This window comes from Notolepis coatsorum, assembly GCF_963971535.1.
Source record: "Notolepis coatsorum genome assembly, chromosome: 12".
Lineage (NCBI taxonomy): Eukaryota > Metazoa > Chordata > Actinopteri > Aulopiformes > Paralepididae > Notolepis > Notolepis coatsorum.
In genome coordinates, this window is record NC_140176.1 from 12,721,377 (window position 1) to 12,865,555 (window position 144,179).

At 44.3% G+C, this 144,179-nt stretch overlaps 2 protein-coding genes and 1 long non-coding RNA gene across 3 annotated transcripts; 2 read left to right on the plus strand and 1 right to left on the minus strand.

Annotated features, from left to right (window-relative positions):
- The first annotated feature begins 20,708 nt into the window (after window positions 1–20,708).
- On the plus strand, window positions 20,709–24,373 carry myca (MYC proto-oncogene, bHLH transcription factor a). Its single transcript, XM_084326745.1, has 3 exons — window positions 20,709–20,975; window positions 21,474–22,301; window positions 23,395–24,373. The coding sequence occupies exons 2-3, from the start codon at window positions 21,527–21,529 to the stop codon at window positions 24,018–24,020; spliced, it is 1,401 nt and encodes a 466-aa protein (XP_084182871.1). The 5' UTR covers window positions 20,709–20,975; window positions 21,474–21,526; the 3' UTR covers window positions 24,021–24,373.
- Window positions 24,374–26,647: 2,274 nt separating this feature from the next.
- LOC311238222 lies at window positions 26,648–106,378 on the plus strand. The gene is made up of 3 exons (XR_014620333.1): window positions 26,648–26,759; window positions 90,697–90,791; window positions 106,298–106,378. It is a non-coding gene; the product is annotated as an uncharacterized lncRNA (long non-coding RNA).
- On the minus strand, window positions 98,060–100,708 carry LOC311238610 (transportin-2-like; the record flags this gene model as incomplete). The annotated part of the gene is made up of 1 exon (XM_084326733.1): window positions 98,060–100,708. One exon carries the CDS (start codon window positions 100,706–100,708, stop codon window positions 98,060–98,062), a length of 2,649 nt encoding a protein of 882 aa, XP_084182859.1.
- Window positions 106,379–144,179: the final 37,801 nt, after the last annotated feature.

Consider the following 144,179-nt stretch of genomic DNA (forward strand, 5'->3'; position numbering starts at 1 on the left):
CCCAGACTGTCCAGCAGTCCAGATCAAAAAATGACAGACAGGGCGTACTCATGGTACCTCGGCACCAACGGAACGCCCACCTCCGCTCGGCCCCCTTCGTCATCCTCCTCTACCGCCATTATCTTAGTCATAACAGGTGCAGCCGAGCGGAGTGACTTCTCCACCGCCGGACCGGCTGCGCAGAGAGTCCTAATCAGACACCCAAAGCATGCTCTAATCACCGACACACACACAACCAATACCACAAATATCACCACTGCATAGAGAACGTATTTAATTATCACCCAACCTATATACCCCAACTGCTCCTGACCCCAATCCTCCCACGAACTCACCCGAGAGTCATGGAGATCCCTCGTAATGTTCCTCAAATGTGCTATCACGTCCGGCATCCCTATCTCATCATTTGCGGGCACATATGTGCAGCATTCCTGACCAATCAACGCACACGTACCCCCCGAAGCTGCCAACAAGAAATCCATTGCCGCCCTTGTCTGCATCTCCATTAATCTCAACGACCGCATCTCCTCATTTTCTAGGCTAAACCCCTCTGTTGTTGTGGCCGCCATGTCCTCAAATAATGCAGCCAAACGATCAATCTCCTTCATATTAGTATACGTCCCATACGCAGGAAGCGCCACCCTGAAAAAACGATTCGCATGAGTCGCAGCCCGCGTCTTCCTCGCCCCAGGGTGCGTCGGCAAGACATCCGTTACCCTCATTGCCGGCACCAGATACCCCAACGCACATCTTCCTTTCCAACCCGCTGGCAACGCTGCATACGCATTCTCACCACAAATCCAATACGTACCTGGGGGAGCCCGTGCAGCCACCTTTGCAGCCCCCAGGCTCACCCCCCCTACACAATTTCCCAGCGTGCCCACATACACCCCATTCTCGCCGTCCTCACATCTTGTAAACTCCTCCGGCCTAACTGCCACCGGAATAGGCCTAACATCCAACCTAGCCTGCCCCGTCTCACCCCCTAGCAACCGCCCCGTCTTATGATACGCCTCCATCCTCCCCTCACTCACTCCCTTACATAGGAAAGGCAAATTAAATCCCCTCAACACAGAGTTATGACACTCAGTGACTGGGTGGGCCATAAGCGGTAAACCGGCTGCAGCAGACTCCGGCGCTAGGCCGCACACATAACAATCAGTCTTATTCGCACTTTTCGCCACCTCCCTTGCTATTTTTATAAATTTATTTGCGTGAGGCTCCTGCAACGCCCGCTTGTCCACGTCTATATTTATAAGTTCCGGTGCCTGGGGCCGAAAATAAAACAAAACTCCTGCCGCCATTAATATGAAAACCGTTACCAGAGTGCCCATCACCAACACGCACTCCGCACGCCTTGACAAACCAAACATCCTTGGACCGGCCTGCACTCCTCTGCGTTATCCCTGCCTCCCTCCTCCTGCCGCGCGTTTCCTACTCTCCCTGCAACGCCCCACAAACAATAATTAACAACACCCCTTACAACAACACCCTTATTTATACAATACACAAACACGTCCCACCCCACCCCTAACCAACCCTCCAATATTATCTAACAGGAGAGCGGAAGAGAGGGGGTGGGAGGGTGTTGCCGGGCCGGGGAGGGGGACACACACGCAAGGAGTGACAGTGAGGGAGGGAAACACCTGGGAGGGGCCCGGGAGGGAGGGAGCATATACGAGTCTCTAGGGGAGAGGAGTCCAGGGAAGACTAGAGTATGTCAGACTAGACAGGAAGGGAGGAATTTTAAGGAAAAACAGCCTAGGGAGGGAGTGAATGTCTAGAGCGGGAGTGTACTATTAGGGAGGGAGTGATGTACCTAGGAAAGGAGCTAGGAAAGGAGGGGAGGGAGGGAGGAAAAAAGATTTTGACGAGGGGGGCCGAAACAACAATACTATACACACAATAACACGAAACCATAGTCCATCTCTAAAGGGAGGTAGGCGGCGTCCCCTAACCTTCCGATTTTGGTGGAGACCGCCAGCCAAACCTGTCATGGTTTTCCACCAGGGTCTCAAAGGCAGCCTCCGCTTCCTTCTGGCTGAAAGATACCCCATTTGCCTCTTCCTCCCCTCTAACCATGCGACTCTGTCCCATCACTAGGCTAGTGGCAAACTGCCTCACTACAGCCTCCATGGTGTACGCGCTAGACCAACCACGCGGCGTCAACAGCTCCATACATATGACCCCACCCTTACTCACGTACCCCTGCTCTAAATTCGGGGCGAGCACCCGCACGAAAGGCGGAGAGAATGGGAAATTTTCAGGGAAAGAGACACTCAGTAATATGAACTCCGTCCCCGTTTCTTTCATGTCCTGCCACAACAGAGAGTCCACATCTACTTGAAACAACCGAACTTCCCAGTTAAAGAGATTGTCCTCAACCAACTCCACCGTAATAAAACCGCCTCCCAGTCGTCTGATCTCCTGAAGCTCCCTCATAAGCCTCTTTGACCGGATCTGAGCACCACGAGACACTGGTGATGATGCAGTCGGCGCATTGGTTCCCCTCAATCTTGCGATCGCCCTTGCGAACCAGCCCTGTGGTGCAGACCGCCGTTCCACCGTCTGGCCTTTCACCATCTTTAACTGGTCAGATTAGTCATGCATTAGTCAACCTTAACAGTTCAATTTATCTCTATGCCTTATCATTTTATTTTATTTTTATTTATTTATTTTTTTTTTTTAGAAACTGGAAAGAAAGCAAAGGCAAAATACACCGTGAATAGAGAGGGATGTGGAGGGAATGAGTACCACACCGGTACGGGGGGGGGGGCACACACTATGGTACAGAGGGAGATGTACACACCCCGTAGCAGAAGTCCTACATTGGGGAGGGGGGCACACACCATAGAAGCTATGAAGGGAGAGACTATGAAAGAAAGGAAGTATTCCAAGGAAGGAGCTGCACCACAGGGAGCTCACACCATATTAGAGATGGAAGGATGGAATGGAATATGGTACCCACTATGATAGTGCAGGATGGATGGAAGGGGGGAGGGGAAGGGGGCACACACTATGATAATGCAGGATGGCACCCATTCTAATAGCGCAGGAGGGGGCACACTGTGATAATGCAGGATGGCACCCATTATAATAGCGCAGGAGGGGGCATACCCTATAGGGAAGACTACAGTGGAGAGGGGGGGCCCTGATGAAACTTCTAGTATCTTCTCATATACTATACCATTTTAGCCATAAAAGGGGAATAAAGGAGGGAGGGAGTGAAAATGGGAGGGAGGGATGGAGGAAGAAAAGGAGGTGAGGGAGGGAGAGAGAGGAGAGGAGAGGAGAGGAGAGGAGAGGGAGGGAGGGAGGGAGGGAGGGGGAGAGAGAGAGAGAGAGAGAGGGAGGGAGGGAGGGAGAGAGAGAGAGAGAGGGAAGGAGGGAGGGAGGGAGGGAGGGAGAGAGAGAGAGGGAGGGAGGGAGGGAGGGAGAGAGAGAGAGAGAGGGAGGGAGGGAGGGAGGGAGGGAGGGAGAGAGAGAGAGAGAGGGAGGGAGGGAGGGAGGGAGGGAGGGAGAGAGAGAGAGCGGGAGGGAGGGAGGGAGGGAGGGAGAGGGAGGGAGGGAGGGAGGGAGGTAGGGAGGGAGGGGGGAGAGGGAGGGAGGGAGGGAGGTAGGGAGGGAGGGGGGAGGGAGGGAGGGAGGGAGAGAGAGGGAGAGAGGGAGAGAGAGAGAGAGGGAGAGAGAGGGAGGGAGGGAGGGAGAGAGAGAGAGAGAGAGAGAGGGAGGGAGGGAGGGAGTGAGATGAGGGAGGGGGTATGGGAGGGAGGGAGGTGAGGGAGGGGGTATGGGAGGGAGGGGGGGCGAGGGAGGGATGGAGGAAGGGAGGGGGGCAAGGGAGGGAGAGAGAGGGATGGAGGGGGGCAACCTAGGGAGAGAGGGGCCAAGCAACAGCAGAGGTGTATCCATTTCAAAGACAACACTGCCCCCTGCTGTCTCTATTCGCAACCCCATTGCCCCACAGTGCGTCATCACGCAGCCACTCCTCCCATGACGTCAGCCGACGTGCTCACACAACATGAACCCCAATTCCCAGAATTCCCTGTACGAATCGTAGTCCGGCATTAAGGATGGCTTCCCGCGAGACGTCGCCACAGGCTTACGTCACGTTTACACACACAAGGTCCCGCTGCCAGCCAAAATAGCATCACGCGATATTCCCCGAGACTCCCAGCATGCAACATTGTTAGCACAGGTAGCTTTAGCATGTTAGCATAGTTAGCTTAGCATTTTTAGCATAGTTAGCTTAGCATTTTTAGCATAGTTAGCTGTCCACTGCCAACACCATTAGCTTAATACCGTTTAGCTTAGCTCAATGTTGCTATCGCTCGATCAGCCTAGCACGGCTAGTTAGCTTAGCCTAGCCCCTTACAATAGCGTTTCCTATACGGCCCACTATCCTGTTGATTTGAGCAGCACAACACATCGCGACGTTTTGCACAACCCAGTCATACTTTATAACATAATTTTAAATTTATTAAGCATTCGTTCATAAACCTTACAGTATCATTTTCTCGTTTGTACGCCCGTCCGGCCCCGGCCGGCTCCGTATTTTAAATCTAGCGCTCCCGATCCAGCCCCGCATTTTGAATCTAACGCACCCCCTCTAGGCCCCCACCAAGCAGATGCTCCTAGTGACGTCATCAGTGGTGGCCGCGATCTGCCATTAAATCATTGTAGCAGAAGAAGAACCCTGCTTTCTTTGATCTTTACCACATTAAACCACGACCTCATTACCACTGATTTAAAAAAATTCAAATAACGTGACACATCCTTTTGGTTCCATCTCACTCGTCATTCACTCAATTCATTCGATATCGCAACGCAGCGTCCATACGGTATGTACGACGTTTTCGCGGACAGTGCTATGGTGTCCCCGCGGCCGTACCAGTCCCTAGAGTTATCATAATGATACAAAAAATACCGGCATCCACTCCATAACCTCTAGCAGACTCATTCACACACATCCTCTCTCATCCGCACAGTTACACTCATACTTCCATTCAGCAACATAATCATTCTTAGCACTGGTCAACCTTGTACATCATGTAGCATCATTTGGTAGCCTTTTTCAGCCACCATGGATGAAGCTATAAGTTCCGTCATCTCAACACAACAGTCGTACTAAACATTAATAACCCCAAGCATTCCCCGTTAGCTTGCAACGTAGCTTAGCATGTATTAGCCCTGCTTTGTATAGCAGTAGCTTCCCGGGTATAAAACGGCTTTATTCCGTATTGGTTGTAATATAGTAATCCGCGACGTTTAGCGTTATGATGACGTACGTTTGATTATAGCCATGATACCATGCATGTGTCATCCTATTTCATCTAAACAACATATATACATTGTTACATACCAAAGTCCTTATATAATGCCTCATCGCTTCTAAGTGCAGTTTTTTAGTTCGAACATAAGCGCAGATCTTTATAACCCCCCAGTGCACAAGTGCTAATTTTTCCGAGGTTTAAGAGGACTACCTTACGCGCTCCAGAGCTCTTGTTCCGTAAGAACTAAACGGATTCGTACGACGTCGATTTGTCTTTAGCAACGTACAAACCAGACGTCTCCAGTTATTGTCATTGCATTTGAACCTACGATTCTAAACAAGAGTCTCTGTCGCCTAACCTGGCGCAATCCTCTAGCCCCTCAGCAGTGCGCGACCTGAACTATTTTATTGTCCAACCCGATCGCGCCAATCCCCTTCATTTCATTAGTGCCGATACGGCTGTGCGCTCAATCGTTTAATTCGATCGCGCCAATGCAACCATTCCCTACCCCTGTTCGAAATCTGCCCAAACAAACCCCGACAATACAGACACATCTTCAACTCACCGGTTGGCCTCTGCTGGTTGTTGTTGCTCGAGGATGGTGTAGTCAGGCGTCGCTGCTCTGCTCTGAGAGTTTTTGAAGTTCTGTTGTCCTTGTCCTGGGTCCCGTTCGGATGTACAGACCGGCAGTCACGGCGCCAGATTAATGTATCTTCTCAATGATTCTATGTTATAGCTATATGATCTTTCTCTAATGTATAGTGGAATAGCTTACTCTGCTCGTTGTGTTTCCCGTTAAAGTAACAGTTCATTCAAATGTGGTCCTTTGGAAATCACGTGGAGGCGGAGACAGCGCTGCGGGTGAAAACGGTTCTGACCGTTGTTTTATTGGAATATCCAACAGCTTAAATTATCTGGTTCACAGCATCAATTATTCTCTATCTCTAATCAGCTTTTCCCGGAGGGCTTCTTAGTGGCGTCTCTTATTCTCGAACTGGTGGGGTGGATTCTCCGTCTCTGCTTTTCCGTTCTCCCTGCGTGTCTCTCTGCGTCTCGGTGTCTCCGTGTCTCTGTGTCTCTGTCTCACCTCCATCATTCAACCTGTAGGTTTTATAGAGAAGAGAGAACCCCCCCCAACCCTTGCGCCATCCAGTGCCGTCACCCCAGAGAGCCTGCTTTCCTATTGGCTAGAAGGTCTCCCCTCTCAGTGATTTGGGTCTTGCGAAACAGCGTTACAAGGTGACCTTACAGAGGGGATATGAACTAGTTTCCTTTTAGAATGATTTACCCAAGTGTCCCTGAATGCGACCCTCATACAGATGGAAATATAGTACCCATTCAACCTAACAGTGGGTATCACAGAATGGCCTGTTTGGTCTGCTTAGCTAAAGTAAACAGAACTCGGATGTTGGCCTTCAGGCCGTCACTTCTTGACTTAAAAGTTTAGTTATTTGGCGCACCATCCCTGTTCGTTGTGGAGGAAGATGTGTCATCTGTTTGCCATTTGATCTGTTCTTATTTTTATGGCACTCTGGGCTTTTTCCTATAGCTGCTAGGTGAAGGGTGAAGGGTTGCACTATTAGCTTTTGACTGAATTCTCCTGTGGCCTTTTCCAGAAACCGCTAGATGATTTTAATCCCTCCTGTAATGCTTATACGGGTCATTTTGATCAATTTAATTTACGACACTGTGGCTCAATGTCTCCCGTTTTGCCTGCAAGCCCTGTTTCCTCATGTCCTCTTTCCTGCACAGCTTCTGTTGGCCGCGGCCGGACACCTCCCTCTCCATCTCCCCGAGTCTGCATCTTGCAGATTGCACTGCAGATTGAATGATGAATATTTAATATTTTGAAAAATAAAAGACACATGATACACTAAAACAATAAGACATGCACAATTAAAACTATGAACTGCAAAAGAAGACAATCTGGCTTTGAATACAGAATATTAGCTTTATTACATTAACAAGCTATTTTCCTACGATACAAGATGCTTATTTTTATTTCGTTTCTTGAAATAGTTATTTCTCTCAAATGCCAAGATATATTGACAAGAAAATGGGACATTGAAGTTAATACAACATTACCCCCACTTGAGAGGTCACTCACCAAGTGTCTGTGTCTTTTACAAAATATTTGTATTTTAATAATAAAAAAACATTTAAATAAAAAGGGCACTTTGGTCATTAAGGTGCACATGGGCAAGTGCTTGGGCACCCAAAGCCCCGCCCCTCTGTACGTGCCTGCATTAGGACGATAGTGGCCTATTTCTTAGGACAGAGAAGGCACATGCACATCATGTTTACACAAGCACTCACCTGCTGGGGTCTGTCTGTGTTTTGGGCAGAAAAACCTAGGAATAAAAGCTCTTTTGTTGCATGGGTAACAGACTTTGTCAACGTTATTGTCATCAACAACAGTTACAGACAAATGTACAAATGGAGACGAAGGGACATTTATGCACATGTATTGGGACTGCCCACCAGTTAAGGCATTCTGGAAAGATGTGACCCATCAATTATCAAAACTCGTATCTTGGAATATACCAGTACACCCCTCTGTATTACTATTGAATGATGTTTTTGAGTTTGCAGTAAATCCACAGCTAAAGAGATTGGTTTTATCGGCATCACAGTAGCTAAAAAACTGATCGCATCACGCTGGTTTCAACCGGAAAAAATGTGCCGGAAGGTTTGGTTTCTTACATATCTCGATGTGATTTATCAAGAAATATCTACAGCAAGAATTCTGGGTCTCAACGAATCCAAAATGTCAATGTGGTTAGAAGTGGTGGAGAGAATAAAAGCTAGCTTATAATGGTAGTGTCTGGTTAGGAGTGAGGGATAATGGAGGTACTATCCAAGGAGGGGTCCGGGAGGGGGGGGGGGGTTCGAGCTGGAGCATAATGTGTGTAGGGTTTTAGATAATAGGTATTAGGGGTATATAACAGTTACAGACAAAAAACATTACACACATTCACTTCCTAGATGTCTAGATGTGCTGCCTATACTTAATAAGCAGCAGAATTGGTGGTGAGTGCATGTCAAACAAGTAATATTCCGATTACATGCTTTGGCCCATGTAAATGCGGTTCAGTATACTTAGCTTCCATGTAAAAGGTTGATTTGAAATGTCCAATATGAATTATTTAAATCGGGTTGCATGCTCAGATCTCTGAGGCGTCTCTCCGGATTGTCCAGAGATCTAGGTTTATTAATCTGCGCGCATGCAGAGTTCGGGAGTAGGTGCGGGAAAACCTACCTATTGTATTATTATACAATCACCACTTTCATTGAATTTTGAGTGGTTTAGTCAACTTTGCAACACCTAGGCCCTCATTCATCAACGTGTTCTACGCACAGATCTGTGCTTACCCTGTGCGTACGATCATTTCTAAGCAAAGAGTGGGATTCATCAATTTCGATTTGAACTTGACTCCGTGCTTACATCTACGCACAGGTCAGACTGGCCCTATTCCCCGTACCTGGTTCAACTAAGTCGATCAAGAGTCACATTATCCAGATTCAGTTAACCCGATGTTTGAAGCCGGAATTTTCCTGTTCCTCAAAGGTGGATTCAGTCTCGTTAACTCAAACCAGACTTGAGACCCAGGATAAGTGCGCGCGGCCGCTTCAGTTGAAAAGCCAGCACGTATCGATAGCAGAGATCCTGATTCTCTAGCGGCATTGATTGATTAATTGATTTAAAACTTTATTAACATATTGCAGTACGGCTCAATCGCCTCGCCGACAAGTTAAATGCGTTATCTATAGGCTAATTTTAAGTCCCTCATTACCTCAATCAATCAGATTATATTCCTTTAAACTTGCCTGCTGGATTGAATAATCAAATGAGATCTTGCTAGCGAAAATAATTAGTTAAACTGTTATACAGAATAACGATACGGCTCTCTTACCCATTGATTGATGTATGGTCGATCTTTTACTTATCTCCACTGTGGTGTAACGGGTTCTTCTTTTGACTTGCACGCAGACGACCGGGGTTCGAAACCTAGTCTTTTCCTTCTTTCTGCAATGTAGGAATAATTCAATTTGGTGCACGTTGAGAGCTATATAAAGAATGACATCCTCAATGCATGTAGATTTATAATATTTTAACTTAAAACTAGGCTACTTCTGCGTATAATCATTAATATTATATTCCAAAAAATTATATTGGAAACACGGGGTTTCGAACACCGGTCGCCGGGTTGCCAGGATTGGCCAGCCGTGTATAGGTGTAACAGACTGACAGCCAATGAAATGGGTGCATTTGTCACGCTGTCCAAGGAGCTGAACTGCTCTCGTGCAGCAGTGTTCGAATCCCGGTCGGGGCAAAAGCCTGTCATACATTATCAAAGATAAACAGCTATGTTGAATCAATAAACATGAATATCACTAAATGAACATGAATATTGCACAGATTTAGATTATAATAGTAAAGCTATTATAATAGTTCAATGGTTGTGATGGCAAAGTTTGCGTCAGGTTCCTTACTGTATATTTGCATATCGTATGTCACAAATGTAACAGTACTATATACCTGTATGTCATGTATGTCCCTGTCATAAATGTCATGTATGTCATAAATGTCACTATGAATTGAAAATGGCAGACCCTGATGTAAACAAGACAAATGTCTTTCTCTGCTCTGCATCCCCTTAAACATTTTGTGTATTGAGCCGTACTGTATTGTACCCATTCTGCAATCTGTTAAATAAAGTTTTCATTCATTAATTCTGTCCCCGTCTCTCCTTGTTGCACATATTTAGATTATCATTAGATTGTAGCGGCAGAGGTTTTTGTCAACTTAAATCATGTTTCTTAATTTATGCACAGGACTGTGTGTGGATGACCACAGGCCTGTGGTCCCCAACACCTCTGGGGTCAAACACCATCTCCTCAGTCTTCTTAACATTTAAAACCAGACAGTTATTGTCGCACCAGTTTACAAACCACTGGATTTCCAAATAATAGTCAGCTAGGTCACTGTCATTCTTAATTAGAGCTAAAATGGCAGCGTCATCAGGAAATGTTCATATCATATCTGGTGAATTACCTAGCTCATGGAAGTCGGCCATGGTTCTCCCCTTGTTAAAGGGCGGAGACCCCTCTGACCTAAATAATTATCGCCCTATTTCCAGATTGTCTGTAATGGCCAAAGTCTTTGAATCGCTTGTAAACAAACTGAAAGAGTTTCTAGCTGACCATAATATTCTTAACAAGTCTCAGTCAGGCTTCAGATCCATAGTACTTCAGCGACTATGCTAGTCTCAAATGACATAATTGAAGCACTAGACAAGAAAAAACACTGTGCAGCATTGTTTGTTGATCTGTCTAAAGCGTTTGACTCTGTGGATCACGCATTACTGCAGAGGCTTGGCTGCATATAGGTCTTGGTAAAACGGCTTTGAGCTGGTTTAAAAACTATCTATCTGAAAGAACTGTGTCTCAGTAATAATAATAATAATAACTTTATTTGTATAGCACTTTTCATACAGGGGATTGCAGTTCAAAGTGCTTTACATCAGTAAGAAATAAAACATAAAATCAGTGTAAAACAAGCAGCAAGAGCAAAGCATAAAGTGGGATAAAATAATGCAGATATATTAATCAATTCATATCAGAACCTCACGTTCCAATATGCTTCTGTAATCTGTTACAAAACATGATAAGGTTATAGTATGCACCCAGCAGATAGTGGGGCGTAAAGATAAAAGTAGAAATAAGTCAAATGAGCAGACATATAAAATCACAGTTTTTCACATTAGGATCTAACATCCTTTAGGGCCACCTTGTTTATGGTTTGATTCAGTTTTAGTAGAATGTAAAATACATGAATGATGAAATGAGCACATAAAGTGCAGACATACTATAAAATCCTCTGATATATAAAATAAAGGAGAATAAAGACATCCCTCCAGGCCTCCAACTCCCTCTGAAAAAACTCTGTCTCAACAAAGTCCTGGAATGGCATCCTGGGATTGGTGAGTCCTTCTGCTGCATAGGTCTGGAAGACCTTAGTGGAGCAGTAGAAGTACAGTATCTCACCGCTCCAGTCTGATAAAAAAAAAAGTGGATGGTGGAGCCATCTCTGAGGAACCGGGACTTTGGCTGACCAGTTGTGTGTCCTCTTGGGGAGCCGCTGTTGTTGTTTCTGCTGCTTCTCCAGCATCTCACTGAATGAATGAATGAAAACTTTATTTAACAGATTGCAGAATGGGTACAATACAGTACGGCTCAATACACACAATTGTTAAGGGGATGCAGACCAGAGAAAGACGTTTGTCTTGTTTACATCAGGGTCCCCTATTTTCAATTCATAGTGACATTTATGACACACACAACATACATGACATCATGACATTTATGACATAGGGACATACATGACATACAGGTATATAGTACTGTTACATTTGTGACATATACGATATGCAAATATACAGTACTGTTACCCATAGATCCTAACTATTATAATAGTTCAATGGTTGTGATGGCAAAGTTTGCGTCAGGTTCCTTACTGTATATTTGCATATCGTATGTCACAAATGTAACAGTACTATTGTTTCTGGCTTAAAGGCCAACCTTCATATTGTATTTTTGTTCAATAAACAATGTGGACTAAACCTTCAACAATACACAGAAGGTTAACCCTTTCACTGCCACACAACAGCCGGTTAACCCTGTAAACCTTCTAGTCCCAAAACATTCTGTGACTAATTCAGTGCAGATTGTAATGTATTGTCATCATGCAGCACAAGTACAGTACAACTAAAAGAGGTTTGGCATCCAACCAGAGTGACTATGTAGCAGTAACGTGAAATAGTAATATACACTGTACAGGTGGTTAAACTGGGTATAACATATATAAATTAGTACTATGAGTACTACATGTATGTACAGAGTTGTAGTATTAATATGTACAGTGATACAGGTATAAAGACACTATGGTATAAGTCATACTGGCCAGCAGTGTAACTAGTAAGAGTAGGTAAGAGATATGTACAGATTTAGATATAGTATTAATATGTACAGTGATACAGGTATAAAGACACTATGGTAGTAAGTCATACTGGCCAGCAGTGTAACTAGTAAGAGTAGGTAAGAGATATGTACAGAAAAAACGAACTCAGTCACTCGGTAAATCAATTCAATTGGAGTCTCTTTAAACAGCGGCAACACAAACCTATTGGTAAACAAACGTATTGTTGAAAATATACAATATGACTGCTGTTGTGACAGTGTTTAGGAATCGGATCTTATTTAGTAGTTTAAACTCACCTTCAAACATTAACAGGTTGAAAAACGCTACTTTCTCCAGCTCTGCTCTTCTTCTGTTCTTCTTCTCCTAAATGTGGATACAGCGCAGCATCCACAAACTCGCAACAGCGCCACTAGTGGCCAAAATAATACATGGTTTTGTAAACAGGGAGTGGATGGAAGTTAAGGGAAGGATCGTCGTTAAGACACACGAGTGAATGGACGTTAAGGCCAACTACTCCAGGGTGCCGCGAGGATTGAGCACTACCGCTGCGCCACTGTGCCAGATGGGATAGATTCATTGTTTATACATTAATGAACGAGAGACCCGTGTTTAGAATATTCTTTATTTTGAATGAAGTTTCATCTCTTTATTCTCATTCATTAATGTGACGTCAACGGCTCATTCAATTTCTCAAATCCGTCAAACAGCGCATCTCATCAGACATCTTAATCCCAGTTACAATATCACACAAAATCCACAATCCACGCATAGACACTTCAATTTTATGCTTGTTGAATGAAACAAAATCCAGGCGCTCCTCTCCTTCCTCGCTCCTCATCCACAGCGGAGAATATGAAAGGAATCAGAGCCAAACGAGCGATAGGTTTCAATCATTAAGGATATCCCCGCGGGATTCACATTTGCAATGCTGCGCGTTGTTAAAATAACCACATAATGTGTACATCGCACCGAGCGAGCGCCACGGTATATAACGTGCATTATTTAGGACAAAGTGAATTTAGTATCAGCATTTTGGGTCTATTTTACATTTCAAAAGCCCCCTCTGGAAGAATGGAGCACAAAAACGTAATTCAGAATGGTATAATGCAGATCGTAGACTGTGGGAATAATTTCAGGAAACGGGCTGTCATTTCTTTGCGGGGGTGTGGCGATGGTTCATCCGGCTAACTTGAACTTAAACCCTGCTCTCGATCAGGCTCAAACTTTTTGATCTGTTGTCATGGTGATTTAGACAATCCAGCTTCGGGGAACAGGAAGGTTCGGCTTAAGTCAGACTTGACCGAAAGTTATCCGGCTAACTCAGTTATCCAGGTACGGGGAACGGGGCCCAGGCGTACCTGGCGCCCAGTGGTAGAATATCGTTACTACGCATAAGCACTCCTCAGTCCTGCATTAGTTTCAAGGCGGAAATAAGCTTCCGTGCATTAGTGTTCAACTTCTGTATGACCCGTAATTCATTATAGTTCATTGTAAAATAGCGACAGTAGTTTAATTATAACGGGCTCACACGCGAACAAGAGGTTGGCCTGCTTGTTTGGCACGGGGGGGCAGACGCAAAACACCAACCTCCAAACGCGATTAGATATTGTTTCAAATAAAAAGCAAATTATTTTGTGTGTCATGTTTCCAAATAAGATTGGTCACGAAATGCTTTCTACTTCAATTTGTTGGTTAGAATAGATGACCTCCGTTGAAACTTCACTGAGACTAACAGTCTATTTGTGAGCTCCCGCACAGATGTGATGATAATAATAATAATAACAATAATAATAATAGCTTCATTTTATATAGCGCCTTTCAAGAGACCCAAGGTCGCTTTACATAGATAGGGGGGGGGGAATAACAAAGTAACAAACATAGTGGACAGACACACAACATATATATGATGATGGAATTCATTCAAGATCCTCTCCACCCTCGGGTCTTTGCCACCGCGGCACGGTCCATCGTGATATTGGAGATGGATCGACCAATAGACTGTTACTGTAGCTGTCAAAGCTCCATCACAAATGCAGTTATGTGAATAGAAAGGGATTCCACTCAGTCAATGTTGCGATGCGCATTTGCCTGATACATGTTATTGCTGGATGCCGGGAGGAAGGCGATGCTGAATGTTTTCAATTCATTAAATAAAACGGATACTTTTTGCAAGGGTTTACTGACTGTCATACAAATGATCAACCAACTACATACTGTAACTTTTCAGTGCACGTTCTTATTTACATTGTGACAACAGCCTTGTGAGTTCCCGCAGTGACCCGCACACAGACATGATGGAATTCAAGTTCATGTTTGTATTGATCACATATAGGCAGGCTACACATGGCGTATCTGCTACATCATACATGGCAGTAAGATTCATTGTTCTTGTATAGCTCTCGTATTATTGTTTATGTAGGCTACCCAATACTGACATCAAAATGGATTGTAGTATGCCTCTAGAAATCATATGCAGCAGGTAGAAAATTTACGGGAGATCCATCGCGATTTGGAATCAAATTGAGGAGAACTTTAATCCCTGGGTATTAATCAAACAACACGGGAAAAGGCAGTCATATTCCAGCGCGGTCTTTATTAGCCGACAACAAAATAGATGCCTCTAAAAATCATATAGCCAATCGAACACAACTAATAAAGGCATTCATATTACAGCACGGTTATAATGACACACAACCAACGCCAAACAGTGGTCAACGAACGGTCTTTATTAGTATTTTGAGCTGTCCAGGCAGAATTGCAGCAATGGTCTTAGGGAGCCGTTGATATCTGACATCACCGTTTACAAATCCGCCTTTTATTTATCCCATAATACGCGATAGTGTCTTCTTGGTTCGACAGCAGTGAATTCTCCGTGGAGTTTCTCAGAGTTCCGCTCGGGTCAGTCCATTATTTCACATCCCATGGGGGGTGTTTCCTCACTTTCATGACCATATATGGATAATCATGCACAAGCATTGACGGTAGAACAAAGTTCTACGGAGGAGCGTAGAGCCTGCGTACGCACCGTGTGATGAATCCCGACTTCCCTGTGCGTACACTAGTTCTACATTCCGTGCTTACGTGTGGAAATAGAACATATTCTACGTCCACGTTGATGAATGAGGGCCCTAGTGTGGTGTTCCCGGTCAAAATTGACCGCCATATGAAATGAATGGGTGACCCTAGATTGTGTTCATCCATCAGATAGTACACGACCACAAATCCACAACCACCACACACACACACACCTACACACACTCACACACCTACACACACTCACACACCTACACACACACACACACACACACACACACACACACACACACACACACTCACACACTCACACACACACACACACACACACACACACACACACACACACACACACACACACACACACACACACACACACACACACACACACACACACACATTTACATTTACATTTTTACATTTAGTCATTTAGCTGACGCTTTTATCCAAAGCGACTTACAAGTTCTGTACGACAAGCCATCAGGAAGGGCACAACTCTATCAGCTGAGTAACAATGTTCATCAAAGTGTTGAGTGCTACAGTGTAGGTTAGTTTATTAGGACAAGTGCATGACAGTACGGTTAGTTAGGGTTAGATTTTTTTTTTTTTTTATATTTTATTTTTACACACACAGGAGGAAATCACACCTGAGGAAGACACAGCTGAGGAAGACACACCTGAGGAAGACACACCTGAGGAAGACACACCTGAAGAAGACACACCTGATGAAGACACACCTGATGAAGACACACCTGAGGAAGACACACCTGATGAAGACACACCTGAAGAAGACACACCTGAGAAAGACACACCTGAGGAAGACACACCTGAGGAAGACACACCTGAGGAAGACACACATGAGGAAGACACACCTGAGGAAGACACACACACACGCACGCACGCACACACACACACACACACACACACACACACACACACACACACACACACACACACACACACACACACACACACACACACACACACACACACACACACACACACACACACACACACACACACACACACACACACACACACACACACACACACACACACACACACACACACTCCTCTACCTTTGTATCCAACCTCATGTTTTAGCGCAGAATCTCCTGTCTGATTTCATCTTGATCTCAACATTGTCTGCTGGCTCATTGATGATTTTCTAACAGACAAACCTCGTCACTGGCTCTCTGTGTCCCCAGGGGTGTGTTGCCTCTCCCTTGTTGTTTGTGCTGTATACTGTACTAATAATAGTCAGAATATGTATGCCCCATGTCGTAAAATGAGCAGATGTCATGGTGAGTCTGTTACAGTTGGATGAGAAGAACCACAGGCCTGTATCCGAGGACTTTGTGGGGTGGTGTAGCCTGCTCGAAGTCTTCCTTCTATAGCGGTTCAATGTGAACAAAACAAAGGAGATGGCAATATATTTTAGAAATAAATAAATAAATAAGGGCGGCTAGGTGGTGCAGTGGGCAAGGCGCTCACCACCAATGCAGGAGATGCTGGGTTCGAGCTATTGCTTGGCTGGTCGTTCATACTAATACAATTGGCAGTATTAGGGGGTGGGAAGCTGATGGGTGGGGATCGGACGTTGTGGACAGCGACTCCTACAGGTCGGTTGGTGCGCCTGCGCAGCAGAATCAGGAAGCGACGGGGGCGGCGTGCCCTCCAAACGCAGACCCCCGACGCAGAGAGATCGCGCTGTGCAGGTGAAAAAGATGCGACTGCTGCTTCCTCGAGTACCGGAGGGGACACGTGATGTAAGGCTTAGTCCACATTGCAGCCGGCTTGTGGGAGGCATGGCCTAACAACGTTTGAGACAGGGGAGGGTAGAATTGGACGATACGAAATTGGGATGGGAGAAAAATAGAAAATGGGAGAAAAAGTAGATAAAAAAAAGAAAAAAAAACATTATAAAATAAATAAAACTACTACTGAACGGTACATCCAAACTACGTACATTGCGGAAGATTACGATCTGAGTCTGGAATTGCATTTGGAGCACCCACTGAACGGAGACTGGGTGAAGTGTACAGTAGGCATGTTTGATTTAGGGACTAGGGAAGGAAAGGGTGTGTTTGATTTAGGGACTGGGGATTCATTCTTAATAACAATACTGGCAAATAAGTATTGATCATTAAGGTTTTGTACCATGAAACCTGAAGAAGTAGTGTGTTACTAATTGAACCCTTGCACTGAAGAACCATATAAATATAAGTTTTGAAATGTTCGGACAGCTTGTGTATTTGCAGTTGTGAAGTTAATTTAAATCACTTGGACTGCCTTTAACTATAAGTGAATACAACACTCTAACTCACCATCTTTAGATAATAAAGTACTCTACACTCTCTGGGTTCTCCTGCTCTCACAGCTCGCTGGGTTCTGCTGCTCTGACAGCTCTCTGGGTTCTGCAGCTCTGACAGCTCTCTGGGTTCTGCAGCTCTGACAGCTCTCTGGGTTCTGCAGCTCTGACAGCTCTCTGGGTTCTCCTGTTCTGACAGCTCTCTGGGTTCTGCTGCTCTGACAGCTCTCTGGGTTCTCCTGTTCTGACAGCTCTCTGGGTTCTGCTGCTCTGACAGCTCTCTGGGTTCTGTTGTTCTGACAGCTCTCTGGGTTCTCCTGTTCTCACAGCTCGCTGGGTTCTCCTGTTCTGACAGCTCGCTGGGTTCTGCTGCTCTGACAGCTCTCTGGGTTCTCCTGTTCTGACAGCTCTCTGGGTTCTGCTGCTCTCACAGCTCTCTGGGTTCTCCTGTTCTGACAGCTCTCTGGGTTCTCCTGTTCTGACAGCTCTCTGGGTTCTGTTGCTCTGACAGCTCTCTGGGTTCTCCTGTTCTGACAGCTCTCTGGGTTCTCCTGCTCTGACAGGACTCTGGGTTCTCCTGTTCTGACAGCTCTCTGGGTTCTCCTGCTCTGACAGGACTCTGGGTTCTCCTGTTCTGACAGCTCTCTGGGTTCTCCTGCTCTGACAGCTCTCTGGGTTCTCCTGTTCTGACAGCTCTCTGGGTTCTGTTGTTCTGACAGCTCTCTGGGTTCTGTTGTTCTGACAGCTCTCTGGGTTCTGTTGTTCTCACAGCTCTCTGGGTTCTGTTGTTCTGACAGCTCTCTGGGTTCTGTTGGGATGTGACATGTCTTCCTGCTCTGTCAGGACCATGTAGTATAATAATAACAACAACAACAACAATGATAATGATACTACTACTACTACTACTACTACTACTACTACTACTACTACTACTACTACTACTACTACTACTACTACTACTACTAATAATAATAATAATAATAATAATAATAATAATAATAATAATAATAATAATAATAATAATAATAATAATAATAATAATAATAATAATACAAATAAATAATACTAATAATACATTTGATTTCTATAGCACTTTTCTAGAACTCAAAGTTGCTTTACACTAAGGGGTGGTGGTAGTGAGACAAACTACAGACGCACATAATATAAACACATAAGGAGGCAACGGCAATGGAGAAGAGATGTATTTCAATGGACTTAGACTATTTTATTACAGACATTTGGTAGCATCTTTGAAATTGCTGTGGTCTATGTGGTTTATATATTTTGTTCAGTATATTTTGTTTTGGTTGCAGTTTCCTAATCCTCAATTTGCTGTGTATAAAATAGAATTTAAGTTATAAATAAAATAAAAGTTTGAAAAATATATATGTTTTGTTCTGCTTGTGATGTAGCCTACACCAGTGACGCGTTCCAGGGGGTCCTCAGAATTCATTTTTTTTTATATTTTAATGTCACTATTATTTTATTAATTTGAAGTTAGCTCAATGAGATGATGTCCATAGGTTTCACACTCTTCTCAATGTTACCTCCCCAACCTACAGTATAGACATTTATCAAATAACTTCTCAGATTGGGATCCCTGAGACAACATGTTACCAAATGGGGTGATTACTAGGTGTATCGATTTCGTTGTCCCTTTTTGACACAAAAGAACCACTGGCCCTACATGATAGTTTCTTTGCAACTCGCCTGGCAGGTACAGTATGGTCCAGCAGAGGGCGCTTTAAGCCCACTGAATCACTGACGAGGGGACAGACACATTATGTCGCCATACAGTAGTTGTTGCCACCGGTTGACTGGATCATTGATTTCTGTAGTTGATCTAAACTGTCAATTAACAAGTGCAAACGTGTATGCTACGGTTTGTCACGATTGTATAATTTAATCTGCAGGTACAGGTTTGTTTAATTGTCCAAGACTAATTGAGTTTACTTGCTGCCAGTGCTGCATGGTCGAGGTAAGCTTTTTGACATGGGGGTATGTTGTTATTGGCATGGGTAAGTCTTCGCTTCAACAAAATTAATTACATTATTGGGTAACCTTTTTTATTTTTATTTTTTTTATTATTACATACCTGGCATTATTCGTGGACATATCTATGCAGATAGGCAGCTAGAGATGTATTCTAAACATAAAAACAACTTGTAATATTTGACATAGATTTAAAAAGCAGCCTACTTATTACAAACTACAACGTGCATCACAGCAAAACAACAACTCAACATCTGAGGACAGGAAACAGCTTGTTCAGCGTCTTGTGAAAATAACTTCGGTTCAGATACTATCATCATAATATCATTCATACTAGCATTACTGTCAATCATAATATCATTCATACTATCATTACTATCACACTCATAATATCATTATATATCACACTAGCATAATATCATAGTTCATACTAGCATTCATACTACCATTATCATTCATTACTATCATTCATACTATCATTACTATCATTCATACTATCATTACTATCATTCATACTATCATTACTATCGTATTAATGATAGTAATGATAGTATGAATGATAGTAATGATAGTAAATACTATCATTCATACTATCATTCATACTATCATTAATACTATCATTACTATCATTAATACTATCATTAATACTATCGTTACTATCATTCATACTATCATTACTATCATTAATACTATCGTTACTATCATTCATACTATCATACTAGAATCCATCCGCTGTTTCTTCTGAGCCAATGGACGGAATCCTGCGCCCCTTCCGTTTAGTATACATCCGCAACAACAAGTAGACCCATTGTAAGGATTATTCGCATGAAATTGTCACACACAACAATACTTTTTACATATATCTGTATATATCTAAATGTTATTCGTTGTGGATACAGATATAATCTCAACGACCAAAGTTAAATATATATATATTGTTTTTTATATATTCGTTTTAGAAGAAGAACTCCCACACAAACCCAATGAGGGTTTAGCTATAGAGAGAGAGGGGGGGGGGGGTCAGACAAGCGGAGGGATACACGAGGTTGTGAAACAGCCTTTTTATTGAACCCGGCGCACTCCTCAGCTGTGATTCTCACGCAGCTGATGACGGAGCTTCACTTCAGCGGCTCCAGCCTCCAGAACTCACGCTGTAGCTGGATCACTGATCACTGACCAGTCAGTCAGTCACACCGACACAATCATCAACTCAACAACCAGATATCACCACCATCACCGTCTTCCGTTCTTCTGGCTGCAGGGATTATTATTAATGTTACCGCCGTCGTGTTGGAATACTTTTGTAATTCAGGCGCGTTGCTGTTTTTTGGGTCGATTTCACCACTCGCCGAATTGTGGCGTCGTCAACATTTTCGAATCTAAGGTAAAAAAGAAGATAGGGGGGTGTTTTCTCTGCACAGAGTCCATTCTCACAACATGCAATGCAAGGGTCTTGCATGCATCTATTTAACAACGCTATGCACTTTAATAATGCACGGCTGGAAAATGGCCGTTTTCTTGATTTAAAATTTGATTCTTTTTTTTTACTTGTGCACGTTTTTATTTTTTTCGCCCCCCCCCCCCCCCCGCGGCAACTTTGCTTTGAAGTCTGCAGCAGCACCTGCGCTGCTGTGCACGGGTTGTGCACGCTGCATGATGATGCATGCTGCTCAATGTATAATAATAATAATATTGCATGCATGCTCAATTGTTTTGGAGTGACTGTGTTGTTTCTTTGATGGTGCATGTTTGTTGTGCAAAGTCGTGCCAACTTGCTCGTCCTGCATGCATGGTATGCATGAGAGGTAACTGACCACCTGACAAACTAATAATAATAATAATAATAGCCTCGTTTCATTCATTCCCCCCCTCATGCATGCAGCTCCACCACCGCGGTAAGGACCGATAGACGCCACCACCACCAGCACCACCACCATGCCGCTCAATCCGAGTCTGACGACGACGAGTAAAAACTACGACTACGATTACGACTCCCTGCAGCCGTACTTCTACTACGACAACGAGGAGGAGGACTTCTACCACCACCACCACCACCATCAGAACCCGCACCAGAGCCAGCAGCAACAGCAGCAGCCGCCGGCGCCCAGCGAGGACATCTGGAAGAAGTTCGAGCTGCTGCCCACCCCGCCGCTGTCCCCCAGCCGGCGACCCTCCCTGTCCCTCTGCAGCCTGTTCCCCTCCACCGCCGACCAGCTGGAGATGGTGACGGAGTTCCTCGGCGACGACGCCGTGAACCAGAGCATCGTGTGCGACGGCAACAACGTGGCCGCCGCCGACTCGTACTCGCAGACCTTCCTGAAGTCTATCATCATCCAGGACTGCATGTGGAGCGGCTTCTCGGCCGCCGCCAAGCTGGAGAAGGTGGTGTCCGAGCGGCTCGCCACCATCCAGCAGGCGGCGAAGAGGGACTCGTCGTCGGCGGCGTCTAGTGGTGTTGTCAGCTGCTGCGGCGGCGCCGGGGCGGCGGGGAGGTTGTTGTTGAACAGCAGCTATTTGCAGGATCTCAACACGTCCGTCTCCGAGTGTATCGATCCCTCGGTGGTTTTCCCCTACCCGATCACCGAGATCACCATCACCGGCCCCGCCGACAAGCCGAGCAAGACGAAGACGCAGCCGCCGCCGCCGAAGGATGTGCCACTGGACACCCCGCCGAACAGCAGCGGCGGCAGCAGCAGTGGAAGTGACTCAGGTATATATAGTGACTTGACTACACTACTAATGTGAGAGATCCATTTACCCCCCCCACCCCACCCCACTGTTTGTGATCATTTATGATTTTACTTTATTTATAGACTGTGTGCCATTTACATGAACCATTGTTACATGAAAATATGTTTGCACCAGATTTAGCAGAAGCTATAATTTCCATCTGTAGTCTTATCCAAAACACAAGAAATACAAACAAACAAGAGTTCAAAATATATATACACGTAAAATGCCAGACAACATACAGTACACACAGGACATACAGCGGAAAGAGTGCAAAATACATGCACATGGGAATAATGGCATATTAGTTGGCAAACGCCCACCACTGGTATCTGAACGATGGTGATTAATTCCATGTCATGGTGATTAACGCCTAATCCATCATTAATGCTCTTGCTCTGTTTTTACTATCGTTTTGAAAGAGCAAGCGTTGGTTGCATCACTGTTGCTCATATCCCCCAATGGGGATGAACAACGAATTTAATAATTTTTTTTTATCAAACCACAATATGGTTTAGTAGTGCGATATTAAAATTGCAAGAGGTGCACTTTTTCCTAAATGTGTGTCAAAATACCAAAATTACATATTGTGTTGCTGCAGAGATGTTAATCTGGTCTATACAAAATCATATTCTGCAGACTTCAGAAAACAACATCTTTGTTTGCACTGATCCCTGGAAAAAAAATAATCACACTGTGGTCATTTGAATGATGTGTTTTCAATGAAAATGAGGCAACAATCATCCCCTCTAATAATCGTGTATCGCATTTTGCAATATCGGTCAAAATAAATCTTACCAATTGGATATTTGTCTCCCCTCGTCCCCACCCATACTTTCTTCCTGACCATTAGGAGACTAGTTTGAGGGCAACAGGCAGCAATAGTACAGAATCAGCTGATGTGGAAAGAGGAGGGAAGAGAGAGAGAGGGAGAGAGAGGAATGCAGTCCCCCCCCCCCCCCCCCCCCTCCTCATTCCAACATGCTGTTTGTAGCCAGAATACAGATGGTAACCTTGACTCCCAGCGGCATCATGTGAATGTTAACCGTGTCTCTTTCAAAATGTCATTACAGAAGATGAGGACGGAGACGATGATGATGATGACGATGATGACGAGGAGGAGGAAGAAGAGGAGGAGATAGACGTGGTCACGGTGGAGAAGAGGCAGTCGTCGGTGAAGCAGCGCTTTGACTCCTCCAGCAGTCCCCTGGTGCTGAAGCGGTGCCACGTCTCCACCCACCAGCACAACTACGCCGCCCACCCCTCCACCCACCCCTCCACGCGGCAGGAGCAGCAGCAGCAGCAGCCCCCCGCCGTCAAGAGGCTGAGGCTGGAGGGGGGCGGCGGCGGCAGCAGGGTCCTCAAACAGATCAGCGGCAACAACCGCAGGTGTTCCAGCCCCCGAGCGGCGACGGCCACGGCGGCGACGTCGGACACGGAGGACCACGACAAGCGACGGACTCACAACGTGCTGGAGCGCCAGCGGAGGAACGAGCTCAAGCTGAGCTTCTTCGCGCTGCGCGACGAGATCCCCGAGGTGGCGAAGAACGAGAAGGCGGCCAAGGTGGTGATCCTGAAGAAGGCCACGGAGTGCATCTACGGCATGCAGACGGACGAGCAGAGGCTCCTCGCCCTCAAGGAGCAGCTCCGCAGGAAGAGCGAACACTTGAGGCAGAAGCTGGCGCGGCTGCAGAACTAACTCTTAAAGACGCTTAAAAAAAGACTTTTGTCCACGTTGAGGACGTTTTTTTTTGGCCTTTCATGTTTTTTATGCAAGTTCAAAAGTGCAAGTGTGTTGTATATTAATAGGATGTGTTTTTGATTTTCAATGTTCCAACTGCCTCAATTGAAGTTATGGGTGGATAAATATTTAAAAGTTTATTTTTTATTAATAAAACATTAAAAAAAAAAAGAAAAAAAAAACATAGGGCTAGACTCTTGAATGCCCTGCCCCAAACTTAAAATATAGATTTTTTTTTTATGTTTTTTTTTGTATATAATTACTTAATATTTCCTAAGAAATGTATTTTTGGATCTCAATTGTCTGGACGTTCAGACCCAAGTTGGTTTCAGACTTTCAGTGTTTTGGTTTTTCCATTTTTGAAATACAAATGCATTTCATTTTGAAAAGTGTGTCTCCTCCTTTTTCTTCTCAGTGCAGCAGAACATCATTTCATCATCGATAATGAGCCAAATGAAGAATACGTACCGTAATATAAACAAGCCACATGAATACTAATATAAACGATTCTTCAGGACTACATACAGTACTATATAAACTGGTGTAGATTTTCATGTGATTGATTGAAAACTTTATTAACAGATTGCAGACTGGGTACGGCTCAATACACGCTTGTTAAGGGGATGCAGACCAGATAAACTTTCGTCTTCTTTACATCAGCGTCCCCCATTTTCAATTCATCAAGATGGGGAAACTTTGACAGTTGGGGACACAACACAACAGGCGCCACACAGCCTATGTGTATCTATTCCACTGGGGCAGATGTCAAAGAAAGGCTCGAGGGTTAGTTGTTGTTATTAGAACGTGCCGACTGTAAATAAAGGCGGTTGACTCCCGCAGGGACGTCACCACGTGGCCCCCGGAACCGTTGCCGTTTTACAACCGTCGAAATGAGTGATGTCATCTGCCGTGATGTCATTCTAAACATCTCCATGTTGTCCATAAGGGAAAGGTAAGCACCGGAGGTCGTAACAGAAGACACCCAGGAGGATGGACAACGCAAGCCGTCTCTTAACCACACTCCTGGTGGTAACTAAGGCATTCAAACAATTAAGATTAAGACAAATTAACAAGGGTTCCTTGTAACAGGGTGCACTGAGTCGTCAGCTGTCCTCGTGTGTAGACTGTAGATGAAAGGGAGAAAATGTCGATAGAGCAGTTATATTATTTTGAAGCGCTGTCGTGCATTGAAACCAGAAAGAACCCCCAATTTGTTTTCTAGACTAGATTTTATTTGCCTGCTATATCAACAGCCATATACACCCACGGAATGTCCCCCAAAGACCTGACATCACTGATTTATTCAAAATATTATGTAGCCCGCGTGTTAAAAAAAAAAAACAGGTAACGCAAGGAGTAACAATAACATGCGATACATAAAAGGTCACCTTATGCCACAACAATGTGGAACGCCCTACCCAAAGCTGTAAAGGAATGTGAATCCCTGCCCACATTCAAAACCGCTCTTAAAGAGCACCTACGGGAGGCTGCAATTCGAAACTGGCCACCGTAAATGCCCAAAACCCCCACCACCTCCTAATAGACAGTCTCCTCCCCACCGCATGTATATATTCCCTCCCCGCCGTATGTATATTTCCCTCCCACCCACCCACCCCATCCTAATGTACAGTCCCCTCCCCATCATATGTATATACTCTGTCAGGATCTAGGGGTAACAGTACTGTATATTTGAATACCGCCTATGTCACAAATGTATCAGTACTAAATACCTATATGTCCCTATGCCATAAATGTCATGTATGTTGTGTATGTCATAAATGTCTATATGAATTGAAAATGGGGGACCCTGATGGAAACAAGACAAACGTCTTTCTCAGGTCTGCATCCCCTTAACAATTGTATGTATTGAGCCGTACTGTATTGTACCCATTCTGCAATCTGTTAAATAAAGTTTTCATTCATTCATTCATTCATTCATTCATTCATTCATTCACCTGGTGGTGTGCTCATAATAAACAAGAACGGGGAAATCTGATTCTTAGATTACACTTAAAGCTGTTTCTATAAAGACTGTTAGATTACATTTTGTTTCTATAAAGACTGTTAGATTACACTTAAAGCTGTTTCTATAAATACTGTTAGATTACACTTAAAGCTGTGTCTATAAAGACTGTTAGATTACACTTAAAGCTGTTTCTATAAAGACTGTTAGATTACACTTAAAGCTGTGTCTATAAAGACTGTTAGATTACACTTAAAGCTGTTTCTATAAAGACTGTTAGAGTACACTTAAAGCTGTTTCTATAAAGACTGTTAGATTACACTTAAAGCTGTTTCTATAAAGACTGTTAGATTACACTTAAAGCTGTTTCTATAAAGACTGTTAGATTACACTTTGTTTCTATAAAGACTGTTAGATTACACTTAAAACTGTTTCTATAAAGACTGTTAGATTACTCTTAAAGCTGTTTCTATAAAGACTGTTAGATTACACTTAAAGCTGTTTCTATAAAGACTGTTAGATTACACTTGCCTGGCTGTTATAGCACTCTTGCGGCTTGCCGTGACGTCACGCGCGCTCGATCCGACAGCGCTGTGCGCGCGCCGCGGAGGACGCGTGGTCCCGAGCACATGGAAATGAGGTCGCGATGTGTGTCTGAAAAGAAGACACGCAACTGGTCATCTGGGTGGAAATAAGGATTATAAACAAGACATTCCGACCGACGAAACGAACTGGTAAGCGCTCCTTTATTAGTGTATAATATCCGAGCTGCAGCGTTTCTCTATCGATGCATTTATGTGTCCAACCAGACCTCTTATCAAGAGAGGTGTTATAGACCTGTTATTGTTATTAATTAAAACGTCTGGTTTATAGGCTATTATGGCTGTGTTGATGATGGAATACATTACAGTTATTCAATGTCTTTGTGAATGAGATGTCATCTGGTTTGTTGCCTTCGTCAAAATGACTTTGTATAAAAAGGTTAAAAGTTAAATGTTTTGAGCTGAATTCATCCCATGACACATGTCTATCTAAAACTATTGTTCTGCAGGAGTGCTATTTTTAGGCAGGCTCTGTTGTGTGTGCATGCTACACTGCATGGCTTCTTGCAGACAGTGTGTTATAATTTAACATATCCCATTGAAGTGTTCTCTTGTTCTATAATTCACATTGTGCAGATGACCATCCTATATCTCTCCCTATGGAAGGACTGTCTCAGAATAAACAAGCCCCCCTCTGCATGGTCCAGTAAAATGTGGTCTAAATGTTTTCAGACCAGTGGTTTCTGCATGCCTTTTCCTTTGTTGTCAATAGTAATACACTCTGTAGTGGTTTGATTCATATCAGATAATAAAAGGCAGCCATATTGATAGCATCAGGTATTGCACATGGTGATGCAGCCAGGTCTTATCTTAGCATTATGTAATACAGTATATATATGACTCAACTAGTGGAGTGACTGCTAGGTTGTATAGTGTATACAAATTATGACAAATTATGACTATATTGTATGGATTTTTTATTGTGATACATCCTCCTTACACAATATAATATTGATACATGAAAACAGGTAATATATTCTGAAAATGTGCACAATACTGTTTTAGGACTTTTAACGAAAGGCCATATTAGGGGGATATTATTGCATCTTTTTCATCATTTAATTTTGTTTTGCTTAAAATGTGATGAATCACAAACTTCACACACGCTTCCAATACTCACAGAACTCTCTGTATCATGATACTATTGTTTGTTATGGTGACACAAGTATCGCGATACCATCGTTATGGTGACACAAGTATCATGATAGTATCATTATGGCTACACAAGAATCGAGATAGTATCATTATGGCGATACAAGTATTGTGATAGTATCATTATGGTGACACAAGTATCGTGATAGTGTCGTATCGTGATAGTGTCGTTATGGTAATACAAGTATTGTGATAGTGTCGTTATGGCGACACAAGCATCATGATAGTATCATTATGGTGACACAAGCGTCATGATAGTATCATTATGGTGACACAAGCATCATGATAGTATCATTATGGCGACACAAGAATCGAGATAGTATCATTATGGCGATACAAGTATCGTGATAGTGTCGTTATGGCGACACAAGCATCGTGATAGTATCATTATGGTAATACGAGTATCGTGATAGTGTCGTTATGGTGACACAAGCATCGTGATAGTATCATTATGGCGACACAAGCATTGTGATAGTATCATTATGGTAATACAAGTATCGTGATAGTGTCGTTATGGCGACACAAGCATCGTGATAGTATCATTATGGCGACACAAGCATTGTGATAGTATCATTATGGTAATACAAGTATCGTGATAGCGTCGTTATGGTGAGACGCAAGTATCGTCATACTATCGCTATGGTCAGTGGGGGACTGGGACCATAATTCCTACAGAGAATTTGACTCAGGCAGGCCAAGCCAAGCCAGGCCAGGCCCATACCCCCCCCCCACTGCGTTTTGTATCTTGCTGCGTTGTATCATGTGGTGGCACTGTAGAGGCTGTATACACTAGTATAAATGCAACCTTCAGCACCATGGACAGCGACGCTGTCACAAAACACCGACAATACCAGTTGTATACACTACACCAAAGTGTAGAATAACTACTTTCCAAATAATGGATTGTCCAAACGTCGGGTTATAATACGAAAGTGTCCTTTATATAGAAGTTTACCGGTGCACATTACATTACATTTCTCTACTTCACTGGCGCTCTCTGTGATCTAGTCGATTCATAGTATCAATCACCCGATTCATAGTTATCAATCACCCTCTGCGATGCTGCCGTCAGTTCAATATCAGCATCCAAATCATCCGTAGCTGTTCTATCTCACGGTCAGGTTCCAACAAACTGTCTTCTTTAACTCCCAGTCCATCCAATAAAGTGCTCAAATGATCAACATTCGGAGTTTCCATGTCAATTTCAATGTCCATCCGATTCAAAACTTGCGTAGTAGCACCTCTGATTGCGCCCTGCTTTCGTCTCATTCTTTCAATTTCAGTCCGATGTTCGTCTTCAGTCACCCATTCTAGAGCTATCCAAAACGTTCATATCTCCCGGGTTTCGGAAGTCGATCTCATCATGATTTAAATCAATAGGCTTGTTTGAGATTGGCGAGGCCTGCGCAGGCCCGCGGCGCACTGCCTCGCGCTGGGTTGTGAATGACAAGTTAACTCATTCCTGCCTGCTTGCCTGAATAGAGAGCACATCTCCGCGCAAATAGAAACACGTATACTGACCTGGCCTGCTTCGGAGTTCAGTGGCCTGACTGCGGGCACAAACAAATACAAATAATATTTTTTTAAAAAGCATTTGCCAGTCTGCCAGGGCAGCCAGGCCATGCCAGTCTGCCAGGCCACCGCGAAAACTCCTGGTGCTCCCTATGGCCAGTCCGCTAGTGGCTATGGTGACACAAGTACCGTGATAGTATTGTTATGGTGACATAAGTATCATAGAAAATAGACATTTTAGATTAGCTGTATGCTCTATGAATGAACAAGTTGTTAATACTGTATCCATTAGCTGTATGCTCTATGTCCCTTCGACACCACATGCGCTCGGACCCCCGTCACAAATGAGAGACTATTGTAATTAGGGATGCTCGATATTGGCTTTTTTACCGATACCGATATACCGATATTGTCCAACTCTTAATTTCCGATACCGATATCAACCGATACCGATATATGCAGGGTTTCCCCCCCCAAAAAACGGAATAACTTCAGGTAATTAACATTACATATCTCCTGTTGTGGAATTAACACAACATTATGCATACTTTTGACAATACATAAAATCTGAATTGGTTCTTACTTGCTTGCCTGGGTAAATAAAGGTTATGAAAACCGATACCGATATTTTCCGATATCACATTTTAATGCCGATATCGGACATCCCTAATTGTAACAAATGAGTCACTATTGCTCGATAGTGCGCTATGAATAAAAATACTGTATCCCTTAGCTGTATGCTCTATGTTGCTGTGACACCTGCACATCCTAATGGTGATGTCACAACAATGGCTACTGGCCATTGAAAAGCTATAGGCCCTTTTCACAACAGCCGTTTTGACATATCATCGCAGGTGTCATTTTGAACATTAATTCTGGTCCCATTCCATTTAGGTGTGTCACACCCCTTCCAGTGAGACAAATGCACAACACCAGGGCCCTGGCTCCAGCACGCCTAAATGGAACAGGTCCATCATTAAAGAGTAGGGATGTTAACAATTAATCGAAGGTCGATTGATTGATCGTTAAGGATTTACTCGAACACGTGAAATTTACTCGATCTACTCTGTCTGCACGTTAGCCTAGCTTAGCACAATGAATGGAAGCGGACAGTGCCGGTTAGCCTTCTGGAGAGGTGTTAGTTGGACAATGCCTAGGGCTAACCGGCACTGTCCGCTTCCATTCATTGGGTCTCATTCACCAACGGACTTAAGACAAACGGTCAGACAAAACTTTGGCCTAGCTCCACTTAAGACATTTTCGGGCCGATTTTGGGATTCACGAACGGTCCCTTCTCCTGGATTCGGTCTTAACTGACAAGGAAGCATACTAGGACCACTACTGTTCCTAATTTATGCAAATTACATGTCGTCAGCTTGTGACTACAACTTGTTCCTGTTTGCGGACGACTCAGCCCTGCTGGTCTCTGACAAGAACAAGTTACAGGTTGGAAAAACCCTCAGCTCGGAACTAGGCAAAATCTGCATATGGCTCGCCGACAACAAACTATCATTACACATGGGCAAAACAGAGTCCATTCTCTTCGGTTCAAATAACAAACTCAGCAAAACCGACGGCTTCTCAGTTACAGTGGGTGACAATATTGTCAGAAGGAAAGATGAAATTACCTACCTGGGTTCCATCCTAGAGGCGAATCTTTCCTGTGACAAAATGGCATCCAATGTAATAAAAAAAGTCAATCAACGAACTCGATTCTTGTACCAGATCTCCTCCCTGGTAAACAAGAATACCCTGAAGACTCTGGCAGGAGCACTCATTCAAGGGTACTACGACTATGCTTGCACCTCATGGTACCAAAGCACCTCAAAGGCACTAAAAACCAAATTACAAACATCTCAAAACAAACTAGTCAGACTACTGCTTGACCTGACTCCTAGAACCCACCTCACCCCTGCACACTTTGCCAACCTAGGATGGCTTAGAGTAGACGACAGAGTACAGCAACTTGCAATGGGCCTGGTCTACAAGATACACTACACGACCAAGGTACCCATGTACATGTCAAAATACTTCCCAAAGGTCAGTGAATACCACGATCACAACACCAGAGGGAGCTCCACAAATCATGTAAAACCCAGATTCGGCTCAAACAAGGGACTAAACACGTTTCGCAATTATGCCACAACAATGTGGAACGCCCTACCCAAAGCTGTAAAGGAATGTGAATCACTACCCACCTTCAAAAACACTCTCAAAGAACACCTACGGGAGACTGCAATTCAAAACTGGCCCCTACAAATGTCCTAACCCAGTTGTGTTGTACAATAAAGACCAAGCATGGCTTTGTCAGTATTCCAATGTACAGCCCCACCCAACCCCACCCCACTTACCCAACCTCCTCCAATGTACAGTTTCTATGTCAAATGTATGTCAGTATTCCAATGTACAGTGTCCCCCCCCCCCCTACCCAACCCCCCCCCCCCCCCCCCCACCTCCAATGTACAGCCCCACCCCACCTACCCAACCTCCCCCAATGCACAGTTTCTATGTCAAATGTATATACACTCTTTTTCTGGATTTTTTTTAGTATCACAAACAGTACTGTATTTGAAAATCTGGTATGTCATAAATGTATAAATGTAGCAGTACTGTCTATCTGTATGTCGTGTGTGTCATATGATGAATTGAAAATGGGGGACCCTGATGGAAACAAGACGAAAGTCTTTCTCAGGTCTGCATCCTCTTAACAATTGTATGTATTGAGCTGTACTGTACTGTACCCATTCTGCAATCTGTTAATAAACTTTTCAATCAATCAATCAATCAGGATGTAGGGGCGCTGAAGAGCAATCGTAAGTCGGACAGACTGGTGTGCGCAATGTTCTTAACTCATTTACCGCCACGCTGTTTTCCCATCTCTACTCAATGGCGCCAGCGTTATTGACCATGTTTGTGGTTTGTTCTGTATTATAGCTATGGAGACAGTATGGCTTATTTGACAGACATTGTTCATAGTCCAACACTGACTAACCAGTTCATCTCTACATACTTTAGTTTGTGCGCTATTCCATGCTAAACATCACCCCTTTCCAAAATAATCCAGTATTTTTTCATAGATCGCGAGATATGACGCGTTATATGCATTATGCCCAAATCGTTTGGGTTGCTCGCCTGAAACCCCAAATACTTCTAAATCAAAGGTATATACCATATACATATGTGTCTTCACAAAATCATCAAGGGGGGGGGGTCGTCTTACCCCGAAACTGCGATCGTTACCAAAAGCATGTTTTAGGTCCGGTAAAATATGACACTGTGATCGGTACAAAAGCATGTTTTAGGTTAAAAAAATACCAGCAGGTTATCTAAAATAGACCTTACCTCAGTCAGAAAGTACTCCAAAATGAATAAATCCCAGTCGTCCCATGGCAATCGCAATTACTCGTGTATATAGGGCATGTCTATCATACGGGAAAGAATAGGTCTGAGGCACCAAATCTCCGACCGATTGCTATGTCCTGATCCACTCCGAGGCGGAAGCAGCCAGAGGTAACTCAGTACTGGAAGACAACTGATATCCCCAGTTCAAAAGGTAGGCGATACTGCCACCTGGCGCGATTCGATCGTCATTGCAATTCCAACATAGGCAGCTGTGCCAGGGAGACACAGGCAGCTCCGAGTGAGTGTTTAGAACAGGGATCAAAGGAAAAATATCAAAGGATCAAACCCCAAGAAAAGTCGGGTTTGGCGCTCAACGGTTGGCGACAAAACCAGAGTAAAGTCGGGTTTGGCGACCAATGAGTTAAGGGCTTTATTTGGGAGGAATCATGGTGATGGCATTCATGTCAACTCTACAGACATCCTTGGAATGAAATAATCATAATAATAATAAATATGACAATATTTGTATGGTAAAAAAATCAAGTTTAACATTTACAGTCATGCCTCAAGAGGCATTGTGATGTCCGAAAATAAATAAAAACACTACACCAACACTGCAAATGACAGTGGATAAATAAATAAGAACTAAAAGTACTGCCAATGTAGCCTTCAGGTGATCTCCGTTGATATAAGTCAGACATACTTGCTTTGTTTACGTCTCGGCTACTGGCGCATACCTGCTACCTGTGACGTAAGCAGTACGCGCGACCACAGCCGTGACAACCCTTTCGTCATCGTTTTAACAGATTTATACGTTTTGATAGTTTAGACGAGATCGCAAAGCTTTTGCGTTTCTAGGAATTCCACCCTGGAAGGTAGTCTCACTTTTTTGCGGTTTCACCCCGTAAAAACGCCGTTTCCGTATAAACGAAAGGCACATCCGCAAAAATATTTTTGCGGATTCACCTGCTAGCTAACCGCCTACCTCCGGTCAATGGTCTCTAACTACACACCCTCAAGACCCCTACGCTCTGCATCTTCTGGCCGCCTCAGATCTACTCCTATCCAAGCTCCCGGAGGGTCATCAAAGAGAAGCCGCCTATTCTCAGTCCTTGCCCCACAATGGTGGAATGAACTACCCATCCCAGTTAGGACAGCCGAATCCCGTCCAATCTTTCGCCGTCGACTAAAGACTCACTTCTTCAACCATTATCTGAAATGAGAAAAAAAAAAAAAAAAAAAAAGAAATCTAACCCCGACTAACTTTAATGTCATGCACTTGTCCTAATAAACTAACCTACACTGTAACACGCAACACTTTGATGAACATTGTTACTCAGCTGATAAGAGTTATACCCTTCTTGCTGTCTTGTCGCACAGAACTTGTAAGTCGCTTTGGATAAAAGCGTCAGCTAAATGACTAAATGTAAATGTAAATGTAAAGCTAATTGCGTGGATATAGCTATGCGAGTGGAATAGACTGTATTAATATTCCATATTTATACCGTCTTGTTGCATGCTCCTGGCCACCTTTTCAGCGCGCGCGCACACACACACACACACACACACACACACACACACACACACACACACACACACACACACACACACACACACACACACACACACACACACACACACACACTGTATAGCCTACGTGTGTAATGAATGAACAGTAGGCTTATATTATTCTAATGACTTGTTTCATTAGGAGATAGTAGATACTGTATGTGCTGCCCTATAGTAGTACGTACAGTACGTACAGTACACGTCTTAGCATGACATCTTAAGGCCGTCAGCCCGCCACAGAGTCGGGCGTACTGTGAGTGGACCGGACTCTGCGCGGCATGTCCGCAATCGTTTGAGGTTTCAGTCAAGCGTATCACCGCTTACCAATTTCCTACATTTCTCATGCCAGTTTACTACATTTAATGCAGGTCGATGTCACGTTTAAAAAGTGTATCGTTAATGAACTGTACCCGATATTTATATAATATCGTCATATCGCCCAGCCCTAACGTAGACTATAGGGAGGTGTAGTCTGACGTCACTAGTTGTTCCACCCGTATAGAGATTCATCATTGGGAAAATGGATTATCGGCTATTGAATTAATGAATGACTTTTATTTATATAGCACCCTTCACAGCACGAATGCACAGGGTGCTTTACACTACAGCTAATATAAAAAACACAACAAACAAATCAAAATCAGAAATAAATGACAACAACAACAGACAGCAGTTAAAAAACAGTGAAACCAGATAAAAAAGTAGAATAAAATAATTTGGATAAAATCATGAGTCACTAATTAAAAAACAAAACTATAGGAACAGTGAGGACAAGAAAAAGTGCCTATGTATGACCAAAGGCCTGTCTGAACAAATGTGTTTTTAGTTGTTTTTTTAAAAGAGTTTTCAGAGGGGGCAGTTCGCAGGTCCAGGGGGAGAGCGTTGCAGAGCCTTGGTGCTGTCACCTCGAAGGCTCGATCACCCCTTGTTTTCAGCCTGGACCTGGGGACCACCAGGATTATTGTAACAATTCTGCTGCATGAACATTGGCAAGCTTTCCATTTTTGCACAAAATGAGTTCCCTTCTACCACTAACATTATTGTTTAAGCATTTTTGGTTGAAATAAAGGTAGTTATAAGGTTTTTAATTTGTCATAAAAAAGAACTACAATTACCAGTAGGCAGCCTGTTGTTCACTAGGCAGCCTGTTCAGTGCTGTCGCCTGAACCACGTCACGGCAAGATAGCTAGCTAGCTAGCTAACGTTGATGTTACCTCGCTAAACGTACTAGACGTTAGCAATGTCTACTGTCGTTAACCATTTTAAATCGGGGCATGTAGAGGCATTTCGGGACCGAGTAAAATGTGCAGGTCCTCTTCTCAGACCTGTGCACTGCATGCATCATGCCGGCTAGCAAGCTACACATCACGGCCGGCTGATGCCACGATAGCTAACTAACGTTACAAGCTCAAAAACCTTATAACTACTACTGTTGTGTCCATAAGTTCCCTGGCAGAATACTTTGTCTGTGAGGACAAAAGTAAACAAGAACGAGATATAACGCTGTATAGCATATTCTCTAAAAAGTATACAAGGAGGAGATAACCATTTTAAATCGGGGCATGTAGAGCCCGCCGTAAAAACAATAACGTTATAAACTATACACAATATGTACAACGAAACAATGATTTAAATTAGTATTTACAGTGATTTAATATGCAGTGAATACAAATAATGATAACGTGGTTGTTGCTTTTAGAAATGGTGTTTGGCTTCATCTGATAAATGGATATGATCACCAGAGAGATACTAGCCACAGATTCAGGGTCAGTTATTTTCCCATTGTACGAATTGTTAAGCTTATCGAATGTAAGGGAAATCTGATCCTAGGTCTGTGACTACAGGCACGAGGCTACGCTGTGGTGACGTCAGTCAGCAGCGCCAAATAGCAGTGTAGTTTCCCAGCGAACGAAAACATAAACGTAACGTTGTTATTTTGCTACCTTTACGATTAATTGCGAATATTTTCATGTTGAGCTATAGATTGTGGATAAATACGCACAGAAAGGTACACCATGCCAACGTTAATGTTTTATTTATCTAAAACTAGCCGATTTAGAAATGGTCAATGGGGAAATACATTAACACTTTGGATGCCAGCCACGACATAACACGTGTTAACAGCCCGCCCACATTTTACTTCTCACGCATGTAACCAGAGATGATCCCAGTCATTGTGGAGCCTCAGAACAGCGTGTAATATGTCTTTACAGTATGTAGCGTTGGATCAATAAAAGGATCGATTTTTGGAATGGCGATCAGGAATTGGAATAATCGTTTTGGATACCATCTGATCTCAGGTAAGGAATCTATTTTACCAGTCTTAGGATAATCAGACCTGTTTTCACAGAGATATAAACTTTTCCCCCATGTTTGATATGGCTGTTTGGTAGAGCCATATGAAATCCGTTTTATTATTTTCCAAATTCCATTTAATTTTTTCCCAAATTCCATTTTTTCCGTTTTAATATTTCAGAATTCTGTATTTTGCCTTTTATGCTCATTTTACCATCAGAAATAGTGTCTAATAAGTGGGAATGAATAAATGTCCACAATTGAATAAGATATAACAGTCCATTTAATGTTTTTAAGTGCTGCAACTCAGAAATACAGTTCAATTTTACACAATATTTTTCAATTAATATTGTGACAAAATAAAAATACATATTTCAAGTGTAAACAATAGATACAGCTAGCTACTACTGACATTATCACAATGACAATGTCAGTAACCTAGCTATATCTATTATATTGTGATGAAATATAGTAATGCATAATTTAGGCACCTTTAGTTTAGTTTATTTCGTTTATAAAGGACAGTGTATAATGGCAATCGTTTGCATTAAACAAATGGATGGGTGCACTAGATTTAGCAAGAAGCTATCATTTCCATCTATAGTCCTATGTACTGTAACGTTTCATAGCTATTTAAGTTTATTTAGATTATAAAGGGCAGTGTATAATGACAATCGTTTGCATTAAACAAATGGATGGGTGCACCAGATTTAGCTAGAACTTCTAGAAGCTATCATTTCCATAGATAGTCCTATAACGTTACATAGCTATTTAAGTGTATTTAGTTTATAAAGGGCAGTGTATAATGACAATCGTTTGCATTAAACAAATGGATGGGTGCACTAGATTTAGCTAGAAGCTAAACGTCCTAACGTTATAGCTATTTAATCACAATAGTGTCGCAAGTGTTTTTGCGGGTCCAGTCCACGGAACGTTGACAGAATTAGCAAAACATCTTATCACCGGAGGCATACAAGTCATTAGGATACTGTTCTGCTCTGAATTGAGGGCTTATTGTTAAATAGTTTAGCTTCTTGACGATGTTAACACTGAAGCAGCCAGACGCTTGAGCACCGCGGCTGTGTTGTGTGTAACACGCTGTAGAGTCCCCGAAATTTCAGTCCAGATTAGGCCAAATTCTGCAATATTCCACGTTTTGCAGTTGATTCCATTTTTATTGGTTAATTCCGCGATTCCGTCCGCGATTCCGTGAACGCGGATTTCATATGGCTCTACTGTTTGGCTGTGCGAGCGATCAGGAAATATATCAGAGCAGATATCAGATCGCCTATATAGCGTGCATACGTACACATATACTATCGATAATCTAGCGTTTATTTGAAAACTATTCATAAATAGGCCAAAAAATTAGAACGTTTTTTGTGTATTCTAGAATATTCCGTTTATTATGGAATATTTTTATTTTCCTTGAAAACTAGGGCTTTTCAAGATGCTATAAAACGGAAATGAACCGATAAAAAAACAATCCGCTTCGACAATGTTGACTGGAAAATGAGTCATTGATAAGCGACGGGCAGATTAGACACATAGCCATAATTTAAAACATAGATTAGGCGATATTAACGCTAACATTGAAGTGGATGCTGGGCATTCAAGCACTAAATCGTGCGCCCCCTGCTGGGCACTGAAAGTGTTAAGTGGAACAGAGGGTGGAACAGGAAAAAACGAAAATGACGTAACCACTACACCTCCCTATACAGTACCGTACGAAAGTGTGTGTGTGTGTGCGTGCGCTGCGGAAGGTGGCCAGGAGCACGCAACAAGACGGTGTAAATATGAAATATGAATAGTCTATTCCACTATATAGTAGGGATGGGAATCGAAAACCAATAACGTTACGTTAGCATGTAGCCATGGCAGACTCTATTTGATTCCTTAAGGGCTCGAAATTGCCTGGGTTTTGGTAATATGCTCCCGAAATGCTCCCGCTGTTTGGCTACTTCTATGTGCAGTGAAAACTACTTGAATGCTTTAGAACCTAGTCATTGATTTAGATCAGGGTGAGCTAAAATTAGCCGCGGAGCTAACGTGAGCTAACGCTATTTGATCAAGCTCACAAAGAGAGATAAACAGCTGACAGCGGATAGTACAGGTACAAATACAATAAAACAGCAGGTGGGGGCTGTTGTGTAAACCTTGTACTCTTTAGTTCACATATAATGAGAGACGTGAGTGCTTGTTTACAAGTCTGTAAACCAGGAAGTACAGTGGTGCAACATACAAATGTGTCCGTGTAGCAACACAAGCCAATACATAAAGGACAGGGGCCCGGGGAGGGAGCTCTCTCTCTCTCTCTCTCTGTGTGTGTGTGTGTGTGTGTGTGTGTGTGTTGTGTGTGTGTGTGTGTGTGTGTGTGTGTGTGTGTGTGTGTGTGTGTGTGTGTGTGTGTGTGTGTGTGTGTGTGTGTGTGTGTGTGTGTGTGTGTGTGTGTGTGTGTGTGTGTGTGTGAGTGTGTGTGTGTGTGTGTGTGTGTGTGTGTGTGTGTGGTGTGTGTGTGTGTGTGTGTGTGTGTGTGTGTGTGTGTGTGTGTGTGTGTGTGTGTGTGTGTGTGTGTGTGTGTGTGTTGTGTGTGTGTGTGTGTGTGTGTGTGTGTGTGTTGTGTGTGTGTGTGTGTGTGTGTGTGTGTGTGTGTGTGTGTGTGTGTGTGTGTGTGTGTGTGTGTGTGTGTGTGTGTGTGTGGTGTGTGTGGTGTGTGTGTGTGTGTGTGTGTGTGTGTGTGTGTGTGTGTGTGTGTGTGTGTGTGTGTGTGGTGTGTGTGTGTGTGTGTGTGTGTGTGTGTGTGTGTGTGTGTGTGTGTGTGTGTGAGAGAGAGAGTGAGTGAGAGACAGAAGTCAGAGGAATAACAACTCTGTTATTCAATAGATTAAATTAGTTTAAGAATAAAAAATAAATACATTTTAAGAGAATCTCAAATACATTATTTTATTTAAGTGTAGGCTATAGTTAATGTTTTATTTTTTACAGTTTTTGTATTTTTCTGACATGGGGGCTCAACAATAAATGACAATCAGAAATGTCAAGTTGCATGTTGTTATTCTAACCAGCTTAGACCCCGACGCTCTGCATCTTCTGGCCGCCTCAGACCTACTCCTATCCGAGCTCCGGGAGGGTAATCAAAGAGAAGTTGCCTATTCTCAGTCCTTGCCCCACAATGGTGGAATGAACTACTACCCACCCCAGTTAGGACAGCCGAATCACGTCCAATCTTTCGCCATCGACTAAAGACGCACTTCTTCAACCATTATCTGAATAAAAAAAAAATATATCTAACCCTAACTAACCGTACTGTCATGCACTTGTCCTAATAAACTAACCTACACTGTAGCACTCAACACTTGATGAACATTGTTTGCTCAGCTGATAGAGTTGTGCCCTTCCTGATGGCTTGTCGTACAGAACTTGTAAGTCGCTTTGGATAAAAGCGTCAGCTAAATGACTAAATGTAGTTCTGTTGCATTTCCAATTTATTTATTTAAATTATAAATTGATCAGTATCGATAAGGGAATCGATAAAGAATCGAATCGATAAGCAGAATCGATAATGGAATCGTATCGATAAAATCCTATCAATTCCCATCCCTACTATATAGCAATAGTGTGCTGTATGATGACAATACATTTTAATCTGATCAAACTTTGATCCGTCCAAATCGCTTCAGCGCTACCTGTTGAATACGGGGATCAGCTCATGCAATGCAGACCCTTGTTTTGCACACGGCCCTCACATTATAATGAGCTGGAGGGGCGTGTCTGTATGCAAATTAACGAAATAAACGAGAACGCGCACCCGGGGTTCGCAGCTGTGATCATTTGGCGAGTTAAGACAACCTCTCCACACGTTGGTGAATCCGGGGGTAATTGTCGTCGGCTTTCTCTTACGACCTTTCCAAGAAGGTTGTCGTGAGAGAAATCTTAAGACCATTGTGCTAAGCTAGGCTAACGTGCAGCCAGATAGCTTTCTACTGAACGCACAGAGAGGAAACTGGTATCTTATCTTTTTGTCTCTCTCTGGAGAAGACGGTACGCACATTTTCCAAAATGTTGGTGTGTTCCTTTAACCTGGACCAAGGGACAGCCAAGAGCCCCTGGTCAGAGGACCTGAGAAACCTAGTGGGGGTGCATGGCTGAAGCTTTATAAACAAACAACAAGGCATGTTGTTGTTTCTTCTGCTATGTTATGAATATCATACATTACATTTACATTTAGTAATTTAGCCGACGCTTTTATCCAAAGCGACTTGCAAATTGTGTACAACAAGTCAGCAGGACGGGTACACCTCTGGCAGCTAGCAGGACGGGTACACCTCTGGCAGCTGAGGTTTGATTGATTGATTGATTGATTGATTGATTGATTGATTGATTGATTGATTGAAAATGTTATTAACAGATTGTAGAATGGGTACAATACAGTACAGCTCAATACACACACTTGTTAAGGGGATGCAGACCAGAGAGAAAGACTTTCGTCTTGTTTACATCCATTTTCAATTCATAACAAAGGGTAAGTGGTATTGTTCATCTAGCAGTGTCAAACTTGAGAGTAGGCAGTATTATAGGCATAATAGCATAGTACATACATAGTATATAGTAGTGTATAGGCATAGTACATAGTAGATGTTACTACAAGAAGAGTTTTCATCACTGGAAGTGTTTTAAATTACAAGAAGAGTTTTACATTTCATCTGTAATGAACACAACACAAGGATTCAATGTCCCCAATGACATAAATGGTAGCCATATCAAACTAAATTACTCTCAATAACTGTCAAACTAAATGAAGGTGTGTAACATTTTTGGCTGGCTGCCTCCACATGTATCGGAGGGGACATGTGATGGGCTTCTATCCTCCCTACGACCGGCCAGTGGGGGGCACATGCGAGCAACGATCAGGACAGGGGAGGGAGAATTGGCACGAGAGGAAAATTGGGATGGAGAAAAATCACAGAAAAAGGAGGAGAAAAAGTAGGTAAAAAAAACAAAAAAACAATGGCACATTGCAATCGCGATATTATCAGCTAAAATAAACATTATGACATTTTTGTTCCACGTCATTCAGTGACGGCACTAATAAGATGGCATCCAAAAACGCTGGCTGAGGAGGACAACTTTCCTCTAGCTGGAACGAGCTGCCACTGCATGTTAGGCAGGCCCCCACTCTGCAGGTGTTTAAATCACGCCCTCAAAACTCATCTATTTGCTGTGGCTTTTGCCTTTTGGTTTTTAAACTGTTTGAGAGACTTGCCTTTTTTATGTGACATATTGTATATGTTTTTATTGTGTGCTTTTATCTTTTTATCGCTTTATCTTTGTATCTTTTTACAGCACTTTGGTCAACTTTGTTGTTTTAAATGTGCTCTATAAATAAAGTGGATTGGATTGGATTGGATCAGCTGTGAATAATAGCTAGTCACAGTGCTACCCCATCGTCCAGCAGGCTTGTAAAACGTCCATATATTGCGCAATGTCAAAATCCAAAAACATCATGTAGGTCAGAGTGTAGCCCTGGAGGACTCTCTGTCCGGGAGTGTGTTCAGTGCCAAGCTTCCCCCGCCTCGCCACAACCACTTGTACACATAGCCGCGCTTCAAGAGCCGGGAATACATGGAGGTCCGCGCTGTTATGTAATTGGTGTTTTTCAGAGACGCTGGGACAGATTAGGAGGCGACACTCCTAGAGAGAGGAGCTCTGAGCTGCTTGCCAGGGAATCTCTCTCCCCAGGCCTGGGTCTCATTCTGCACATATTCATTATTGTCAGATGACATCATCGCACTTTCTCTTTGGAATCCACTACCTATTTTGTGCTCTCTCTCTCTCTCTCCTCTCTCTCTCTCTCTCTCTCTCTCTCCTCTCTCTCTCTCTCTCTCTCTCTCTCTCTCTCTCTCTCTCCCCCTCTCTCTCTCCTCTCTCTCTCTCTCTCTCTCCTCTCTCTCTCTCTCTCTCTCTCTTCATTATCTCTTTCTCTCCTCTCTCTCTCCCACTCCCTCTTTCCTCCATATCTTCTCTCCCCCTAACTTCCCATCTCTCTCTCCCTCTCCCTTTCTTCTTCTCACCCTCTCACTCTCTCCCCCTCTCATCTCTCCCCCTCTCTCTCTCTCTCTCTCTCTCTCTCTTCTCTCCTCTCTCTCTCTCTCTCTCTCTTCTCTCTCTCTCTCTCTTTCTCTCTCTCCTCTCTCTCTCTCTCTCCTCTCTCTCTCTCTCTCTCTCTCTCTCTCTCTCTCTCTCCTCTCTCTCTCTCCTCTCTCTCTCTCCTCTCTCTCACTCGCTCTCTCATTCTCTCTCTTCTCTCTCTCTCTCTCTCTCTCTCTCTCTCTCCTCTCTCTCTCTCTCTCTCTCTCTCTCTCTCTCTCTCTCTCTCTCTCTCCCTCTCTCTCCCCGCTCTCACTTTCTCTCCCCCTCTCTCTCTTCTCTCTCTCTCTCTTTCTGTTCCCCTCTCTCCTCACTCTCTCTCCCCCTCCCCTCAGCCCCCCCTCTCTCTCTGCCCTCCCTCCCCTCCCCATCTCCCTCCCTCTCTCTCTGGGTTAGTCGTCTGTGTTTTCATTGGCAGTGAGGACCAGTGTTGGGCTGCCAACTTCTTGCCTGCACAGTGTTTTCAGTGTGAGAGATTTGAGCGTGAGAGGCGTAGGTTCTAGGAATATGTTTTAAAGAAACAGGGTATTGTGCTCTTTAACACAGCAGCGACATACAGTTCAGTAGAGATGGAATCTCCTTCCACTTTACTGAAATAGTTACAGTAAAACTATAAAACTCGAATGACAAAACTATAAAACTATAACTACAAAAAAAAAAATATTTTCTGTCAACAGCTGGCACGCTCCTCGATTGGGGGTTATAGGTATATATATATCCATCCATTAACCCTTTCAAGTATAGTTTTTTCTTTCTTATAATTCTAGAACTCTTGTTGCATCACTCAGCTCTCAAAAATTCAGTCTCACTGTGAGACCCCCCCTTGTCTGAAAGCATTAAGTGACACTTGACGAGTAAGACTTCAGGGCATCAGTTGAATGTAGAGGGCTATAGCGGTGTGGTCTGGAGCCCAGTTAGTTGATGGCTGAATGTTGACTTATTTATGTTCAAAACAGAAGGCTGGTTGAGAGTACAAGTACAAGTCAAGTACTAGAGAGAAAGCATAGGGGCTCAGTGTTAGGGCTCAGCATCAGGGTGGTCAGCGCTAGGGTGGTCAGTGTTAGGGTGGTCAGCGTTAAGGTGTGCAGCGTTAGAGCTCAGCATTAGGGCTCAGTGTTAGGGCTCAGTGTTAGAGCTCAGTGTTAGGGCTCAGTGTTAGAGCTCAGTGTTAGGGCTCAGTGTTAGGGCTCAGTGTTAGGGCTCAGTGTTAGGGTGGTCAGCATTATGGCTCAGCATTAGGGCTCAGTGTTAGAGCTCAGTGTTAGGGCTCAGTGTTAGGGCTCAGTGTTAGAGATCAGTGTTAGGGCTCAGTGTTAGGGCTCAGGGCTCAGTGTTAGGGTGGTCAGCATTATGGCTCAGCATTAGGGCTCAGTGTTAGAGCTCAGTGTTAGGGCTCAGTGTTAGGGTGGTCAGCATTAGGGCTCAGTGTTAGAGCTCAGTGTTAGGGCTCAGTGTTAGGGTGGTCAGCATTATGGCTCAGCATTAGGGCTCAGTGTTAGGGCTCAGTGTTAGGGTGGTCAGCATTAGGGCTCAGCATTAGGGCTCAGTGTTAGGGCTCAGTGTTAGGGTGGTCAGCATTAGGGCTCAGTGTTAGGGCTCAGTGTTAGGGTGGTCAGTGTTAGGGCTCAGTGTTAGGGCTCAGTGTTAGGGCTCAGTGTTAGGGCTCAGGGCTCAGTGTTAGGGCTCAGTGTTAGGGTGGTCAGCGTTAGGGCTCAGTGTTAGGGCTCAGGGCTCAGCGTTAGGGCTCAGTGTTAGGGCTCAGTGTTAGGGCTCAGTGTTATGGTGGTCAGTGTTAGGGCTCAGTGTTATGGTGGTCAGTGTTAGGGCTCAGTGTTATGGTGGTCAGTGTTAGGGCTCAGTGTTATGGTGGTCAGTGTTAGGGCTCAGTGTTATGGTGGTCAGTGTTAGAGCTCAGTGTTAGAGCTCAGTGTTAGAGCTCAGTGTTAGGGCTCAGTGTTATGGTGGTCAGTGTTAGGGCTCAGTGTTATGGTGGTCAGTGTTAGGGCTCAGTGTTATGGTGGTCAGTGTTAGGGCTCAGTGTTATGGTGGTCAGTGTTAGGGCTCAGTGTTAGGGCTCAGTGTTAGGGTGGTCAGTGTTAGGGCTCAGTGTTAGGGCTCAGGGCTCAGCGTTAGGGCTCAGTGTTAGGGCTCAGTGTTAGGGCTCAGTGTTAGGGCTCAGTGTTAGGGCTCAGTGTTAGGGCTCAGTGTTAGGGCTCAGTGTTATGGTGGTCAGTGTTAGAGCTCAGTGTTAGAGCTCAGTGTTAGGGCTCAGTGTTAGGGCTCAGTGTTATGGTGGTCAGTGTTAGAGCTCAGTGTTAGAGCTCAGTGTTAGGGCTCAGTGTTATGGTGGTCAGTGTTAGGGCTCAGTGTTAGGGCTCAGTGTTATGGTGGTCAGTGTTAGGGCTCAGTGTTATGGTGGTCAGTGTTAGGGCTCAGTGTTATGGTGGTCAGTGTTAGGGCTCAGTGTTATGGTGGTCAGTGTTAGGGCTCAGTGTTATGGTGGTCAGTGTTAGGGCTCAGTGTTAGGGCTCAGTGTTATGGTGGTCAGTGTTAGGGCTCAGTGTTATGGTGGTCAGTGTTAGGGCTCAGTGTTATGGTGGTCAGTGTTAGGGCTCAGTGTTATGGTGGTCAGTGTTAGTTGCAAGAATGACTAAAGACTGGTGCAGTGTGGGCCTTTTGTTATGTTGGTACATACTAGTAGCTCAAATTACAGCCTGATCTAGCTTAAAATATGTAAATAAAGTAATAATCAACCACAGGAAAAAAGGTACATAATGTTTGTTATGTTATAGCCATAAGTAATATATTTACATATTGTATTGAAAATGTATTACAAATAAGTACATACAGTATCAAAACATTTAAAACTCTTTACGTTTTCAGAAAACTATTAAATTCCTCTGCTGAGGATCAAACCCTAACCTTAACCCTAACTTTATGTCTTAACGATAACCGTTAACACATCCACCGCCGGAAACGCTGTAACACGTTATTGCCCACCATGCTTTGACCGCCAGACCGCGCTGTACAGCGATATTGAGATTAGGGCTGACCTTTGAAGCTTTTTTTGGTAATCGAAGCTTCGGGCCGAGCTTCGATTTTAATTCGAAGCTTCGATAGAGGAATCTTTTTTTTGTATTAATTATAATATATAATACCAACAAGGTTTCACTCGGCTGCGCTGCCTGGGTGCAGTGGGGCTGCTCTCACAGCCAACGACATAACATTACATAATTATGTTGCAACCTTCGTCTATCAAGCAAACAATTATATTATATTTAATTTATAATTTATAATTTATAATTATATCAGACAATGCACCTACAAAAGCAGATGATTACAATTAAATTAGCCAACTTGGTAACACATTAGTCATAGCAGCATAGGCATAGCCTTATTAATGTTTTGTGTGGCGTCGCCGTCGTGTACAACGATACTTACTTTATTTGGTGATTTGACAAAGTTGTTGTAGAGTTGTGATATGCCATTTTCTTCTGGCATATCTGGCACTCGGCTTTTTGGGCATTGTCTTTGCATATTTTAAAGTGTAACCACACGTCTGATGACTTTTTCGCCATGGCATTCATAATTCATATATACACCTCCGGCGCTGCAGCTGGACCTACGGCTCAATACAACGACGGCTCAATACCACCGCCTGGTGGATGGTCGGGCGAGTTACACTCGAACAACAGGAAGTGGGAGGTGTGCGTCGATTAAATTCATCCGGCCGTCAGATATTGTCGCAAGGCTCCCGACAGACACTATGTACATAATGGATCGCTTTAATAAACGTAATAATCGATATGATTTCGGCGTTTATTGTGACATACAAACCGGAAATGGACCTAGGCGATCGACGTCGTATACCTGGGATCTTTCACCACCAGTCTCATTGGCGAACGGTAAGAGGACGCTGATGCTATTTTCAGCCCAATTGTTTATTCATTTCACTGCAAACCGATCTGATCAATATATCACCCATACTACATAAAGCATTTACTGACGATCACGGAATTATAAACGACCCCCCCCCCCTTTCCTCCGCGCATGATGACGCATAACGTATAGGATCATATACAGTTGAATTTTTTAATATAGCGTGTATCGGGAAGAAACGGCAATCGATAATCTATATATGCATTTAGGCCTATAACTCACGTTCTAGGAATTACTGCAGAAAACGATAAAAACATACTTATATTCTAGAAGGTATTTTTGTATGAATGTTTGAATGAAAAAGTATAACGTTCCTACATCCTGAACGATAGATAATCGATGTTGAATGGGCCATAGTAATGTCAATTTAGCAATACAATTTAAAAAGTTATAGCCCTGCAAAGAAGGTGAACATCTCCATAGGCTTAGAGCGGTGGCAGACTGGCTATATTGATGGATATAAGTCATGGCAGGGAATGTGTTAAGAGAATGTTGAAACTACTAACCTCAACTCTAACTATAATCATAACTATAATAACATAGTTAGATAGTGGCGAGAGCACTCGGCCCTTTTGTTTTGGAGTTTTGCCGATACAACACGTAAATATATGACTTATGGCTATAACATAACATACATTATGTACCTTTTTTTCCCCTAGTGCTTTGTTTACGTTTTCTGATGAGACTGTGTTGAATGGAGTGACCCTATGCCATCATGTCACATTTGATACAGGCACAAACTGGAGTGTTACCCCGTTCAGTCTGTCTCTTTCTTTTGTACGCTCCGCCACTCAGACGCGTTGCACTCGGGCACACGACCGCAGCGGCGGACGCATAGAGAGAGACGGCCTGAAAAGCCTTTTGTCACACTGTGACTTTTCAGGGGCCGTCGGTCTCAATTCGTGCTCAGATGGAACACTGATAAAAACCTGCTGAATGGCTGAATCTCTATGCTTTTTTTGTATTTGGAACATAGGGGGGGGGACGGGGGGGGGACGGGGGACGTCAACGCACCACGGCAGAGTGTCAGGGGACCATTGTCGTGTGTTATATTGTAACGGTCCTCATCGTAGTGTGGTGGTGTTGCATCCCTTTTAGAACGAATTCATCAGGACCCATGATGTACTGTACCGTACAGGCTATAGAGTAATGTTAAAGTTTAAAGAGACAGAGTGCGTACAGGGAGGACTCAATAGAGTGATGTTAAAGTTTAAAGAGACAGAGTGCGTACAGGGAGGACTCAATAGAGTAATGTTAAAGTTTAAAGAGACAGAGTGCGTACAGGGAGGACTCAATAGAGTGATGTTAAAGTTTAAAGAGACAGAGTGAGTACAGGGAGGACTCAATAGAGTGATGTTAAAGTTTAAAGAGACAGAGTGCGTACAGGGAGGACTCAATAGAGTAATGTTAAAGTTTAAAGAGACAGAGTGTGTACAGGGAGGACTCAATAGAGTGATGTTAAAGTTTAAAGAGACAGAGTGCGTACAGGGAGGACTCAATAGAGTGATGTTAAAGTTTAAAGAGACAGAGTGCGTACAGGGAGGACTCAATAGAGTGATGTTAAAGTTTAAAGAGACAGAGTGCGTACAGGGAGGACTCAATAGAGTGATGTTAAAGTTTAAAGAGACAGAGTGCGTACAGGGAGGACTCAATAGAGTGATGTTAAAGTTTAAAGAGACAGAGTGCGTACAGGGAGGACTCAATAGAGTGATGTTAAAGTTTAAAGAGACAGAGTGCGTACAGGGAGGACTCAATAGAGTAATGTTAAAGTTTAAAGAGACAGAGTGTGTACAGGGAGGACTCAATAGAGTGATGTTAAAGTTTAAAGAGACAGAGTGTGTACAGGGAGGACTCAATAGAGTGATGTGAAAGTTTAAAGAGACAGAGTGAGTACAGGGAGTAGAGTAGACAGAGTACTAATAGAGTCCTAATAGAGTAGAATAAACAGAGTGAGTACAGGGGGGACTCAATAGAGTAGAGTAGACAGAGTACTAATAGTAGGGATGCACGATAATTATCGGGTCGATATCAGCAATTATGACGTCATCCCGATAAACCCGATAAAATGATTGATAGCTCCGGAAAAAAAACTTAAATTTTTTTTTAATTTTTTTTACACTTTAAATATTAATTTTTTTTTTTAAACGTTAAACGTTCACACGCACAATATATGTTTTACTTAGGATTTGACTTGATTCAACAACAAAGCAGTCGGGGCAATGGCAAGCCGAAAACTGTCGAAAATGTGGTTATTTGAAGTTTGGATTATTTTTTTTTACAACTGAGGTAGGTAGATTACATTTTTAGAGACTAAAGTACCGAAAAAAGGTACCGTTGGGTACCGGTATCGATTCACAGGTACCGGTACCGGTACCGTATTGGTTCAAATGTGAACGGTACCCATCCCTACTGACAAAGCACAATACCTGTTGGTTTTTAGTTCACTCATTGTTCAGGGAAACACATTGTTAATGACATTGACGGATTGTGAATTTTGTGATTGACTCAAATTATATTTATTTGGAAAAATAAATATAGTCACTTTATTTGAAGAGTCAAAACTGTTCTCTTGGCTTTGTTTTGTTCATAGTAGTAACGCTCATGTCATGATAAATCTGGTTAGGTCAAAACTACAGGAATATACATAAAAAAAATATAATTATAATACAATAAATATATATTGGTTATTGGTATCGACCTTGAGGAGCAGAAAGTTATCGGTATCGATATCGGGGTAAAAAAAATCAATATCGTGCACCCCTAATTAATAGAATAGAATAAACAGAGTGAGTACAGGGAGAACTCAATAAAGTAGAGTAGACAGCGTACTAATAGAGTACTAATAGAGTAGTAGAGTAAACAGAGTGAGTTCAGTAAGGACTCAATAGAGTCGTGTTTAAGTTTAAGTTACAGTATAGGGAGGACAGGCTGGGGTGTAAGTGTTGAGGGGGAATACACACACACACACACACACACGCACACACACACACACACACACACACACACACACACACACACACACACACACACACACACACACACACACACCAGCGTTTCCGTTAGCCGGTAATTACCGGTATTTGGCCGGCAAAATATGTTGAAGTCCGAATATTTAAATATCTCCGGTCATAATGTCCGGTGAAAATAATTTCTCTAAGCACAATTTTATTATTTGAATTGTATTAAAATAGGCTCAAATTAAATAGCCTATGCGATGAACGAAACAATCATTACATGTTGCTTCACGCTGATAAAGCGCGGATGGCGCCGCTCGGATGTGAATCTTTTTTTCTTTCTTTTTTTGAGCCTGTCTGGCCACCATAACGACAAACGGGTATACGAGCGAGAGAGAGAGATGGCCAAACAAGCTAAGCTTAAGAAATATTTCATGAAACCAAGCACAAGCAGGTCTAATAATAATGACAACGAAGATGAGTCTTCTGAACTTGAAGTCACAGAGACCGCTGATGCCGTGGTGAAAGAAAACAGAAACAGAAATGTCGAGCGTTCAGGCCCGAGTGGAAAGTTTAATTCTCCTGGCTGAGGTGCGACATTATATCCACATTTTCCAGTTCACTGATCCAGCCAGGGTTACCAGTGACACAGTTCATTCTGGAACCTCAGATCCCCGCTGATCATGGAGTTCTACAGTATCGCGTTGGATCCATACACGTATCGATTTTTTCGAATGGTGATCAGGAATTGGAATATACCAGTTGGATACCATCTGATGTCAGGTAAGGACTCTATGTTATCAGTGTTAGGATAATCAGAGTAAGTTTGATGAAGTTATAAGCTGTTTTGTGAAATGTCTTCTTTCGGTTTCACTAAAAGTCCGAGAGGAAATCAACGGGGCGATTATCCGCGCGCGGCCGTAATGTGCTTGCGTGCACGTATAATATTGATCATCTAGCGTTTATTTGAAAACGATTCATAAAAAGGCCGACGAATATCAACGTTGTGGAATATTCCACTAAAAGACGATTTTCATAGAATGCTCCAGAATGAGCTGTTTTTTATCTGAAAACGGGGGCTTTTCTAACTGCTCTGAAACGGAAACGACGCGATAAACAGCCTTGACAGCACTGACAGGAAAATAGTCTTTGATAATGCGATGGGCAGATTAGACACATAGCCATAATTTAAAACATAGATTAGGCGATATTAACGTTAACATTGGCGCCGATGGTGGCATTCAGCCGGTAAAAAGGAAAACCAGGCTGACCGGCATTTCTCGAATATGTCCGGGGATAGAAATCTTGCAGGACATCCAGACCGGCACGAATATGTTCTAACGGAAACGCTGACACACACACACACACACACACACCTACACACACACACACACACGCACACACACCTACACACACACACACACACACACACACGCTCGCGCGCACACACGCGCGCGTGCGCACACACATGCGCACGGCCCAGGCCCGGCGTCCAGGCAGTATTTGCAAACATAAACAACTCTCTCCCAAAGTTAGAAAGCAGAGTCAACACTGTAATCTCTGCTGGCATTCTGACGTCGACGCCTGGAACTGCTCTGTTGCCAATGAATGAGAGACAGACTTTGTGGACTCAGGCGTTGTCCAGACGAAAATGATTTTGATCTTTTTCGTTTTCATTCCGTTTTCATTAAAAAAAAAAAAAAAAAGGTTTCTGTTTCTGTAAAAAACAAAATCGTTTCAAGAAATAAGTGCGTGCCACAAATTTACAAAATAGATGTCTTTCCTGTTTTAGACGTCGCTCTTTTATTTTGAAAACCCCAGACCGGAAGTGTTGTCATTGTTTTCGATAACTTTTTGACTGCTTTAGAGCTGACGCTAGTTTCCAACGGATAGGAGAGACACACACAAACGCAAATGCAAACGAGGAGGAAGAGGCTCGAGCTGCGGATTTTAATCGGCAGGAGAGAGAGAGAGCTCAAAGCCGTATAATATAATAGCCCCGTGGTGCGGTCGGAGGCAGCTCAAACTACCTGTGTTGTATTCAATTAATTGATTGATGTTTAACTTGTCCGTGTCCAGTCCTTTCGACTAGCAAACGTTGTCTGTATTTAACGTTACCTCAGGATACCACTGTCTATTGTATTTAGTTGGTTAGCTATTCAGCTAATGTTGATAGCATAGCATCGACGCTAACTCGCTGGCTACAGCTCAACACCAGCCATGGGAATACTAATTACTAAATGATGGAGGCTTTTTAATCGTCAAGGTAAGAGAGGATTTGTCATGATCAACTGAAGGCGTATGCTATGGAACAGTATGTGCTTGGCTACTACTTGGGTTTTCAGAAAAAGTACATTTAGCTGTAAAAGCCTGATCAAGCTCAATAGCTTCTGTAACACCGTAAGGGAGATGTCAATCTGTTGTTGACGGTGGTTGTGATGTTGGCTGAGTTTGCACACGCGGGTTAAGGGAGAGGTGGGCTATCGCGTCATCTGTTCAGGAAAAGACTCGTATAGCTTGTAAAGACGGCCACGCAAGGGGAGCGTCTTCAGAATTGCGCATTCTGGAAGCCGGTTTCAGAAAATAGCGTCTTCAGGCTGCCACAACGCAGTTCCGTGTGGATGAAAGGGGCATACGATCAAATACTTTGACTGATACGACCGAAATCGGTTTCGTCTGGACATGGCCTCATACTGTGTTGGCCTGAGCCTCCATGTCATCAGAGCTAAATGAGCTTGATGTTACATCCAAATGAGCTTCATGTTACATCCAAATGAGCTTGATGTTACATCCAAATGAGCTTGATGTTACATCCAAATGAGCTTGATGTTACATCCAAATGAGCTTGATGTTACATCCAAATGAGCTTCATGTTACATCCAAATGAGCTTGATGTTACATCCAAATGAGCTTGATGTTACAAGTTACATCCAAATGAGCTTCATGTTACATCCAAATGAGCTTCATGTTACATCTAAATGAGCTTCATTATGTTACAGTAGTTATTTCATGTCAGAGCTGGAGTCTTATTTCCACCCTCAACAAGTGTAATTTTACCCTCATCAAGTCTAATTTTACCCTCATCAAGTCTAATTTTACCCTCATCAAGTCTCATTTTAACCTAATCAAGTCTCATTTCACCCTCATCAAGTCTAATTTTACCCTCATCAAGTCTCATTTTAACCTAATCAAGTCTCATTTTACCCTCATCAAGTCTAATTCTTCCTCATCAAGTCTCATTTCACCCTCATCAAGTCTCATTTCACCCTCATCAAGTCTCATTTTAACCTAATCAAGTCTCATTTCACCCTCATCAAGTCTAATTCTTCCTCATTAATTCTCATTTTGCCCTCATCAAGTCTCATTTCACCCTCATCAAGTCTAATTCTTCCTCATCAAGTCTAATTATTCCTCATCAAGTCTAATTCTTCCTCATCAAGTCTCATTTCACCCTCATCAATCCCATTTACTCTCATTGAGTCTTATTTCCAGCCTCATCAAGTCTCATTTTGCCTTCTTCAAGTCTCATCAAGTCTAATTCTTCCTCATCAAGTCTCATTTCACCCTCATCAAGTCTAATTCAAGTCTAATTCTTCCTCATCAAGTCTAATTCTTCCTCATCAAGTCTCATTTCACCCTCATCAAGTCTAATTCTTCCTCATCAAGTCTCATTTCACCCTCATCAAGTCTAATTCTTCCTCATCAAGTCTAATTCTTCTTCCTCATCAAGTCTAATTCTTCCTCATCAAGTCTAATTCTTCCTCATCAAGTCTCATTTCACCCTCATCAAGTCTCATTTTACCCTCATCAAGTCTTTTTAGGGAATATTGATAGCAGCCGAAAACAAAATATACTGAATAATTCAATACATAATTGCCTATTACTAACACCATGTTTGGATTCTTGGGAACATCAAGCCAATTTGTCATCGACAAATGAAAGTAATCTGTACAGTATCCTTATGTATTACATAGAGAGAGAGGCAACACAGCTCCACCCCCAACACACAGCATCACGTGCAGCCCGTATGGGTCAAGTGTGCAGTGCATTTTAATGATCATTAAATCAACTCAAATTAAATATTAATATCTCCATCTTGCTGTCAGTGGCTCGTCAGGGGTCGGAGGTCAGGCAGCTGTTTGTCTGGGTGAATTCATTAGGCTGATTAACAGTCTCCACGGAAGGTTAATGTTGTTTTTAATCTCTAGGGCTATCTCCTTAGAGACTGTGATCCTCATATTGTTCTAATTTCTGGTGGTATGACTATATTTGACAGTGCAAAGCATTGTGATTTTGCGTCTATTTGATGTATCTTTTTTGCAAAACAAATCATGCTTTTTTGTTAAAAAAGAAAAGTGTATATTTTAATAAAATTTTATCCCAGGTTATTCTTATAATTATAATACTAAATTGAATTTGAAAATACATGTATAATTCCATGATTCGTATATATATAGTTGATGACGGTATTGTAAAATAATCCATATATGACTGTATATAGACCACTGCAACACTTCCGGTATTCTGAAATCATGGGAGAGAGTGTGGGGGGAGAAAATGAATGAATGTGGATGAGAGCCTTGACATTAAGTGGTTGTAGCTACGGCTGTGGGGGTGCTGGAGACGTGATCCAATATACTTTTATACACCTGAGTCTCCTGAATACGGAGAGACCAATCGATCTGCACTTTCTCGGCCGAGCTATAGTCACTTTTCCGCACCTACTTCCGAACTCCGCATGTGCAGATTGATAAACCTAGATCTCTGGACAATCCAGAGAGACTCCGTGGGCAATCTGCGCATGCGGAGTTGGGGAGTAGTAGGTGCAGAAAAGTGACTATAATAGCACGGCCGAGAAAGTACCGATCGACTTGGGATTGGTCTCTCCGTGTTCAGGAGACTCAGGCGTATAAAATAGGCTTGGGCGGTATGACGGTATTACGGTATACCAGGATATTTCGAGATCCCGCCGGTATGATTCTCAATACCGTGACGTCACAGACTGCTATTACACTGACACAGAGTTGATTGTAGTGCACAGCACGCGCCAGCAGAGGGTTACGTGGCTATCGTTCTGGGACTGGGAGCTAACGTTATAGTAGTACCTCGCTGGTGCGGGCTAACTGGCTATCGTTCTGGGACTGGGAGCTAACGTTATAGTAGTACCTCGCTGGTGCGGGCTAACTGGCTATCGTTCTGGGACTGGGAGCTAACGTTATAGTAGTACCTCGCTGGTGCGGGCTAACTGGCTATCGTTCCGTGATTTGTTTACTTGGTAACACAGGTTGCTAAGGAATTTAGGTTCAAGGTTGAAGAAAGTGCACTTTTAGGTTGAAAGAACACCCCCCCCACCCCCCCGCTGATGAAAATGAAAGTCATACTGTCATATACCGTATACCAGGGTATTATGTCAGCAAGGTATGACGGTATGAAAAAAATGATACCGCCCAAGCCTAGTATAAAAGTCTATTGGATCACGTTTCCAGCACCCCCACAGCCGTAGCTACAACCACTTAATGTCAAGGCTCTCATCCACACATTCATTCATGTTCTCCCCCCACACTCTCTCCTCCCATGAGCTCAATGTAAAGCGCAAGGGCAGTGGTCTATATTCATGATGGTAGAAATAATATTCGGTGTACCTTACAGCCATAGGAGAAACGTTTGAACAGAGTGATAAGACAGGGGGGGGGTTACCATGGCATTTCACCCCTATGTGGAAACAGGTCTCCCTCTCCGTCTCTCTCACTCTGTCTGTGGTGTTATTTTAAGTGTGATGGCTGTTTCCCCCCACCCACCCTCCCACCCACCCACCCACCCACCCACCCATAACCCAGTCCCCGGGGCGTAGTGGCTGTGGCTGTCGTAATGGACACCAGTATCACCACCAGCCAGGTCTCGTAGGACATCTCACCAAATGTTGCCACGTACTGTACAGTACGTACAGAGAGAGCTTTGGGCTGTCACTCAAACCACCAGCTGTTTGGACGGACGGACACAGGTGGACAACACCACGTCTGTCTGTGTGTCAATGTCAATGTCCTTAGTTGACCAAACCCCATCCACAGATGACCAACTGCTGCACCCAGGCAACTCTCACCCTGACAGGACATGATAGTGAGCTGTATTTGGTGACATTAAAGGCTTGGTTTTAATAAGTGAACTACAGTCATTCTCTCAATATCAAATGATGAAGACATTATGGCTTTAGGTTTTGGGAGTTGAGTATGGTGTCTGAATCGGGCCTGTCCAGTCGTCCCTAAGGATACCGTTCGACGAATAGGCTGAAATGAGGCAAATTGGAATTCAATTTGAACATGAATTATGAAGTGTACATATCATTACTAGGGCTGACCTTCGAAGCTTTTTTCGGCAATCGAAGCTTCGGGGCCGAGCTTCGATTTTAATTCGAAGCTTCGAATTTTTTCTTTTCTTTTTTCTTTATATATATATATATATATATATATATATATATATATATATATATATATATATATATATATATATATATATATATATATATATATATTTTTTTATCTTATGTTGTGGGACTTGTACAGCACTTTGGTAAACTTTGTTGTTTTTAAATGTGCTCTATAAATAAAGTGGATTGGATTAATTAATTAAGTAGCCCCTTTCGTGACTGTGACGCAGCCAACAAGGTTTCACTCGGCTGCGCTGCCTGGGTGCAGTGGGGCTGCTCTCACAGCCAACGACATGACATTACATAATTATGTTGCAACCTTCGTCTATCAAGCAAACAATTATATAAATATTTATATGTAGTTGATAGAGACAAAGGCAGAATTCGACTTAATTAAGCACGTTTTATTAAGACATATTTTATATGGGTCGGGACACTTTAAAAAAGCAGCACAATGAACACAAATCTGTCCGACATAGTCTTAAATAACAAACGACATTGCTTCGCTTCTTCGTCGACATGTCTGCTGCACATGTCCTTGTTGTTTTCAACACAGATAATCTCCACGTGCTTGTTGTAGAGAGGTGGAGTCGAGGCGCCGCTTACTTTCGTTTCATTGGAATGGAGGCGCAAGATTTTGGAGAAAAAATTAAATAAAAATAAAAATAATATTACAAAACATTTATATATTTTTTTTATTTTCTATTTTTTTTTAAACTTAGATTTTTCTTTTTATGTTCGAAGCTTGTGCCATCGAACAAAGCTTCGAAGCTTCGAAGTATTTAAGACAGCCCTAATCATTACCATATCAAAGCAGGCATAAACTGCTTCATTGTGTTCATTTCATTTTCAGAAACCAATAAAACATTAACTGACTGTCGTGAGTTACTGTAAAGACCCATTCTGAACCATATGCGAGTTTAGTCACAAAAGCCGTTATTGTCGGTTGAAAATGCATTGCAACAAGTTCATGTTTTACAGCAGAAACAGTCGAACACCAATGCTGTTTTTTTACAGAGCCAGGCATTAGATACCAATTTCCACTCTGTGTTCAGTAGAAAGCTATCCGGCTGCAAGTTAGCCTAGCTTAGCACAAATGAATGGAAGCGGATATGGACCAGCTAGCCTAGCTGTTGGCCAAAAACACATCTCCTGGAGTTTTAAGCTATAGGCTAGTGGTCCGTATCCGCTCCCATTAATTTGGGATGCAGCCAGATAGCTTTCTACTGAACACACAGATAGGAAATTACTATCTATCTTCTTGTCTGACTCTGGAGAAAACAGTAAGCGCATTTCCCCATAATGTTGGCATGGTCCTTTAAAATGACAATGGTGGCCAATGAGATGTGGCGCTATGCCACATTGTATGACTAAACCCATCATGAGAATAATAATAATAATACTAATTCATTATATATAGCGCTTTTCTAGACACTCAAAGCGCTCCCCACAATGTAGGGTGGAAATTGCCTCCTTCACCACCACTGCGGTAGCACCCAACCTTGGGCTACGCAGGCTCAATGGCCGCCATACACTGGCACCAGGCACACATCACACTACTACACAATGGCTGAACGGCTCAGGAGACAGGGATTGATACCAGCCAATTAAGGGGAAGGGATGATTAGGTGGCCTTGATTGGGAATTTGGCCAGGAACGGACTCGGGGAACCCCATACTCTTTACGATAGGTGCCCTCTGCCAGGGTTCTTTAAACGACCGAGATTCAGTCAGGAGGACCTCGGTTTAGCATCTCATCCGAAGGACATTCTCTCCCGGCCGTCTGGCTCTGGTGGGGGGGGGAGTGAATCGTGGTGGTCTCAGTCGGCACACTGATCCAGTTCCCCGCCGCGCGCCGGTCCCTGGGGTGCGTGAGCCTCTCCGCTCCATCCCTATGTAAGGCAATAGGAGCCGGCCGGCCCGCCCGCCAGCCTGCCATCTGGGTGATAGTGATACCTAGTAGCTGCTGAATCATACTATTAAAGCGCCCCTCCGTCTTCCTGTCTGCCGCTGCTGCTACTTGTCCCCCTCTCAAGCGAAGACGGGGTGACAAGGGGGACGTCTCACTGTCTGTGCCTGAAAATAGTCAAAGGATACAGTCCACGTTCTGGACCGGTGTTTGTTGACCAGGGGGTCTGGAGATCCCCCCCCCCCCCCCCAGAGTTCCAAGGATCCGCAGAAAAATACGCTCTCCATGTGGGCGACAGTTAGGGTTGGGCATCGTTTGGATTTGAACGATTCCGGTTCCGATTCCGATTCTCCATTTCGATTCCTCTTCTAAACGATTCTCGATTCTGATTCTTTGAGGTGCAGGTCAAAACAGGTCACAGCTTATTTCGCAGGAGATTTTTTTCTTTTTTGAAAAATCTTAAATTTTTTCATACTATTCACATTGTCAGTTGACTTGGTACAGTTTAATTTGGTTGCTGTACTGTAACTAGGGTATTAATTAACAAAGTAAAAACATATATTTTAAAAATCTTCTTTTTTAAGAATCGAAATTAAGAATCGAAATGCAAATATGTTACTATGTTCCAGAACCGGAAGTTAGGAACCGGTTCCTATTAAAACCGGTTCTCGGTGCCCAACCCTAGCGACAGTGGCTGGGGAGGTAGAGAGCAGTCGTCTGGTAATCCGGAGGTTCCCGGTTCGAATCCTGCTCCTCCCGGGAAGCGTGTCGAAGTGTCCTTGAGCAAGACAATTAACCCCTAATTGCTCCCGATGAGCAGGTTGGCACCTTGCATGGTCGCCTCTGCCGTCTGTGTGTGAATGTGTGAGTGAATTGGGTAAAATGTGAAGAACAAATTGTAAAGTGCTTTGGATAAAAGCGCTATATAAATGCAGTCCATTTACCATCCATATTATGCTCCATATTATGCTCTCATGAACATGCATGGCAAGATTTACCACCACATGTAACGTTTCAGATTCAGATTCAGATTCCTTTATTGAGCCATTTGTGTAAAAACACATTGGTAATTGTTGCAGCAATACAGTGTATGCATTTTCTTTTCTTTTTTCACAGTAAACAACACCAACACAGACACACATGACGTATGCTCTTCTTTGGATCTGCTCTCAGACCTGCGTAAGTTGCGCTCGAAACGTCACATGTGTAGTGGTGAATCTACCAATAACCAGTGTTGGAAGTGAGGGAGCGCACCAACTGTCTGATGACGATTATAGCGTGTAGAAGACTGTGCCTACATTTGGTTTATCTTTTGAAAACAGAATTTCCCTTCCCCCTCCCTCAGCTACACAACCACTGAAGTGCCCTTGAGCAAGGCACTTAAACCCCCCCACCCGCTCTGTCTGGTGGAGACGCTCGGTGGGCAACATTATAAAAACAGTGAACAGGCTGTCAATGCCAGCAGGGTGTCAAGGGTCAAGTAGCCGTTCATAAAGTGCTAAAAAACCCTAAAGCAGTGTTTGTTTTACGTGTGGATGGATGATGGCCCATAAATAATCTCACTCTCTCCTTTTGTCACGTTGTTGTTGTTTTTCTTGTTATGGTTTCCCCCCCCCCAACCAGTTATTCTTGGGGGACAGTTGTGAAAACGTCAGTGGCTGCTGGAACAGGAGCCGGGGGCCCCTATAGCTCACACCTTGGCCCTCTAATGAAGACACAGAGCTGGGGTGGAGGGGAGGGGGCTTGAACCGCTGCTGACTGGTCGGACTGTGAGCCCAGCAGGCTCATCCTGGGCCTGATTAATGGAGCTGTCTGCTGTGCCTCAGCGGGGGGAGAGGGTCAGGGGCTGTTCTCCCATTGACTGCAGGCCCATTTTATTTGCCCACAACAGATGGGCCCCCCGGGGGCCCGGTGCTCGTTTGCACCTCCCCTGCCGGCCGCGCTCAGCAGCACCGCCTTCATCTTCATCAGCACTCCGGAGCACAGCGGCCACGGCGCCCGCGGGTCACCTCTGCCCGCCGCTGATCTCACCTTCCCAAAAGTTGCCAGACGCACTGAAAAAAAAATTGATGGTTCTTTTTTACGCTCCTGTCGTAACCAGATGAACATGGTTACTTACAGATTTCCCCTTTTCTATTCGTCTCCCAGTTGGAGAACCACGTCTTGGCAGATAGAGACATCGAGCGCCGTCATCATCCCCGTAGGATCCGTGTTGTACATTATGCTGTGCCTAAGTATTCATATATATTATTAATAACGCCGTGCTGCCATGGATACTGTGGATTACTGCTGTGTCACATTATGTTAGCCTGCATCCCCTGGTTTCATGCCCACTCTACAAGGCCTTACCATCAACAAGTGGCTAACAGTGGCGTATTGGGGGCGTGCGGCTCATATCAACTCAGCATTTCTATGCTCAGAGTTTTAACTTGTTCCTACTGCTATGTAAACTTTATAGAATATTTATGTGTTTAATGTGATCACTATCCCCTGTTCAAAGAAGACTAGAGTAGTAGACTACCCTACTGTCGGTCTGGGGAGGGTGTAGACTACCTTACTGTCGGTCTGGGGAGGGGGTAGACTACCCTACTGTCGGTCTGGGGAGGGTGTAGACTACCCTACTGTCGGTCTGGGGAGGAGGTAGACTACCTTACTGTCGGTCTGGGGAGGGTGTAGACTACCCTACTGTCGGTCTGGGGAGGAGGTAGACTACCTTACTGTCGGTCTGGGGAGGGGGTAGACTACCCTACTGTCGGTCTGGGGAGGAGGTAGACTACCTTACTGTCGGTCTGGGGAGGGGGTAGACTACCCTACTGTCGGTCTGGGGAGGGGGTAGACTACCTTACTGTTGGTCTGGGGAGGGGGTAGACTACCCTACTGTCGGTCTGGGGAGGGTGTAGACTACCCTACTGTCGGTCTGGGGAGGGTGTAGACTACCTTACTGTTGGTCTGGGGAGGGTGTAGACTACCCTACTGTCGGTCTGGGGAGGGTGTAGACTACCCTACTGTCGGTCTGGGGAGGGTGTAGACTACCTTACTGTTGGTCTGGGGAGGGTGTAGACTACCCTACTGTCGGTCTGGGGAGGGTGTAGACTACCCTACTGTCGGTCTGGGGAGGGTGTAGACTACCCTACTGTCGGTCTGGGGAGGGTGTAGACTACCTTACTGTTGGTCTGGGGAGGGTGTAGACTACCCTACTGTCGGTCTGGGGAGGGTGTAGACTACCCTACTGTCGTTCTGGGGAGGGTGTAGACCAGGGTTTCCGTTAGAAAAAATTGTTGCCGGCCTCAGTGTCCGGTAGATTTCAATCTACCGGTCAAATGAGAGACATTCCGGTCAGAGTTTATTGAGCTTAAAAACAATTGATAGGCAAAAGAATGACAACAAAACAAAAGAATGACATCATCAAGGCATGTAGATTTATAATATTTTTACTTAAAACTAGGCTACTTTTGCGTATAAAGTCATTATATTCCAAATAAAATAAGTCCCGAGACTCGTGCTGCTGCCGACTTTAAATCAAATAGGTGTCTGTGGGCAGTCGCCCGACATTAATAAACAACAGTCTGTTATAATCACATTTTTATGAGCTAACGAATTCTGTTATATTGGACATTTGTATTAATTATATCAAGCGAAGAACTGAGAAATTTGGCAGAGAGAGACGGCAACATTATCGTGGGTCTGCGTGACGACTCTCTCTCTCCACCTCCCAATGACTTATTTGCGAGAGTATGGCGCTGCAGAGCAGCAGATTCAGCTGTTATTGGCTCTTTTCTGGGAACCGCACAACAGCGCCCCCCACCCAACATTGAATTGAAAATGGCTGAATTGGAGTACTGCTGGAGTACTGCATTGTGCTGCTGTTGCTCCGGCTCTGCAGCTTCACAAAAGTTCGCACACCCAGCACTAAGCTCTCGCTGACAACGTCGTTGTCATTATTAGAAGCAACGATGAAACAAATCATGTAATGATTGTTTCGTTCATCGCATAGGCTATTTAATTTTAGCCTATTTTAATACAATTCAAATAATCAAATTGTGCTTAGACTCAGGGAATTATTTTCACCGGACATTAAGACCGGAGAGATTAAATATGTCGGACTTCAACAGATTTTGCCGGTCAAATACCGGTAATTACCGGCTAACGGAAACGCTGGTGTAGACTACCCTACTGTCGGTCTGGGGAGGGTGTAGACTACCCTACTGTCAGTCTGGGGAGGGTGTCGGTCTGGGGAGGATGTATGTAGACCACCCTACTGTCAGTCTGGGGAGGGTGTCGGTCTGGGGAGGGTGTAGACTACCCTACTGTCGGTCTGGGGAGGGTGTAGACTACACTACCCTACTGTCGGTCTGGGGAGGGTGTAGACCACTCTACTACTGTCGGTCTGGGGAGGGTGTAGACTACCCTACTGTCGGTCTGGGGAGGGTGTAGACTACACTACCCTACTGTCGGTCTGGGGAGGGTGTAGAGTACCGTACTGTTTGTCTGGGGGGGGTAGACTACCCTACTGTCGGTCTGGGGAGGGTGTAGACCACCCTACTGTCGATCTGGGGAGGGTGTAGACTACCATACTGTCGGTCTGGGGAGGGTGTAGACTACCCTACTGTCGATCTGGGGAGGGTGTAGACTACCCTACTGTCGATCTGGGGAGGGTGTAGACTACCATACTGTCGGTCTGGGGAGGGTGTAAACGTTATCTCCCCCAGATCCCCTTCATGCTGAACAGGTGCTCTGACCGACCAGTAAGAAAACACTGCCAATTGTGTTCATAGGGACAACTGACCAATCGGTCCAAGAGGTACCACTGCCGGGAATTGAACCCGGGTCTCTGCGGTAGACCTGCTTAGACCTCTCCTCTACACTACCCAGGCACCCCACAGTGTCATCATTACCATCTTTCCCAATTCATTGACTATATGGAGCAGCTCCAGACTTCATACTTGATGACAATAACAAAATTTGAGCACTCTTAATTTTTTGGATTCGGGTGAGAGTTCACTCAAATCTTTGGACTGTTTTAAACATTTAAACATAGGAATAACGTATGAGTTCTGAAAATGGGCCTAGTTCCCCTTTATTTAAAGATTTCGTTTTGAGCATTTATTGCCTTTTTCATGGTCAGACATGCCCGACAGAGGAGGAGAGGATGAACGGGAGAAGAGGCGGGGAAGACATGCGACAAATGTCACCGGGAGCGGGAGGCGAACCCGGGACTGCCGCGTAGGTGTGCAAGGCACTATGCGGTGTGCCACGAGGGCGCCCCTAGTTCCCTTGTTGTAGAATCCCTTGTTGAATATTTCTTGATGCAGTGCAGGGACCCTGTGTCCTCTGCTTTCCTCTTCAGTGCAGGGACCCTGTGTCCTCTGCTTTCCTCGTCAGTGCAGGGACCCCTTGTCCTCTGCTTTCCTCTTCAGTGCAGGGACCCCTTGTCCTCTGCTTTCCTCGTCAGTGCACGGACCCCTTGTCCTCTACTTTCCTCTTCAGTGCAGGGACCCCTTGTCCTCTACTTTCCTCTTCAGTGCAGGGACCCTGTGTCCTCTGTTTTCCTTTTCAGTGCAGGGGCCCCTTGTCCTCTGCTTTCCTCGTCAGTGCAGGGACCCCTTGTCCTCTGCTTTCCTCTTCAGTGCAGGGACCCTGTGTCCTCTGCTTTCCTCTTCAGTGCAGGGACCCCGTGTCCTCTACTTTCCTCTTCAGTGCAGGGGCCCCTTGTCCTCTGCTTTCCTCTTCAGTGCAGGGACCCTGTGTCCTCTAGTGTTGTCACGATACTGGAATTTCGACTTCGATACGATACCTTGAAAAGTATCGATACTTCGATACCATTTCGATACCAACAAAAAAAAAATTATTATTTTATTTATTATTTTTTATTATAATTTTTTTTTTTTTACAAATTTTGCTTTTGTTGCTGGTTGATTCTCCTCAGCTTCTCTCTGGTACTATACGAGAAGATAAATACACTTTTAAAACCCTTTGTTTATCTTTAGATCAGAGAGAGAGAGAGAAAGAGGCTGCTGGAGATTTTAGGTCTACTGAGCGCACCTTCCTAGTTATGACGAGAGAGAGAGAGAGAGAGAGAGAGAGAGAGAGAGAGAGAGAGAGAGAGAGAGAGAGAGAGAGAGAGATATATATATGCTCGGAGCATTTATTAACGTTACGCGTGTACTGGTGTAGGATGGGCTCCGGCTCCGCTCGACCGAACGTTGGCAACGGGGTAGTTGTGTCGAGTTCATGCGTGTACTGGTGTAGTGGGCTCGGCTTGACGTTACTCCGTTTCCATGAAGTAATGGGTGGCCAGCTAGCTAGCATTAAGCTAACGGAGGAACGACAGCTAACGTTAGCTAATAATAGCGTTGTTTACAAACTGAAGACAGGGCTGCCTGCCCGGCTGTGAGGGGGAGGAGGAAGAGAGAGAGAGAGAGAGATTTCTCCGGAGCTATGCTCGGCGCATTTATTGACGTTACATAGCATAGCATAGCTCCGGAGAAATCTCTCTCTCTCTCTCTTCCTCCTCCCCCTCACAGCCGGGCAGCGCAGCCCTGTCTTCAGTTTGTAAACAACGCTATTATTAGCTAACGTTAGCTGTCGTTCCTCCGTTAGCTTAATGCTAGCTAGCTGGCCACCCATTACTTCATGGAAACGGAGTAACGTCAAGCCGAGCCCACTACACCAGTACACGCATGAACTCGACACAACTACCCCGTTTCCAACGAGGAGGCTGCAGCAGCTTCAAGCTTGTGTCTGTTGCTCTGAGCGAGGAGGAGGAGGAGGCGGAAGGGCGCTCTGGCAGCGCGTCTGTCTGTCAACAACTTGCGGGAGCAAGCTGGTACCGATACTGCAGAAAGTATCGGTACTTCGGGAAATGAGTATTGAAGCCGTTTTAAATATTCAGTATCGATATGTATCGATACTTCGATATTTTTGACAACACTAGTGTCCTCTGCTTTCCTCTTCAGTGCAGGGGCCCCTTGTCCTCTGCTTTCCTCTTCAGTGCAGGGGCCCCTTGTCCTCTGCTTTCCTCTTCAGTGCAGGGGCCCCTTGTCCTCTGCTTTCCTCTATCAGGAGGATGCAGCACAGGTATTTTTTCAGTTGCTGCTGATTCAGTTATAGAGCAATATGTAGTGGGGTGTCTCCATGCTAACTGGAGCGTGTTATTGTGTAATGCCACTGTGCACTCTTGTGATGGTAGCATTTATGGGGAAGGACTCACTTTTGGACAATACGTACTGTTTAGATGTCTTATGTTAAATCACCCTGTATCTTTATCAAAGTTATCTGTGTGTACAACATGTAGGCCATTGTGACTGACATTTTGAAAAGGGAATATTGTAATGATTGACTACCGAGTTCTAGAACCAATTACCAAGTAGTCTGGGGGGGAAACGTTCCAAAATAAAACTAAATTAACTCTGGAAGGGCTAGTATTAAAATCCAAACTGATCCAAACTCTCTCTCTCTCTCCCTCTCTCTCTCTCTCTCTCTCTCTCTCTCTCTCTCTCTCTCTCTCTCTCTCTCTCTCTCTCTCTCTCTCTCACACCAACACAGTTCCCCCTATTAACCTGCTAATAACCTGTGATTATGTTGTGCTGTGTCGTGCTGTGCTGTATTTATGTATATTGTGTCATGTTGTGCTGTATTATGTATCCATTGCTGGGAAGGGGGGGGGGGGGGGGGGTAAATGTATCTATGTTCCAGTTTTATGTACTGTAGAGCTTAATACACTCTGTACTAGGGCTGGGCGATATGGCCTAAAAATAAAATCACAGATTATTATTTTTTTAATCCGATTTACGATTTTAATCGATTTTTTTCTCTTGAAACCTAGAAACGCCAAGGAAATCATCAAATACCGGTAACCTTTGTTTTTATTTGACAAAAAAAAATGATCAAACCAAGATGAATGTCCCTATTGGGATTGAAGTGCAAACCTAACTTTCACCAATCTTCACTTAATTTTTTTTTATAATAATATATATAATATAAAAGGTTACTCTTGATCAAACAAAGATGAATGTCCCTATTGGGATTAATAGTGCAATAACTTGCTTTTTCACCAAACTTCACTTAAAACAAATAAAAGGTGCCTCTTGATCATCAAACAAGAATGAATTTCCCTATTGGGATTAATAAAGTGCAAATCTAACTTTCACCAAACATCAGTTTTTGTAAAATAAAAGGTGACTCTTGAAAAAAAAAAAAAATATATATATATATATATATTTTTTTTTTGAAAATCGATTTTCGTTTTTCAAAATCGTCCTAAATCATTCATTCGAATTAATAGATAAGTAAGGGATAATGTATGGCTACGAGGTCATTGTCGCAAAATAATTGACCGACACGGAGTTTAAAATACCGAGCCGCCGCGGCGAGGTGTTTTAAACGTAGTGAAGGTCAATTATTTTGCGACAATCCCGCTTATTACATGGCTAACTTACTAACAATATACCTAATTCATTTGACAAATCGCAGTTGTTCTGTGGCTCTGTCAGCCCAAATAAAGTGATTATTATTATCGCGGGCAGCAGCCTCTGTTCTGGCTCCGCTGTGTTCTGGTCCGCTCGTCGCTCCGCCCCCTGTCATCGCCGGCAGCACTGAATTGCACTGAAACAGTGTGTGTCAGTGGGCTTGATTGCGAACAGCTGCGCTCTGCGGTCATTATTGAAAAATCTGCGGTCATTATTGAAAAATAATGACCGCAGTCGGGGGGCTGTTGACCAATCACAAGCAAGCATTTCGGCGAATGTGAAAACGCCATGTAATAATATCGATTAATCGCCCAGCCCTACGTCTGTACCGATCACAAATACCACCAACCTGGTTGTGTGGCAATAAAGGAGTCTTGTATCTTGTATGATGTCAATCTGTATATATACCTGGTCGACCTTGTGTTGACCAGTTGGAGAGCAGTGTCTCCCCCGGGTTAACTTCACTGTAAAAAACCACTGCAAGTTTTAAGAATTTCACAATTCGGTAGTAGGTCACCTCTCCGGCTGAGACTTTCAGCAGAGCTGCCGTGAGCAAAACAAGGTAATTTTTTTAGGTAACTTTTCTTAATCTAAAGCAGCCCATCTCTTGCTGCCGCGAGGCGGCAGGTTACACACCCACGCTGTTGGAGCCCTTGTTGCTGTTGGAGCCCTTGTTCTTTTGTGGTCAGGAAAGGTATGCTGCATACAGCTGATCAGAGGGTCGCTCTCTTTGTCCAGAATGCCCACACATGGCGCTCCAACACACCTCCATTTACTCTCTCTGGGCCCGAGCCAACTCTAAATGTACTGATCTCCTCTTTTCAGAGAGACAGCGATGTCAGCAGAGCTGTGTGCTTCTCCCCCCCCCCGAGCCCCCCGAACCAGACCCCTGGTCCCTGCCTCCCATGCCCTCAAAAGGAGGTTGAGTCTGGGGGACGGGAGGGGGGGGGGACGGGCCCGGGGGGGGGGGGACCAGCACTGCAAAAATGGCCTGGTACTCATCAACCCCTGGAGGTGTTTTGTCTAAAGCTTTTTCATTCATTTACTCTACTGGTGCAAAGTGTGTCTTTAACATTAAACAAGCAAGGCCCACGTGTAAATATTTAGCCTTCCATGTTTGAGCGAGTTCAAAGGCGGCCAAAGGAAATGAATGGAGGACATTCTCCTCGACCAGGACGTGCTACTTATCTGCGCCTCTTTTATCCAGATAAAAGGCTGAACTGAGTGTCCATAAGGGAATTCCCGCTGTTCTATTAAGTGCTATAAACTAATTCTCTCACTAAAACTAGCCGCGGCTTCATTGTAAAGGGGGGACAGCAATTAATCAGTAGCGCATGCCTTTTGTCCGGAATAGAGGACGCGCCGAACTCTGCAGCGCTCTCTGTCCCTCGAGCTAACCCACCACACAGATGTTGATTAATGCTGTGGCTCAATCTGAAAGCAGAAGATCTACTGTCCCGTAAAGGTAGTTTAGTCTTTAGGCCATTACTCAAAGTGGCAGGCATTTGAAGTGAAAGGTGTTCCAGGTAAAATAGGGACGTCGTGTGGCGTTGAGAGGGGGCGTGGCGTTGAGAGGGGGCGTGGCGTTGAGAGGGGGTGTGGTGTTGAGAGGGGGCGTGGCGTTGATAGAGGGTGTGGTGTTGAGAGGGCGTGGCGTTGAGAGGGCGTGGCGTTGAGAGGGTGTGGGGTTGAGAGGGGGCGTGGCGTTGAGGGGGGGTGTGGTGTTGAGAGGGGGCGTGGCGTTGAGACGGCGTGGCGTTGAGAGGGGGCGTGGCGTTGAGAGGGGGTGTGGTGTTGAGAGGGGGCGTGGCGTTGAGAGGGGGCGTGGCGTTGAGAGGGGGTGTGGTGTTGAGAGGGGGCATGGCGTTGATAGAGGGTGTGGTGTTGAGAGGGCGTGGCGTTGAGAGGGCATGGCGTTGAGAGGGGGCGTGGCGTTGAGAGGGGGCGTGGTGTTGAGAGCGTGGTGTTGAGAGCGTGGTGTTGAGAGGGCGTGTTGAGAGGGGGTGTTGAGAGGGGGTGTTGAGAGGGTGTTGAGAGCGTGGTGTTGAGAGCGTGGTGTTGAGAGCGTGGTGTTGAGAGCGTGGCGTTGAGAGCGTGGTGTTGAGAGCGTGGTGTTGAGAGCGTGGTGTTGAGAGCGTGGTGTTGAGAGCGTGGTGTTGAGAGCGTGGTGTTGAGAGCGTGGTGTTGAGAGCGTGGTGTTGAGAGCGTGGTGTTGAGAGCGTGGTGTTGAGAGCGTGGTGTTGAGAGGGTGTTGTTGAGAGCGTGTTGTTGAGAGCGTGGTGTTGAGAGCGTGGTGTTGAGAGGGTGGTGTTGAGAGCGTGGTGTTGAGAGGGTGTTGAGAGCGTGGTGTTGAGAGCGTGGCGTTGAGAGCGTGGCGTTGAGAGCGTGGTGTTGAGAGGGTGTTGAGAGCGTGGTGTTGAGAGCGTGGTCATTTCAGGCACAAGACGTGTTGTTTCCCTGACTTGTGTCGATTACCCTGAACTCCTGGGGTCACAGAGGTCGTGACCCTTTCAAACCCCTGGGTCTGGAGGTAGAACCAGGTTTCTGGGATCACAGGAACCTCTGGTCAAACCTCAGACTACAGCGACGGAGGGTTCACCCCCAAAATAATGGATCACTCGACTCCCGACAGTCTTAAAGGGGCACTTCACCAAAGAACTGTGTTGATTTATTATCTTGCACATAATTTCGCACACATCCAAAAACTCTAAACGGTTTTGCACACATTCCTTTATTTTGACAGTTGAGAGTAAATTAGTTGGAATGTTCAACTGTCCAAGTGGTGTCATCGCGGACATTGAATGCGTGTGTTGTGTTAATTACAGCTCAATTAAATGATGAATTCAATTAAGGTTTTGCTCTTTTTTCATTGACATCATTTCCAGATGTCCCAATAACGAGGCTTGTGATAAGTAGTGCTTTCCAAACGAGGGTTAATCACATAGGCGGCGGGTGAGATTAAGATTTAGGCAATATCGCGTGGAGCGCACACAATTTTTCCTTTTTTGTCAATACACACACGGTGACACACCCACGTGACTAGGCTATGCGAGGCGAGCCCCAGTCATTTAATATATAGTGCAAATTAAGTGTTCAAATGAAGGCATCCAATAATAGATTAACCATCGTCTTACCTTAATGCAGCAACATTTGATGAACTCTGACTCTCATCATGTCCTCTTAGAGCAAGCCCTTGTATGCCATGATAACGCAACATACAGCCTCAGGTGATCCGTGTAGTTATGCCCAGGGGCAGCCCGGTGCAGCTTCTAAATAACTTTGTTTATATGCCTTGGAAAAATACCGTATATCCATTTAGCTTTTTGAAATTTGACTCAAAATAGTGCGCTGGTGTTCGCTACAAAGCGATCGGCGGGCGGAGATTCAGAACACAGATGTTTGCTTTACTCGGCCTGCAGGATCAGGATGATCATGTGAATGATGTGATTGGCTACATTATTTAACCTGAGCCTATGCGTGATTGGTTACTGCCTGCCTGTACCTGGAATGTTAAACGCCGCCACCTAGGGCCTAACAAAAATAATAGTTGGTTTCAGGTTGGTTGTCAGTTTGGCCATGGGTAGGTAGGGAATTTATTTTATTTTATTTATTTATTTTTTATTCTTTCCCACGGCGACTATGGATAGGGAATTTCTTTATTTAATTAACCCTTTCACTGCCACACGACAGAAGGTTAGCCCTTTACTATCACACAACCGACGGCGATGCTCCATCATTAGCATCATTAGCTCCGCGGACGCGGAGCTAATGATGCTAATGATGGAGCATCGCCGTCGGTTGTGTGATAGTAAAGGGCTAACCTTCTGTATTGTCACAGTGAAAGGGTTAACCGGCTGTCGTGTGGCAGTGAAAGGGTTAAAATGTTCACAACAACATGGATGCATGTACTCTGCCAGCATGTTTAATATCCATAATACTAAATGTTTGACTAAGATTTCTATGAAACTTTATTCTAAAAAAAAAAAAAAAAAAAAACAGATTTTTTTTTTTTTTAATATATAATTTTTTTTTAAAACTCATAAAATATATTGGGTCGCACCTAAATCGGCAGGGTCGGTCGGCAACCTGAAACCAACCATTATTTTTGTTAGGCCCTATGGTTAATCAGCAGCAGAGCGGTTCCATCTGAACGTCAGAGGTGTCCGTCCTGGAGTCGTGCACCACTGCTTCACACACACACACACACACACACACACACACACACACACACACACACACACACACACACACACACACACACACACACACACACGGTGTTGCTCTAAAAACATATTTAATATGTTCAGTCTTTGGAATTGTAGAATAATTGTATCCCGGCCCCTCCCACTTGTGATCCCCACACACCCACCATAGCCTATTGTCCTCCAATATAGGGATGTTTTGCACAAACCCTCATCCATACAGTATATATATATATGTGTGTGTGTTTTTGGCTAAAGTGGATAGAAAACACAGTACTGTGCAAAAGTCTTGGGCACCCAAGAGTTTTTATATAAATTGTCTTAGATGTTAATATTTTTTTTCTGTATTAGTGTGTCAGTAGACTACTCTTTTAAGATTTTTTAGAAACTTTTCATTTAATTATTTTTGAAAGCATCTTCATGGTATAATGCAGACATATGTTGCAGGGACTATTATAATCATCATATTTGCGTGACCGTATCCATCGATGGGTTAAATCAAGCATTTTTAAGTGCTTTAGAGGAAATGTCAAAATATTGCAATATATATCGTGTATCGTGATGGAGCCAAAAAATATCGTGATATCATTTAGAGGCCGTTTCGCCCCCAGCCCTACTCCAATACCCAAGTTCTGTCTACCCTCCCCCATTCACCTGCACCTTTCGTCTTACCCTCACCAACCCCCCCCACCCCTACTTCCACCTCCTCCTCCCCCTAACCCCCCCTTCCTTACTTCGCCCCTCCTCCTCCTAATTCCCCCCCCCCCACAAGATACAAGATTCCTTTATTGCCACACAACCAGGTTGGTGGTATTTGTGATCGGTACAGAGTGTATTAAGCTCTACAGTAGCGATGCACCGATGTGAAAATTGTGGCCGATACCGATAACCGATATTAATATTGCTGTTCTGGCCGATACCGATATTTACCGATGTCGATATCTCTGTATAGAAAACACTTTTTTATGATAATCAAATAAAGAGCTATTTTCCAAAAAGCATTTGTTTTTAACTTTTGTAACTTATTTTCAGAAATGACAGATATTTTGAAACTATTTAAGGCCAAAACATGTAAAAAGAAGAAAAAAATTATATATTTTTTTATATATCGGTCCTATCTTGATATCGGACCGATACCGATGTGTAAAAAAACTGCCATATCGGCCGATATTATATCGACGGCCGATATATCGTGCATCACTACTCTACAGTACATACAACTGGAACCTCTCTCCACTATAAAGACTGACGTCACAGTGGAATCTAGAGCTCACCTGGGGACACAAGGCCGGTGTCACCATAGGGTCATCCAGGCTATAACACTGAATAAACCTGTGTTTACCAAGTCTATCTTTGACTGTCTATCATTGATCGGGTTTATTTCCCTCACAGAATAATTTTTTTTAATTGATAGGCCTGCATGCAATTCAAATAATTTAGACTGCAAACAAGACCATACAGGTAATTTCTTTATGTGTGCATGAGTGTGCACAGTTCATATATTGATCATGTTTTGGCCCAGTGTCTGGACTAATTCTGAAGTTTATTCTGATCAACCTGCATTTCCATCCTGGGAAACTTGGGGACTTTTCTACCGCAGACGGCGTGACTTTCAGTCCTCGCTGTTTACATGTAGATAAAAGGAATGGAGTTCACTTGATGTGACAGAATTCGTGATCATTAGTTTATCCCTCATGACAGCAGCTCTGTGACAACAGCGTTTCCCGCCCAGAATTTCAACTCCCGGCGCTCCTGGACACCAGACACCAAATGACTCGTGATGGTTAAATAAAATCACAGCTATTTCCCGACGACAACGGCGGACAGATCGTCTCATTAATCACGAGGAACGAACGCTGGGAAAATGTCACAGCTGTCAATGAACAAGCTATTCCTACTATTCGACAGATTTTCAAAGAGCTTTTTTTTTTGTAAAGCTGATCAAGAAACATGTTGCAACTAGAGTACATTTTTACTCACTTGGTAATGAGATCAAAAGAAGTTCAAATCCAGATGCTCATAAAGTAGTCAACACTGATCTCAGATCTGTGAACTCTCTATGAATGAAGAGTCCATATATCATCCTATCTGCCCCTGGAGGCGATGGTGCCTCTTGCTGTAGCAGTCAACACTGATCTCAGATCTGTGAACTCTATGAATGAAGAGTCCAGATATCATCTATCTGCCCCTGGAGGCAATGGTGCCTCTTGCTGTAGTAGTCAAGATTCAAGATTCCGTTTATTTGTCACATACATACCAGGGCGCGTGATTTTTAAACGTAGCCTATGTGTGCGAAGACGCTCTCTGATCCCCAGGCCATCAGGATGATCAACGAACAATAACACTATGTAACAACCATCAAATGCACTCACAGCACACACATCCACACGCACACACTCACTTTAAACAAACAACTCACTGCAGCACCCACTTACACACTTTAGAACACCTAAACACACTTTATATTTATTGGTAAAGAATTTGCACTACAACCCATACCTCATTACACCTTACTGTAAATTGTACCTAAATTGTACCTCATCCCATTTCTGCTTTGCACTATATACTATATTGTATATTAGTATATTGTATAGTATATTGTATGGTAACTCAGTTACTTCTACTCTGCATTGAACATTGACTACATATCAGGGCTCTACAGTGCGACCAAATTGCTCGCATATGCCCCTAAAAATATGTGTGTACGAACCGTAAAAATCAATTACGCGCACGCTGTGCGAGTACAGATTACAGCCTCTCTCGTAGGGGTGGACGGTATAAACGGTATACGGTATAAACGGTATTAATTTGCTCTACGGTATGGATTTTGACTATACCGTGTAACTGGTAGTGCAGCTCTAAAATAGCAATGACGTCATGTAACCACAGCACGACTATTTCAATCACATTTGCCCCTAAAAATAGATAGAATTAGTCATAGATAATAGATATGTGCAAACTGGAAAAAGTTATTTAGGAGGCTTCGCGCAGTGGGCTTGTCAACACGCAATTGTCATTTCATAATAAACACATATCACCGCGGCGCACAGCAAGTTTCAATTTCAGTTCCTGGCATTTTTAACCAGTGGAGAAAGGTAAGAGATGTCCCTATCGTTTTTCTTATATGAATTATTCTACGTTAATAAAACATACCTGGTGATCAACTACAGTTTGCTGTAAACATTATGATATGCGTGTAGTGTTATGATAACGAGAGGACGGGAGGACGGCGGCAGCAGTGGATTTGCGAATAGCATGCAGCTGCAGAGCCGCAGAGCCAGCGGCGCTTTCAGGTCTCACAGGCCCGCTCAACAGCGCCCCCCCCCACCCAACGGCTGAAAGCTGTGACCAGACCTGAAAGCGCCGCTGGCTCTGCGGCTCTGCAGCTACATATGCTTCAAGCAAAATCCAGCATCCAGCCCGCTGTTTGCAATGGGAGCAGCACGGACTCGGGACTTATTTTATTTGGAATATAATGACTTTATACGCAAAAGTAACCTAGTTTTAAGTTAAAATATTATAAATCTACATGCCTTTGTGCTGGCATGGGTGTGGAGTAGAGGGTACGCTCATGCACTTGCTGTGGCACTGCCCGCTTGTTAGGAAATTTTGGTTGGACATTGCTGAGGACCTGTCAGTTACTCTCCAAATTGACATTAATCCTTGCCCTATAATGTGTATATTGGGTGTAAAAATGGACACTGCTCAAGCAAAGATTGTAAATAATACTGTAGCACTGGCTTTTCTAGCATGCAAACGGATTATTTTAATGAACTGGAAAGAACGCAAACCGAACTGCTTCAGTATGGAGAACTGGCGCAAGGACTTCATGGACTTGCTATCGATGGAACAGGCTGCTCTGTCTCTTCAAGAGAGTGATAGGCCCGATGGCCTTCAAGGTCCCCTGAACTTTATTAGATCACTATCTGGAATAAGTTTGTCTACTGAACCTTTGTAACGCTCTGCAACCCCCCCCCCCCTCGCCCCTTGTTGTTATTGTTATTATTATCATTTCTTGTCTTGTTTTGTCGTGTATGTATTGTCTTGTTTGAGAAAAATAAAAAACTTTAAATATCAAAAAAAAAAAAAAAAAAAAAAATCTACATGCCTTGAGGATGTCATTCTTTATATAGCCTGCCTATCAGGCAAAAAAAATTATTCTAACGGAAACACTGATACCGTGATATATACCGTTACCGTCTATGCTTCAAATTATACCGTGATATACATTTTAGACCATATCGTCCACCCCTACTCTCTCGTCTTTTTTTTCATCCGCCGCGAGAATCGTTAAAAAACTACAAGTCCCACATTGCACTCAAGCCAACGGTCCAATCACAGTAGAGTGACGTGACTGGTTTCATGAGAAAGAAAGCAAATGACCAATCGGAAGCTCTCATTTGGCTTGTTTACTTCCTGAAACGCCACCATTGCGATATGCGAGAGTTTCCCGAGACATGTAACTTCTAGTCTTACCAATAGCAATATATTTTAGAACACCTAGATTTAGCGATAGCAATAGTAATATAACGTTAATGCAACAAAACGAATGCCTTGCTTTGTTAATCATAACGTTGATGCAGTAGCGTATGCCGTTGTGTTGACTGTAACGGACATGATAACAACATAACACTGTGTGTACACATTCAAATTGCGATAATCGATTCTAACATTTTCAAATCGATGCAGTTGAATTTTCCCCTTAGGATCGATGCATTGTTACACCCCTACACCAAAGTAACTGGCCCACTGTGTATGTGTGTACAGCTAACTTGGCTAGCGTTATGAACAGCAGAGGTGGGCAATAGGGTCCAGCTGCAGCGCCGGACGGCCGGAGTGCAAGCGGTGTGACGTAATTGGCAGACTCGACTGTCAATCAATGGTCTACCTGACACGCAAACTCATAAACAATGTTTCTGTACTGGAGGTGTACAGTATTTCAATAGGCAACCCTGAAAGGATTATTTGTCTAGAAGAGCAACACAGCCAAAACATAGGCATTGTATGCATAAAAGGGGTAAAAGCTAAAGTTAAGTGACTGTTACTTTTGTAGCAGTAGTTTGATTTGATAGTTTATTTGATAGGGACATCACATGTAGTACAAAATACAAAATGTAAACATGCAGGGTTGTAGCAAGAGCTAATTTACACACATGCACGCACAGTACAAATATACATTTATTTTTGAAAAAAAAAACTCTTTTACTTGAAATATTTTCACTGTGCTCCTAAATATTTGTGGGTGCTCCTAAATTTCTTTGTGTGCTCCTAACTTTTTTCATTTAGGAGCACCTGTGCCCCTAGTGAAAAAGGTTAGCGTAGAGCCCTGCATATGTACATACTGAACAGCCTACGTACGTGACTTCTATTTTATGCTTGCTATACTTATTTAATTTAATTTAATTTTATACTTATCTATTTTTGTCTAGCACAGTCTCTGGAGCGTAACAGAAAGAAGCATTTTGTATAAAAGTATTCTGTACTTCTGTTCTGTATGACAACTAATAAAGAAACTTGAACTTGGCTAGCCGCGTACAGCGAAGACCCTCTCTGATTGGTTTAGCGCCGAAGGGTCTCTTCCGCCTAACCCTAACCCTAACCCTAACCTTAACCTTAACATTAACCCTAACCCTAACATTAACCCTAACCCTAACCTTAACCCTAACCCTAACCCTAACCTTAACCTTAACCTTAACCCTAACCCTAACCCTAACCCTAACCCTAACCCTAACCCTAACTCTAAGCATAACCTACTTCGAAAGAGGGCCAAAGCATAACCACTTTGAAGCAGAGAATATAGATGTACAAGGCGGAAGAGACCCTTCGGAGCTAAACCAATCAGAGAGGGTCTTCGCTGTACGCGGCTAGCCAATCAGAGAGCGTCTTCGCACACATAGGTTACGGAAAAAAATCGCGCTACCAGGGCATACAGTGAAATGCGGGTGGTCATGCCCGCATCGATTGTGCAATAATACAATAATAAAATAGGCATAAAAAACAGGTAATAAGAAGGCAAAAGATGTGCATGATAGAAATAGACATGCTAAATTACTGAGAAGGCACTGGTTCCTATTAGGGGTGGGAATCACCAGTTTCATCATGATACGATACGATATCGATTCTTTGGACAACGATACGATATTTGCCGATATCACAAAGTCTCTCACGATACAATACGATTAGATTAGATTCAGGTGCCTGCAATCGATATGAGATGATATCATATGCCCATTTAACACAATCGGTAACATTTAGATCAACTAAAAAAAGGTAATGAAAATATCATTTGACATTTGTATTTTTGAGCTCTTCCAGACATTTTTTTTTTTTTTTATCCACTTTTTCTCCCATTTTTCCATATTTTCTCCCATCCCAATTTCGTATCATCCAATTCAACCCTCCCCTGTCACGAACGCTGTTTCTTGCCTCCCACAAGCCGGCTGCAATGTGGACTAAGTCATACATAGCACAAGTCCCCTCCGGTACTTGAGGTAACAGCAGTCGCATCTTTTCACCTGCGCAGCTCGATCTCTCAGTGTCGAGGAGTAACGCGTGGGAGGCTCACGCTGCCCCCGACACTTCCTGATTCTACTGCGCAGGCGCACCAACCGACTTGTAGGAGTCGCTTGTTCACAACGTTCGATCCCCACCCTTCAGTTTTCCCTCCCCGTAATACGGCCAATGTGTATTACTGCGGACGACCAGCCAAACTGAAAAACAATGTGGAGAGCTGGATTCGAACACGCGAATCCTAGCGTCTCCACACTGGTGGCGAGTGCCTTGCCCACTACACCACCTAGCCGCCCTAGCTCTTCCAGACATTTAAAGGAAAATCAATCTATTGTTTTTAATACAAATAGACCTCCTGTTCACTGTAAAGTGCCACGTTTTGATATATTGAGCTTTAAACTATAAGCTCCATTTTTTGGAACTCAAAACTCAACCTAAAACCCCTCCCTACCTTCCTCTCCCAAACCGTTCCTACAACAATTTGTTGATGTTGCATGATCATGTATAGGCCTACATTTATTATGTATTATATTGTTTATGTTTAAATAACATTTAAACATCAAACTCCTCTGACCTCATCTGGTCTTTCCAAAGACGCGCGCACACACACAGAAAGGGAGAATGCTATGCTGTAACGTCTACACACACGGAGCTACTGCTGTTGTTCTTGGGCGGATATGAGACTCGCCACAGGATTTTCAAAATAAGAGTATCGATATGAATCGATCTTATTACATTGCATCGATCCGATTCGATCGTTGATAATTACATCGATGTATCGATCTGGATCGATGTATCGTCCCACCCCTAGTTCCTATGTACACTGGCAACACTGCTATACAATATACAATTTTAACTCTGTCATTGTGCTATATTTACTATATATCTAAACTATACTATACAAGAGCCACATCTTTTCTTTCCTTAAAGTGGCTTTTATATTTCTTATTTCTTTTATACTCAGATCTGATCTCAGATCTGTGAACTCTATGAATGAAGAGTCCATTATATCATCATCTGCCCCTGGAGGCGATGGTGCCTCTTGCTGTAGCATTATGTAATTTTTGCAGAAATCAAAAGAAGAAATTAGTTAAAAAAAGGAAAGACCCTAAATAAAATGTGTACGCCTGATTCTCCCCAGGAATGACAACGGTGTCGTTCTTTCAGCAGGAAGGAAGTGTTTTCTCCCCAGAATGCTGATGCGAGGGGGAGGTGGTCGGTTGATTTGATTTGAGGGGGACGCTTGCAGGAAGTGAAGATGAAAGAAAGATAATGAAATGGAGAAATGCAGCTGATAAGAGCTGAGTTATGATGACGTCACTCACATCACAGTGTGTGTCCAGGATGACTATATTTTAGGACATTAGGAGCATGTTCCTTATATTGGGCAGCTCCTTTTCCACAATCCACGTCTCAAGCTGCAATAGCGTATCTGTAGCCCTGTCGTCTCCTCACTGTCTACATCTCCCTTTACGTGGTTGAACAGGCCAAATAAAAACATTTAAAAAGGAATTTGTTGTTCTCACCTAATCACCGTGTTTCATGAACACTACCTTACGAATCTTAAATAATATACCACTTTGAATACATCATTTAAATATGGTTTATTAAACTATGGGTCAGGACCCGACATGGGCCTTCTGTCCCCACACACTATATTGCAACGATAATGTATATAAATGACACATTATTGTTTGTATATAACGCAAGGATAAAGGTCCAGAATGAGCACCCTTCCGACATTGACCACTCAATGCGTCTAAGAATAGCAGGCCTCTCCTGATGTATTATTATTAGGGATGTCCGATATTATCGGCCGATATCGGCATTAAAATGTGATATCGGAAAATATCGGTATCGTTTTTCAAAAAAAAAAAAAAAAATTATTTATTTTTTACATTTCTATAACCTTTATTTACCCAGGGAAGCAAGTAAGAACAAATTCAGATTTTATTTATTGTCAAAAGTATGCATAATGTTGTGTTAATTCCACAACAAGACCCTGCGTATATCGGTATCGGTTGATATCGGTTGATATCGGTATCGGAAATTAAGAGTTGGACAATATCGGTATATCGGTATCGGTAAAAAAGCCAATATCGAGCATCCCTAATTATTATTATTATTATTATTATTATTATTATTATTATTATTATTATTATTATTATTATTATTATTATTATTATTATTATTATTATTATTATTATTATACTATGGCTGTGATGTAATGACTAGACTAGAAATTGGTCGGTTCATAAACTCATAGAAAACCTAAAACGCATAGATTGTACAAACATTGCACACCAAGGACAATGGCACTCATTTATCAAGGAGACCTATGACCCAGTGTGATCATGAACACAGACACCGGATCTTCCCTGCAGAAATGTAGGTTCAAGCATGGTTTGTGCAGGAAAGATCAAAGTCATGTGTTATAAATGGTGTTGTTTGTGGTTATAGTCGCTGTAGTGGACAGTAGGAAAGGAACATCTATATCACTTGTAATATGTTACATTCACCTACAGTATACTGGACTCCTTCAGCCTCCATCTTATTAGGTGCAGAAACCCGTCTTGTTCCTGGTGAAGCACAATGGCTCTCTGGGGCCATCATTGTAAAACCCCATTACCTTTAATCTCTATAGCACTCTAGAAGTACTATAGAAATGTATTCATAAATTTGAGCAATTTGTCAAATCAATCTTGCAGAGATTTGATCGAAATAAACATCATCACTTTGCATTTTGCATTCATGTCAATGTCTAGAATAATTCCGTGAGTTATAACGACTACGAGTCATCTCCAACCCTCAGGTCGTCCCGTTCACACTTCAGTCCATTTGAGCGCCACGAGTCCTCGGCGGACTGAATGCTCCCCGTCCGTCTTGCTTCTCTCTCTCTCTCTCCACGCCCCCCTTCAGAGAAAACGGTCGGGCCATTCATTCGGGCTCTGCACCTGTTGAGAGGAGTGTGTGTCCTTCACGTTTTTTACGTCTTGAATTTATAGCCCTCAGCTGACCTTCTCTGGATTCTATAGGACTACTCCAGCAGCTGTGACATCGTCATTGGCTCCTGATGTAAAAGACGTCGAGGAGTATATCTGCCTACGTCTTGGCCGTGAGATCGGATAGCTTCCTGATTTGACACGGCTCCTCGGGTCAGCTGTTGGGATTTCTGTCCCCGTTTGATTCAGTTGGATTCAGTTCCTCCTCGAGGTCGTATTGTGAGCCTTTGTAACTCTTGTGTTTCAGTCACAGCGAAGCAGGAGGAGCACAGTGTCTTTTTTAGCTGTGTGGTCGTCCTTGTTTTTTACGAGACCGGCAGCTGTGTGAGAAGAAACGTTTAGTAACGCTGATTCATTACAAAGGGTGGCCCAAAACAAATCACAGCCCGTGTATTCTCGAGTTCGGTGGGCAAAAGAAGCATGTAACACATACCCAGTGACTTGCAGCACCTCACCAGGAGAATAAAACTCTTAGCGGTGGTTGTAGTGCGTTGGTTTAACTCTTATTGGTCATTGTAGTGCGTCTGTTTAACTCGTATCTGTGGTTGTAGCGCGTTGGTTTAACTCTTAACGGTGGTTGTAGCGCGTTGGTTTAACTCTTAACAGTGGTTGTAGCACGTTGGTTTAACTCTTAGCGGTGGTTGTAGCGCGTTGGTTTAACTCTTAACAGTGGTTGTAGCACGTTGGTTTAACTCTTAACGGTGGTTGTAGCGCATTGGTTTAACTATTAACGTGGTTGTAGTGGGTTGGTAAAGCTCTTAACAGTGGTTGTTGCATGTTGGACTGACAAAGTCGTAGTAAAAAGAGGGTTAAACCTGCACTCTCAGGTAACAATGACTTGTTTTATTTGTACATACTAGGGATGGGCATTTTAAAGAAAAATCCAGATAGATTGATCGCATGCTATACTCGATTGATCGTCTATTACTCTTTTTTTCTATCGTTTTTTTTTTTTTTTTTTTTTTGCTTAATCAAATGTATTTGAATAACATAAATACAATAATCAATCATGAAAACTAAATAAATAAATTCAATAATACAAATTAAAGTCAAGTTTTAAATGTAAAGATAATGTCCAATGTTTTAAAAGTAACTCAAAGTAGCAGCCTCTGCCCCAGCACTGCGGTTCTGATGGGGCTGTTAACCTGGTCCAGGAGGGTGACGTGGATCCACTCACTAGGCTCCACCATCTCCAACAGCTGTAGGGGAGAGGAGAGGAGGATGAGTCAGATCAGACAGACTTCTGGGTCTTTCGTTTGCTGTGTCTGTGTGTGAGTGAGAGGAGCTGTGTGTGTGTATAATGTGTGTGTCTTACTCTGATCTCCTGCAGGGGAACACACAATTTACAAATGACAGCGTCCATAAAGGAACCCGTGATTGCATTGCTATAGCACAAACGTATAAATCATCAGATATAAGATAGATAGCTAGCACTAACGTTCCCGGAACGTTGGCTCCGTTAATTCACGGGGCTGTAAACACCGGTAGCCAAGCTCTAGTCAGTGTGCTCTAGTACGCTGTAAGCTTGGTGCTGTTTAGCTAACGTTACATACAGCTCGTTGGTGGATACGCAGCCTGCCCTCAACATAACTGAAATAGCGTTCGCTTAGCAAGCATTATGGGACGTTCTGTTTTCCAACATGTAAGCTAACGTAAACATTACAATACTATGGCTACAAAACTAGTTCAAACGTACCCATGTAGCAGTCATCACGGTTCCAGGGTGCATCGCTGTAGTGTTGGTGCTTTCTTCTTCTTTGTCGTTAGTACAGAATGCAGTCATGGCATACAATGGAAATTATACTGCCACAGCACTTCCTGTAGTGCAGCGCAGTTTTGAATTAACGTTACCGGCTCTCTGATTGTTTTTATACAACGCATCGATGCAAAAATTCCGCGTCGACGAGATTTTATGATCGACGCCATCGATTATGTCGACTAATCGTTGCAGCCTTAGGGTGTTTTCACACCTGTAGTTCATTTGCTTTGTTCCGATTCAGGGACTATTATGATACAATTGTTGCACTTGATTCTTAGTTCGTTTGTGTTCACACGGCTGTGTTCACACGGACCAAAACAAACGCACGCGCGAGCAAACTATCACTCATTGGTCAGATTTTGGGGTGTGCCCCCCCCCCCCCCCCCCCAACCCTGAATCTCCGCGTTACATTGAAATCGGGGAGGAGAGAGCGGGGGAGCAAATTAATGAATGTGGATGAGAGCCGTGATGTAAGTGGTTGCAGATACGGCTGTGGGGGTGCTAGAGACATGATCGAATAGTCTTTTATGCGCCTCAATCTCCTGAACACGGCGCGAGCCATTCCTAATCGATCAGAACTAAATCGGCAGCGAAAAAGCCCATTTTAAAGCACCTATTATTACCCATGCACATGCGCAGATTGCCCACAGAGTCTGGAGACGCGAGATGACGCACGAATGAATGAGGACTGTTCCATCAGAGGGGGGAGCTTCGGTGGCCAGTGTCCTTTCAGCCGACCAGGATAATGAAACAATGATCCCACTAAATGGCCAGAAGCGTCTTATGGCGACATCTACAATTACCTCATTGAGTCTCCAGGTAGACTAATGTTTATATTTAAGTGCAGCGGTTTGTAGCCACTCACATTACCACCGAAGCTCCCCGATGGAACAGTCCACATTCATTCTCTCGGTGAGAGAGAGAGAGAGAGAGAGAGTCCCGCACGGTGCTGCTGCTGTCACTAGTACAGAGACCCCGGCTCCTCTCTCCTGCGCGCGGCTGACTGATATCAACGACGCAGTGTACCTCATCGCTGCTCCACGTTGACCCACGACGTATTATTATTATTAATTGTGTCGGTTTGTTAAATCGATTGCATTCTCACAGCGTACGAGTCCGCTTCGGGTTCGGTTGGAACTGCGCCGGTCCGCTTGTTTTGTTCCGCAACAGAATGTAATTGCTGTGTTCACATATGCCCAACTGAACCGAAATAAGGGGTAAACGCTCCAGGTTCCGGAATAACAGCTCCAAACGAGCTAGGTGTGAAAACGCCCTTATTCACCACGGTATAAAACAGGAATGTATGGATGAAAAAATTATTTATTTTACATATTGAACGATAGATACTCGATGTCAAATGGGCAATAGTATTATATCCATAGCTATAATATATAATATAGTTTTAGCCCTGCAAACACTGCCACGTATTCCTATACTTTAAAGCGTTGGCCTTTTAACCAACACAGTACACAGCGGCCTCTGGCGCTGATTGAGTTAATATAGCCTAAACAAATCTGTCTATTTATTGATACTCCCATCTAGGGCTGGGCGATATGGCCAAAAACGTTATCGCGATAAAATTATTAAATTATTTTCATATAACTCGATATCGATAATTATCGTCGATATAATGTCTGTCAAGTTTAATTAACTTATTATGCCCGGCGCCGATGGACGGGCTATTAATAGACTTGTTTTTCTGCTGCGAATGTCTCGAGTTGATGTCGTCATCAGTCCGCGCACGTTAGCAGTTAGCCAGAGCGAGCAGTACTGTGTATCCCATGACAATGTACTAGTAAATATCCCTAAAATACTCTGTTCCGCCCGAATACATTGCAACGACGTCCACCGTATACCACACACTACTATAACCGTGGCATCAGAATTCACGCCACACACATACTCGGCACGTATTATAAAATAGCGCCGTGCAAGCTAATTATCCTAGCTAGCCAAACTATACCATTGCGCCGTGCAAGCTAATTATCCTAGCCACCCATGTATCCAAATGTCCTAAATATCCCTAAAATACTCTGTTCCGCCCCAATACATTGCAACGACGTCCACCGTATACCACACACTACTATAACCGTGGCATCAGAATTCACGCCACACACATACTCGGCACGTAAATATATAAAATAGCGCCGTGCAAGCTAATTATCCTAGCTAGCCTTGAGTCCTAAACCAAAACAGTAGCGCATCTGGAGCTGTGGTGCGTAAGCACGTCACCACGTAACGTTGGTTGTTGTTAGTGCGTGTGTTGAGCCGAGGCTGAGCGGAGCCAAACTTGGAAAATCGATATATCGAAACTTTGCGACCACGTTTCATGTTTATTTCGAGGAAATAATTTATCGCGATATTTATCGTTATCGTTTTATCGCCCAGCCCTACTCCCATCAATCGACAATCATGACGTTGCATTACTGCTGATCAGCACGCCTTTCAGGTTAACTGGTGAAAAGAAAGTTTAAGTGATAATGTTAGCAAGCTATCATCTCCAGACATGTTTTGGCCATTCAAGATGGAAAAAAAACGTCATTAAACTCCAAAGTCCGACTTTCTTCCGACCAAGGATGCAGCGCAAGTTCCGTCGTCCTCGTCTCCAGTTTGTTATATCCTTAAATTGTTAATCAGGTGATCTAACCATAAGGAGTGAACACAACACGGAGGGTACTTATTAACATGGTTTTACTTTGTTGGTAGGCAAAACACAACAACCACAGTTGTGCAATCGGGCTGCTCAACGAACAATGAACACTACACAACAACAACCATCAAACGCACATAGCACACACATCCACACGCACACACTCACTTTAAACAAACACACTGTAGCACCCACTCCCCACACTTTATAGCACACACTCACTTTAAACAAACACACTGTAGCACCCACTCCCCACATTGTATAGCACACACTCACTTTAAACAAACACACTGTAGCACCCACTCCCCACACTTTATATTTATTGATGAAGGATTGCACTACAACTCGTACACCTTACTGTAAATTGTACCTAAATTGTACCTCATCCCATTTCTGCTTTGCACTATATAGTATTGTACATTAGTACACTGCATAGTATTGTATATTATATGGTAACTCAGTTACGTCTATTCTGCATCGAACATTGTACATATGTCTATACTGAACACTGTGACCTCATTTTCTACTTCTAATTTACATGCTATACCATGTTATTTGATACTATCTTGTCTAGCACAGTCTCTGGAGCGTAACAGTAAGAAGCATTTTGTATGAAAGTATTCTGTACTTCTGTATGACAACTATTAAAGAAACTTGAAACTTGAAACAACGTGCCAACTCGAGGTGAGTATGGCAAGAACACTGGGACAAACATAACCCAATACATAATACAAATCACCAATGATTTCCCCCAAATTAAGCCGCTAAGAACATGGGCGCACACCAGTCTGTCCGACTGTCCGTAGCTACGAATGAATCTTCGAAAAGAAACGGTTCGATCATGGCAAAATTGAGAAGTTTGTAAGTGGAGTTACGAAGATATTTGTTCGTAACTTTCGCGTAAAGTCCATTGGAGCGTGAGGACCATTGTCGATAATGGTGTTTCGGATGGGCTTCAGGCTCAGCACCATTTCACTGACTCAAGGTTGTTCATAGTGGTCAGTAGTCTGCAGATTAGGACCAGTAAACTTGGTCTTTAACCTCGCTTCACGATCATTTCTGCTGATGGGTCTGTTCCCACCCCCCCCCCCCCCTCCACCATACACACACACACTGGGAGTTAATCTTCTCTAATGGCTTATGGGTAATGAGCTTGTTGTCGATGAGAGATGGGTGACAGATCAGTGTTGGTGCCCCTCCAGAGCAGCCCTGCCGCTCTCCCACTGACGGCACGGGTCCTGTTGCACATTCCACCCGTGTATTGCGTTACAGCAGCGAAGATATGAAGCACCTGGAGGTTTGACACGTTCAGTAACCGATGACGACTGAAAGAAGCTGACGCTGCTCTCCAGTTGCAGGCAGATCACCGCAGATCACCCTCCTCACAGGCTCTGGAGTTTAGACGGCAGCGCCAGGGGAGTAGTAGCATACCTTAGGGCTGGGCGATATAACGATAACGATAATTATCACGATATATTTTAATAACCGATCTTTTTTGTGTGACCTGCAACAGGGCAGTTTTAAAACCAGAGACAGTGGACAGACTTGTCTTTCTTGCCTGCAACTTAAAGTAATGGCTTTGCTTGTCCAAATGACAATACTGACCAAATTGAGATTTATTTTTCTCTTGTCCATTTATTTTGTTTGCTTTCTAATTTAAAATACAGTTTGAAACCGTCTGTACACAGTAGGCTATGTGTGCTAGCAGAGCTAGTCTCCAGTCACGAGTCACAGACTCGTTTTTTTGGTTTGTCCACCAAAAAAGCGGCAAAAGATAGAAAAGAAACTAGCAGAGCCAGAACTGTTCAATTCCCCTGGGCCCTCATGCATCAACGTGTTCTACGCACAGATCTGTGCTTACCCTGTGCGTACGATCATTTCTAAGCAAAGAGTGGGATTCATCAACTTCAACTTGAACTTGACTTTGTGCGTACATCTACGCACATTTCAGACCTGGCGTACCTAGCGCCCAGTGGTAGAATATATTATTACAACAAGGAAATGAGCTTCTGTGCATAATAACACTGGCACGTTCTGTACGAACCGTAGTTCATTATAGTTCATTGTAAAATAGCAACAGTAGTGTAATTATGGTCAAAACCCTATAAATAGCATTTGGAATAATAGATCTTTCTCTCAGAATGAATGCAGCATGGTTTATATATAGGGTTGGGCACCGAAAACCGGTTCTAATAGGAACCGGTTCCTAACTTCCGGTTCTGGAACCGGAAGTAACATATTTGAATTTCGATTCTAAATTTCGATACCCTAGTTACAGTACAGCAACCAAATTAAACTGTATCAAGTCAACTGAAAATGTGAATAGTATGATTTTCTTTTTGAAATAAAAAATAAATAAAAAATCTCCTTCGAAATAAGCTGTGACCTGTTTTGACCTGCACCTCAAAGAATCGGAATCGAGAATCGTTTAGAACAGGAATCGATATGGAGAATCGGAATCGGAACCGGAATCGTTCAAATCCAAACGATGCCCAACCCTATTTATATAGCGTTCTCGGAATATACGGGGTGTAGGCTACTGACTGACTGCGCTCCGCGTAGCTTGATTGATTGATTGATTGAAAAGTTTATTAACAGATTGCAGAATGGGTACAGTACAGTACAGCTCAGTACATACAATTGTTAATTGGGGATGCAGACCAACTTTCGTCTTGTTTACATCAGGGTCCCCCATTTTCAATTCATCATAAATCATAAAGCTCAACTCGTTATTATTCTGCGCAGACCGCAGAAACACGGGAACGTTTTGATTATATTTAAAAGGCTTTACGTTAAACGAAACAAGTGGAACTTCGAAGCTGTAAGCAGAATACAAGTCATATTAATATAGTGTTCTTCCCCCTTTTTACTGTATAAGAAAGAATAGAAAACGCATTGCAATGACACTATAGTGGACAGACTATGTATATGATGGGATTCAAGTTCATGTATTGAAAGGGAGGCTATCATACATGCAGTGAGATTCATTGTTCTTGTATATGCTCTCGTATTATATTGTTTATATAGGCTACCCAATACTGACGTCAAAATAGATTGTAGTATGCCTCTAGAAATCATATGCAGCAGGTAGAAAATTTACGGGAGATCCATCGCGATTTGGAATAAAATTGAGGAGAACTTTAATCCATGGGGTATTAATCAAACAACACGGGAAAAGGCAGTCATATTCCAGCGCGGTCTTTATTAGCCGACAACAAAATAGATGCATCTAAAAATCATATAGCCAATCGAACACAACTAATAAAGGCATTCATATTACAAGCACGGTTATAATGACACACAACCAACGCCAAACAGTGGTCAACGAACGGTCTTTATTAGTATTTTGAGCTGTCCAGGCAGAATTGCAGCAATGGTCTTAGGGAGCCGTTGATATCTGACATTACCGTTTACAAGTCCGCCTTTTATTTATCCCATAAATCATAATACGCGATAGTGTCTTCTTGGTTCGACAGCAGTGAATTCTCCGTGGAGTTTCTCGGAGTCCCGCTCGGGTCGGTCCATTATTTCACATCCCATGGGGGGTGTTTCCTCATTTTCATGACCATATATGGATAATCATGCACGAGCATTGACGGTAGAACAAAGTGGTATTCATCAACACGGAGGACCATAGAGCCTGCGTACGCACGTGTGATGAATGCCGACTTCCCTGTGCGTACGCTAGTTCTACATTCCGTGCTTACGTGTGGAAGTAGGTCAAGTTCAAAGTCCACGTTGATGCATGAGGGCCCTGGAGCCACAGCCAGCAGAGAAGCCGGTTTACTTTAGCTTTTAAACCAGCTGCAGCCTGAGAACTGGAGTGTGAGGGGATGTAACACTAATATAGTGTTGTTGTTTAAAAAAGAAATATATATATATAATTTTATTTTATTTTTTATACTTATAACAATATCGATAATATCGAATATCGAGTGATATGATATTGTTATCGATATCGTTATCGCGATATCATTTTTGGCCATATCGCCCAGCCCTATATTATAGTACTCATTACCTTATTCTTAAAGCTTAGCATTGTATTTTATTCTTATTACTTTTAGCATGTCTATTTTATTATCTAGGCCTAAAAAAATTCACAAGAAGAAGAAGAACTCTGTATGATATATGTACAATGATGCTGTATATACCCTATATATATATATATATATATATATATATATATATATATATATATATATATATATATATATCCACATCTGTCTGTACATACCTGCATATAATCCTTTTTACATATCTGTAGATACTATATACATGTCCCTTACCTACTCTTACTAGTTATGCTGCTGGCCAATATGACTACTACCATAGTGTCTGTATAACTGTATCACTGTGCACATATTAATACTACAACTCTGTATACATCTGATTATCACTATACTCAGTAGTACTAATTGCATTTTATACCCAACACTTTGATGAACATTGTTACTTAGCTGATAGAGTTGTACCCTTCCTGCTGTCTTGGTCTACAAAACTTGTAAGTCGCTTTGGATAAAAGCGTCAGCTAAATGACTAAATGTAAATGTAAATACCCAGTGTAATCACCTGTACAATGTATAATTACTATTGCACTCTGGTTGGAGGCCAAACTTATTTTCGTTTGTATATACTTGCGTTTATATATTGACAATACATTTTAATCTAATGTCACCTCAGGCACTGACACTATATGAGAAATTACAGCTAGACAAAAATAGAGATGTTCCGATACCATTTTTCCCTTTCCGATCCGATTCCGATACCTAAGCTTTGGGTATCGGCCGATACCGATATTTATCCGATACCAGTTCATACAAAAAAAAATAAAAAAATCATATAAATACTATATATTTTTTTTTTTTACAGATACTGTTATACTGTTTTTAGTAATAACTGGAAAGTAATGGTATTTATTCAACAACAGGTGATTGTATAGATTTGTATTAGTATCATTAATCAATGAGTATGGGCTGCAGCACTGCAGATATACCCTACTCCAATGATCCACACGGACATTAAACAGTGTTGCACTCGCTACTCCGTGGCTCTGCAGATATACCCTATTCAGTCTGTAAGCTAGTGGCAGATAGAACGTTCATGTTGTGATTTTTGATGCAAAATAAATATTCAACATTCTCTTTTGAAACTCCGCCTCAGACTCTTATCCTTTGGCACTTGCTGTACTTTGCTTGCAGGTCTGCAGCCATTATTGCTGGATTATAAATAGCACCAACTTTAGACACGGTAACGTTATCAAGCTAAGCTAACTGACCTAGCTCGTCTTCCCGCATTGACATTTGATAACGTTAGTAATAGTCAGCTAACGCTAGTCAGTAGCTACTTAACTTAAATACAATTCACCGTGGGTGCATTATTGTTGATAGACGGTCACGGACAGTGTTAGGTCCTGGAGAAAGGACAGGCGATCATCTGATTTGATGTAACGTTAAAGCGGATGTTGTTCCAACTAGCTATCTTTCCAGCTAATGCTATCATAACACCAGCAAAACACATCCCGTCCGAGCTCCCCGTCACACCGCACTGTCGGGACAATGGAATTTAAGAAAGTGTATCTGCTGTTAAAATGACACAGCATCACACTTTAAAACATGTTCATTTTATAATCCTCACTCTCCGCAGGACTCGGCAGGAGATAAATTACATCATGGGATCGGAGGCTAGAATTTACGTGTACTCGCCGATACCGATACCAGCATTTTAGGCAGTATCGGCGGCATTTCCGATACTGGTATCGGTATCGGAACAACTCTAGACAAAAACACGGATGCTTTGACAATGGTACCTGTCGCTCTGCAAAGCGGACCGAGGCGAGGGACAGCCCTTGAGATGAACATCGTCAAATCTCTGACCTCATACAAATGAAGTCATGAGGAATGATTCGGCCGGTCTCTTGTCCGGCGTGTGCAAACACGTTTAGATCTCACAACACACAACCACAACTGCAACGTTAGCGACATAGCTGGTTGTCCCAGACCGGTCATGGCTCTGGGCTAGCTAATGCTAACTAGCAGCTATGCTTCAGCCTTTAACTAGGAGGTGTTAAGTCCCAGAATGTTGTCAAGAGTAGTGAAAGTTAGCTTTTTATTTGTACATCATTAGTTAACGTCACCTGCCTGAATTAATTGAATCTGATGGGTACATTCTTTCAAATTGATTACCTGCTGTTACTGTGACCGGATTTTCATTTTCAATGTTATGTGACTTCTTCCCAGGAGACAACCTCCGGCCGCCGGCGTGCGCAACATACATATCCCCCACTCCCTGTTTCATGCTGAAGACGAAGGTTCCGGTGCAGATAACATACAAGGTTTGATTCAGGGGCGGTTCTAGCATCAGACCTTTAGGGAGGCTCAGCCCCTAGAGCAGTAGCATAATTTCACTAAATGCCATGGTCAGGCAAGGGAGGGTGCAGGGGGATTGGTGGATTTTTTTTGTCAAATCAGTTGTGCAATAGTACATTTTGGTGAGTTGTTTCTATATAATTCACTTATGACATTTAGGTAACATTAATGAACAACTACAGTATTAACGAGACAACTACAGTATGTAAGTAGTAAACCTATTATTTTTTTTTATTCCAGTCGATCATAATGATCATGATCATATTACGGAGCGCTCACTGCGTTCAAGAGAGAGAGAGAGGGAGAGAAAGAGAGGCAGAGAGAGAGATAGAGGGAGAGACTCACATTTTCGTATATCCATGACATTACACACACTTCTGTAGTCCCTCCCGCCGTCCCTCTCTCTCTCTCTCTCTCTCTCTCTATCTATCTCTCTCCCTCTCTCTCCCTCCCTCTCCTCGCTAGTTCTCTGCCTGTCAAACGGCGTTTGAGGAAGTGTCAGGTTACACTATGCCTACGTCTCCGACCAGTGATGCCAGTAACGCGTTACTAAGTAACACGTTATTGTAATCTGATTACTTTTCCCCGAAAATAGTAATCTAACGCGTTAATCTTTAAAAGCCAGTAATCTGATTGCAGTTACTTGTCCAAGTGGCTGTGCATTACTATTTCGTTACTATCTCATCATAAATTCATAATGCAGGCGGAATGCAGTATTTTATTTCGTTTTCGACAGTCAAAAATACATTTTGAGCTGTTTTTCTTATTTTGGGAGTGACGTGGTGTGGCAGTGAAAGGGTTAAATACAAGAATGTGTCCCGCGGCGTGACTGGTCCCTCTGTCGGTGAGTGACTCTGCTTTGGTCCAATCACATTCCCCATACACAGTCTGCGAATCAGAGGCAGAGTAGGGCGGGTCTTCACAGCACGTCATGTGACATATGCGCCAATCGTGTGACAGCAGGGCTCCGTCGTCGGAGAATTCCACCCCAAAACGCTTGGCAAAATTTAAAGTGAAACCGCAAGATGACTTTTGCGGTTTCTGTTCAGAATTCCACCCCAAAACGCTCGTCTAAACGTAGCCTCAGTCACTACTTCACGGCGGAGGAAACAAAATACTGTCTACCGCTAAAAACAGCACATCCAATTGCATTGAAAGCATCTGGAATCACAACACTAGCCGACGCTTCGACTAGGTACAGGAGGGTTGATGGTGGCAGAGCAAAAGCTCTTATTTGCCAGATTTACAGTTAATTTACATGTTAAAGAGAGACTGATTGTATGTTTATAGAGAGACATTTATAAAAACAATTTAATAGTTACAGTTGATATAATTGAATAGTTCAGCCTGCATTTGTTAGATGTGATACACTGGTTTTGTAAAACCACTGGCTGGCTGCTCTAATGCTGTGAGCATCATAGACTGTTGCTTTACCATACTTGATGGTACAGAAGCTGAAGCACTAGTTTAACAATTTACGTTATGTGCAGAGAAACAAGTTAAAAACTATTTATGCACTTTCAATAAAGCGTTTAAAAAAAAAACTGTTGGGGGAACGACGACGACTTCCTAACCTAGTTACTTTCAAAGTAACTAAGTTACTCTGATAATCAAGTAACTAAGTTACTCTGATAATCAAGTAATCAGTAAAGTAACTTAGATTACTTTTTAAAGGAGTAATCAGTAATCAGTAATCAGATTACTTTTACAAGTAATCTGTGGCATCACTGTCTCCGACACACACGCAGTCAAGTTTGTGTATGTGTGTGTCCCCGACGAGGGAGAGAGATGGCGCGCACACACATTACACACACTTCTGCAGTCCCTCCCGCCGTCCCTCTCTCTCTCGCTATCTCTCTCTCCCTCTCCCTCTCGCTCGTTCTCTGCCTGTGAAAACCCGTTTGAGGAAGTGTCGGGTTACACTGCACTACAACCATAGAGGGGGCGTTACTGCAGATCAATGCTATGTCGACGTCACAGAAACCGTCAAATCGGAACAGTTTAGTTGAGTGAGGGAAGATCTCGTGAACTCGAGACTAGACTGATGAGTCAATATGGTAATTAGAGACACAGACCAATTGATACTAACCTGTATTACTATAAAACCATGCTAAACACAGAAAAAAGGCATTTATAATTAGAGATGTTCCGATACCATTTTTCCCTTTCCGATCCGATTCCGATACCTAAGCTTTGGGTATCGGCCGATACCGATATTTATCCGATACCAGTGCATAAAAAAAAATTTAAAAAGAAATTATATAATTTTTTTTTTTTTTTTCAGATACTGTTATACTGTTTTTTAGTAATAACTAGAACGTATAGTATTTATTCAACAACAGGTGATTGTATAGATTTGTATTAGTATCATTAATCAATGAGTATGGGCTGCAGCACTGCAGATATACCCTACTCCAATGATCCACACGGACATTAAACGGTGTTGCACTCGCTACTCAGTGGCTCTGCAGATATACCCTATTCAGTCTGTAAGCTAGTGGCAGATAGAACGTTCATGTTGTGATTTTTGATGCAAAATAAATATTCAACATTCTCTTTTGAAACTCCGCCTCAGACTCTTATCCTTTGGCACTTGCTGTACTTTGCTTGCAGGTCTGCAGCCATTATTGCTGGATTATGTGAATAGCACCAACTTTAGACACGGTAACGTTATCAAGCTAAGCTAACTGACCTAGCTCGTCTTCCCGAAATGACATTAAGATAACGTTAGTAATAGTCAGCTAACGCTAGTCCGTAGCTACTTAACTTAAATACAATTCACCGTGGGTGCATTATTGTTGATAGACGGTCACGGACAGTGTTAGGTCCTGGAGAAAGGACAGGCGATCATCTGATTTGATGTAACGTTAAAAGCGGATGTTGTTCCAACTAGCTATCTTTCCAGCTAATGCTATCATAACACCAGCCAAACACATCCCGATTCCCGTCCGAGCTCCCCGTCACACCGCACTGTCGGGGACAATGGAATTTAAGAAAGTGTATCTGCTGTTAAAATGACACAGCATCACACTTTAAAACATGTTCATTTTATAATCCTCACTCTCCGCAGGACTCGGCAGGAGATAAATTACATCATGGGATCGGAGGCTAGAATTTACGTGTACTCGCCGATACCGATACCAGCATTTTAGGCAGTATCGGCGGCATTTCCGATACCAGTATCGGTATCGGAACAACTCTATTTATAATGCATGTTCCCTTTAAATCAACTTTCCAGCCGCCTGTCAACTGTCAAATGATGTCAACTGTCAACCTGAATTAACATTCAGTATTCAATATGGTCTGATATTAACATTCAGTATTCAATATTGTCTGATTCAATATTAACATTCAGTATTCAAGTAGAACAGGTGGACAGTCACCTTTCCACAGCAAAACGGTAGGCAAGGCACCTTGGTTGAGAAATGCAGGTTTCAGTCTATGTGTTGTAGGATAGACAGTAGGGGTGGGGGAAAAAATCGATACGTAGTAGTATCGCGATACTTTCCGTGGCGATACTGTATCGATACAGGGACGCCAAGTATCGATATTTATATTTTTTTATTTTTTGTTTAAGGAAGTTGCATTGTTCATTTCAATACCTGCAATAGTACAATAGTCCACACACACACATGGAATATTACTGTAATACAAACAGTTCAGTTTGTCAGGTACATGCAACACAGATTACAGTGTTTATATATGTCTGCTTGAGAAAATACCATGTTCTGCAATACAAATTATTGAGAAGTGAGATGAACAGACTGAACTTTATTTTATTAGATAAAACATGTTGACAAAGTTTTACTTTGCAGTTGAAAAAAGGTAATAAATAAAATTTGAGCAAAGAAATTAAAAAAAAGTATTGCAATCTTTTCAGTGTATCGCGATATATTTAGTATCGTGACGCAAGTATCGCGATAGTATCGTATCGTGAGGTCTCTGGCGATTCCCACCCCTAATAGACAGTCTATCTATCCTGTCTCAAGATGCACAATGAGATCTTGAGAGAATTGTTGAATATATATAGAACACAAAATGTGTGTTCTATATCAACAATTCTAGAACATTTATTTCCCCATTCACAGAAGTAAAATAGAAAAGGATACATCCGTTAACATCCCACCTGCACCAGTTGAGAAAAAAAATACCACTACATCAAATTCACTCGCCAGACTGATTTCAGATTGAAACAAAATTATGAATGAGTTTCACATTCTTCCCTTCTTCCCCAAGGTACGCACCAAGCTCTGTCTCTCCATCTCGTCCTGCCATGTGTTACATTATATGTGACAAAAAAAAATCAAATGGTCCGCTATAAAACAACAAAAACAAAAACATTTCTTTAAATAAAAAGAATATTGCAGGAAAAAAACTTTTAAAGTCTAAAATATTTGTGCACTTGGGCACAAAAAGAAAACTCTGAAATGAAAAGCAAAGAAACATAAATAAAACAATCTAATTAAATAAACAAAAATAAACATCTCAAACTCAAAATAAAGAGAAAAGTTAAATAAAATTACCTCAACATGTGGAAAACTGTTACATTTTGAGAATGAGTTTTAACTGTGTATTGAGATTAGAGTTTCTGTGCGTTTTTAGAGGCAGTAAGCTTACTTTTCACCAAATTAGGCTTGGGCGGTATGACGGTATTACGGTATATCAGGGTATTTCGAGATCCCGCCGGTGACGTCACAGACTGTTATTACACTGACACTGAGTTGATTGTAGAGCACAGCACGCGCCAGCAGAGGGTTACGTGGCTATCGTTCTGGGAGCTAACATTGATACCTGGATGGTGCGGGCTAACTAGCTACCATTCCGGGAGCTAACGTTGATACCTGGATGGTGCGGGCTAACTAGCTACCGTTCCGGGAGCTAACGTTGATACCTGGATGGTGCGGGCTAACTAGCTACCGTTCCGGGAGCTAACGTTGATACCTGGATGGTGCTAACTAACTAGCTACCGTTCCGGGAGCTAACGTTGATACCTTGATGGTGCTAACTAACTAGCTACCGTTCCGGGAGCTAACGTTGATACCTGGATGGTGCGGGCTAACTAGCTACCGGGAGCTAACGTTGACACCTGGATGGTGCAGGCTAACTAGCTACCGTTCCGGGAGCTAACGTTGTTACCTGGATGGTGCTAACTAACTAGCTACCGTTCCGGGAGCTAACGTTGATACCTGGATGGTGCTAACTAACTAGCTACCGTTCCGGGAGCTAACGTTGATACCTACTAACTGGCTACCGTTCTGTGATTTGTTTACTTGGTAACACGGGTTGCTAAGGAATTTAGTTTCGAGGTTGAAGAAAGTGCACTTTTAGGTTGAAAGAACGGCCCTAATGTCAACGTGTTTCAATATAAGCGTTATGTATGGTAATAATGAGTATATTGTTAGCTCCGCCCCCCCCCCCGCTGATGAAAATGAAAGTCATACCGTCATATACCGTATACCGGGGTATTATGTCAGCATGGTATGACGGTATGAAAAAAATTATACCGCCCAAGCCTACACCAAATCTTCCTGATGTTGAGACCCGTGTCATTCTAGAGTGTTGTGCAGTGACCATGTCCATAGCCCGTTCTCTGGGTATCTCTTTAATCATGAGCTGAAAGTGGCCACCTGTCCGGGAGCTAACGGGTTAACCCCTTAAAACATACCATTCGTTTGCACCCTGTAGGAGTGTAGGGTGTAGCGGTTTACAAAAGTGTTCTAGGATCCAAGACATTGTTGCATCGACCTTGCATGCAGCAGTGGGTTTGTGCTAAAAAATCCATGTCACATGGTTTAAAAAAATCTCATAACTAGAAACAAGATTCATAGGTGAGCTGATGCCCAAGAAAGATTTACACTTTTCCTTCACTCGTTTTTGCAGACAATGAGATAAGATCAGCGTTTTTCCATTATCGAAAGGCTAAATCTTAAGATGCTTTTTGAGTGACCTAGGGTCTCGACTGGCAATCACAAACTGAGATGGTAACTGGCATGCAACGGTTGATACTCCAGGTGGCCGGTTCTCTCAGGTAAAGAGCTAGGCTACGTCTAGGACATTACCTTGGGCAGAGGGCTGGTGCAAAGTTAAATCTAAGCGGCACTTCCGCATATATACACCCTTACAGTAAAATACAGACAAGCAAACACATCCACACACATTCAGTTCAACGGAATAGTCCACTATGGACAATGACAAAAAGATACAGCTGATAGACCACGGCTCCCACACATACAGTATGCTTATCAATGTCATGGGGAGACGAACAATTAGGATCAAGAGTCAGTGTATTCCCAGGCATATCCTACACAGTATCAAAACATTACTGAAAAGCATGCAATGTTGTCTGACCATTAAGAGATGCCTTAATGGCTGAATTTGATATGGATAGAAAATACTGTTCCCAAGATGGCCCTCCCCTTGAAACCTATGCAATCCATTTTAGGGGGAGCTACCTTAAAGCTAACCCTATACAAGGAGGCCTTAAGTCTTACCTACTCGTTTACCATTGCTTAACAATTGTCATCATTATGCTGTTTGCTTACCTTAGCAAGCCATTAACAGTACTAAAATCACTTAACAAAAAAACTACACCGTAAGATCGGTATAGTATTACTGAATGTCATTTAAGAGTGAGATTCCAAATGTCTTACAAAAAAATAAAAAGTGCATTTATATATATAATCGATGAGAACAAACTTTGAGCCCTTGCCGATGTCTTAGTGCCCCTTCGTGAAGACCAGTTTGTAAATACTCTTAGAAACAAAGCGGTAGCAGCAAACGGATTCTCGTTGTGTCTACAGTATTAGAGCTCCTGTTGGAGCGAGTGATTCTCCTAACAATGGGATATATAAGTAAAGCCCTGCACTCTATTGACCTACGGTGGATCTAAATACAACGCATAACCTCCATTTAACTAAAGGGGGACATATGGGTTGAAGTACGAATGGGTGGGCAGAAGCCAAAATCATAAAAAAAAAAGAAATAAAAGCTACCTGGCCGTCTAAAAACACACGTCTATACACGTGTGCCAGTCTACGTATTATGTGCACTGCCGTGGTCATTTTAAACTGTGGCTCCCTAGGCTGGTTCGGATAATTCCTTTATATATTTAAATATATATAAACCTATCTCCCTGTCCAATGCAATTACACAGATGGATGAGTTCCCCCAGTAACCCTCCCCATAGATGAACCCAACAGGCCTGTGTCCCGTGTGGAACCAGAGGCAGGGCGGGCTAGACGCCGTAGCAAGCCGACAGACGCTCCTTCAGCAGAGGGGGGAACTGCTCAGAGAACTGCTGCCAGTTCTCCTCCCCTACCTGGTCCTTGAAGCCATGTAGGATCTTATAAAACATGTCTCTCAGGTCATCCTTGGGATTGACCCAGGAAGCCACAGCATCGCAGAAGAAGATAAAGTCCTGCACCACTCCCCCAGGGTTGACTCCGATCATCATGCAGATTCCACGGAATGCAGAGTCCTTCTCCGCATTGTCTCCTATATTCCTCAACGACGTACACCATGGCCTGATGAACTGCTGAAGCTGTGGCGCAACCTCCCGAGGACAGACGTAACCCAGCCTGACGATCGTAATGGCCGTGTTCTCCAGCAGGATCTTGGGGGTGTCGGGTCTGTTTATGATCTCCACCAGGGGTGGGAGGACCAGACCCACGTACGGCTGCATCTCCGCCCCCATCTGCATGGCGATCTCTCCGATGGCCCAGGTGGCGTTGTTGCAGACCGAGATGAACTCAGGGTTCAGGTTGAGTCCCAGGATGAGCATGAACTCAGCGATGCAAGGCTTGACGTGGGGGAAGCAGGCCTTGGTGAGGTCACCCAGCAGAGCGAAGGAGCTTTGTCTCACCTCAGGCATGCTGTCCTGCATGCACTGGAAGAGCAGGGTCATGATGTTGGAGCGTGCCACCAGCTGCTCCACGCTGCCTCCCAGACCCTCAGCCAGGCCTCTCAGCAGGTCCAGAGCCATGATCATAAAGTCCTTGTCAGGGGCCTCGTACTGGTCTGGGTGCTGGTTGTACATCATGGCCTGGGCCAGTGTCTTCTGGACCAGGGTGACACAGCGCTGGTAGACTGGCTCACAGTAGGGCAGGAAGCCACTCTGCAGGGCTGTAGCTACTGACAACAGACACTCCAGCAGTGGGAAGAGATCCTTGTCTTCATCCTTCAACTCGTTCCACTTGGCGATGAGGGGAGGCATCAGCTTCTGGATGTACTCAGGCTGGTTGAGGTGGTGTCCCACCGAGTCAGCCAGGGTTCCTATGGTGTCGTACAGGATGAGCAGGTTCTTGTGCTGGTACTTCCCAAAGGCAAATACCAGCGTGTCCAGGATGAAGCTCAGGTAGGGAACCAGCTCCGTGCACGCCTCCTCCTCCAGGGTGGCAAACGCACTGCAGGCAGCTTCCTGGACCCTCTTGTTTCCATCCAGGATCCTCTTGAGCAGCTCCGTCACGAGGGGCTTGAGGTGGGAGTCGGGGGGCTGGCCGACCACCCAGTGGGCATAGCGGCTCAGCGTCCAGCAGGCGATAGAGCGCACTAGGGCCTTCTTGTCACACAGACACTGGATGAGGTGGGGGATGAGCTCAGGCAGGTAGCGCACCAGGCCCTGCGTACAGCCTTCAGCGATGGCCCCCAGCACCAGGATGCCCGACTCCTTGACGACCCAGTCTGGGTGGAAGAGCAGGCCTTTGAGCAGGGGCAGGAGGTGGGGCAGCAGGTCGACTCGAAACATGTTGGCCAGCACATCCAGAGCCGCCGCCGAACACTTCCGCAGGGTCCAGTCGGACAGCGTGTCGTCGTCATCGTCGATGTCCTCTCCCTCCTCGCCCTCGCGTTGGAGGGTGACCGCGCGCGACTTGTGGAAGCGAGGCTTGACGTCCTGCTCGCTGTCCGGCACCGACTCGTCCTCCTCCACATGACCCTTGAGGAGTACGATGTCGATCTCAGAATACTTCATCCCATTCACCAGGATAGGAGTGAGTTGCACCAGGTGTCCGGACAACACCACCTTACAGATGGGCTGCTCTGCCAGGCTCAGCCAGAACTCACAGGCCTCCAGAGCCACATTCTCGCCAGGGTCCTGGGTCCGCTGCAGCATGTACCGGACGATGCTGTGCATGTGTGGAATGAGGCGGTCGATGCGGACCTCCAGCAGCATGACCAGAGCCCTGCACACGTTCTTCCTCACTTCAGAGTCCTCATCTCTTGCCAGCGCTATCAGACTCTCTATGAAGGTGTCGATGTTATCCATCAGGGCCTGGGCTCTGCCTTTGATGAACTGGTTCACACAGGCTACGGCATGGGACCTGATCTTGGGGCTGCAGTGTTTGAAGAACTGGAGGAACTTGGGGATCATGACGTCGAGGGGTCTGTTCAGAGCATCGCTGTCCAGCAGCTCCGACGAGTCCTCGCAGATCTTCCGCAGCGCGCCGAACGATCCCTCGCAGGTGTCGCGGTCCTCCGAGTTGAGCAGGTCGCACAGCTGGGGAAGCAGCTCGGGCCACATCTGGAGCTCTCCCTGGGAGGCGATCGTCGTGATCAGTATGCCGATGGTGGCGCGGATGCGGGGCGAGGGGTCGCCGATGTTGTCGAGACATTCCCGCTTGATGAAGTCGGCCACAGTAGGGGGGAAGCTCTGGTAGTGGGCCTTCACGTTATTCTTCAGTATCAGTCCGCTCAAAGAACGAGTCAGCTCATCTTCAGTTTTCAGTCTTGTGAGAACGAAGATGAGATAGTGGTTGAAGTCATGGAACTGGTTGAGCTGTTCGAGTTGTTGTTGCACAGCTCTCTGGGTGGCTGTGTTGGGAGACTGGGAGTCCTTGAGGAGCTGGAGGACCTCCTGAAGTCCCTGTTCATCCGGCCGCCACTCCATCAATATTGATTTGTAGGGTGAATTTTCTCAACTTCTTTCTCCTAGAGAAAGTGATTAATCTGATTAAATGAGTGTTTTTTCTTTTATTAAATCAACTTTGCAGTATTCAGTATTCAATATTGTCTGATTCAATATTAACATTGAGTATTCAAGTAGAACAGCTAGCTAGCCGTTGTGGACACTCACCTTTCCACAGCTAAACGGTAGGCAAGGCACTTTGGTTGAGAAATGCAGGCTTCAATCTATGTTGTTTAGTCTATCTGTTCAGTACTGTTCAGTACTGTTTCAAGATGCACAATGAGAATTGTTGAATATATATAGAACACAAATGTTCTAGAATGTTTGATTATGACATCATACTGTGACATCACAAATGTTCTAGAATGTTCTATTATGACATCATACTGTGACATCACAAATGTTCTAGAATGTTTGATTATCATACTATGACATCACAAATGTTCTAGAATGTTCTATTATGACATCATACTGTGACATCACAAATGTTCTAGAATGGTTGATTATGACATCATACTGTGACATCACAAATGTTCTAGAATGTTCTATTATGACATCATACTGTGACATCACAAATGTTCTATTATGACATCATACTGTGACATCACAACGGAACATGTTTGAGTTCCATTTGAATAATATAAATAATATGTTTGGTAAGGCTGTCCCCGAAGCCTGTTTTTGGGATTCAAACTTTGTCAGGGTTCTTCGAACGGACGTTCGAACCTTCGTTTTAATTAAAAAAAAAAAAAAATTGTATAAATTCTTTTTTTTTCTTCTTTTTTATATCCTCAAACTAAATCCTCAATTTGAATAAAGTGATTAATCTGATTAAATTTGTATTTTTTCTTTTATTAAATCAACTTTCCAGCCCCCTGTCAACTGTCAAATGATGTCAACTGTCAACCTGAATTAACATTCAGTATTCAATATTGTCTGATTCAATATTAACATTCAGTATTCAAGTAGAACAGCTAGCTAGCCGTTGTGGACACTCACCTTTCCACAGCTAAATGGTAGGCAAGGCACCTTGGTTGAGAAATGCAGGCTTCAATCTATGTTGTTTAGTCCATTGGTTCCCAAAGTGGGGGTCGCGAGCCGCCGCAGGGGGGTCGCCAGATGATTTCCATTTTTTCTTTTTTTTTTCTTTTTTTTTTATGCAGTCAGGCCACTGAACTTAGAAGCAGGTCAGGCCAGTGTTTCTAGTTACAGCAGCGCAATAGTTAGATAACCTAGGTGGGGAACAACCAGGAGATCAATGCAACTCACACAAGTTGGAGAACTATCTCTCTCTCTCTCTTGCTCTCACACACACACAAAGGGAGCCGCATGTGATTGGTGGATTACTGTAAGCCCTTCTTTATGTGACCTACTGTAAGCCCTTCTTTATGTGTCCTACTGTAAGCCCTTCTTTATGTGACCTACTGTAAACCCTTCTCTGTGTGTCCTACTGTAAGCCCTTCTTTATGTGTCCTACTGTAAGCCCTTCTTTATGTGACCTACTGTAAACCCTTCTTTATGTGTCCTACTGTAAGCCCTTCTCTGTGTGTCCTACTGTAAACCCTTCTTTATGTGTCCTACTGTAAGCCCTTCTCTGTGTGTCCTACTGTAAACCCTTCTTTATGTGTCCTACTGTAAGCCCTTCTCTGTGTGTCCTACTGTAAACCCTTCTTTATGTGACCTACTGTAAGCCCTTCCCTGTAAGCCAGACGTTGCCCGTGGCAGCATTATGATCAGGTGACCGACCTGGTTTAATCAACAGCCAGCTAAATGGGGTTTCCCCCGCTGCCATTCAACCGGAAAAGTGAAGAAAAAGACACTGCTGTATTATTCACCCGGAGTCGCTTTCATGGATTTTTAAAGGGATAGTTCCGGGTTTTTTAAAACCACAACCCTATCTCTTGACCGGTCGATCGGTACGAGTCCTTCCTCTGCACAACAACAATCCATACTAAACTCCATTAGATAATTAGCTACACACCAAAATGCAAACGTCAGTGCGGGTGGAGCTCCTGTCGGTACGAGCTGACCGAGGCTCGTTGAGATCTACTCTCTGTGTGTGTGTGCACCGTGGAATAGATTTCACCAAGCCCCTCGGTCAGCGCGTGCAGACTTTGCATCGGAGCTACGGTGAGGAGCTGCTGAGACAGAACTCTTGTGATACGATTAAAAATAGGGTTAGGGTTCTAAAAACTACAGGACTATTCCTTTAACCCTTTCACTGCCACACTACCAACGGGTTAACCCTTTCACTGCCACACGACAACAGGGTTAACCCTTTCACAACCACACTACTACAGAAGGTTAACCCTTTCACTACCACACTACAGACGGTTAACCGTCTGTAGTGTGGTAGTAAAAAAAGGGTTAGCCTTCTGTAGTGTGGTAGTGAAAAGGGTTAATGCTTAAAAATCCAGGCACGGTTTCTCTCGGATGCCCACTCGCTTGTATAACGTATGAATAGTCGTCTGGAGCATGAATGAGAGTACAGTCAGTGCCGTGTTTTTTAGGATCCTGACCAGTGACCACCACACGCGCCGCCGCGCACGTCACGTGCACGTGAGAGCCGCGTACTGTACTGTACTTGTACACCCCGACTGGGCTTCACCACCTCTCTGTGCCGGCCCGGGCCAAGCTGTTCTCTGATACTAAACACCCAGGAATAGGGTGACATCACGTGAAGCCAGGCAGGCATTGGCGGCACAACGCCAGTTTGGTCCCGTTCCTCCCAGCAACCACCCCCCCCCACCCCCCCCCCCCCCCACACACACACACCCACCCCCTACGCACATTCCTTTGAAGTCATGTCACCCTCCTGGAAATAAATTCTTGACTGAAGCATGGCTCCGTACTTTTACAGCGCAGTCAGCTGCTCACGGCTCAGGCCGTCCTGGGAACCGCTATGTCCCCCCGTCCCCCACTGTGGTGGAGACAGTCAGTGTGTTGGGTGGGGGGGGGGGGGGGGGTTGGGACCATTACGACCCCCCCATAACGGCAGACGTGGCGGCACGGTCCCTCCTGTTTTTAGCCCCTGTGTGTGGAAGCGGTGGTGGGAGGTAGTGTGTCTGCCCTCTGGTCGTTTCACATCCAACACCAGCAAAACTCACTCTTGTTCCCCCCACGGCTCACCGGTGGAGAACGTTGTGGTGAATGACTAAAACCAAAGAGGAGGACACAGAATCCTGATATTAGGTTGAAATGTGGAAGTGTATCATTTTTCTTTTCTTTTTTTTCACATTCCCAGGCTATTGTGTGTCATATATTTGTCACAGGAGAGGGGGTGTGGGGTCTTCACAAATTGCTTGTCATTCACAAAGAATGAACAGGAAGCTATTATAGATTCCATTCAGCATGGTGTGATAGGTCTATGCAACTTAAACATCCCCTCCAGATGTATTTTCCTATATCTATATGTCTACTATGTTTATCTCACCATGGTCTGCATCAGAAAATCTGCGGTTTCTTGCTCGGATATAAGTGGTCAATGCTCAATATATAGTAGGTGATACGCTAGGACAGTGGTATGGTTTTGATACAATACGCCAGGGCAGTGGTATGGTTTTGATACAATACGCCAGGGCAGTGGTATGGTTTTGAAACAATACGCTAGGACAGTGGTATGGTTTTGAAACAATACGCTAGGGCAGTGGTATGGTTTTGAAACAATACGCCAGGGCAGTCGTATGGTTTTGATTAGTGATGCACGATATATCGGCCGCCGATATAATATCGGCCGATATGGCCGTTTTTTTACACATCGGTATCGGTCCGATATCAAGATAGGGCCGATATTAAAAAAAATATTAAAAATAAAATAAAATTATATTTTCTTTTTCTTTTTACATGTTTTGGCCTTAAATAGTTTCAAAATATCAGTCATTTCTGAAAATAAGTTACAAAAGTACAAAAATTCTGCGTTTTGGAAAATAGCTCTTTATTTGATTATCGTAAAAAAGTGTTTTCTATACAGAGATATCGACATCGGTAAATATCGGTATCGGCCAGAACAGCAATATTAATATCGGTTATCGGTATCGGCCACAATTTTCACATCGGTGCATCACTAGTTTTGATACAATACTCTAGCTAGGCTAGAAGGCGTTCACATTACCGCAGGCTGCCTGTGACCACAGAAGAAGAGCGATGTGTGCAGTGTGGCTGCCTGTGACCACAGAAGAAGAGCGATGTGTGCAGTGTTCTCATGAGCTATGAGCTTTCTGAGTGTACAGAAAAGCTCTCACTCTTCAGTCGAGAAAAAAAAGGCGCTCTGGTGACACGTTGTGCACAAAGAACAATCTGTATAGTCGTGCCTCCAAGAGAAGTTAACTATTAAACGATTTTGAGTGGAGGGGGGTCTTTAAAATGTCCTCCGAGAACAAATGGTAAACAGTAATTTCCCCCGTAGTACTTCATAATGTCATTAGGAACCACCGATTCTCCTTTAATCCTCCCGCCGTCTCCCTCAGTGATTTATTTAACAAGCCGCTGAAACGCGTGGGAACTCAGTAGGCCACCGTCGTCGCCAGTACTATACGGCGTCGACTTGTTTTGCACGCAGACGTTCCGATGTGCCTTTCCCCCTTTAGCGATACGCCCCGCATCCAGTGCTCTGGCGGGAGGACGAGCGCTGAGACGCGGGGTCTCCCTGTCTCCTCAAATCACACTGCGTCTCAGAAGACGTTGTCGATCCCGTTCATCAAAATCGCCCACAGCAAACAGAACGCTGAACGCTAATCTAAATGGTCGTGTGATTTGGACCGTGCCTGGGAAAATGTATGTATGTATGTTTTTTTTCTTTTTCTTTTTTTATGTGGCTTTAAAGGCCCAATCTGTGCTTTTCAGGATCTCTAAACGGAAAGATACTTTGCTGTGTTAATTAAACCATATTGTATTGGAATATAGATCTGATTTACTCCTGTGTTTATAGTGTGTTTATATATGGTTAACATCCACTAACCTTTTAGTCCTTGTATCAAGAGCTTGTAAACCTACAGAATGAAAACATGTCTCTCTCTTGGTGGGGCTGCCCATTTTGTTTACTTTTGAATCACTGAGTGATTGGGCCTTTGAAGGGGCACGTCACCAACAAACAATGCTGATTTATTTTGCACATAATCTCAGACACATCCAAGAACTCTAAACAGTTTTGCACACACATTCATTTTGTTTTTACAGTTATTGAGAGTAAATTAGTTTGAATATGACCAGCAGTAATGTCATCGGGGGGGCCATTGAATCTTTGTGTTGTGTTCATTTGAGCTCAATGCTCAAATGCAGAATTTCCTTTTTTGGTGAAGTGACCCTTTAAAGGACCAGTAGGCCTGGTTGGCCTTAACCTCTCCTCTAATCACAGGCCTAACGTCTGTTCTTCTCACTCCGTGAGAGACGAGGAATGAGAAAGTGATTCATAAGAGGAGCTGGACGTTATTTCATGAGTCCTAAGTGTCAAACGAGTAGGCGGTTTCTGGTAAGCGGCTTTCCCTCCAGCGAGGCCAGCGCTATTGTGAAGAGTCACATCAGCAGCAGCACTCTCTGACACCTCTCTCCTCCTCCCTTCTCTCTGTTTCACAGGGGGGGGTGGCGTGGAAGAAGACCCTCGCGCGGGTGTTCTGACACACACCTGAAGACGACATATTGGAAACGACACGAAGGCAGAGACGGTGTAGGGTTCCCGTTTGGATCCGTGTCCTCGCGCGCGGGGGGGGGGGGGGGGGGACGCGTGAATATTAAAGGCAACCAACTTGTGTTCAGCTTTTCGTTCAGCGTTTCTCTGATTGGCCACACGGCCAATCAATCAATCCACTAGCACACGCCCTTGCGGCGCGGCAGAAGCGCTGGTCGAACCAGCGGTGTTCTGTTGTGTGACTGTACTACAGCGGTGTTCTGTTGTGTGACTGTACTAAACTCTTCCACCACATGACCGACATTTGACATACGTACACCTCCTATCTATGTTGGGATTATGTTTGGTCATGACAAAACAATAAAAATCGCTACTGTTAGTAATGCTGCCACCACCCACTTCAATGACAGAGCTCTCATATTTGCGAATGCATAAACTATATCTTAAATTATGGCTGTAACTGAGGGGTACAATTCCCTGACTGTATTAATCAAGTATGGTATCATTAAACCACTACCGTCTTATGTACATTATACTGGCCATACCGTACACGAGTATATGATGATAACACCTCCACAATGATACGGTTTCCACACAAAGTTGTCTTTAAGTATTTATTACAGCAAAAGGTACATAATATACTTCTCTAATTACTTTGGATGCTCTTGTAAGGCAAAGGAATGTGCGTAGGCAAATCAATAATGAATGTCCATTCTCTGGTTACGCATGAGATAATAATACAACCTGAATATGAGGAATTATATCTAGGGGATACTGGTAGGGGGGTTCCACCGGTTGTAAGCCAGCAGGGGGAGGCAATGCTCTAATGCAAGGTCTGGTTCCACGGGGACTCTAATGCAAAGTCTGCTCGGGGAGGCGGTATTACTCCCTGTATCAGCGGACGAAAGGCAGCCGCTGTAATCCCAGTATGCGCGTTGCACAGGTGAAAGCCGGTCAGCCTCTCCAATAGAGACGGGTTCGAATGATGGTCCTCACGGTAGATCCCACAGCAGTGGGTGCAGACGATTCTCCTCCGCTCCAACAGCCTGGTCAAAGCAATAAGAATAATAATCCAGCCGGAGAGGGGCTCTGCAATCACCGGTGTAGATCCTCCGGTGCGCGGTGCTTCACACCAACCAAGTCGAACTTGACGTTATTCAACTAAGCTATGATACTTTACTATCCTATTCGCACGCGGCTATAAGTGCTCTATTTAGACACACAATTGCTCACTTCACTTGGTCTTTGACTCGTAATGAAGGCTTACTAGTAAGGAGCGAACGATACGTTGAACAAACGTATTAGGATAAAACAAGACTCTATTTTGGGGCAATACGGGCCCACTTCACCGCACGTTGCATAGTGGGTGAGGCTTCACTTGGGTAACTCGAACTCGAACTGAACGGACTGCGGACTGAACTGAACTACTTCTGTATTCGCCTGCGCCATATTTATATGTTGGGCGAACAAACTAGTACCAGCCCTATCTCTGTCTCGTAGTCCTGGGCAGAACCAGGCATGTTGAGACAAGCCTTGACGGTAGCTTTGAACTCGATTCTGGGGGTAAGACACTGGCGCTGGTGGAACGCTATCCAATAAGAGAACGAAATATTATGGTCTGTAGGCTACTAGGTTAAAGGGATATTCCGTGTATATGTACAAAGAATACACAAGGGATATCAAACGATATACAAATATTATGCAATATATATCAATCAATAAATACATATATTCGGTTTAATCTGACCCTTTGTAACAATGGCGATGTGTCTAATATGGCTGTCGCGAAGTCATTGATAAGCGACAGCCATATTAGACACATAGCCATAATTTAAGATATAGTTTATGCATTCGCAAAATATGAGAGCGCGCCGCTGTCATTGAAGGGCTCCTTGGATTTCATTTGGGACGTGGGACGACTGCGCTTGCCTGCGCGGGGGGGCGCGGCCAATCAGAGAAAAGCCGAACACAAGTTGGTTGCCTTTAATATTCACGCGGGGGGGACGCATGCAGGGACACTCACGTTCATTAGGATAAGGCTGTGTGGTCTTCTTCTTGCACAGTGTGTGTAGTTCCTCTTTCGTCTCGGAGAGGACAGCAGACCCACCACCCTGAAAGGGGTCCCTGGACAGTAGACCCACCACCCTGAAAGGGGTCCCTGGACAGTAGACCCACCACCCTGAAAGGGGCCCCTGGACAGTAGACCCACCACCCTGAAAAGGGCCCCTGCGGCCGGGAAGTGCCTTGTGTTACAACCGTCGCACTGTACATTTGAACCCTTTCACTGCCACACACTACCAAATTGACCACATGTGACTAGAATGTCATACAGACAGACATCGTATCTGAAAGGTTTTTTGCCATTGTGATATAGTAATACAGTATCTGAGGAATAATTCCTCCTCTTCTTATTAAAAAACCCTTCAGGAAAATAAGTGCACCTCATATGTTAACGCGGTGCTTTAGTCGGATTGTTCTTTTGTCTATTATATTATTGCTATATTTTGTAACTGAAGGAGTTCCTTCTCATAAACAATTTGTCATTAGTTGACACTTTTATCCAAAGAGACTTACAAATTGTGTACAACAAGTCGGCAGGAGGGGGTCACCCCTGGCAGCTGAGGGTAAGTGGTATTGTACAGTATGTATTGTGTGTGTAGCTTGATTTAAAAAACATTTACGAAAGTGCAGGTTTTTTTTGTACTGACCGAATTTATTTATTAGACTTGACAGATCAACAATATAAGGATCCTGTTCTAACAGTGTCATGTTTCTTGTGCTTTAATAGTGTCATGTATGTCTCTTGTCCCTGGTTCTGTCTTGGATGTGTATAAGTGCAGCTGTTTGCCGTATTCCTGCCTTAAATTGCCCCTTGCGGGACTAATAACGTTTTTTGAATTGAATTGAATTGAATTGCATTGAATTGAATTGAATTGAATTGAATTGTATTGTTTAAGTGGTATGGTATTTCGTAACATCTGGATGTGGTACAGCATCATGAAATCATCCCATCATTTTATTTGGAAAAGGGGTCATGCACGTTGCACTATAGGTCGTCAGAAAGCTGTTTGTCCGAGGTGTTGCTATATCTGGTTAAGGACTCTTCTGTGACTCTCAAACAGGAATGTTTTGTCTGAATAAATATTACACTTTGCATAATGCTTGTTGATTTTTTTCCCTTGCACATTCGCCTCAAACGCTGAAGCCAAATCCGGGTTTTAAATGGGTATTGTTGGAATACTGTTCAGTTCACGCAGTTGACGATTTCAGCAGAATTGTGTCGCTAGGGGAACAGTTTGAACCCTAGTTTACTTCCTGTTAGCTTTGATGTTAGCAAACAGTGTAACAGGAAATACACCTGGTTCCATTTAGAACGTTTATGTTGTCATGTTGAAGCTGTCTATACTCACTTGTTTTATGTGTGAAGCAATGTCCACTTCACTATTACACCATATTGTAATTACAACCTGAAAGACACAATCTGTGACAGTCATCTGACAAACCTCTGTTGAAACACTGTGGCCCCCACTACTGACTTTATCTATATAGTAAGCCCAGCACGTCAAACTTCTGCATTCAGGTGGGCATGCTTGTTATTATTAACTCATTCAGTTGGGCATGCTTTAACTCGTTCAGTTGGGCATGCTTGTTATTATTAACTCGTTCAGTTGGGCATGTTTGTTATTATTAACTCATTCAGTTGGGCATGTTTGTTATTATTAACTCATTCAGTTGGGCATGCTTATTATTAACTCATTCAGTTGGGCATGCTTGTTATTATTAACTCATTCAGTTGGGCATGCTTTAACTCGTTCAGTTGGGCATGCTTGTTATTATTAACTCGTTCAGTTGGGCATGTTTGTTATTATTAACTCATTCAGTTGGGCATGTTTGTTATTATTAACTCATTCAGTTGGGCATGCTTATTATTAACTCATTCAGTTGGGCATGCTTGTTATTATTAACTCATTCAGTTGGGCATGCTTGTTATTAACTCATTCAGTTGGGCATGCTTGTTATTATTAACTCATTCAGTTGGGCATGCTTGTTATTATTAACTCATTCAGTTGGGCATGCTTGTTATTATTAACTCATTCAGTTGGGCATGCTTGTTATTATTAACTCATTCAGTTGGGCATGCTTGTTATTATTAACTCATTCAGTTGGGCAAGCTTGTTATTATTAACTCATTCAGTTGGGCATGCTTGTTATTAACTCATTCAGTTGTGTTGCTTGTTATTAACTCATTCAGTTGGGCATGCTTGTTATTAACTCATTCAGTTGGGCGTGCTTGTTATTATCAACTCATTCAGTTGGGCATGCTTGTTATTAACTCATTCAGTTGGGCATGCTTGTTATTAACTCATTCAGTTGGGCATGCTTGTTATTATTAACTCATTCAGTTGGGCATGCTTGTTATTATTAACTAATTCAGTTGTGTTGCTTGTTATTAACTCATTCAGTTGTGTTGCTTGTTATTAACTCACTCAGTTGGGCATGCTTGTTATTAACTCACTCAGTTGGGCATGCTTGTTATTAACTCACTCAGTTGGGCATGCTTGTTATTAACTCACTCAGTTGGGCATGCTTGTTATTAACTCACTCAGTTGGGCATGCTTGTTATTAACTCACTCAGTTGGGCATGCTTGTTATTAACTCACTCAGTTGGGCAACGTCTATATCTTTATATATTATTGTAAAAATCCATACCTTTGAATACAATATACCTTCATATCCAGTACACCTTCATGTTCAATAGACCTCCCAGCCCTACATGGAACCGTGATGGTTTACCTTCATATTGAGAGAGAGAGAGAGAGAGAGAGAGAGAGAGAGAGAGGGAGAGAGAGAGAGGTTTAAACCAACATGGCTCACCTCATTAGGAGGAAAGTCTCACTCCTCTCCTCTGAAGTGCAGGAATGAAGGGCTCTCTCTCCGTCGCCTCCCACGCAAAGTTGTTGGGACTTTAGGTAATAAGTCAACTGGGATGCCCACCCAGTAACCAAGAAACCAAAGGAGAAAATGGGCATCCTGGACAACCTGACACCAGAGGTCAGTGAGGGATGACTGACTTTCCCACCGTCGTCCCTGTGTCGTCGCTCCACTCCGCACCGGAGGCAGTCACAGATGGTTTAACACGCAAACACACATTCCAAGACAAGCTGCCACACAGAACTCACATGTACAGTGATATGTGAACACACGCACACGCACACACACAAAACAGATTCACTTGAAATGCACCCTTTTCCTGGGTTAATTTGTTACAATGGTATTCGGTTTGGTTTACAAGGGGTTTTCGCAACCTCGGGAAACCTCTCGGCTTTGCTGTCGTTACACAGTAGATTGTAGTTGCTCTGGATTTTATTACATTTTTAATTAGTTATCATACACCACTACCTGCCACAGGTTTAGTTGAATTAGTTCAGCTCTCTAGCAGTGGAAGGTTCTCGGATTAGTAATTGAGCTTCTAATTCGCTTGAACTTTCCTTAAAACAAAGGAACACACCAACATCATGGGACGTCTGGAGACGTCTTCTCCAGAGTCGGACAAGAAGATAGATACCAATTTCCTCTCTGTGCGTTCAGTAGAAAGCTATCCGGCTGCAAGCTAGCCGTGTTTAGCACAAATTTATGGAAGCGGATACAAACTTCTAGTCTAGCTTAAAACTCAAGGAGAGGTGTTTGGATCAGCTAGGCTAGTTGATCCATATCCGCTTTCACTCATTTGTGCTAAGCTAGGCTATAGCTAGCAGCAGGATAGCTTTCTACTCACTTTAAACAGTCCTTATAGACACACCATTAGATATGTACAATGAATGGACCATGTTCTACTAACCTTAATAAATACATATACACATATAAATCTGTACCATCTTAAAAAAGGACGCAGTTTGAGAGACATATAGGAATAACGACCTAATCTCATTAGAAATTGTCATAATATCACATCACACAAATTTGATTGACCAAATATTTTATTTATCTTTGATACCAGCTCTTCTGTCCAAGGTAAATTAACCTGTATGCTGACGTTTAGTAATAATGAGTTACATGATTAACCGACATTATGAGTAGGACATATGGATATGAGAATAAATGTCTCCCAAGCTTTGCTAATTTAAGATTATTGTTGCCTGTTTCTTCATTTTCAAAAAGAAAGGAGGAAAAAGAGCACATGATACAGAATAACTATCAAGGCTGGTTGGTTCTCATCCCTTATCTCTGTGATATCATTCATAAAGGCTGGCTGGTTCTCATCCCTTATCTCTAACAAATCGTCCGGATCATGTCAAGATACTTTCCAGGGTGATTTAGCTCACTTGCATTATGTTAGGAACAGGTGTGAGGCTCACTGAAATCGACATTGTGTGCACTGTGTGGACTCAATTTCAGTGAGCAGTCAGCTTGTACAGACAGGAGCTCGACCCCATTAACTTTGCATTGATTTGTGGCTAACTATCCGGAGCTAGTATGAGGAACAGCATGGATTGTGCTGAGAAAGGACTCCGACGAATAACATCATCATTGGTAAGTAAGAAATAGGGCTAGGGTTCCAAAAATCTGAACTATCCCTCTAATATGGTAAATCCTCTTCTATTACATAATGCTGTGCAATTACATATTGTAAAAGTCAGAGAAGATAAAACCATCTGAACCATTTTCTTTTCAGATTATGTATTTTACATAATAGTGTTTGTAGCTCATTCAATCAGATTATGTGTTTTAGTTACGTGGTGTTTGTAGCTCATTCAATCAGATTATGTGTTTTTAGTTGCGTGGTGTTTGTAGCTCATTCAATCAGATTATGTGTTTTTAGTTGCGTGGTGTTTGTAGCTCATTCTGAGTGGAATCGAACCCTCCTATTTTAGCATTTGGGTCCAAATAAGAGCATGAGCCCGAATAATCCAGATCACCTGCCCCATGGATATTATAGTATTTTAACTGTATGTCCTATAGCCCGTCTAAACGGTGTAAAGCCGCTCCCCTCAGTCTGACCTTACAGAGCCCAGGTCATGCCCTCTCGCCTTTTGATGTGGCTGGTGTGTTTGTTCACCAGCGCCAGCAGGCTGCTCTCTCCCATTCAACAGTGTTCCAGCGGCTAAGTCCCTCACCCTGGCTTGGCAGCGCCACCATTGTTTGCCTTTTGCTTTTGCTTTTGCTTTTGCTTTTTTTTTTTTTTTTTTTTTTTTTACACTAGGAGGTTTCATTTCAAACCTTTATTTACACTCGAAGGGCAACCAAGGTTTCCCTCGTTTACAGTCACGTCGAGTTTACACACAGAGACGAGCGTGTCATAAATACGGTGTAGAAATCACAAGGCGAGGGTAGACAAGAGCAAGGATAGCAAATCAATGAAAACACATACAACTTGATCGACGATGGTTAGTGATCAATGGGGACGAATCTCAATCTTTGCGGACTGTTGGAGTTCATTCCATGAGCTAGGTGCAACATAATATAATGCAGATTTACCCTGTTCCTAGCAAACTTGGGGGACCTCAAGGACCAGCCAGTCACTAGAACGGGTTCCGTAGGTTCCAAGTTAACATTCCATTCCAACAATGATGTGATATAAGGTGGTAGCTTACTAGTAAGGGCCTTAAAAGTGAACAAATACCAGGGTGTGTTGCGCCTGTTTGTCAGAGAGGGCCCGGCCAACCAACCTTCTCATAAAGGACACAGTGATGAGTGTCGTATCCATCACCAGTAATGAATCTGAGGGTTCTATAGATTACATCACCATAGTCCAAGACTGATAAGAAAACTACTTTGACAACTCTCTTCGTGCTAATCAAAGGAAATCTGGTTCTGTTTGAAGCATGCAGTCTCAATCACACCATAGAGCAACGGTCTTGGCTTCAGGATTCATTCTGACCTGACTGTAAGAAGCACGGTCCTGACTACAGGATTCATTCTGACTGTAAGAAGCACGGTCCTGACTACAGGATTCATTCTGACTGTAAGAAGCACGGTCCTGACTACAGGATTCATTCTGACTGTAAGAAGCACGGTCCTGACTTCAGGATTCATTCTGACTGTAAGAAGCACGGTCCTGACTACAGGATTCATTCTGACTGTAAGAAGCACGGTCCTGACTTCAGGATTCATTCTGACTGTAAGAAGCACGGTCCTGACTTCAGGATTCATTCTGACTGTAAGAAGCACGGTCCTGACTACAGGATTCATTCTGACTGTAAGAAGCACGGTCCTGACTTCAGGATTCATTCTGACTGTAAGAAGCACGGTCCTGACTACAGGATTCATTCTGACTGTAAGAAGCACGGTCCTGACTACAGGATTCATTCTGACTGTAAGAAGCACGGTCCTGACTTCAGGATTCATTCTGACTGTAAGAAGCACGGTCCTGACTACAGGATTCATTCTGACTGTAAGAAGCACGGTCCTGACTTCAGGATTCATTCTGACTGTAAGAAGCACGGTCCTGACTACAGGATTCATTCTGACTGTAAGAAGCACGGTCCTGACTACAGGATTCATTCTGACTGTAAGAAGCACGGTCCTGACTTCAGGATTCATTCTGACTGTAAGAAGCACGGTCCTGACTACAGGATTCATTCTGACTGTAAGAAGCACGGTCCTGACTACAGGATTCATTCTGACTGTAAGCAGCACGGTCCTCCTGACTACAGGATTCATTCTGACTGTAAGAAGCACGGTCCTGACTTCAGGATTCATTCTGACTGTAAGAAGCACGGTCCTGACTACAGGATTCATTCTGACTGTAAGAAGCACGGTCCTGACTACAGGATTCATTCTGACTGTAAGAAGCACGGTCCTGACTACAGGATTCATTCTGACTGTAAGAAGCACGGTCCTGACTTCAGGATTCATTCTGACTGTAAGAAGCACGGTCCTGACTACAGGATTCATTCTGACTGTAAGAAGCACGGTCCTGACTACAGGATTCATTCTGACTGTAAGAAGCACGGTCCTGACTACAGGATTCATTCTGACTGTAAGAATCACGGTCCTGACTTCAGGATTCATTCTGACTGTAAGAAGCACGGTCCTGACTTCAGGATTCATTCTGACTGTAAGAAGCACGGTCCTGACTTCAGGATTCATTCTGACTGTAAGAAGCACGGTCCTGACTTCAGGATTCATTCTGACTGTAAGAAGCACGGTCCTGACTACAGGATTCATTCTGACTGTAAGAAGCACGGTCCTGACTTCAGGATTCATTCTGACTGTAAGAAGCACGGTCCTGACTACAGGATTCATTCTGACTGTAAGAAGCACGGTCCTGACTACAGGATTCATTCTGACTGTAAGAAGCACGGTCCTGACTTCAGGATTCATTCTGACTGTAAGAAGCACGGTCCTGACTACAGGATTCATTCTGACTGTAAGCAGCACGGTCCTCCTGACTACAGGATTCATTCTGACTGTAAGAAGCACGGTCCTGACTTCAGGATTCATTCTGACTGTAAGAAGCACGGTCCTGACTTCAGGATTCATTCTGACTGTAAGAAGCACGGTCCTGACTTCAGGATTCATTCTGACTGTAAGAAGCACGGTCCTGACTACAGGATTCATTCTGACTGTAAGAATCACGGTCCTGACTTCAGGATTCATTCTGACTGTAAGAAGCACGGTCCTGACTTCAGGATTCATTCTGACTGTAAGAAGCACGGTCCTGACTTCAGGATTCATTCTGACTGTAAGCAGCACGGTCCTGACTTCAGGATTCATTCTGACTGTAAGAAGCACGGTCCTGACTACAGGATTCATTCTGACTGTAAGAAGCACGGTCCTGACTACAGGATTCATTCTGACTGTAAGAAGCACGGTCCTGACTTCAGGATTCATTCTGACTGTAAGAAGCACGGTCCTGACTACAGGATTCATTCTGACTGTAAGAAGCACGGTCCTGACCTCAGGATTCATTCTGACTGTAAGAAGCACGGTCCTGACTTCAGGATTCATTCTGACTGTAAGAAGCACGGTCCTGACTTCAGGATTCATTCTGACTGTAAGAAGCACGGTCCTGACTACAGGATTCATTCTGACTGTAAGAAGCACGGTCCTGACTACAGGATTCATTCTGACTGTAAGAAGCACGGTCCTGACTACAGGATTCATTCTGACTGTAAGAAGCACGGTCCTGACTTCAGGATTCATTCTGACTGTAAAAAGCACGGTCCTGACTACAGGATTCATTCTGACTGTAAGAAGCACGGTCCTGACTACAGGATTCATTCTGACTGTAAGAAGCACGGTCCTGACTACAGGATTCATTCTGACTGTAAGAATCACGGTCCTGACTTCAGGATTCATTCTGACTGTAAGAAGCACGGTCCTGACTACAGGATTCATTCTGACTGTAAGAAGCACGGTCCTGACTTCAGGATTCATTCTGACTGTAAGAAGCACGGTCCTGACTACAGGATTCATTCTGACTGTAAAAAGCACGGTCCTGACTACAGGATTCATTCTGACTGTAAGAAGCACGGTCCTGACTACAGGATTCATTCTGACTGTAAGAAGCACGGTCCTGACTTCAGGATTCATTCTGACTGTAAGAATCACGGTCCTGCCTTCAGGATTCATTCTGACTGTAAGAATCACGGTCCTGACTTTAGGATTCATTCTGACTGTAAGAATCACGGTCCTGACTTTAGGATTCATTCTGACTGTAAGAAGCACGGTCCTGACTTCAGGATTCATTCTGACTGTAAGGCTATGGTTAGACTAGTGTATTCCTGGCGTTTTTTTATACGTTTTTGACGACGTTTCATGTCCTATCTACACAGAAACGCGTTTTTTGGCGTTTTTTTGTGGATACGGCTGAAACGCAAAATTGTGTTTGCGTTTGGAGATACGCAAAAAAACGAGTCGACAAACAGCGTGTAGTCAGCACGCTAGCCGTTGTTGCGAAAACGCCCATGCGCAGTAGATACCATCTGCGTGCCCTTCCGGTGACAGCAGAGTGTGTGTGTGTGTGTGTTTGGGACAGAGCTCCGTGTCCCAAATAGCTTCAGCTACCATGTGTTGTCAAGTTATTGTTATAAGGACCCCAGTCCAAGCTACAACAGTCTGCATTCCCTTAACAATTGTTTGTATTGAGCCGTATTGTATTGTACCCATATGCAATATGTTAAATAAAGTTTACATCCATTCATTCTGCTAGCATTACCGATGGCATGAGCAGCTGGCTAACGTGAGCTATCAGGATTCAGACCCTGTTAGCTCAGAGTTCCTCTTTCAACTTAAGAAGCATTAAACAAAATGGCCCAGTCATCTATTCACCTTTGTTTAATACACACAGCGTTGTCTCTAATGTTATCTAACTACTGATAGCTCGCGATATCATCAGTTTTGATGCTGGCTAAGTAGCGTGAGCTAACGTTAGCTTCTAGCCACAATGCTATATTGTTATAATGGCATACTCCATTGACGTTAGCATGCAGCTAACAATGCTACAATGCTACCGATCGTTTTTTAGCCTAAACTATCCGCTCTTGGTGGTCACTTGTGTTGATGTTAGTTTTGTTTCATCAACAAATGACAGGCAGAACACACAGTGAATGTATCCGTTTTGTTTATTGCACTTTTATTAGGCTTTGCTGAAAAAAGAATTGCTGCATTGAGCAAGATGGTGGCGCGGCATAGGCGCCTGCCTTATTGACATTTTGCTGGAGCTTCCAGGAAGTGTATTGGCACATTCGTTCTGATTGGTTGAAATTGCCTTCATGTTTGCCACCTACTGCCACCTACTGCTTTGGCAGTGTACTACATCAGTGTGCTCTGGTGACAAAAACGAAAAAAAAACGAAAGTGTGACTCGAGGCGCATGACGTCGCGGCGATACGCGGCGATGCGTATAAGAAAACAATACGAAGATGATACGAAAGGTGTAACCTCAGCCTAAGAAGCACGGTCCTGACTTCAGGATTCATTCTGACTGTAAGAAGCACGGTCCTGACTTCAGGATTCATTCTGACTGTAAGAAGCACGGTCCTGACTACAGGATTCATTCTGACTGTCAGAAGCACGGTCCTGACTACAGGATTCATTCTGACTGTAAGAAGCACGGTCCTGACTACAGGATTCATTCTGACTGTAAGAAGCACGGTCCTGACTACAGGATTCATTCTGACTGTAAGAAGCACGGTCCTGACTACAGGATTCATTCTGATTGTAAGAAGCAGGTGCGACACTGCTGACCTGAAACCACAGGGAATTAATCATATTTACAGTTTTTATGACATGATGATAATTCAACTAGAATAAAATAGTATTTACAGTTGTTATGGCATGATGATAAATCAACTAGAATACAATAATATTTACAGTATTTATGACATGATGGTAAATCAACTAGAATACAATAATATTTACAGTTTTTATGACACGATGATAAGTCAACTAGAATAAAATCATATTTACAGTATTTATGACATGATGGTAAGTCAACTATAATACAATAGAGGAAATGAAGCTGGAACATAAAGAGACAATAAACAATAGTGGACACGTAGCTGGAACATAAAGAGACAATAGAAACAATAGAGGAAATGTAGCTGGAACATAAAGAGACACTAGAGGACATGTAGCAGGAACATAAAGAGACAATAGAAACAATAGAGGACATGTAGCAGGAACATAAAGAGACAATAGAAACAATAGAGGAAATATAGCTGGAACATAAAGAGACAATAGAAACAACATAGGACATGTATCTGGATCATAAAGAGACAATAGAGGACATGTATCTGGAACATAAAGAGACACTAGAGGACATGTAGCTGGAACATAAAGAGACAATAGAAACAATAGAGGACATTTAGCTGGAACATAAAGAGACAATAGAAACAATAGAGGACATTAGAAACAATAGAGGACATTTAGCTGGAACACAGAGACAATAGAAACAATAGAGGACATGTAGCTGGAACATAAAGAGACAATAGAAACAATAGATGACATTTATCTGGAACATAAAGAGACAATAGAAACAATAGAGGACATGTAGCTGGAACATAAAGAGACAATAGAAACAATAGAGGACATGTAGCAGGAACATAAAGAGACAATAGAAACAATAGAGGACATGTAGCAGGAACATAAAGAGACAATAGAAACAATAGAGGACAGCACTGCTGTGGCTAATGGGGATCCAAATAAACTTAAACTACCAGTTTTAATTTTTTTTACCATAATGATCACACTCACTGCCATGTACTCTGCAGAAAGGAGATCAGGAACCAAGACCGTGCTCAAGTCCCGCCCTTCTTGACAACCTCGATTCTACGCACCATAAATGGAAGAGAACTTCATTCACAAATTTGCACTCTGTAAACCCATGACCGTGCCACCAGGGAGACGGTCTGTGCTGTCAAGACTAGCAGATGACTTGCAACTCATCCCAGCGAGAGCACTCTGGTGGAAGTGACATGCATGCATATAGCCCGGTAGTGTGCAATCATGTAGAAGATTAAACAGTAAATCAATCCCAACAGGTGATATGTAGGTGGAATATAAAACAAGGTCATGGATTTTTCGAATGCATGCATTCTCTTAAACTTCATTGGACAAAAACAAAACATACATAATTGACTTCTCTACCTATTAGCTGTTTGCCTAGGATTTGTAGAGCATTGGTTCTCAAACCTGTTCATGTTTGATTCTTCAAACTTTTTTTTTCTTTCTGTAAACCACATAAAAGACCCCTAGGGGTCCGTGAACCCCACTTTGGTTCTGAGTGCACTAGGTCTGGTTCTAACTGGACTAAGTCTGGTTCTGAGTGGACTAGGTCTGGTTCTAACTGGACTAGGTCTGGTTCTAACTGGACTAGGTCTGGTTCTAACTGGACTAGGTCTGGTTCTAACTGGACTAGGTCTGGTTCTGAGTGGACTAGGTCTGGTTCTAACTGGACTAAGTCTGGTTCTGAGTGGACTAGGTCTGGTTCTGACTGGACTAGGTATGGTTCTAACTGGACTAGGTCTGGTTCTAACTGGACTAGGGCTGGTTCTAACTGGACTAGGTCTGGTTCTGAGTGGACTAGGTCTGGTTCTGAGTGGACTAGGTCTGGTTCTAACTGGACTAGGTCTGGTTCTAACTGGACTAGGTCTGGTTCTAACTGGACTAGGTCTGGTTCTAACTGGACTAGGTCTGGTTCTGGTTCTAACTGGACTAGGTCTGGTTCTGAGTGGACTAGGTCTGGTTCTAACTGGACTAGGTCTGGTTCTAACTGGACTAGGTCTGGTTCTGAGTGGACTAGGTCTGGTTCTAACTGCAATAGGTCTGGTTCTAACTGGACTAGGTCTGGTTCTAATTGGACTAGGTCTGGTTCTGAGTGGACTAGGTCTGGTTCTAACTCGACTAGGTCTGGTTCTACCTGGACTAGGTCTGGTTCTAACTGGACTAGGTCTGGTTCTGAGTGGACTAGGTCTGGTTTTAACTGGACTAGGTCTGGTTCTAACTGGACTAGGTCTGGTTCTAACTGGACTAGGTCTGGTTCTAACTGGACTAGGTCTGGTTATAACTGGACTAGGTCTGGTTCTGAGTGGACTAGGTCTGGTTCTGAGTGGACTAGGTCTGGTTCTGAGTGGACTAGGTCTGGTTCTAACTGGACTAGGTCTGGTTCTGAGTGGACTAGGTCTGGTTCTAACTGGACTAGGTCTGGTTCTAACTGGACTAGGTCTGGTTCTAACTGGACTAGGTCTGGTTCTGACTGGACTAGGTCTGGTTCTAACTGGACTAGGTCTGGTTCTAACTGGACTAGGTCTGGTTCTAACTGGACTAGGTCTGGTTCTGAGTGGACTAGGTCTGGTTCTAACTGGACTAGGTCTGGTTCTAACTGGACTAGGTCTGGTTCTGAGTGGACTAGGTCTGGTTCTAACTGCACTAGGTCTGGTTCTAACTGGACTAGGTCTGGTTCTAACTGGACTAGGTCTGGTTCTGAGTGGACTAGGTCTGGTTCTAACTGGACTAGGTCTGGTTCTACCTGGACTAGGTCTGGTTCTAACTGGACTAGGTCTGGTTCTGAGTGGACTAGGTCTGGTTTTAACGGGACTAGGTCTGGTTCTAACTGGACTAGGTCTGGTTCTGAGTGGACTAGGTCTGGTTCTGAGTGGACTAGGTCTGGTTCTAACTGGACTAGGTCTGGTTCTAACTGGACTAGGTCTGGTTCTAACTGGACTAGGTCTGGTTCTGAGTGGACTAGGTCTGGTTCTAACTGGACTAGGTCTGGTTCTGAGTGGACTAGGTCTGGTTCTGAGTGGACTAGGTCTGGTTCTAACTGGACTAGGTCTGGTTCTAACTGGACTAGGTCTGGTTCTAACTGGACTAGGTCTGGTTCTAACTGGACTAGGTCTGGTTCTGAGTGGACTAGGTCTGGTTCTAACTGGACTAGGTCTGGTTCTAACTGGACTAGGTCTGGTTCTGAGTGGACTAGGTCTGGTTCTAACTGGACTAGGTCTGGTTCTGAGTGCACTAGGTCTCGTTCTAACTGGACTAGGTCTGGTTCTAACTGGACTAGGTCTGGTTCTGAGTGGACTAGGTCTGGTTCTGAGTGCACTAGGTCTGGTTCTAACTGGACTAGGTCTGGTTCTAACTGGACCAGGTCTTGTTCTGACTGGACTAGGTCTGGTTCTAACTGGACTAGGTCTGGTTCTAACTGGACTAGGTCTGGTTCTGACTGGACTAGGTCTGGTTCTAACTGGACTAGGTCTGGTTCTAACTGGACTAGGTCTGGTTCTAACTGGACTAGGTCTGGTTCTGAGTAGACTAGGTCTGGTTCTAACTGGACTAGGTCTGGTTCTAACTGGACTAGGTCTGGTTCTAACTGGACTAGGTCTGGTTCTAACTGGACTAGGTCTGGTTCTAACTGGACTAGGTCTGGTTCTAACTGGACTAAGTCTGGTTCTAACTGGACTAGGTCTGGTTCTAACTGGACTAGGTCTGGTTCTGAGTGGACTAGGTCTGGTTCTAACTGGACTAGGTCTGGTTCTAACTGGACTAGGTCTGGTTCTAACTGGACTAGGTCTGGTTCTAACTGGACTAGGTCTGGTTCTGAGTGCACTAGGTCTGGTTCTAACTGGACTAGGTCTGGTTATAACTGGACTAGGTCTGGTTCTGAGTGGACTAGGTCTGGTTCTGAGTGGACTAGGTCTGGTTCTGAGTGGACTAGGTCTGGTTCTAACTGGACTAGGTCTGGTTCTAACTGGACTAGGTCTGGTTCTGACTGGACTAGGTCTGGTTCTGAGTGGACTAGGTCTGGTTCTAACTGGACTAGGTCTGGTTCTAACTGGACTAGGTCTGGTTCTAACTGGACTAAGTCTGGTTCTGAGTGGACTAGATCTGGTTCTAACTGGACTAGGTCTGGTTCTAACTGGACTAGGTCTGGTTCTGACTGGACTAGGTCTGGTTCTAACTGGACTACGTCTGGTTCTAACTGGACTAGGTCTGGTTCTGAGTGCACTAGGTCTGGTTCTAACTGGACTAGGTCTGGTTCTAACTGGACTAAGTCTGGTTCTGAGTGGACTAGGTCTGGTTCTAACTGGACTAGGTCTGGTTCTGACTGGACTAGGTCTGGTTCTAACTGGACTAGGTCTGGTTCTAACTGGACTAGGTCTGGTTCTGAGTGGACTAGGTCTGGTTCTAACTGGACTAGGTCTGGTTCTGAGTGCACTAGGTCTGGTTCTAACTGGACTAGGTCTGGTTCTAACTGGACTAGGTCTGGTTCTGAGTGGACTAGGTCTGGTTCTAACTGGACTAGGTCTGGTTCTAAGTGCACTAGGTCTGGTTCTGACTGGACTAGGTCTGGTTCTAACTGGACTAGGTCTGGTTCTGAGTGGACTAGGTCTGGTTCTAACTGGACTAGGTCTGGTTCTAACTGGACTAGGTCTGGTTCTAACTGGACTAGGTCTGGTTCTGACTGGACTAGGTCTGGTTCTGAGTGGACTAGGTCTGGTTCTAACTGGACTAGGTCTGGTTCTAACTGGACTAGGTCTGGTTCTGAGTGGACTAGGTCTGGTTCTGAGTGGACTAGTCCTGGTTCTAACTGGACTAGGTCTGGTTCTAACTGGACTAGGTCTGGTTCTGAGTGGACTAGGTCTGGTTCTAAATGCACTAGGTCTGGTTCTAACTGGACTAGGTCTGGTTCTAACTGGACTAGGTCTGGTTCTGAGTGGACTAGGTCTGGTTCTAACTGGACTAGGTCTGGTTCTGAGTGGACTAGGTCTGGTTCTGACTGGACTAGGTCTGGTTCTAACTGGACTAGGTCTGGTTCTGAGTGGACTAGGTCTGGTTCTGAGTGGACTAGGTCTGGTTCTAACTGGACTAGGTCTGGTTCTAACTGGACTAGGTCTGGTTCTAACTGGACTAGGTCTGGTTCTGAGTGGACTAGGTCTGGTTCTAACTGCACTAGGTCTGGTTCTAACTGGACTAGGTCTGGTTCTAACTGGACTAGGTCTGGTTCTAACTGGACTAGGTCTGGTTCTAACTGGACTAGGTCTGGTTCTAACTGGACTAGGTCTGGTTCTGAGTGGACTAGGTCTGGTTCTAACTGGACTAGGTCTGGTTCTAACTGGACTAGGTCTGGTTCTAACTGGACTAGGTCTGGTTCTAACTGGACTAGGTCTGGTTCTGAGTGGACTAGGTCTGGTTCTAACTGGACTAGGTCTGGTTCTAACTGGACTAGGTCTGGTTATAACTGGACTAGGTCTGGTTCTAACTGGACTAAGTCTGGTTCTGAGTGGACTAGGTCTGGTTCTGAGTGGACTAGGTCTGGTTCTAACTGGACTAGGTCTGGTTCTAACTGGACTAGGTCTGGTTCTAACTGGACTAGGTCTGGTTCTAACTGGACTAGGTCTGGTTCTAACTGCACTAGGTCTGGTTCTGAGTGGACTAGGTCTGGTTCTAACTGGACTAGGTCTGGTTCTAACTGGACTAAGTCTGGTTCTGAGTGGACTAGGTCTGGTTCTGAGTGGACTAGGTCTGGTTCTAACTGGACTAGGTCTGGTTCTAACTGGACTAAGTCTGGTTCTAACTGGACTAAGTCTGGTTCTGAGTGGACTAGGTCTGGTTCTGACTGGACTAGGTCTGGTTCTAACTGGACTAGGTCTGGTTCTAACTGGACTAGGTCTGGTTCTGAGTGGACTAGGTCTGGTTCTAACTGGACTAGGTCTGGTTCTAACTGGACTAGGTCTGGTTCTGAGTGGACTAGGTCTGGTTCTAACTGGACTAGGTCTGGTTCTAACTGGACTAGGTCTGGTTCTAACTGGACTAGGTCTGGTTCTGAGTGGACTAGGTCTGGTTCTAACTGGACTAGGTCTGGTTCTAACTGGACTAGGTCTGGTTCTGAGTGGACTAGGTCTGGTTCTAACTGCACTAGGTCTGGTTCTAACTGGACTAGGTCTGGTTCTAACTGGACTAGGTCTGGTTCTGAGTGGACTAGGTCTGGTTCTAACTGGACTAGGTCTGGTTCTAACTGCACTAGGTCTGGTTCTAACTGGACTAGGTCTGGTTCTGAGTGGACTAGGTCTGGTTCTAACTGGACTAGGTCTGGTTCTGAGTGGACTAGGTCTGGTTCTGAGTGCACTAGATCTGGTTCTAACTGGACTAGGTCTGGTTCTAACTGGACTAGGTCTGGTTCTGAGTGGACTAGGTCTGGTTCTGAGTGGACTAGGTCTGGTTCTAACTGGACTAGGTCTGGTTCTAACTGGACTAGGTCTGGTTCTGAGTGGACTAGGTCTGGTTCTAAATGCACTAGGTCTGGTTCTAACTGGACTAGGTCTGGTTCTAACTGGACTACGTCTGGTTCTAACTGGACTACGTCTGGTTCTAACTGGACTAGGTCTGGTTCTGAGTGGACTAGGTCTGGTTCTAACTGGACTAGGTCTGGTTCTAACTGGACTACGTCTGGTTCTGAGTGGACTAGGTCTGGTTCTGAGTGGACTAGATCTGGTTCTGAGTGGACTAGGTCTGGTTCTAACTGGACTAGGTCTGGTTCTAACTGGACTAGGTCTGGTTCTGAGTGGACTAGGTCTGGTTCTGAGTGACACAAGGTAGCTGCTGTGTCACAAACAAAGGTATATGATATACATATATCACACATGTACAGATCAACTATATATCTCTGAAAGGGTGGTTGTGAATCCCAACCCATCCAGACTGTGCTTCTAGCACTGGTCCTGGCAGGAAATAAACAAAACGTTTTCCAAAGTAAATTATATTTATTTGTATATCAAAATGGGGAATGAAACCCACAACACAGATTGACACAAGGGAAGGGGAGAACAGAACAGGGATAACAATAAACACAAGCAAACAAGGTGTCTATGTGTCACTGTGACACAAGCCACAACCCACATGGTTGGGAAAACTGGACAACCACCCAGCACAACAAGACACAACAGGCTATTACAAAATATATGTGAACCTTACGTTCACATAGCTCCACACCACAGTGGAATGATACGGCCACCACAACGTCAATCCACTCAGGTCAGTGGCAATGTCAAAAGGCCATGCGTGTGTGTAGTAGAGCTGCCGCGGTATTGCTGTTTTCCTTACCGCACAAATTTGCAAAATATTTCCTACCGCTGCGGTATTACCGCACGCACACAAAAAATTAAAAAAAAAAAGTTTGAATGCATTTTTTTTTAGTAGTAGTCTACTCTTTATAGCATATAGCCTGCCTCTAGTCTAAATGTCTATCTTTAGAGGATGACTTTGCAGCATGAATATTGTTTGGGATTTGGCAAGCACGCATTAGTTATTGAAAGTGAAACACGGATTCGAAGTTTACCCTCTGGTCGTGCGCCGTTCACTCGGTGTCGCGGGCAGGGCTGGTTACCCCCCCCGACCCTTTCTTATTATTATTACTATAAAGTTACTACTTTATAATAAAGGCATTCGTTTTGTGGCATTAACATTATATAGTTATACGTTCAATAACATCACTGAGCGTATTTACCGGACGATAGCAAGGCAAGCAATACTCTATTCATATCTCAGTTCCTTTCTTTGCTCAGAGCGTGCTGAGTTGTCCCATTCTGCGGTCTGTTAATAAAGTTTTCAATCAGACAAGTGTATAGAACGAAGGGCTTTTATTATAACATTCGTTGCAGACAGTAAAATCATTATGTCTCGTTTAGTACTCCTGAAGAGCGATGGTAGTCCACTCCGGCGGAGAGTTAAAGCTAACGTTATTAGCAGTGTTGTGATGAGCTGACATTCAGGACGTAAAAAACGTGTGACGCGTCTCTCTTCTGACCAATCAGTGGTCTGCAATGTTTCACGTGACTTTTCTGGTACCCAATAGGGTCGCTTGGAACCTCGATAGAGAAGTAGGGTATATCTGCAGAGCCGCAAGCCCAACGAGAGGAGGGTAATTTATTATTATTATTATAAAAAACAGCGGTGACGCGGTATTCAGCCTACTCTGCGGTGGCCGTGATGTAACAGCGATACCGCGGTAATGCGGTAATCGCGGCAGCTCTAGTGTGTAGCATCCCAGGTTTTATCCACCCGCCCCTTAAGGCGTGATTTCCCTCAGCTGCCACCTTCGTGGGGCAATAAGCACACTTTACAGGGAGGGGCGGGCGGCACCTGAGAAGGGGGAAACAAAAAGGGGAATTATTGTAAAGGTGACACGCACCATATACAAACAAACACAACATTACTTACCTATATGAACCTGATGTTCACCTGGTGTTATAAATACAGCAATAATATAATTCATGAGGAAGTATGCCTCATGACATTACATATTGTACCGTAGGGCTGTACCGTAATCTATCGAAAGGAGCCGTAGTCGACTGCCAACCAAAAGCAAAAAGGCCTAGAAACGTGGCTAACGCTAATGGCACGCATACCAGCGAGGCTAACTGCCTAAGAAAACGGGCACAAAGGCACTGAAAGAGGATGTCACCCGTCTAATGAACACACTAAACTAGACAAATATCAAGATGTATCCATCAGTGGACCAATTGCATGCTTTTGCAGAGGACAAGAAGCCTTCAGTCGACTCCTTCAGACATTAAGCACCCCCCACAGTCCAAATGAAAAAAAAATATATATATTGAATTCTTTTTTTCTTTATTATTATTAGGGATGCTCGATATTAGCTTTTTTACCGATACCGATATACCGATATTGTCCAACTCTTAATTTCCGATACCGATATCAACCGATATCACATTTTAATGCCGATATCGGCCGATAATATCGGTAGGCCGATAATATCGGACATCCCTAATTATTATTATTCTTTTTTTTTTTATAGCCGATGTCGACTACCAGTCGACTATCGGCAAATTTTGGCCAATCAAAGTCGATTATACAAATCCTTAGTCAGGGACAGCCCTACTGTACTGTATGCCTCATGAATTACATACTGTACTGTATGCCTCGCAACTTTCAAACAACTCTCATGTCTCACAGACTATTATCCCTCCCATTTTACAACATCAAAGGCAGCGTGAACGGCGTCTCAGTAAGGTAAGCTGATATCGGCTAAAACACACACTGTATATACACCTACCAACACAAAACGAGTTAAAGACAGGGGCGACCTCCGGTAATGCCTCCTTTAAGAGTGTACTTGGCAGGTCGTCCGCTCCAGACGTTACGCTGCTGATATGATGAGCGCAGGCTGCCACTTGCTCCCGTTCCGCGGAGCCGCCCACCCACATGTGGGAAAGCACTCTCCAGGAATCACGCTCCGCTGGCCTCCACGCCCGACCGGCTCCTTTTATTTCATTTAAAGCCGTCACTTTGTTTTGGTTTGAGAAATCTCTTGAAATAACATTTCCGCTCGGCGAGGCTCAGTGAGAGGCTATGAAGTTCCGACGTCGATTCAAACAGCAGTCTTTAATCAAAGACCTGGCGAGGGACCACAGATAACTATATGATAGGATTTAAAGGAACACAGCAACATTTTGGGAAATTCGCTTACCGTCTTCTTCAGAGCGACGAGAAGATAGATACCAGTTTCCTCTCTGTGCGTTCAGTAGAATGCTATCTGGCTGCACGTTAGCCTAGCTTAGCAGGCATTGTCCAACTAACACCTCTCCCGAAGGCTAACCGGTCATGTCCGCTTCCATTCATTGTGCTAAGCTAGGCTAACGTGCAGCCAGATAGCTTTCTACTGAGCGCACAGAGAGGAAACTGGTGTCTATGTTGGCGTGTTCCTTTAAAGCCACGTTAACCCTTTCACTGCCACACTACCAAACGGTTAACCCTTTCACTGCGACAATACACAGAAGGTTAACCCTTTCACTGCCACACAACAACAGGTTAACCCTTTCACTGCCACACTACACTACAGAAGGTTAACCCTTTACTATCACACTACCGACGGTAACCGTCGGTATTGTGATAGTAAAGGGTTAACCTTCTGTAGTGTGGCAGTGAAAGGGTTAAAGGCTCAGTCGGTGGTCCAGACGTAAACAAACGGGCAGCCCACCAACAATAAGCAGGAAGAATGGAGACATGTTTTCATTCTCTAGTCGTTTGGCTGAGCTCTTCAATGGAGTGGAGTTTCTAATTGAATGTGTCTACTGTATAATCCCATTTACAACGGGTTAGGAAGGTTACAGGTCAAACTCCTCAAAAATGTATGTGAATATATACAGTACATTTATATAAAAACAAAACAAAATCACTGAGTGGAGCTTTAGTGCGGAGCCACAGTGTACAGAGCTGTCAGAGATCGTAGAGACATTTGCCACTCTTCATTGCCTATACGAACACTGTATCAAAAGGGTTTTCTGTCAAGCCCTGCCCGTTCCACACACACACACACACGCACGCACGCACGCACACACACACACACACACACACACACACACACACACACACACACACACACACACACACACACACACTCTCTGGCACAGCCGCGGTGGCTGAGGTTTTCACTGAAACATGGAATTATGTCAGTGAGCCCTATATATGATTCTGGTTACATCTGAATTTCAAGATAATATATATATATACATATGTATATGTATATGATAGTATATTATAGCTATATAGTAACTTATTATACTGTGAATTCCTCCAGAACTCTCTTGGAAGAGTTTGAGGTGTGGCCAGCAACAGCAACCCCTCAAGTCAAGTCAATTTAATTTATATAGCGCATTTTAAACAACAGCAGTTGACAAAGTGCTGAACAATTTGAATAACATTCAAGGTACTATACTCAAAAACCATATCAAACTATTTAAAAACATATATACATTAAAATCACATTACAACGGTGCGGCCGGGTAGTGCAGCGGACTAAGCGTCTGTCTACCACCGCAGAGACAGTGCGATCGAATCCAGCTGTGGTGCTTCCGGGTTGGCCGACCGTCCATACTAACACAATTGGCAGTGTTAGAGGGTGGGAAACCCGGCGAGGGTGGGTCCTGGTCGTTGTAAACAGCGACTCCTACAGTTCGGAACCCTTGGTTCTGACATAAACCAAGTAATGGATTTCTCCAAGGTCTAGTTGAGCTATCATCATGTATACTATATATCTCATATCACATTATATATGTGTTGTATACACTATTATATATACTATTATATACTGCATGTATACTATACTGTAATGTGTACTGTAATGTGTACTATATGTGTGTACTGTAATGTGTACTATATGTATGTATGTAAATAAAAAAATAAATAAAAAAAAATCAATTTAAAAAAACCAAACGTAAGTCTTCAGGGCTAGGGCCCGAAAAGCCTAGTGCTTCTCCCTAGCCCTTTTCGGACAATTGGACAATGCTGCAATAGCAGCTGGTAAAACGACTGTAAACTATTTATGGAATGACCATTGTTATGTGTCCAAAACCCGAAATAAAAAATAACTGAACTGAACTGAGCTGAGCTGAGCTGCGTTGTGGTGAGTTTGACACAGTGGCTACAGTACTGTAGCTTCCTGCCTGATGGCAAATTTGCCTAAAACATTATATTATATAAATGCACCATTTATAGGGCGGCTACGTGGTGCAGTGGGCAAGGCGCTCACCACGAATACTGGAGACGCTGGGTTCACCTGTTCAAGCCCAGCGCTCCACATTGCTTTCAGTTTAGCTGGTCGTCCGTACTAATACACATTGGCAGTATTTGGGGGTGGGAAACTGATGGGTGGGGATCGGGCGTTGTGGACAGCGACTCCTACAGGTCGGTTGGTGCGCCTGCGTAGTAGAATCAGGAAGCGATGGGGGCGGCGCCCCTCCAAAGCGCAGACCCCTGATGCTGAAAGATCGCGCTGCGCAGGTGGAAAGATGCGACGGCTGTTACCTCGAGTATCGGAGGGGACTCGTGCTATGTATGACTTAGTCCACATTGCAGCCGGCTTGTGGGAGGCAAGAAACAGCGTTCGAGACAGGGGAGGGTTGAATTGGATGATATACGAAATTGGGATGGGAGAAAAATTGAAAATGGGAGAAAAAGTGGACAAAAAAAATAATAAATGCACCATTTACCATTTTCATTGGCTTCCTATTGTGATCTGGGTGAGGTAGAATATAATGCATATCTCCAGAAAGCTCATCGTTTGCTGCTTCATTCGGTATACTGTACGACACATCACTGTAGCGGTTTAAATTGTCACCAGAATCCGGGGAGACTGACAGATGGGCTTTCCTCAGTCTCCAGAAGAAAGGCTGGTGAGCTTCCTTGACCATGGCTGAGGGACCAAGAGAGGTCCTCAGAGATGTGGTCACCCAGGAATTTGAAGTTGGAGACACGTTCAGCCTCCGTCCAGTTGATATGGGGGGGGGGGCGTGCGAGGTCCACGATGAGGTTTTCTTGGTGATGAGGGTGGAGGAGGTGAGATTGTCTAACGGTAACCTAACATACTGGGGGGGGGGGGGGGTCTGTTGGTTAGGGTGTCAGGTATCTAGATCAAAGTGGGTGTAAAAGTTATTGAGCTCATCAGGAAGAGAGGGGTCAGTGGTTGAGCGAGAGTTGTTGGTATAGGTTTATAATCCGTAATGGCCTCGATGCCCTGTGCCAGGGGTCAGAGTTGTTGAAGTTCTCCTCAATTCATAACTTGTGTTTTGTACTTGGCCACGCAAAGGACAAAGAATCAGTTATTTTCGATTCCAAAGAAAGTCATAATCACTATCATAATTATCAGTGGAAAATGTACAGACCCATGAGTATTGACATCTTCCATTTTAGTTACATTTTACAGTATTGTCCTGCATCTGGAGTAGTCTAGATCTCCACTCTCTGACTCACTTAGGGGAAGCTGAGTATCAGTATGCATATGGTTGGCTGTGAGAAGTACTGTGGGGGGCCTTCCTTTATGGTTCAACCGAGGACAGCAGGATCTATATCTGCTCTCTATCTCACCATTACCCCAGGGGATTATTGTGTCACGTTACCAGACTATTCTGAATGACTGCACACAACATACAGTACATACCAGCTCTGTCCACCAGTGCCCATTTTTTCTATCATCCTGAGAACGGGAATTCCTGCTGGCCAAGGGAGATATTAGGCTTACTGGGCTTCAGGCCAAGGGAGATATTAGGCTTACTGGGCTTCAGGCCAAGTGTTATATTAGGCTTACTAGGCTTCAGGTCAAGGGAGATACACATACCATGACATACATTAATTGATAGATACATACATACTATACTATATACATTCATTCATTCATTCATACATACATACTTACTGAATTACATTCATACATTATATACATACTGTAGATACATACATTCATTCATACATACATTCACATATACATACATACATACATACATACATACATACATACATACATACATACATACATACATACATACATACATACATACATACATACATACATACATACATACATACATACATACATACATACATACATACATACATACATACAGTACATACATACATAAATACATACATAAATACATACATGCATAATATAACATAAGATAAGGTAAGTTAAGATATGAGATATGATGAGATAAAATAACATAAGATATAATAAGATAAGATATAATAAGATAAAATAAGAGAAGAGAAGAGAAGAGAAGAGAAGAGAAGAGAAGAGAAGAGAAGAGAAGAGAAGAGAAGAGAAGAGAAGAGAAGAGAAGATAAGAGAAGAGAAGAGAAGAGAAGATAAGAGAATATATGATACGATACGATAAGATAATATCTCATTTCTAATAGTTCTCAAGTTCTGCCACTGTTAGTTCTCCAGCTGCTGGCAGCAGTCCATGCCCCCGGTTGTGGAGCCTGATGGTCACTGATTCAAGTGTACTCAAGTGTACTTCCATGAACTTGCGGCTTTCTCTGGGGGTAGTGGGCTGGTGGCTGCGACCATAGATATATATCACTAGATGACTCACCCGCGCTGCTGGCCAACGGAGACCGACATTGCCACATGGCGGCCATCTTGCGAGGGTGGAGCACGCCCACTCATAACATGCATATCTATGGTGCATGTACTGCATGTACTATTGAAATAACCATAGCTTGCTACATTCTCAACCGTTTGGGGGGGGGGGGGGGGGTTAACTGTACATTGGATTATCGACGAAACCTTACTTGGTCCCAAGAAGAGGACATTACTGTACATTGGAGGGGGTTGGGTTAGGACATTTACAGGGGCCATTTTCTAATTGCAGTCTCCCGTAGGTGTTCTTTGAGAGTGGTTTTGAAAGTGGGTAGTGATTCACATTCCTTTACAGCTTTGGGTAGGGCGTTCCACATTGATGTGGCATAATTGCGAAGCGTGTTTAGTCCCTTGTTTGAGCCGAATCTGGGTTTAACATGATTTGTGGAGCTCCCTCTGGTGTTGTGATCGTGGTATTCACTGACCTTTGGGAAGTATTTTGACATGTACATGGGTACCTTGGTCGTGTAGTGTATCTTGTAGACCAGGCCCATTGCAAGTTGCTGTACTCTGTAGTCTACTCTAAGCCATCCTAGGTTGTCAAAGTGTCTCCGGGTCAGCTATTTTTTTTCGTGCAAGCTGAGCGGTTATAGCGGTCGGAGTGAGAAGGATCAAATGCTCCCGATGCATGATGTGTGGTGGATTATGTTGGCGACACGATAGACATCAATACTTGGAATTGCGATCAGATAATTGGAATATTCTTTTTGGGGTACATCCTAGTCAAGGTAAGGGCTATATGATATCAATCTTGCGTTGATCCAACCATGTCTTCATATCGATCCGAACGTGTGTGTGTAACGTTACTCCACAACGTATGCCACTGGTGACGATCAAAGCATCAAACCCCCCCCCCCCCCCCCTTTCATGCATTCATGATGAAACATAATACCTATGATATAGATTTGATTTGAGAATAATAGCGGGTCCAGGCAAGAAACGGCAACGGTTATAGTATAATACACGCATAATGCTATTCCTCAGCATTTCGGGAATTGCCCTAGAGTCTAGACCAATCTAAAACCATACTCATATTCACCACGGTATAAAACGGGAAAGTATGGATGATTTTTTTTTTCTTTTTCACACATTGAACGATAGATACTCGATGTCAAATGGGCCATAGTATTGTATCCATAGCTATAATATAGAATATAGTTATAGCTCTACAAACAAGGTGACTCACTCCTATCTTTTAAAAGCGTGGCAGTGCTACCACAGGGCCATGGCTAATAGCTGTTAATAACGTTTGTAATAAACCAAACCGTTTGTAAATCCGTCAAGATGTCAGCGAGTTAAGAGTATTCTAGTTTGTGCAGATCATCACCTTAAAGCAGTAGTCCACCCTTGCAAGATGGCCGCCGGCGAAGTACGCGGGAGACTCCGCCTTGAGCCATCTAGTGTTATTATATCTATGGCTGCGACAGTGAGGGGGTTGGTGGTGGCGTGTGGTGGGGGACAGGCTGCTGCTGTCTGCTGCTGTTTGGGTGGCCTATTCTTTAATTGGAGCCGAAGAGTGCTGCCGAGTGCTTAAATTTTTTCCCTGATTGGCTGCGGCACGCCCCGCGGCAGCCGCAGAGCGGAGCGGCAGAGCTTGCGGCATTATGTAGCCGTAATCCCCAATGTTTTTCCATCAATGCTTAGCTCAACTGGTACGCCGCCGTGCTGTGGAGCCTGTGGTGCGGTTGGTCACATGTTCAAATCACTTCAATTTTTTTTTCTTTCTTTTTTACGTTTATCATCTCTCGCTATAAACGTGCATTCTTCCGCTGGTTAAGTTTAGGCATTCTTTCGGAGTTGGTTAAGGTTAGGGTTAAGTTAAGGTTAGGGAGGGTTAAGGTTAGGCATTCTTTCGGAGTTGGTTAAGGTTAGGGTTAAGGTTAGGCATTCTTTCGGAGTTGGTTAAGGTTAGGGTTAAGGTTAGGCATTCTTTCGGAGTTGGTTAAGGTTAAGGTTAAGGTTAGGCATTCTTTCGGAGTTGGTTAAGGTTAGGGTTAAGGTTAGGCATTATTTCGGAGTTGGTTAAGGTTAGGGTTTGTCACAGAGAATGCCTGTCTGTCTTTCTTGACGTGGAGGATGCAGCCTATTTCCGCACTGCCGCTCTCTCGCCATGGGCGTCATGGCCAATCAGAGAAACGCAACGCACTCTTCGGCTGTGATAAATATAGACGCGTTTGGGTGGATGGGGAGGGGGGATGCCGGTGCTGATGGGTGGGTAGAGGCTCCTCTGGTCAAACCTGTTGAAAAACAAGTTCAACTTGTTTGCACCCACCGGGGGCCATGTTGCTTATCTTCCCCACCTTCCTGGTGTTGTTGGCCTGCAGCCTCCCCTCCAGTCTGTCCTTATCACTTCCACTGCCGCACTACCAAACGGTTAACCCTTTCACTGCGACAATACACAGAAGGTTAACCCTTTCACTGCCACACAACAGCAGGTTAACCCCGTTCACTGCCACACTACAGACGGTTAACCCTTTACTATCACACTACCGACGGTATCACACCGGTAGTGTGATAGTAAAGGGTTAACCTTCTGTAGTGTGGCAGTGAAAGGGTTATAGCTTTTTTTTTTTTTTTTTACATGGCAGCAGGGCCATGTAAAGGACCATGAGAAAGGGAGAACACAGAGAGACCAGGATGGACCATGAGAAAGGGAGAACACAGAGAGACCAGGATGGACCATGAGAAAGGGAGAACACAGAGAGACCAGGATGGACCATGAGAAGGGGAGAACACAGAGAGACCAGGATGGACCATGAGAAAGGGAGAACACAGAGAGACCAGGATGGACCATGAGAAAGGGAGAACACAGAGAGACCAGGATGGACCATGAGAAAGGGAGAACACAGAGAGACCAGGATGGACCATGAGAAAGGGAGAACACAGAGAGACCAGGATGGACCATGAGAAAGGGAGAACACAGAGAGACCAGGATGGACCATGAGAAAGGGAGAACACAGAGAGACCAGGATGGACCATGAGAAAGGGAGAACACAGAGAGACCAGGATGGACCATGAGAAAGGGAGAACACAGATTGACATCAATCAAATTGACTTCCTGTGTCGTCAGAGCTAGAGTTAACCGTCTGTAGTGTGGCAGTGAAAGGGTTAACCTTCTGTAGTGTCGCAGTGAAAGGGTTAACCATTTTGGTAGTGTGGTAGTGAAACGGTTAATTTCATAGGATCTTTAACAATGGCGTTTTCTGTTGAGGTCTGAGAAACACATGTGACGTGTGATGACACTGTTGCTCTACCCACGGGGCTTTTGCACCAGGCCGCAGCAGCCGATAAGGGTGTGTGAATGTTTAGTTAACTAACATCACTCTGTGTCGCGTTCTAACATCAACACCGGAATAGACGTCTGATGAAAATCTCAAACCTGTTGAGAAAATACACTTCAAACAATCATACATTCACATCGTGTTGGACCTTTATGAAACAGAACGTCTTAATAGCTTTCTATAGCATCAGTTCTCAACCTTTTTTACATGTCGAGGACCTTCAAATTGATACACATTAGAACCCCAATTTGTGCTGGATCTACAAAAGGCCTTCGACACTGTCAATCACTCCATTCTGATTGACAAGCTAAAAGCAATTGGTTTTGATAGTCTATCAGTGAGCTGGATGCAATCCTACCTTGAGGGGAGAGAACAGATGGTGGAGGTAAACAGTACCCTATCCCCCCCCCCCCCCTCCCAGTGAGCTGTGGTGTTCCACAAGGAAGCATACTAGGACCGCCACTGTTCCTAATTTATGCAAATGACATGTCGTCAGCTTGTGACTGCAACTTGCTGGTCTCTGACAAGAACAAGTTACAGGTTGAAAAAACCCTCAGCTCGGAACTAGGCAGAATCTGCATATGGCTCGCTGATAACAAACTATCATTACACATGGGCAAAACAGAGTCCATTCTCTTCGGTTCAAATAACACTCAGCAAGACCGACGGCTTCTCAGTTACAGTGGGTGACAATATTGTCACAAGGAAAGATGAAATTACCTGCCTGGGTTCCATCCTAGAGGCTAATCTTTCCTGTGACAAAATGGCATCCAATGTAATAAAAAAAGTCAACCAACGAACTCAATTCTTGTACCGGATCTCCTCTCTGGTAAACAAGAATACCCTGAAGACTCATTCAAGGGTACTGCGACTATGCTTGCATCTCATGGTACCAAAGCACCTCAAAGGCGCTAAAAACAAAATTACAAACATCTCAAAACAAACTGGTCAGACTACTGCTTGACCTTACTCCTAGAACCGACCTCACCCCTGCCCACTTTGACAACCTAGGATGGCTTAGAGTAGACGACATCTAGAGTAGTACAGCAACTTGCAATGGGCCTGGTCTACAAGATACACTACACGACCAAGGTACCCATGTACATGTCAAAATACTTCCCAAAGGTCAGTGAATACCACGATCACAACACCAGAGGGAGCTCCACAAATCATGTTAAACCCAGATTCGGGTCAAACAAGGGACTAAACACGTTTCGCAATTATGTCATATCAATGTGGAACGCCCTACCCAAAGCTGTAAAGGAATGTGAATCACTACCCACTTTCAAAACCACTCTCAAAGAACACCTACGGGAGACTGCAATTCGAAACTGGCCCCTGTAAATGTCCTAACCCAACCCCCTCCAATGTACAGTAAATTACCAAGTATGGTTTTGTCAATATTCCAATGTACAGTTTTGCTTGTACAGTTGTACAGCCCCCCCCCCCCCCCCCCCCCCCCCCCCCCCCCCCACCCACCCAACCCAACCCCACCTACCCATCCTACTCCAATGTACAGTTTTTACGTCAAATGTATATACTCTCTTTTCTGGACTCTTTTTGTATCACAAACAGTACTGTATTTGCAAATCTGGTATGTCATAAATGTATAGATGTAGCAGTACTGTATGTCATGTATGTCATATATGTCCTGATGATTGAAAATGGGGGACCCTGATGTAAACAAGACGAAAGTCTTTCTCTGGTCTGCATCCCCTTAACAATTGTGTGTATTGAGCTGTACTGTATTGTACCCATTCTGCAATCTGTTAATAAAGTTTTCAATCAATCAATCAATCAATACGATTCTGTCTCAGGGACTTTGTTGTTATATTAAGTCCATAACTCCATAACTGCTGTGGTTGAGGAGATACCAGTGGAGACGTGAAACCTATGATTACTAAGTAAGTACTAAGAGTGCTAAGTAAGTACTTAGCTACTCTACTCTGTCTTTTCGGTTTTCCAGTGCCGACATATGCGGATGGTACCTGGTACCGGGTACTATTTTTAGTACCTGCTCTGTCGAGGTTCCAAGCAGGTAGAAGCGATACCAAAAAGTGACGTGCTGCAGACCACTGATTGGTCAGAAGAGAGAATCGTCACTACGTTATGGTTGCGCTACACGGGACGCTCTGCACAAAACACAAACCCGTAGCCCATAGCCTTGCTACTACTAAACATTAGCATTCATTAGTTTGCAGTGAGAACAAAGTGCACTAAACAAAAGAAAGATACATTCACAGTGTATTCTGCCTCATCTATTGATAAACAAAACCAACAGCAACACAATTTACCACCAAAAACAAAGAGTTTAGTCTCACAAAAAGATCGCAAATTTTGTTAGCTTATGTGACTGGGATTTCCCATATAACCATTAGCATTGCGACTAGTGTACATTAGCTAATAAGGCACTGGTTTCATAGCTTCATAGCTAGCTTCGATATATGTGTGTGTGTCGCGTTGAAGATGACGTCACAGCGCCCTCGCTATGACGACCAGCTACACTGATGGGGGCGTACTACCTGCAGTGGAAAACGAACGAAGTACCAGGTACCAAAAGCGAGTAGAGTTGAGTAGAGTCGAGTCGAGTAGGTACTATTCAGTGGAAAAGCGGCATAAGAGTACTAAGTAAGTACTAAGAGTACAAAGTAATTACTAAGACTGCTAAGTAAACTACTAAGAGTACAAAGTAAGTACTTAGAGTGCTAAGTAAATACAAATAGTTCTAACTAAGTACTAAGAGTCCTAAGTAAATATTAAGAGTGCTAAGTAAGTAAGGACTTTAAGAGTGCTAAGTAAGTACTAAGAGGGCTGCCGAACCACTGATATTCAGTTGCACAACGCTAAATGCAGATAGTGTTCAGAGAGGAAACGAATGTGCACATTCTAGGGGCCATGGTTAACCATGTCACAGACATCTCTGTGTTGCCTGGGCGGTGGAGGACGGGTGTCTGCAGCTCGTACCTCCTCAGAGCCTCACACGTTTATCACCATACTGACATTTCCAGGAAACGACTGTTGTCACCTCTTCGTAGAATGCAGAGCACATGCTCACAAGACCTGCTCCTGAAATAAAACCATGTCTTCCTCTTCTGCTCTGCCTTTTCAAGTGCATCCTTTTTGCATTTTGTATTCACTGCTGCTGGTCGCACAGGCCCGAGTGGATAGAGATCAGTGGTTCTCAACCCGCGGTCTGGGAGACCCCCAGGTGTCCTCGAGGAGGTCTCAGGGGGATCAGTTAGCCCAGTGAGATAATATACTGTATAAGAGTATTATAGAGTTCTAATTGTGAGGTTTCTGTCCTTGCTCACTTACTCGCTCTGTTCCTTTAAACCACCTCGCTCTGTTTTTCATTTGTTTCTGTTAATCATTTCATTCCCCCATTCACACGCTTCTTCCCAGAGACGTCGTTGATTGGTTCTCTCCCGTCCACACGCTTTTCAATCACATTCCCCAGCTGTCACTGCTTGTCAATCAATCAATCCCGTATTATTTATACCCCGTTTCCCCACTCAGGTTTTGTTGGATCGTTTTGATATCTTCTGTTTGCATTCGCCGTTCCTGCTGCTGCTGCTGTTGTTCTCTGTGCTTTACCTCCAGGATATTCCAAGAAGCCTTCCTCTTGGACACCTTTCCCCCGTGGCGACGCGCTCGCTCCGCTGCTGTTCCAGCGCTCTTTACGCACTACGTCTGGGTGAGTTTTTTACTGACTGTCTTGATCAAATTCCGTTTTCGTGTGTTTTTATAACACTGAAGATTACCACCTTTTTTATCAGACAGTCACTCACCCAGCGTTCGCCTTTTTGTTGTTTCACTGGGATAATATTTTGACCTTACATCTCCCACTGTGTGTTTGTTCACACCGAAGATATTATCACATTGGATTGTATTTTGGACTTCGCTCTCAGTGTCTATTTTTGCACCGAAGATATTTTCACTTGGGATTGTGTTTTGGAACATTGCTCACTGTGTGTGTTTACACGAAGATTAGTTCACTTGGATAACTTTTGTTTTTGGGTACAAGTCACCTCTCCTGTTCTCCTGCTCGTTCTACCTGCACCCTGTGTTGACTCGCTCCCTCTCTCTCTCTCTCGGTCCCGCATCACCTCGGAGATTCTGCCGAGAGAAGTCTGCAGAGCGGCTCTGACGTCAGCATCTGCTACCTCCCACTACCACCACGGGAGAAGCTGCAGAGCAGCAGAACATTTTCATCCTTGCTTGTGTTCCAGTCTTGTTTAGACTTTCCTATTCTGTGCTCATTAATTAGTCTCAATAAACAAGCCCTTGTTTTTGGCAACTCTGAATCCTACTCTCTTGTGTCGTGCGTTTGGGGTCGGTGTCAAACCATAACATTACGATCCAACCAAAATGACGACCCCAGCCGACACAGAGAGGGTCAGAACCGCACTTGCTAATCAAGTCGAGTTGACCAGGGATCACAGTCACCAACTAGAGCGGGCTGCGGCTGCGGTGCAGGATCTCAGGGATCAGGTCCTGCCTATGCAAGGGTCACTGGCCGCTATGGCGGGACAACAGTCCGGCATTCTCGCTCAGCTTCACTCGCTGAGCGACACCGTTAATGCTTTTCATCTCTCACAACCTTCAGGAGCATTCCCCGCAGCCCCAGCAGATCCCGCACCTCGGGAACCCCGTCTCTCCATCCCACGGCTGTTCGACGGCAATCCCGAGGAGTGTGCCACATTCATCATGCAATGTGAGTTGGTTTTCCGTCATCAACCAAGCCGTTTTACTGCTCGTGGGTCCCAAGTGGCTTATATGACGAACTTGCTTTCAGGCCATGCTGCCCAGTGGGTCACTTCCTCCTGGGCAATGGAAGCAGATTTTGTTTTCTCCTATCCAGACTTCGTGGCGGAGCTCCGCAGAGTGTTCCACCATCCAGCCCGAGGTCTGGACCCTGGAGCCCGGTTGGGGACTTTCCGACAGGGGAGCGGCAGGGTGACGGACTATGTCTTGGAGTTTCGACTGGCGGCGGTGGAGAGTGGATGGAACGACCCTGCACTTCGCCTAACCTTCTTGAGGGGGCTCAGTGACGCAGTCCGGGACCAGTTCGCTACCCGGGAGTTGCCCGACTCCCTCGAGGACCTGTTTAGCCTCGTCATCCGCATCGACGGACGCCTCCTGGAGAGAAGGCGCGAGAGGACCCGACTGTTACCTCCTGAGGCACCCCGGATTCCCCGGACGCATGACGTCACTCCTGGACGCCCTGTCCTCAACACTACTGGTGGTAGCAGGCCCCCCTGTTCGGTTCACGAGGAGGAACCCATGCAGCTGGGACGCTCTCATCTGAGCCAGGCGGAGCGTGAGGCAAGGCTCAGGTCCGGTCTCTGCCTCTACTGCGGAGGTGCGGGACACCGAATCGCCGACTGCCCCACCCGGCCAAAAGATCAGGCTCACCGAGACCCCGGGAGATCCTGGTGAGCCGTTTTTCCCATTCCCAGCGCCGCGCACCACCTGACCATCTGATGAGCGTCACCCTGGCCTGGGGGGACCAACGTGCCACGGTGGAGGCCCTCATCGACTCTGGGGCAGACGAGAATTTCCTCGACTTCGAGTTCGCTACCCGAGCCAACATTCCACTTGAGGACCTTGTGAGGCCCTTGGAGATCTTTTCGTTGGACCAACACCGCCTGGCCGACATCTCTCAACGCACCGGCCCAGTCGTGCTGACCATCGCTGGGAACCACGTCGAGAGGATCCAGTTCCTCATCACCCAATCCCCCCTTGTCCCGGTGGTCCTGGGTAGGCCCTGGCTCGCGCTGCACGAGCCCCACATCGCCTGGTCCTCCGGTACCATCAGGGGCTGGAGCTCCTCCTGTCACGCCCTGTGTCTGCAGGCGGCGTCCTGTCCCCCGCCCCGGAGGCCCGCTGGTGAGTTGCCTCCGGACCTCTCGTCCATACCTCCCGAGTACCACGACCTCTTGGAGGTTTTCAGTAAGACCAGGGCTCAGGCCCTTCCACCTCACCGCCCCTATGACTGCGCCATCGACCTCCGCCAAGGGGCTCCCCTTCCCGGCAGCCGCCTCTACAGTCTGACTGTTCCGGAGAAGAAGGCGATGGATCTCTACATCTCTGAGTCATTGGAAGCAGGACTCATTCGGCCTTCCTCCTCCCCGGTGGCGGCCGGTTTCTTCTTTGTTGGTAAGAAGGATGGGGACCTGCGACCCTGCATCGACTATCGTCAGCTCAACGAGATCACCATCAAGAACAAATACCCTCTACCTCTCATGAGCTCCACCTTCGAGCCACTGACCCAGGCCTCGTTCTTCACCAAGCTGGACCTCCGGAGTGCCTACCATCTTGTCCGTATCCGTGAGGGCGATGAATGGAAGACCGCCTTCAAGACCCCCAGGGGCCACTACGAGTACCTAGTGATGCCGTTCGGCCTCACCAACGCCCCGGCGGTATTCCAGGCACTCATGAACGACGTCCTTCGTGACATGCTGGAGGTGTTCGTGGTGGTGTACCTGGACGACATTCTCATCTTTTCCAGGACCCTCGAGGAACACATCCAGCATGTCCGCCGGGTGCTGGAGCGCCTCCTCCACAATCGGCTCTTCGTCAAGGCGGAGAAGTGCCGTTTCCACTCCGACTCCGTCGACTACCTGGGCTTCATCGTTGAGAAGGGCTTGACCCGAGCGGATCCTCGCAAGATCCAGGCTGTGGAGGATTGGCCAGAACCCACCACTCGGAAGGAGTTACAGAGTTTCCTCGGGTTCGCCAACTTCTACCGAAGGTTCATCCGGAACTACAGTCAAGTGGCGGAGCCACTTACCAAGCTGACCTCCCCCGCTCTGCCGTTCGACTGGTCCCCAGCGGCATGCGCTGCGTTCCGCTCCCTCAAGAGAAGGTTCACTTCCGCCCCTATCCTGCTCCACCCTGACCCCAAGAGACAGTTCATTGTGGAGGTGGACGCCTCGGATTCTGGCCTGGGCGCTGTCCTATCCCAACGTTCTCTTTCAGACCAGAAGGTGCACCCTTGCGCCTTCTACTCGCGTCGCTTCCTCCCTGCCGAGAGGAACTACGACACCGGCAATCGGGAGCTGCTGGCGGTCGTGGCTGCGTTGGAGGAGTGGCGTCATTGGCTAGAGGGTGCCGAGGAGCCTTTTACCATCTGGACGGACCACAAGAACCTGACGTTCATCCGCGCTTCCAGGCGCCTCAACGGTCGGCAGGCGAGATGGGCCAGTTTCCTCAGTCGGTTCGACTTCTCGCTGACCTTCCGCCCCGGTTCCCGCAACACGAAGGCCGACTCCCTGTCCCGGTTACACTCCAAGGGGGCTCCACCCTCTGAGGACCCTACTCCCATCCTCCCGGAGGCCCGAGTGGTTGGAGCCATCACCTTGGGCATCGAGGGTGTGGTTAGGCGTGCCCTACGCTTCCAGCGTGCTCCTAGCAACGTCCCTAGTCATCGTCTCTTCGTCCCTGACTCCGTTCCCAGGTACTGCTTTGGGGCCATACCAGCCGGTTCGCCTGCCACCCTGGCGTCCATCGCACGTTCTCCTTCCTGGCTCGTCGTTTCTGGTGGCCCACCATGCGGAACGACGTCAAGGAGTTCGTATTGGCCTGCACGGTCTGTGCCCGCAGCAAGGCCTCTCACCAGGCACCCTCCGGGCTCTTGCAGCCACTTCCCGTTCCGAGCCGTCCGTGGTCACATGTGGCGCTGGACTTTGTGACAGGTCTGCCCTCCTCCCAGGGGAACACCTGCCTTCTGACCGTGGTGGATCGATTCAGCAAGGGGGTTCACCTCGTGGCCCTTTCCAAGCTTCCCTCGGCGGCCGAGACGGCGGACCTCTTGACGCACCACGTGTTCCGCCTTCATGGGTTTCCCCAGGACATCGTCTCTGACCGGGGGCCCCAGTTCACCTCCCAGGTATGGCGGGCCTTTTGCAAGGGATTGGGGGCAACGGTCAGTCTTTCCTCTGGTTATCACCCCCAGACTAACGGGCAGACGGAGAGGATGAACCAGAGCGTGGAGTCTGCTCTTCGGTGTGTGGCAGCCGAGAGACCAGCATCCTGGAGCCGTTTCCTTCCCTGGGTTGAATACTCCATCAATTCAATGGTCAGTTCCGCCACCGGCCTCTCACCCTTTGAGGTTTCCCTGGGCTACCAACCCCCTCTTTTCCCCGCACAGGAGACGGAAGTGGCAGTT

What these genes read in the sequence shown, in the direction of transcription:
- myca (XM_084326745.1), top strand. Translation starts at nt 21,527, where the DNA reads ATGCCGCTCAATCCGAGTCTGACGACGACGAGTAAAAACTACGACTAC. An exon ending in CAGCAGTGGAAGTGACTCAG is followed by an intron (nt 22,302 to 23,394) that starts GTATATATAGTG and finishes ATGTCATTACAG; the next exon opens with AAGATGAGGACGGAGACGAT.